This window comes from Amblyraja radiata, chromosome 12 (genome assembly GCF_010909765.2).
Source record: "Amblyraja radiata isolate CabotCenter1 chromosome 12, sAmbRad1.1.pri, whole genome shotgun sequence".
Classification (NCBI taxonomy): Eukaryota; Metazoa; Chordata; class Chondrichthyes; order Rajiformes; family Rajidae; genus Amblyraja; species Amblyraja radiata.
Genome location: NC_045967.1, coordinates 7560689 through 7704867, shown reverse-complemented (window position 1 = coordinate 7704867; position 144179 = coordinate 7560689). Strand labels below are relative to the sequence as shown.

Here is a 144179-nt window from a genome sequence, read left to right as displayed (position 1 = left end):
CGCTTCCAGATTCAATCACTGTCTCTATAACTTTTCACAGGGATGGATTCAGTGAGTGTAGACTGAATTCCTCCACCCCCCTCTCCCCTCCACCCTCCTCTCCCCTCCACCCCCCTCTCCCCTCCACCCCCCTCTCCCCTCCACCCTCCACCCCCCTCTCCCCTCCACCCCCCTCCCCCCTCCACCCCCATCCCTCCTCCACCCCCCTCTCCCCTCCACCCCCCTCTCCCCTCCACCCCCCTCTCCCCCTCCACCCCCTCTCCCCTCCACCCCCATCCCTCCTCCCCCCCCCTCTCCCCTCCACCCCCCTCTCCCCTCCACCCCCCTCTCCCCTCCACCCCCTCTCCCCTCCACCCCCATCCCTCCTTCTCCACTCCCCCTACCCTTCTCCCCTACCCCCTACCCTTCTCCCCTACCCCCTCCCCCCCCTTCTTCCCTTCCCCCCTCTCCCTTCCTTCTCCCATTTTCCAACCCCCCCCCTCCCACTTTCCCTGACGCCCCCCAGTGGAGAAGGAGGGATGGGAGCGGGGCGGGGGGGGGGAAGATGAAGGGAGAGGGGAGTTCAGTCTACACTCACTGAATCCATCCCTGTGAAAAGTTAGAGATGGTGATTGGGTCTGGAAGCGGACCAATACATCTGTAAATGAAACTGAACGACTCAGACATCAGACATTTGCCCAATTGATTTTATTGTATTAATTTTAATATATTATTGTTTAAAATCCATGCATTGAAGGAAGAATATTTTACAGCCCATCTGTCGTCCCTAACCCTAACCAGGCATCACCCGCACGGCAGCATACGTCAGCGTGTATGTCGTGCAACTTGACGGTTTTACGGGCGTCAGTCACTGACGCTCCGCAGTCACCGAAAAAATCACAAAGTGGGACAGGCCCTTAAGTCTGTCTCCTCAATGCCTGAAATCCATAAGTCTCTTCCATAATCCATGTCATCTATAAGACATACAATGCACAACTCATTGGGGTAATTACTTGCAAGGACTTATAATCCAGTGAGTTACAACATGTCTCCTTCTCTCAATGGCTGATTCTTTACTCAAAGAGGATACACTCTGGTTCTTGATTCTCTGTGTCTCAGTCCCATCGGCCGCCCATTACATGGTGATGGCTCCAGTGAGTGCTCCTTCAGAGTGTGGCTCACCCACAATATGCTATTGCCAGCGTGTGGCTCTCTCCTTTATACCAGGAATCAGCCAGAGGGAGGAGGAAACATTTTGTGACCCATTATTACCCCAATGCGCTGTAGAGGTTTAGTTATTGGGTCTATTTATGAAAGAGATTTATAGATGTTCTCACATTGTGGAAATATACTGCATACTCATCGGTGCCTTTACAATCTTGAATTACCTTACATCTTCCAATAAATATGTCAATCTTAATCGGCCTCCGAGGGCAACCCACGCATTTCTGTCCAGTGAGAGATATTGATCTATATTGTGATTAAATCAATGTTTCACTCTGAATATTTATTTCCCCCATAGTTTTCTCATCTTATGATTGAAAAGTTGATCCTCTTCACATGTGCATGCACCTTCACCCACAGACATGCCCACATACACACACGCACACGGCCACACACACATGCCCCCACACACACACACACACACATTCATACCCACACATACACATGAACACATACCCATACACACATGCACACACACACGCCCACACATGCACACACACATTCATACCCACACACACACACACACGCCCACATGCACACACAAACACATACCCACGCACGCATGCACACACACACATGCACGCCGACACACATTCATACCCACACATGCATATGCACAGCCAGTTGTAAAGGCCTTGCAAACAATTGTTTTCTGTCATTGTGATGTTGCTCTCAATACCATTCAGATCAAAAAGAAAAGCATCCTTTTCCTGCCCTCTTCTGGGCTGCACTCCTTACATGGTAAATACTTTCCCCTTAAAACTCAATACTATAAAAAGGATTGAAACAAAAAATCTGATAATATAAACAGCTCATAAAGTCATACAGCATAGAAACTGACCCTTTGGTCCACCAAATTCACACTCAAACACCTATTTACTGATTCTACACTAACAATATGAGGCCCACATGGTGGTGCAGCGGTAGAGTTGCTGCGGTACAGCGCCAGAGACCTGGGTTCCATCCCGACTAATTAGGAAAAGGGGAGATGCAACGAGACCTGGGTGTCATGGTACACCAGTCATTGAAAGTGGGCATGCAGGTGCAGCAGGCCGTGAAGAAAGTGAATGGTATGTTAGCATTCATAGCAAAAGGATTTGAGTATAGGAGCAGGGAGGTTCTACTGCAGTTGTACAGGGTCTTGGTGAGACCACACCTGGAGTATTGCGTACAGTTTTGGTCTCCTAATCTGAGGAAGGACATTCTTGCCATAGAGGGAGTACAGAGAAGGTTCACCAGACTGATTCCTGGGATATCAGGACTTTCATATGAAGAAAGACTGGATAGACTCGGTTTGTACTCGCTAGAATTTAGAAGATTGAGGGGGGATCTTATAGAAACGTACAAAATTTTTAAGGGGTTGGACAGGCTAGATGCAGGAAGATTGTTCCCGATGATGGGGAAGTCCAGAACAAGGGGTCACAGTTTAAGGATAAAGAGGAAATAATTTAGGACTGAGATGAGAAAAACATTTTTTACACAGAGAGTGGTGAATCTCTGGAATTCTCTGCCACAGAATGTAGTTGAGGCCAGTGCATTGGCTATATTTAAGAGGGGGTTAGATGTGGCCCTTGTGGCTAAAGGGATCAGGGGGTATGGAGCGAAGGCAGGTACAGGATACTGAGTTGGATGATCAGCCATGATCATATTGAATGGCGGTGCAGGCTCGAAGGGCCGAATGACCTACTCCTGCACCTATTTTCTATATTTCTAACAGTATTGGTTATGACCACGTGAGTTTTATCAGAGATGTTCGGTTTCGTCCCACACTCCAAATACGTACAGGTTTGTAGGTTAGTTAGCTTGGTATAAATGTCAATTGTCCCTGGTGTGTGTAATATAGTGTTAATGTGCAGGGATCGCTGGGCAGTGCAGAATCGGTGGGCCTGTTTCCGTGCTGTATCTCTAAACTAACACTAAAACTCAAAGTGACAAATTACAGTGACCAATCAATGTATTAATCCACACCGGAAGATAGTGCACAGCTGGTGTAGCTGGTAGAGCTGCAGCCTCACAGTGCCAGAGACCTTGTTCAATCCTGACCTTGGGTGTTGCTTGTGTGGAGTTTGCACGTTCTCCCTTTGACCACAGGCATTCCCTCTGGGTGCCCCGGTCTCCTCCCACAACCCAAAGACACATGGACTGGCGAGTTAATTGGCCACTCTAAATTGCCTCTGAGGAGTGCGTGAGTGGTAGGATATGGGAGAAGGTAAAGAGAATGAGGGAGAATGAAATACGGAATTCATGTCAAAATGGTTTAAAATGGGTGGTTGATATACAAATTGACAGGGTAGTGAAGAAGACATTTGGCATTCTTGCTTTTGATCAGTGTATCTACAGTGCAGTCAGTGGCGCCCTGTGTGATCAGGGTGGTGCCGCAGTAGAGTTGCTGCTTTACAGCGCCTGAAACCCGGGATCGATCCTGACTATGGGTGCTGTCTGTACGGAGTTTGTATGTTCTCTCCGTGACCTGCGTTCATTTTCCACGGGAGCTCCGGTTTCCTCCGACACTCCAGAGACATAGGTTAGTAGGCTTATTGGCTTCATTAAATATTGTAAATTGTCCTTAGTGTGTAGGATAGTGCTCGTCTATGGGGATTGCTAGTCAGCACAGACTCAAGGTCTGAAGGGCATGTTTCTTCACTGTATCTCTAAACTAAACTGAACTAATTTGAGTCGAGGAGTTGGAACAATATGTTACATCTGCGCAAGTGTTGGCAGAGCCACATTTAGAGATTCTGTGCAGTTCTAGTCGCCCCGCTATTGGAAGGATGTCATTAAACCGGAAAGAGTGCAAAAAGATTTACAAGGATATTTATTACCAGACCTGGAAGGTTTGAGTTATGAGGAGAAGTTGGATGGGTTAACTCTACGGGACAGGCAGCATCTCTGGAGAGAAGGAATGGGTGACATTATGGGTCGAGACCCTTCTTCAGACTCACGCAGGTATAGATAAGGTGAATAGCCACAGTCTAGAGGAGTCTTAAATTAGAGGGCATGGGTTTAAATCTCTCAAAGGGAGAGATTTAAAACAAATCTAAAGGACAACATTTTCACACAGGAAATGGTGTACATAGGACCAAGATGCCATGAGAATTGGTAGAGGTTGGTAGAATGACAACATTTAATGGTGGTCATAGTGGTGCAGCGGTAAAGTTGCTGCCTTACAGCGCTTGCAGCGCCAGAGACCCGGGTTTGATCCCGACCATGGGTGCTGTCTGTACAGAGTTTGTGACCGCTTGGGTTTTCTCCGAGATCTTCGGTTTCCTCCCACACTCCAAAGACGTACAGGTTTGTAGGTTAATTGGCTTGGTGTACGTGTGAATTGTCCCTAGTGTGTGTAGGATAGTGTTAATATGCAGGGATCGCTGGTTGTTGTGGACTCGTTTGTTTCCACGCTCTATCTCTGAACTAAACAAAACCAAAAGGCACTTAGAGAGTTCCATAGATCGGAAAGGTTTGGAAGGATATGTGCCAGGTGCCAGCAAGTGGACCTTGTGTGATTGAGCAACTTGGTCAGCATGGACGAGATGGGCTGAAAGGCCTGTTTCCATGCTCCTCTTGCTGCTTAGGGATGTGGACATAAGCCACATGATACAGGGAGAATGTGCTAACTCACCATTGTTTTGGGTGTTAATGAGCCTGCAACTGGAGCAACTCTGTGCAGGGTTGGGCTGTTCAAGAAAGGCCATAGTAGCAATAGAGGAAGCCCATAAAGAATTCACAAGACAAATTCCTGGGAAGAGAGGTGAACCTCCGGAATTCTCTGCCACTGGATCACTGGAGGCTGGATCATTGGAAGTATTTAATGTGGAGGTGGTTACATTTTTTGAAAGATCTGGGAACTGAAGGGTATGAGGAACTAACACAGAAGCAGAATTGAGGCATGGGGCAGGGCGGCCATGATCATATTGAATCGCAGGGCCTGCTGGCCTTCCCTATTCAGATTTTCTTCTGAAAAAACACTTTGAGATGAATGGCAGCTCCAAAATAAGATTTGACTGAGGTATTAGGAAATATCTATATAGCACTCTATGGAGGAATACAGTAAATTGCCCAGAGAGTGTGGATGGGAATGCTGGGATGGGGACTAAGGGGTGAATAAAATAGGCTTAGTGTAGAATTAGTATTAGGGCTTGATGGTCAGCATACATTAGATGGACCAAGGATCCTGTTTCCACATTGTATGATTCTACAACTAGGAAGTGGATTTTAAAGAGTTCTTGCAACAAGAGACAGAAAGTTTAGAGAGCAAATTTTACACATGCTTCAGGAGTTAGAGCCAATTCTGTGGGATAAGTGGAGACGGAACACATATGTGGTTGAAATAAGAACTGAAAGCTTGGATCAGGCAGAAGCTGCAGCAGAGATTGGGAGGGTGAAGCTCAACCAGAAACTTCAAAGAATGGACATTTCAACATAACATTTTGTGAGAATGGGATTCAATGTTGGTCAGCTTAGGCAAAGTCATGAGGTATTGGAAGATAGACACAAAGTGCTGGAGTAATTCAGCAGGTCAAGCAGCATCTCTGGAGACAAAGGATGGGTGACATTTTGTGTCGGAACCCTTCTTCAGACTGATAGTAAAGGGAAGGGAACTAGAGGTAGGCGAAGGCCAAAACAAACAGTGTTGGTAACAGATGACCAAGGAAGGGTGGTGCCCATAATGGTACATTGTTTGCTGGGGAAGATGTGCTAACAGGAGGGATACAAGAATGCGAACAGTGGAACTAGTAGGATGTCTAGGGTGGGGAGGGGGGGGGGGGGGGGATGTAGGAGTTACTTGAAATTAGAGAAATCAATATTCACACTGCTGCCCAGGCAAAACATGAGGTTCTATTACTCCAATATGCGTGTGTGCTCACTCTGAAAGCGGAGGAGGCCCAGGACAGAAAGGTCAGTGTGGGAATGGGAGGCGAAGTTTCATTTCTACTTATGAGGTATGAGATTGGTTATGCATTTAGATGAGCTAAAGTTTTTTCATTTTGGAGAATGGGAAGCCTATTATAGAGCACTGGAATACCAATCCGAGAGGTAGCAAGTTCAGGACACATTACATCTTCAACTGTTCCAGTTATTTTTCTCCTCCTGATTCAGCACGTTAGCATTGAGGAAAATAAATCGTAGCTTGGACCCAAAATGGCAACTTTCTTGTCCCATAATTCTGGTTTATAAGTGCATGAAACTGGGTGAAATCTTTCTCAACAGTTAAAAAAAAAACATGGCCTGAAATGTTTTCAGAATTGAAGATGTATTTTCTGCAAAACCAGTCATTTTTAGAGTCATGTTTTGGAATGTAAACCAGCAGTGGGATTCATCATCAGCTCATGACCTTGGAAAAGTTAGGCTTTAAAGTAAACATTATTCATGCACAAACCCTCCAAGGAACTTTGGTAAATGAGCAATCTGCCTGACTCATTCAAAAGATTCACACAAAATGTGACATTAATGCCAACAATCGGAAACATTCACCACCATAGCCTTGTGAGGTATTCCAGTCCAGGCTTCTTAATATCTGTTTGTGATTTAACATTTAGGCATGCCTTGGAATTGGTCCTGTTTCTTATCATCTGGCGGCAATAATGAATTTTATCCAAGTAAATAGTAGTCAGTGTGCAAGTGCAGAATTGGACGCAGGATGAATTGGCATTTTCGATGGGGATGTTCAGAAAGTTAGAAAAACAGAAGTACAAAGGTCTTCAGAAATTTTTTTGCTGAACAGACGTGGAATGTGTCCGTTTGTCTCTATCATAACGTGACTCAAAATAACAACTGCTAATCCAGCTTTTCATCCTGCAGTGTATGTAGCAGCCCTCCAGAAAGCAACTTAAAATAATTATAGCCTTGAACATTTTCAAAATGTAATTTAATCTGACCAAAATCTTTTCTCTATGTATAATTGAGTACGAGTGAGCTGAAGCATGGATCGCTGACATAGCAGGATTATTCACATGCTAGTGTATTATAAGTCTGGATATACAGTAGCAATGTGATATGGCCCAATTATTTATTTGTTAGCATTCAATATGCTTCAATTCATTGCCACATTCCAGACCATCAGTGGGACACATTCCTGGGATTCTTAAACTATCTGTAAAGAATATTTTTGAGTTTATTTCTGATAAACAGAGCTAAATTTCACTATAATTTATAAATTAGTCTCTTTTTTTAACTATTCACTGGCAGTTCGGCTAAATGAAGATTTCGAGCACCATATTGCTTGACAAATCAATCCCATAGTTTGCAAGACTGAGCTGCATTTCATTGTTCTTAATCCACCGCTATATATAGCAAATTGAATGTCAGCTAAGGGGCTGCATTTGGTGCAGGGTAAAGGGTGTGGCAGCCAGCCAGCGGAGAACATGCATAATACAGGTCGCAAAATCATGGAGAGCTAAGCAAGTGATAGGTAGCATGCAAATGTTACAGGCTTGTGCCACAGACATTTAACTCTGGGCTTCATTGCACAAAACAGACTGTGCTGTAAACCATAAACATTGTAGAGACCATTTTAAGCCCATTAAGTCCACGCCAGTTCACAAAGCAATGTTATTCCCCGCTAATTTTCTTTGTAACCTATTCCACCCATATTCCCCTCAAATCCCCCAGATTCTAACACTTTCGATAGACACAAAATGCTGGAGTAACTCAGCAGGACAGACAGTAAAGGGCCTGTCCCACTTGGGAGTCATTTGCTCGTCACACAGATGGCGCGCGAAGATTTTGTACATCCCAAAATCCTGGGGAGCCACGCGCGACCGCGCATCACTGCCTACGTCACCACGTACCATGCGCGCACCACGTGCGCGGCACGACGCGTAAAGGATGTCGCGTAAATTACGCGCAAATGAAGCCGAAGTGGTTCAGGCCCTTTACTGAGTTACTCCAGCAATTTGTGTGTATCTTCAGTGTAAACCAGCATCTGCAGTTCCTTCCGACACATTCTAACATTTGTCGACAAATTAGGGGCTAACTAGGGTTCCAAACCGAAACGTCACCTATCCATGTTCTCCAGGGATACTGCCTGACCTGCTGAGTTACTCCAGCACTTTGTGACTTTTTTTTTGTAAACCAGCATCTGCAGTTCCTTGTTTCTAGATAGGGGCTTTTCACAGTGGCCGATTAACCTACCAACCAGAATGTGGTTAATGGGGAAGAAAGTGGTGTTACTGTGGGAAGACCGCATGATAACTGGAAGAACCTGCAAACTCTAAACAGACAGCACCAGACGTCAGGACTGAACCAAAGTGGTTGTAGCTGTCGGGCAACAGCATTTCTAGTCATGGCATTGTGCTGTCATCGTGTTTAAATGTTAAATCTTATTTTGAGTTGGGATACCGCAATCAATACTACCATTTTTGCTGCAGGGTTTCTATTGCAACCTGTCAATGAGGAAGTTACAACCGTAACTAGATATTAATTATCTGCAATAAAAACATCTCAATGAAGCAGTTGCCTCTGCAACTAGATATTAAGTTTTGCTAAACCCAATAATACAATAGAGCAAAATTGGTTTTCATAGAGGCAGCTATAAAATCAGGTTGTTTCAGTAGTTAAAGGTCAATACATTCATCATCCTGGCCTGTTGAACTCAGACGCCTTCATACCAGGGCTTCCAGTTCATAAACAAAAATATAAAGAAAGGAAGAAACTTAACTTTCAAGTTAAGTGAATATCCCTTTCACAATCTCAAGATTTCCTTAAAGAACTTTACTGACAATGAAACAGTCACTGGCGTAACCGAGATTGCAGGAAGTAAAGTTTAAAAAATTCAAATATTAAATCATTTTTAAAATACTTCTAAAGCAGCTCCAAATTGAGTTATCGTGTGAGTGAAATAAATGGACTTTAATAATAATTTTATTTCAAAGTCTCGTGACGAGACTATGTGAAGAACCCGCCAGCCCGCATGCGCATCAATGCGTCGTCACATGGCGCGAGATACGGATGCATTCGGAAATGCTCCGAGCTTTAACAGTGAAGGTAAGGTTTTTATTTTTGCAGGAACGGTGCTTCTTGTTTCAACGTGGGTTTGATTTCCAAAAATGGACAAACCGATATCGGTGGACGTTGGTATTGAGCTCAGAGACGCTAACGGCGGGCTCGGAGATGCTGGGAGGCGCAGCCTGCACATCAACCACTGCTAAAGCTCCGAAAAGGAGCAGGTGACCCACCCCCGTCTCGGAGTAGCTGGCAGAGTAGCTCAACATCTAAGGGTGATGTTATCAGTCAAGTCACAAGAGTGGGGATAACTGAGTGAGAGGCTGGTGATGGGGAGGTGCACTGCGCTGATACAGGCAGTTCAATTCAAATATCTGAGGATATCTCCTGCTCAGGGGCTGGGAGTTGAGGATTCCCTCAACAAATGGATAATACCTTTCAGCTCACAACTATAAAAGAGCTGCCGGCACTCTGGAACAACATTTGCCATCCCCTCGGGGATAGGTGAACCAGTAGAGGCAGAACAGGCAAGTAGCATTATATACTTGACTTCACACCAGCTGAATGAGGAGAACATGCAGGACAATGCTGAAAAGTATGTTCATCCTGATAACTGCCAGACTCGTTATCCTGCCAGGCCTACACAACTAAGACAGAGCCACAGGCCTTTTTTAGGCACAGGTTCATAGCGCTCACCATGGAGGCAGCGCGTGCCACACACTCAGTCTCAACCCCCAGCAGACCACGATGTCAGAGTCAGAGGGAAGGGACAGAACAAAAATTGGTGTCAGCAGATGCTAATCCCGTTGAGGTAGGTGAGTATTATTCCCACAGCTGCATGAAATGTACGGAGGATATTCAAGTCGGAGGTATATTGAGGCTGTTCTAAAGTAAGTGGGGAAAGATAGCCATTGGCCCTTTGACTTTACTAGCTAAATGGCTATAAATCCGATGTTCTGTCTGACCGGTTTCCTCCAAGAAAAGCCCAAATTCCCGTGCAAAAGGTCTAAAGAGGACTATATAGCTATCCAAGTAGAGGTAGTGAAATTACACACAAGGATATGATTGAGGAGACTGTCCATGGACAAGATGAATATATTTCCAATATCTTCACAAGGTCTAAGGAAGATGGAGTAGACCGAATCATTCTTGATTTGGCTAGTCTAAACATGGGCTTGGAATATAACCATTTAAGAATGGAATTTCATTCAGCAAAACTGCCGATTATTACTTTATGGCCTCAATCGATCTCAACGATGCGTTCTTTCCAGTACCAATACGTGAGAATCACAGGAAATAGTTGACACACTCATCGTAGGAAATACGATATATGACACAGATGTAGCTGTTTTCGCAACCTAGACAAGCCTAGAAGATCTAGGATTTGTTATTCATCCAGGAAAGCCCAGGCTTGAGCCAACAAAAACTATCACATATCTAAGCTTTCTCATAAACTCTTCAGATAGGTCTGTGACCCTACCTACAGATGGATGAACAGGCTTAGTTAAGAACGAGAAGCCTACTATACGACAGCTTTGTGTCATCTGCAAATCTACATATAGATTGGGCCAAACAAATTGGTAACAGTGCTGAGGAGGTGGATTTCCTGGAATGTATACGGGATGGGTTTTTAAACCAATATGTAGAGCAACTGACTAGGGGGCAGGCCATCCTAGACTGGGTATTGTGTAATGAAGAAGGATTAGTTAGCGATCTTGTTGTGCAAGGCCCCTTGGGCAACAGTGACCATAATATGGTGGAATAATGCATTAGGATGGAGAGTGACACCGTTAATTTATAGACTAGGGTCCTGAACTAGAATAAAGTAGACTTTGATGGTATGAGACAGGAATTGGCTAGGATAGACTGGCAAATTATACTTAAAGGGTTGACAGTGGAGATGCAATAGCAAAGATTGAAAGATCGCATGGATGAACTCCAGAAATTGTTCATCCCTGTCTGGCGAAAAAATAAAACTGGGAAGGTGGCTCAACCGTGGCTGACAAGGGAAGTCAAGGACAGTGTTAAACCCAAGGAAGAGGCATATAAATTGGCCAGAAGAAGCGGAAACCAGAGGACTGGGAGAAATTTAGAACTCAACAGAGGAGGACAAAGGGGTTAATTACGAGGGGGAAAAAAGATCATGAAAGAAAGCTTGCGGGGAATATAAAAACGGACTCTAAAAGCTAGGTATGTAAAAAGGAAAAGATTAGTGAAAACGAATGTAGGTCCCTTACGGTCAGAAACAGGTGAATTTATAATAGGATACAAGGTAATGGCAGAACAGTTAAACAAGTACTTTGGTTCTGTCTTCACTAAGGAAGACACAAATAATCCCACTCTAATCAGAAAATGGTGTTGGATAAACTGTTGGGACTGAAGGCAAATAAATTCCCAGGGCCTGATGGTCTGCATCCCAGAGTACACAAGGAAGTGGCCCTAGAAATCATGGATGCATTGGTGATCATTGTCCAATGTTCTCTCGACTTTGGATCAGTTCCTGTGGAGTGCAGGGTAGCCAATGTAACCCTACTTTTTATGAAAGGAGGGAGAGAGAAAACGGGGAATTATAGACGGTTAGCCTTACATCGGTAGTGGGGAAGCTGCTGGAGTCGATTATTAAAGATGTTATAGCAGCGCATTTGAAAAGCAGTGATGGGATTGGTCAAAGTCAGCAAAGATTTATGAAAGGGAAATTATGCTTGACTAATCTTCTGGAATATTTTGAGGATGTAACAGGTAAAATGGATAAGGGAGAGACAGTGGATGTGGTGTATCTGTACTTTCAAGACTTTGACAAGGTCCCACACAAGAGATTAGTGTGCAAAATATTATTGGAGGTAGGGTATTGACATGGATAGAGAACTGGTTGACAGACAGGAAGCAAAGAGTAAGAATTAATGGGTCCTTTTCAGAATGGCAGGCAGTGACTAGTGGGGTGCTGCAAGGCTCGGTGCTGGGATCTCAGTTGTTTACAATATATATTAACGATTTAGACAACGGAATTAAATGTAACATCTCTAAGTTTGCGGAAGACACAAAGCTGGGTGGCAGAGTGAGCGGTGAGAAGGATGCTATGAGGCTGCAGGGTGACTTGGACAGGTTGGGTGAGTGGGCAGAAGTATGGCAGATGCAGTATGATGTGGATAAATGTGAGGTTATCCACTTTGTTGGCAAGAACAGGAAGGCAGATTATTATCCGAGGTGCAATGAGACCTCGGTGTGCTTGTACATCAATCACTGAAAGTAAGCATGCAGGTACAGAAAGCAGTGAAGAAAGCCTTCATTGCGAGAGGATTTGAGTTTACGAGCAAGGAGGTCCTACTGCAGTTGTACAGGACCCTGGCGAGACTGCACCTGGAGTATTGTGTGCAATTTTGATCTCCTTATTTGAAGAAGGACATTATTGCTATTGAGGTTCACCAGGTTATTTCCCGGGAAGGCGGGACTGACATATGATGAAAGAATGGGTCAACTGGTCTTGTATTCACTGAAATTTCGAAGGATGAGAGGGTATCTTGTAGAAACATATAAAATTCTTAAAGGATTGGACAGGCTAGATGCAGGAAAAATGTTCCCGATGTTGGGGGTCCAGAACCAGGGGTCACAGTTTAAGAATAAGAGGAAGGTAATTTAAGACTGAGATGAGGAAAAACTTTTTCACCCAGAGAGTTGTGAATCTGTGGAATTCTCTGCCACAGAAGGCAGTGGAGGCCAATTCACTGTATGTTTTCAAGAGAGAGTTAGATTTAGCTCTTAGGGCTAACGGAATCAAGGGATACGGGGGAAAAAGCCAAAACGACGTGCTGATTTTGGATGATCAGCCATGATCATATAGAATGGCGGAGTTGGCTCCTGCAACTATTTTCTGTTTCTATTTATTTTACATTTTCATTGAACTTTGTCCCCTTTGATCTCACATTTTCACACCTCACTCATCCAAGTCTCTATGTCTCCCTTCCCTGACGCTCAGTCAGAAGAAGGGTCTCGGCCCGAAACCTCACGCATTCCTTCTCTCCAGAGATGCTGCTTGTCCCACTGAGTTACTCCAGCATTTTGTGAGTATCGTCTGAACCACCACCTCCCAGTGACATTAGATGCTCCCTGATTCCGAGTGGGATTCCATCCATTCGGCAGTACAGTGGGTATGATCTTCACCTGGTGACAAAGCCAAGCTAAATGCAGGAGCAAAGGCCACTATACCCGTTTATTTTAGAGGTACAGCGCAGAAACAGGCCGACCAGCGATCCCCCGCACATTAACACCATCCTACACACACTAGGGACAATTTTTACATTTACCAAGCCAATTAACCCACATACCTGTACGTCTTTGGAGTGTGGGTGGAAACCGAGGATTACGGAGAAAACCCACGCAGGTCACGGGGAGAAAGTGCAAACTCCGTACAGACAGCACCCGTAGCCGGGATCGAACCCGGGTCTCCGGTGCTGCATTCGCTGTAAGGCAGCAACTCTACTGCTGCGCCACCATGACCGGTCTTGCACAAGAGAGTCAAGAGTTTATTGTCAAATGTCCCAGATAGAACAATGAAATGATTACTAGCAGCAGCACCACAGAAAATGTAAACATAGTACTCTGTAAACAATATAATAAACGAGAAACAAAAATAACAGTGTGTGTGTATACATCAAACAGGAGACATTTTGAGTTTCAAGTTCAAGTTCAGATGCCCACAAAAATGTATCTCCATCTTGCTCTGGATTCTGCCAGCAAATCAGATCACTGCAGATTAAATAATTGACCACTTGTCAATTATGGTCACATCTTTATTTGAATTGTGTTTACAATGTTACCCTTTCTTCCCCTTCATTAAAGGAAATTCAGGGATAAATAGTAAAGTTACATAAATGACAAAGTTGACCAGAGTCCAAACATATCTGCACCATGGTTTCCAGTGATTTGGCAAGTACTTCTTGGTTTTTAGTATTTTCTATTTCAGATTTCAAACTTCTGAAGGATTTATTTTGCTTTTAGATTACATTTTTGCCAAGCCCAATGCTTAGAGGTTCCCACCTCTGTACATCCTTTAGAAGTTATTGCGTTGTATTCACTGGAGTTTAGAAGGATGAGGGGGATCTTATAGAAACATATAAAATTATAAAAGGACTGGTCAAGCTAGATACAAGAAAAATGTTCCCAATGTTGGGCGAGTCCAGAACAAGGGGCCTCGGTCTTAGAATAAAGGGGAAGCCATTTAAGACTGAGGTGAGAAAAAACGTTTTCACCCAGAGAGTTGTGAATTTGTGGAATTTCCTGCCACAGAGGGCAATTGAGGCCAAGTCTCTGGATGGGTTTAAGAGAGAGTTAAGGGCCTGTCCCACTTACGTGTCCTTGGAACGCAAATGACACGACCTCATGGTCGTGTTGAGGTGTACGGGCATCATATGGCCGCGTGGGGCCGGTCCCACTGAGAATCGCGGAGGGGTATGTTCGGGGCTCCGAAGTTTTTGTAGTGAACGAAATCTTTGCGCGCCACCGGTCTGTCACGTAACTGACGGCCAAAGTGAGACAGGCCCAAGACCCTGGCGCGACGCAACGTCTCACCTCCAACAGCAGCAGAAGCAGGCAAACGATTGCCGAACTCGGCCTGGGGCTCACAGCCGTTGCGGTCCGGATCCGCCCCCACTTCTACTCCCAGAGCAGGGCCAAGAAAATTGAAGATGGACACAAAATGCAGGAGTAACTCAGCGGGACCGGCAGCATCTCTGGAGAGAAGCAATGGGTGACGTTTCGGGTCAAGACCCTTCTTTTCAGACTGAAGAAGAGTCTCGACACGAAATATCACCCATTGCTTCTCTCCAGAGATGCCGCCGGTCCCGCTGAGTTACTCCAGCTTTGTGTCCATCTTCAAATGACATCACGCGCTCCGGACGGCTGTGTGTACGCATGTAATCGCGGCCGACATTCGCAGGACCATCGCGGCTGAACACGACCACGAGCTTGCGTAATTTGCGTGCCAAGGACACGTAAGTGCGACAGGCCCTTTAGATAGAGGTCTAGGGGCTAGTGGAATCAAGGGATATGGGGAGAAGCCAGGCGCGGGTTATTTATTGAGGATGATCAGCCATGATCATAATGAATGGCGGTGCTGGCTCGAAGGGCCGAATGGCCTCCTCCTGCACCTATTTTCTATGTTTCTATGTTGCTTCTGATAATGTCAACCACTGAGGTAAGCTGTAGGCAGTTCTCACTATGATTTTCCTTTTCTGTCCTCCACACTCCTTGCTCAGCGGAGGCCCCAACACAAATTCAGCAACAGACATGTTCCCAGTGCCATGTCAGTGCGTGTTAGTGCTTCAGCCCTTGTGCCAGCCACTGTGCTTCATGAAACAAGACAAGAATGAGTGATGTAGAAAGAATGCGTTGCTAATGCTTCATTAAATGACCCACTCTGATGATCATTTCTATATTAGAGCTGGAATACTCCCTTCCATGAGATTTTCACAGCTGCATGCTTGTTGCTATTCCCAGAAGCTTAAACTGAAATTGATTAATGTTTTGAATACCAGTTCCCCAGTGCAGAGTCTACCTTCACGGCACAGATTTAGAATGGAACAGTATACACGTCACAGTGGTTAACTGAGATGCGGCTAATAATATCTGGAGGTTGCATGAGGTCAGTGCTGTCAAATGTCTTACTTTAGATCACTGCAATGTTTATGCCCTTGGTGCGGAGACCAAACACATGACCAGCAGCAATACACAGTTGCAGCAGCTACTAATAAAGATGCCAAGAATATTCAAACATGTTATGCCTATATATATATCGCAAAAACATCAATCCCTAACTTTCTATCCAAAAGGACCTGTGACTTCAGACAATTACATTTTTCAAAAAAAAAAAACCTCACATTTTGCCTAGTTTTGATCTTTTTGTCTTGGAATGGTTATGTCAAGAGTCAAGAGTGTTTCATTGTCATGTCCTAGATAGAACAACAACATTCTGTAAGCGATATAATAAATGAGAAAAAACATTCAATATATATATATATATACATACAGTGCATTCAGAAAGTATTTAGTCCCCTTCACTTTTTCCACATTTTGTTACGTTACAGCCTTATTTTTAAATTGATTAAATTTTTTTAATCATCAATCTACACACAATACCGCAAAATAAAAAAAAGTGAAAGCAGGTGTTTAGAAATGTTTGCAAAGTAATTAAAAAGAAATAACTGAAATATTACTTCACATAAGTATTCAGACCCTTTGCTCAGTACTTTGTTGAGACACCTTTGGCAGCAATTACAGTCTCAAGTCTTCCTGGGTATGACGCTATAAGCTTGGCACACCTGTATTTGGGTAATTTCTCCCATTCTTCTCTGCAGATCCTCTCAAGCTCTGTCAGGCTGGATGGGGAGCGTCGATGCACAGCTATTTTCAGGTCCCTCCTGAGATGACAATCGAGTTCAAGTCCGGGCTCTGGCTGGGCCACTCAAGGACATTCACAGACTTGTCACAAAGCCACTCCTGCGTTGTATTGGCTGTTTTCATTATGGGGTATTGTGTGTCGATTGATGATTAAAAAAATGAATTGAATCCATTTTAGAATAAGGCTGTAATGTAAGAAAATGTGGAAAACTGAAGGGGTCTGAATACTTTCTGAATGCACTGTATACACACACACAAAGATAAAACCAATGTCCCCAAGTCTATGTAATTCAGTGCTTATTTGGAGGTTGCAGTGTTTAATAACTTGATGGCTGCAGGGAAGAAGCTGTTCCTAAACCTGGACATTACAGTTTTCAGGCTCCTGTACCTTCTTCCAGATGGCGGGGGTGAAATGTATACGTGGCCAGGGTGGTGTAGGTCTCTCATGATGCTGGGTGTCTTTCTGAGGATTTAATTCTGACTGTTTCCTTCCACAGCTAGTCCTCAGCCGATAGGCAGGACTGGCCACCAACTATCCTGGAGAGCCTCAGGGATTCTTTTGGAGAATTATTCCCCAGCAAATTAGATGTAGTGCTCGTGGCACATGTTCTCGGCAGGGCAGAGCTTCATGGCCCAAATGAGCTTTGTTAGTTCCATCCTTTTTCCTCACTGTCAGTGCCAAAGCAGGATCTTCCTTGGCTTTGTGTACTTAGAATCATAGAGTCTTACAGCGTGGAACCAGGCACTTTGGCCCAACTCGTCCACACCGGCCAGCATGTCACATCTACACTAGTCCCACCTACCTGCATTGGTCCATATCCCTCCAATCCTGTCCTATCCATGTACCTGTCTAAATGTTTCTTAAATGTTGCAATAGTACATACTCAACTACCTCCTCCGGCAGCTCGTTCCAGACATCTACCACCCTTTGCGTTAAGACGTTACCCCTCAGGTTCCTATTAACTTAGTGACTAATTGAGGCACATGGCATATTAACCCATCAAAACTGGTAAAATCTAGGAGTTAATTAAAGCCACATTGGTACAGTGTATGCCCTACTACTCCAAGACGTCATTATGGCATTACAAACAAATAATTCTACTCTCTGTGGCATTGCTTCAGCTTGAGCCCCGATCCGTATGATGTTAGTCATGTTAGTCAGAGGACCTCACATGGTCCACCAACACCGCTGCGCTGGTCAAGAAGGCACAGCAACGACTGTTCTTCCTGAGGACATTAAAAAAGACTGGTCTGCCCCAACAGCTGCTGACAACGTTCTACCGCTGCACCACAGAGAGCATATTAACGTATGGCATCTCAGCTGCACGGAGGCGGAGAGGAGAGCTCTTCAGCGCGTCGTCCACAGAGCGCAGAGGATCATTGGGACACAGCTACCAGCCTTGGAGGGCATCTACCACACACGGTGCCTCAGGAAGGTCGTCAGCATCCATAAAGACTCCTCAAACCCTTGTAATGGACTGTTCGAACTACAATACAATACAATACAATACAATACAATACGGTTTATTTGTCACATTGCACATAAAGTGCAAGTGAAATGAATATGTCAGCAGCGGTACAATTATCAAGAACACACACAAAAACACAATAAAAATTTAACACAAACATCCACCACAGCATTCATCACTGTGGTGGAAGGCACACAATTTGGCCAGTCCTCCTCCATTTTCCCCCGTGGTCGGGGCCTCAACCCTCCGCAGCCGTTGCTGCGGGCGTCCAGATGGTAAAAGGACAAGGTACAAGTCCAGGTAAGTCCAGGATTGGCTCTTCCCCACCGGAGACCACGGCTTTAAGTTGGTGTAGGCCGCAGGCCGGCGGTCGAGATTAAAAGTTTAAAGGTCCCGCCGCGCCGCAGCCAGAAGCACCGCAGACCGCAGGGCTGGCGGTCGAAGCTCCCCTCCAGGGGTGATGGTAAGTCGCCACCGCGCCCGCGGTAGAAGTTGGCCGCGGGCCGGCAGTGATGGCTTCTTCTTCCCCCGGGTCCCCCATGAGGGATCCCGGGCTGTAGACGCCGCGCCAGCTGGAGCTGTGCAGACCGCGCGCGGCTTCAGGCTGCCGGCTGCCCCGGGCCAGCAAAACCGAGCGCTCCCCTCCAGCGAGCCCTAGCGAGGGCTCACCCGCTCCACGCCGAGAGTCCACGCTGCGCCCGCCGCTGAAGCCCTGGGTGCGTCTCCGGGAAAGGCCGCGCCGATCCTTGCTGTTATGCCACAGGGGAGGCGACCTGGAAAAAGTCGCCTCTCCATGGAGGAGGCGGCCGAAACGGTTTCCCCCTCACCCCCCCACACCACCCCCCACACAAAACACACAAAGAAACATGTTCGTCTGCCGGAGGGAAAACTACTTCCCTCCGGCAGACGTTACAAGGCCTTCTACGCCCGAACCTCCAGACTCAGAAACAGCTTCATTCCCAGAGCTATAGCGGCTCTGAACCGGCCCTGCTGAGTGCCCCCCATCCCCCCTGAACTGTCTCCCTCGGATGGTCACGTCACACAGCTTATTTATTTATTTTACTTTTCTTTTACATCGGTTGGAAGCTGCATACTAAATCTCGTTGCACTGATGTGCAATGACAATAAAATATATTATTATTATTATTAAACATTTTACACAATGGATCCCCTGTCAACTTCAACCCAGTGCTCTTGACAATCATAGATTAGTTCATGACACTTAGCTCCATGTCTCTGAAGCCATCGAACATCTTCCATTTGTACAGCTCCCATTCACTTATTTTTCAAAGCCATCTGTCTCAAAACCAGAACTTAAAATGCTTTCTTAAATCCTTCACCCATTATGTTGCTATTTGTACACTCTACCAAACTCCTAACGCACCACTGTATGATGTCTAATTCATCTTGCCTCTGTAAAATGCCTTAGCAAAAATAAAGGTTATTTGTCCATAAACAGGAAGTGGTGTGCACTATTATTCTTCAGCATACTGGAAGTGGCTATGAACTCTTAAATGTATACAGCTATGTCTTCAAGTGGCATTAACTGTAACTGCGCTAAATCAAACACAGGAGATTAGGCTGAACCACAGTATCAAACTAGTCCCTAGAGGGCATGATTTCAATGCATCTGCATCACAAACGAATTGGCACTTTTAAAAGCATGGGAATGATAGGAATGACAATGAAAAATGTGATATTAGTGCAAAACAGATTAAAGTGTTTGTCAATGTTACAGCAATACTGTTATTGACTGCTCCAGTCTCATAGTTTTGTAGCTAAATGCATAGTGTAGGTTTGACCTCAGCAAAACAGCCTCAGCTGTAATATTCAACCGATACTTTAAATGGGACATAGCTGCAGGGTACCGAGGAGACATATGTGACGGCCTCGTCTATGACGGAAGGGCGGAATCCCCGTTCCCTAAAGAATGAGGGCATCTCGGATGTCCTGGTATAGAACACCTCATATTGGGCGCCGATGCGGTGTAGACGGAGGAGTAGGGGATAGATGCAGGGTGGGAAGAAGTGGTTCAGTTACTGTGGGAGTCAGTGGGGTTATAATAGATGTCAGTCAATAGTCTATCTCCTGTGATGGAGACGGTGAGACGGTGTTATTGATGTTGGATTGGGCTCTGACTCCAAATTTGGGGTTCAGTTCAGGTTCATACGTATTTACATTGCAACTGTGGCACTGGTACACTATTTCACATTACCAACGACATTGTGAGTACATGCTCTCAGGGTATCATATATTAAGCCACATTGGCTAATGTGTTTTTTCTCTGGTGTCACAGGTAGATAAGGTGGTCAAGAAGGCCTTCATCAGAGTATTGAAGAGAAGTTCGGATGTTATGTTACAACTGTACAAGGCCCTGGTGAAGCCACAGTTGGAGTATTGTGTTCAGTTTTGGTCATCTTGCAAAAGGAAAGATGTTGTTAAGTTGGAAAGAGCGCAAAGAAGATTAACAAGGATGTTGCCAGGACTTGAGGGCCTGAGCTATATGGACAGGTTGGGCAGGTTAGGACTGTATTCCTTGGAGTGTAGGAGGATGAGAGGTGATCTTACTGAGGTGTATAAGATCATAATGGAAATGGATAGGGTAGATGATTAAAATATTTTACCTGGAGTTGGGGAACCAAGAGCCAGAGGACATAGGTTGAAGTTGAGAGGGGAAACGTTTAATAGGAATCTGAGGGACACTCTTTTCACACAAAGGGTGGTGGGTATATGGAATGAGGCAAAAACTATAATAACATTTAAAAAACATTTGGACAGGTGCATGGATAGGAAAGGTTTAGGGGGGTATGGGGCAAACACAGGCAGGTGGGACTAGTGTAGTTGGGGCTGTGTAAGGTGGGCTGAAGGGTCTGTTTCCGTGCCGTATGTCGTTATGTCTCCGTGTTTGTGTAAATACAGTATGACAATGCTGGACAAAGGTCACTCATGAAGAATAAATCAATTCTTCTCACAGGACTGGCAAAGCTGAAAATATCACACTTAACAGAGAGAATAGTACCATGTAAAGGCAGTTTTAACCTGGTCTGCACTTTTGTCTGCATGGACAGCATTTTGCAACAATCAACAATCTCATTATAACTGTTTTTCTCGTTTGGCTGAACTTTGTTCTTTTTCACTCCGATCGCATATTTGCTTAGTAATAGGACACTTTTTATTAAGTTTTTAAAGACACGCTGCAGTTTACCGATCGTGAAGCGTTGAAAGCAGTTTGTGACATGAACTAATCTGGTTTGACTTACTTGACTCCAGGCATCGTGCCAGCTACAATCAAATTAGTTTTGGCCGAGCTGCAACTTCCGAATCAGATTGACTCAATTTGCTAAATGGGAATAGGAAGGGAGTTCCAGCACTGAATGACTTCCCTGTGTGTACTAATCTGGAGTGGAGTGCCGAACACAGGATACAATTATTACTTTACAAGATTAGCAGAGAGAAGATTTCCTGGGCCAGATTGTTTATAACAAGTTTTTAGAAGTCACCATGGGACATTAGGATTACTGAATGGCTGTTACTGCTGCAGTTAGACAATATGAACTGCCAAAGTAAAGAATGCACTTGAACCTTCCATTGTTTAGAAGGCAGGCCATCCATATAAGTAGAAATTCATGAAGGCTTCATATGCACATTATGCCTCCAGCTTTCACAACTTATATTTAAGGTAACTTGTTTTACTTTGCAAGAAAGACCCTCTTCAAGTTAGGAGAGCCCTAGAAAGAATCAAATGCTTTCAGCATGTAAAAGTTAGATGCTTAAGTTCAAGCTAACATTCATCTTCCTTAACCTTACGTTGAAATCAAACATCAAGTACCGTAGGCTCATCAAAGAAGGGTCCCAATCTGAAAAGACACATGCCTTCAAGGTCGGCAGAGGAACGGCAGGTGAAGGAGTGAGTGCGGGGATTGGCTGAGGAATTTAATTAGCAATTCGGTAAATTAGCGAATTAGTCAATCTATCAGCTAATATATGCAAGGTTTGCTCTAAGGGAGTGGCCTTGTCGAGGGAAGTGACGTGAGAAAAGTGTGAGTCTTTGGCTTGAGGAGACTACGCCAAAGGTTGGAGAGGGTGAAAGTCAGTGAAGAAATGACAGGTAGCTGAGTCAGTGTGATGCTTGCAGCATGTGGGAGGTCAGGGACACTGATGGTGCCCCTGGCTGCTACAGCAGTGGAAAGTGTGTCCAGGTTCAGCTATTGAAGGACCGTGTTGGGGCACTGGAGAGGCAACTGGATGACCTCAGGATCACCGGGAAACTGCAGGTTTCCTGGACAGGACCTACAGTGAGATCATCACACCAAAGGTACCGGAAGATAGAAGGTGGGTGATGATGAGGAAGGGAAGGAAGCTTGGAGTACAGGAGAACCTGGGAGATGTACCTCTTGAAAACAGGTTCACCCTCTTGGAAGCTGCCGGGACAGAAGACACTGCCATTCTGGTTTAAATCTTTTTATTTGAATTTTGAATTTAACAGCAATTTGCATACATACAATGATAACAGACAGTGATAATCAGGACATAATTGTACAACAGTATGTAAACGACCCTCAAAACCCTTACCCTTACCCTTACCCACCCTCGCCACCCGGGAACAAACAACACTCACATACGTACACATCCACACAAATACGATAAAAAAATAAAAATTTAAATTAAAAAAAATTTTTTTTTTAAAGGAAAAATAAATAAATAAATAACTAAAAAAAAGAAATTAAATACAAAATAAATAAAAATAAAAAATAAATAAAAAAATTGCGGGGAGGGAGGGGGGGGGGGGGGGAGGGGTTGAGGGGATAGCAGCTGCAATAAGACAGAGCTGTGATAGAGGGCACTCAGTCCTCTTCCGAGTCCAGAAACAAGTTAAGAGAGTTAACAAGTTCCAGGAAAGGGTTCCATGTATCTAGGAATGTCTTGGTAGAGCCTTTGAGAGAGAACCTAAGTTTTTCAAGCTTTAAGTTGTAGAGCACCTCCTTGATCCAGCGGGCGTGTGTCGGGGGACAGGTAAGTCTCCAGTTAAGCAAAATCAGTCTCCGGGCTAACAGGGTTGTAAAAGCCAGGACCCGCTTCAACGCAACAGAGAGGTTGGTGTTGGGGGGAATACCAAAAATAGCTGACAGTGGGTTTGGAGGAATAGTCTGGCCATAGGCTCTGCTTAGCACGTCGAAAGCACTCCTCCAAAAGGTTGCTAGCTTAGGGCAAGACCAAAACATATGACTATGGTTCACAGGGGATTGATTGCATCTGTTGCAGGTGTCTTTAACAGCGGGGTATATTCTAGATAATCTTGCGTTTGTGTAGTGGACTTTGTGAAGGACTTTGCATTGGATTAGGCCATGACGGGCACATATGGAGGAAGAATGGATCAAATCCAAGGCAGAGTCCCATTGCTGGTCTGTTAGTTTCATATTCAGCTCGCCCTCCCACGCAGCTTTTAATGAGGTATGAGGTTTCAATATAACCGACCCTAACAAGTTGTACAAAAAAGAGATGCATTTCTTCCGGTTGGGATCTAGAGCTAGGATGGAATCGGTCAGGGTTTCAGGGGGACGATTTGGGAAATGGGGGAATATCTTCTTCACGAAATTCCTAATCTGGAAAAAACGAAAAAGGTGGGAGTTTGGGAGGCTATAGTTGTACGAAAGCTCCGCAAAAGACGAAAAAATACCATCCTTGTATAGGTTTTTGATACTACTGATGCCATTACTATGCCAGGTTTTGAATGCGGAGTCTGTACTTGAAGGTTTACATTGGATTAGGCAGATGTGATTTTTAAGCAGTGGGGTCAAGATGGAAGGGCCTTGTAAACCAAAGTTTTTCCTAAATTGACTCCATATCTTGAGCGAGAGGGACGCAATTGGGCCTGCACCCGCAGATGTTATAGAAAGGGGGAGTTGAGAGCATAGGACAGACCGCAACGGGAGATGTGAACTCGCCTTTTCCATGTGTACCCAGGTCGGTAGGTGGTCGCAATCATCATTCATCCAGTACAGGATTTTTTGCAAGTTAGCAGCCCAGTAGTATCGCCTAAAGTCAGGACACTGCCATTCTGAACGTGGGACGGGTCTGCGAGTCAAAACGTGGCACTGAGGCAAAGAGACAGAGACAGACGTCAGGCTGAGCCGTGGTAGTCGGGGACTCCATCGTGAGAGGTACAGACAGGGGTTTCTGCGGCAATAGACGGGATTCAAGGATGGTGTGTTGCCTCCCTGGTGCCAGGATCCAGGACGTCACGGACCGATTACAGGGCATCCTCAAGGGTGGAGGTGAGCAGCTGAAAGTGGAAGTGCATGTCGGCACAAATGACGTCAGGAAGAAGAGGAAAGAGATTCTGCAGCATGACTTTAGAGAGCTCGGAAGAAGGTTGAAAAGCAGGACCTCCAGGGTGTTTATCTCCGGTTTGGTTCCTGTTTCTCGTGCTGGTGAGGGTAGGAACAGGGAGATAGCGGATCTGAATGTGTGGTTGAGGAGCTGGTGCAGGGGGCAGGGATTTAGATTCTTAGAACACTGGGATCTATTTTGGGGTAAGGGTGAATTGTACAAAAGGGACGGGTTGCAGCTTAACAGGCGGGGGAACCAGCATTCTGGCTGGCAGGTTTGCCACTGCTGCACGGGTGGGTTTAAACTAAATAGTGGGGGGGAAGTGACAAATTGCAAATACAAGCATGGAGTTAAAGGGAAAGAAAATATAGGAAAAGTTAAGAAAGACACCAGAATTAATGGGGCAGAAAACTCTAAAAGGGATAGGTGAGTATGGCCAAGTGAAATAGGAATCGATGTGAAAGGTGAGGTGAGTAATGGATTAAAAATATTATATATGAATGCACAAAGTGTAATAAGTAAAGTGCATGAGCTTGAGGCTCGGTTAGAGATTGGTAGATATGACATTGTGGGGATTACAGAGACATGGCTGCAGGAGGATCGGGACTGGGAACTGAATATTCAGGGTTATACATCCCATAGAAAGGACAGGCAGGTGGGTAGAGGAGGTGGGGTAGCGCTGTTGGTGAGGGATGGAATTCAGTCCCTTGCGAGGAATTGTAAAGGTAAGAAGACACTAATGGGAGTTATCTACAGGCCCCCAAACAGTAGCCTGGATGTAGGGTGCAAGTTGCAGCAGGAGTTTAAACTGGCATGTAACAAAGGTAATGCCACTGTGGTTATGGGAGATTTCAATATGCAGGTGGACTGGGAAAATAAGGTTGGTTCTGGACCCCAAGAAAGGGAGTTTGTAGAGTGCCTCCGAGATGGATTCTTAGAGCAGCTTGTAATGGAGCCTACCAGAGAGAAGACAATTCTGGATTTAGTGTTGTGTAATGCAGTGATTCCCAACTTGGGGCCATATGGCCCCAAAGGGGGGCCATGGCAAATTTCAGGGGGGCCACAGAAACATTTTGGGAATTAGGGGGTCACAGGTTCAATGAAGGGGTTCACAGAGCTACCTCCTAAATTTCAGTTCTAATAAAATTAAATCTATGTAGTTGAAATATTTTTGATGTTTGTGGAATAGAATAAAAGAGAATATATGTGCAATTAATAGACACTGATATTTTTATGGAAGGTATTATAATATATTTTTCCGCTAATAATGTCAGGGGGGGCCACAGAAAAATTAAAAGATCCCAAGGGGGCCATGAGCTAAAAAAGGTTGGGAACCACTGGTGTAATTAACCAAATTTGATAAGGGAACTCGAGGTAAAGGAAGTGGTGACCATAATATGATGTTTTAATCTGCAATTTGAGAGGGAGAAGGTTAAATCAGGAGTGTCAGTGTTGCAGTTGAACAAAGGGGACTATGAAGGCATGAGAGAGGAGCTGACCAAGGTTGACAAGAAAAGGATCCTAGCAGGAATGACGGTGGAACTGTAATGGCAGGAATTTCTGGGCATAATCCGGAAGTTGCAGGATCATTTCATTCCAAAGAGGAAGAAAGATTCTAAGGGCAGTAAGAGGCAACGTGGCTGACAAGGGAAGTTAGGGATGGAATAAAACTAAAAGAAAAGGTGTATAACATGGCAAAGAGTAGCGGAAAGCCAGAGGATTGGGAAACTTTCAAAGGACAACAGAAGGTAACAATAAGGGCAATACGGGGGGGGGGGGGGGGGGGGGGGGGGGGGATGAAGTACAAGGGTAAGCTGGCCAAGAATGTAGGGAAGGATAGTAAAAGTTTATTTAGGTATGTTTGGAGAAAAAGATTAGTAAAGACAAATGTGGGTCCCTTGAAGGCAGAAACAGGTGAAATTATTATGGGGAACAAGGAAATGGCAACAGAGTTGAACAGGTACTTTGGTTCTGTCTTCACTAAGGAAAGCACAAACAATCTCCCAGATGTACTAGAGGACAGAGGATCTAGGGAGACAGAGGAACTGAAAGAAATTTGCATTAGGTGAGAAATAGTGTTGGGTAGACTGATGGGACTGAAGGCTGATAAATCCCCAGGGCCTGATGGTCTGCATCCCAGGGTACTCAAGGAGGTGGCTCTAGAAATCATGGATGCATTGGTGATCATTTTCCAATGTTCTATAGATTCAGGATCAGTTCCTGTGGAGTGGAGGGTAGCTAATGTCATCCCACTTTTCAAGAAAGGATCGAGAGAGAAAACGGGGAATTATGGACCAGTTAGCTTGACATCGGTGGTGGGGAAGATGCTGGAGTCAAGTAATAATGGCACATTTGGATAGCAGTAAAAGGATTGGTCCAAGTCAGCATGGATTTATGAAGGGAAAATCCTGCTTGACAAATCTTCTGGAATTTTTTGAGGATGTGACAAGTAAAATGGATGAAGGGGAGCCAGTGGATGGAGTGCATCTGGACTTTCAGAAAGCCTTTGATAAGGTCCCACACAGGTCCCAAAATTACAGCACATGGTATTGGGGGTAGGGTATTGACATGGATAGAGAATTGGTTGACAGACAGGAAACAAAGAATAGGAATAAGCGGGTCCCTGTCAGAATGGCAGGCAGTGGCTAGTGGAGTGCCGCAAGGTTTGGTGCTGGGGCCACAACTATTTAGAATATATATTAATGATTTAGATGATGAAATTAAAAGTAACACTAGCAAATTTGTAGATGACACAAAGCTGGGTGGCAGTGTGAACTGCGAAGAGGAAGCTAGTAGGTTGCAGGTTGACCTGGACAGGTTGAGTGAGTGGGCAGATGCATGGCAGATGCAGTATAATGTAGATAAATGTGAGCTTATTCACTTTGGCAGCAAGAACAAGGAGGCAGATTATTATCTCAATGGTGTCAGATCAGGAAAAAGGGAAGTGCAACGAGACCTAGGTGTCCTTGTACACCAATCACTGAAAGTAAACTTGCAGGTACAGCAGGCAGTGAAGAAAGCTAATGGCATGTTGGGCATCATAACAAGAGGATTTGAGTATAGAAGTAAAGAGATCCTTCTGCAGTTGTACAGGGCCCTAGTGAGACCCTGGTGAGGGGAAAATCCTGGGGAGGCGAGGAGGGAGAGTGGGGGGATTGAGGGAAGGGAAGGGGTAGGGATGGAGAGGGGGAAAGTGGAGGAGGTGAGGAGAGTGGGGGAGAATGGCGAATAGAGGGAGAGGAGGTGGGGAGTGGGGGAGGTAGGGAGTGGGGAATAGAGGAGGGCAGTGGGGTAGGTCAGCAGGGATAGTGGAGGGGCTAGGGGAGGTGAGGAGTGGGGGATAGAGGGATAGGAGGGGGGTATGGAGGGAACGAGTGACTGAGGGTAGAGGAAAGGAGAGGAAGGAGAGGCGCGGGAGGTGTTGGGGAGGGGGGGAGGAGAGGGGAAAGAAGAGGGAGGGTGAAGAAGAGGGGGAGGGAGTGCTGGATATGAGGGAAAATGAGCCATGCCTGCGCAGTTGGGGGCTATGGGTGAGTAGTGGAATATTGCATTGGGGGAACGGGTGAGTGGTGGAATATTACATTGGGGAACGGGTTGCTTTGGGGGACCAGGCCTCCTTTGTGATGGACCCAACGGGTCCCACTTAGTCTAGTAAAATTACAAACATGTGCCCATGTTTGTAATTTTAGCTTCTGGCCACTGAGTTTTGTTTTGTTTAGTTAGTTTAGAGATACAGCACGGAAGCAGGCCTTTCGGCCCACCAAGTCCGCATCGACCAGCGATCCCCGCACATTAACACTATCCTACACATGCTCGGGACAATTTTACATTTATACCAAGCAAATTAATCTATAAATCTTCGGAGTGTGGGAGGAAACTGAAGATCTCGGAGAAAACCCACGCAGGTCATGGGGAGAACGTACAAACTCCGTACCGACAGCACCTGTAGTCAGGATCAAACCCGGGTCTCTGGTGCTGCAAGGCAGTGGCTCTGCTGCTGTGCCAACGTGCCACCAACGGTTTAGGTTAAGAAGTCCTAAGTGGGAAACAATCTTTTGTTTCTTGGAGATGCTGACTAAAGTGTTCTGTGCTGTGTAAGTTATCACTTTTGTTTCAGAATGTTACCATTTGCATCTTAATATTAAGAAAATAAAGAGTTATTTCTATTCTTCAGCTTGCTTCTTAGAAGTGCCGGTGGGTGATAGAGGGGGGAAACTACTTGTAATAACTCTACAAATGTTGTTTTCCCTACCGTTGTCAAGCTCGAAGGGCCGAATGGCCTACTCCTGCACCTATTTTCTATGTTTTCTATTGAAGCCTCCTAGGATGCAAAATACTGGTAGCAGGTACATTGTGTTGGTCTTTATACGCTGAGATACATCCCTTTATTTGGCTGGTCAAAGATTATCAAAATTATCACGGAAATGGATTTCTATCTCTCACATTCTTCTGACAGTCACATCTTGCGAGAAATTGTTAAGGTAATTAGAAGAGATATGCTGCATTCAAATATAGGTTGTCTAATATCTTTACAGAATGAAGCATATTAAAAAATCGATAACTTTTAACATTTCTGTGCGAACAAATGCAATGTGTAATTCATCTTTCAGGGACTAAATTTTGAAGTGACATCGAGTAAAGGATGCAGGCAAAACCTTCTGTTCAATTTGCATTAGTGAACCATGAACCTTGCCTTTTGTCATGGAGGAAGGAACATTGGACAGTGTGTTTAGCTAGACAGTAGAGGGATAGGTAATGGACAGCAACATGAGCAGAACATCTTGACAAAGCAGCAGAGGAGTGAGTAAGTAGACAAAAAATGCTGGAGAAACTCAGCGGGCGAGGTAGCAGCTAAGAAGAGTAGTTGGCGACGTTTCGTTTCGGGACCCTTCTTCAAACTGATATTGGGGTGGAGGGGGGGGGGGAGAGAGGGAGAGGTGGAGCCAGTGGGCTGAGGGAGAGCTGGGAAGGGGAGGGGAAGGAGGAAGAAAGCAAGGACTACCTGAAATTAGAGAAGTCAATGTTCATACCGCTGGGGTGCAAACTACCCAAGCGAAATATGAGGCGTTGTTCCGCCAATTTGCGCTGGGCCTCACTCTGGCAATGGAGGAGGCCCAGGGCAGAAAGGGCAGATTCAGAATGGGAGGGGGAGTTGAACTGCTGGGCATCCAGGAGATCAAGTTGGTTAATACGGACTGAGCGGAGGTGTTGGGCAAAGTGGTCGCCGAGCCGGCGCTTGGTCTCGCTGATGTAGAGAAGGTGACACCTACGACAGCGGATACAGTAGATGAGGTTGGAGGAGGTGCAGGTGAACCTCTGCCTCACCTGGAAAGACTGCTTGGGTCCTTGGATGGAGTCGAGGGGGGAGGTAAAGCGACAAGTGTAGCATTTCCTGCGGTTGCAGAGGAAAGTACCAGGGGAGGGGGTGGTCTGGGTGGGAAGGGACGAATTGACCAGGGAGTTACAGAGGGAACGGTCTCTACGGGAACCAGAAAGGGGAGGAGATGGGATGATGTGGCCAGTGGTGGGAGTCTGTTGGAGGTGACGAAAGCGAGTAAGGTCTTTTCAAGTGGAGCTGTAACTCATCAATAAAGAAAAATATTGTCAGTTGACATTTAGTTAGAACAGAGCAACTCACTATGTGCCTGATATACTAATAATGAAAACATCACTTTATAATTGTCAAATTCTTATTGAATGGAAATTGGGCAATTTGCAGCTAACACCAGATAATACCAATAGATGGCGAGATTGGTAACTCATCAAAAGAGCACACAACAATTAATTATGCTAAGTTATAGCTTAACGTTAGTGATTATAGTCAGCATGCCAAGGTCCAGTTGATTGTGCGAAAGATCTTGCAACACAACATTATATGTTCTGTGAAAAAAATACATCAGGTTTTTTTTTCCTAGATTTAAAATAAGAGAACTAACTTCCTCCAAGTCTAAAAAGCTTGGCTGAAAACAGGAAATTGGCTGCAGTGTGAGTATAATTGGTCGTCTTGCTGCTTGTTTACTTGTTATCAAATATTTTTGTTGAGAAAGAGCTGTTTCAGTTCAAAGGCAAACATAGTGTGGCAGTGGGTAGAATATTAAGTGTAAAGTATTTTCTGTCCACGAGAGAATTTAAAAGCATTCCTGGGAAGCATTAAATGCCTTTCCCCCAATGTCATATGTTATTCCCACTGAAATAAGTTCCCAAACCCTTACACAGCATCATAAAGATGCCAATGACTAAGTCACCACAAACTTTAAAAAAAAAAAATCCCTGACATACAGCAATCACTTGTAAGGGCAACAGTTACTGCCTTAAGGAAGGTGGTTTAGCTTTGTCTTTATGGAGTACAGCAAACCAGATGGTGAAGGTGATCTCATGCTGATGTTAAGTACAATCAGTCATCTCTGGATCGCCCCCAGCAACCACCAAGGGATGGTACTAAATGCACAGGATGTGATGTCACACAAGCAAGTACTTTCAAGTTGAGAATCAAAGATTGTAGAACTCTATGATCTTTGTTGAGAACACAGCAGAGGAGTTAATATAGATCACTTTGAGTGGATAATATAATTTGGAAAGGCAAGGACCGATTAATAAAGTCAAGTCAAGTATCCTTTATTGTCATTCAGACCTTTAAGCCTGAATGAAATTTCGTGTCTTGCAGTCATAACAAAATAAAATAACAAACCACACAATAAACACAGATTTAACATCCACCACAGTGAGTCTACCAGGCCCTCCTCACTGATGGAAGGCAAAAGTCTTAAAGTCCTTGTCTCTTCCCTCCTTGTTCTCCCTCTGCGCTGAGGCGATCCAGGTTTCCGATGTTGGGACCCCGCCAGGTGATGGTAAGTCAGTCCCGCGGCCCAACCCGAGCTCCGCGAACGGGCTGGTTCAAACTCTGCGGCCCGGGGCGGTCGAAGCTGCCGAAGCTGCCGTCCTCCAGTCCAGCGGACGAAGCTGTCGTTGCGGGAGCTCCAGAGAACAGGTCACCAACCTGGGACCTGCGAGCTCCCGACGATGTCGTCCACTGGGCCCGCGGCCGAGCCTCCGAGGCTCCGAAGTCGGGTCGTCGCCGCCGCTGCCGCAACGCCACCACAGCCCCGAAGTCGGCCAGCCTCGCTTTGGTGAGTCCTGGCTCTGCCTCCGGAGCCTCGAGGTCGGTCCCAGTTGGAGGCCGCCAGCTCCGCCATTAGGCCTCAGCGCAGACGGAGACGGGGGATACGACAAGAAAAGGTCGCATCCCCCCGAAGGAAGAGACTGAAATCAAGTTTCTCCCAAACCCCCCCCACACATACACAACTAAAATAAACTGAAACAACAGGACAAAAGAAAAACAAAAAAAGAAAAGACAAACGGACTGCAGGCGAGCCGCAGCTGCAGGGCAGCGCCGCCACTTCGGGAAGTTGTGTGTGGGAAGGAACTGCAGATGCAGGTTTGCACCGAAAATGGACACAAAATGCTGGAGTAACTCAGCTGGACAGGCAGCATCTCTGGAGAGAAGGAATGGGTGACGTTTCGGGTCGAGACCCTTCATCAGACTGGTCTTCAGTCTGGTTAACTTTAACTTCCCCTCCCATTCCCACACTGACCTCTCTGTCCTGGGCCCCCTCCACTGTCAGAGTGAGGCCATCTGTAAATTGGAGGAGCAGCATCTCATATTTTGCTTGGGCAACTTACAACCCAGCGGTATGAATATTGATTTCTCTAACTTTAAGTAACCCTTGCTTTCCCTCGCGCTCCATCTCTTCCCCCACCCTAGTTGTTGCGCAGGTTTTACTGTCGTCCTGTTGAGTTCCTACGTCTGTATACGCATTATCACATAGCCCACAGCCAACGATGACCTATTGTGTGCCCCACAGTTCCTTGATCATCGTTGCTTTTTGTATATCTTCCATTTACTTCTCCTGGCCATATCTCCCTTTCCCCTGACTCTCAGTCTGAAGAAGGGTCTCGACCCAAAACATCACCTATTCTTTTTCTCCAGAGATGCTGCCTGATCCACTTAGTTATTCCAGCCTTTTGTGTCTATCTAAGGATGGGTAGTTTACGCAATTTTTTCGGCGACTGCCAGCACCCGTCATAGTCGCAACAGGTGGCGGGGTGGTGACGCCTGTATGGTCGTGAGTAGTTGCCCAAAGAGTTGTACCTTTTTCTGGTCACCGCTGGATTTTCAACATGTTGAACATTTTCGGGCATCTGCTGACAGGTGCCGAAAAATCGCCGAAAAAATCGTGTAAGTGGGACAGGCACTTTAGCATAGGTTTGTGCATGGGAAATCATGCCTCACAAGGTAATCCGTTGTTTTAAGAAGAGACCAAGAGGGTGGCGCAGCGGTAGAGCTCTGCCTTACAGCGCTGGTAGTGTCGGAGACCCAGGTTCGATCCCGTCTACGGGTGCTGTCTGTACGGAGTTTGTACGTTCTCCCCATGAGCGCGTGGGTTTTCTCCGAGGTCTTCGGTTTCCTCCCGCACTCCAAAGACGCACAGGTTTGTTGGTTAATCAGCTTGGTATTAGTGTAAATTGTTCCCAGTGTTTGTAGGATATTGTCAGTGTGTGGGGGTGGCTGGTCGGTACAGACTCGGTGGGCCGAAGGGCCTATTTCCGCATTGTATCTCTAAACTAAACTAAATTAAACTAAACTAAACCAAAGGGTTGTCAAGAGTAGACATCTGCACGGCCTTTAGCAAGGCTTCTAACAATATCCCACATGGCAGATTGATCCAGAGCTTTAGATCACATGGGACCCAAGTGAAATATCCAATTGCAAACACAATTAGCTTGGTGGAAGGAGTCAGACAATGGTGTTGGTGGGTTGTTTTTCAGATTGGAGGCCTTTGACCAGGGGTGTGACCAGAGGGTGGTGGGAGTATGGAACAAACTGTTGGAGGAAGTGGTTGAGGTGCGCTCATTTCAATGTTAAACAAACATTTGGACAGGTTCACTGATAGCAAAGTTTTCTAGGGCCAAGAACAGGCAAATGGGATTAGCTCAGGAAGGGATCTTGATCAGCATGGGCTTGTTTCCATGCTGTAGAACATGATTCTATGAACACAATATAGTTGTTTATAAGAATAGTAAAGAGTATCTCACCTTTGCTGGAGAAAACGTTAACAGTTTTGTTTCCTCCACTGTATTTTCCTTATACCCTGATAACAGAATGGAAAATATAACTAAATTGATCTGTTCAGACTAGGAGTCTTGGCTCATGCACCTATGGTGTTGACAGTGGCTGCCTCGCCAACAGTCTGTCTCGTCCTTTTCTTCTTTGTTTTTTTCAGTATGTGTTAAATGTATGTTGTTGTGTTCTTTAGCTTTGTTTTATGTGTGTGTGTGTGTGTGTGGGGGAAGGTGTTGGGGGAACGTTTTTATAAATCTCTTACCTCAACGGAGATGCGATTTCTGTCTGCACTGCGGCCTTACATCGAGGAGCTGGTGATCAACTTTGGTCGCTCCAACCGCGAGAACCTGCAGGACTTAACATCGTGGAGCAGGCGGTCCCTTTGCCAGGGATCGACCCCGGAGCTCCAACCACGGGAGCTTCAATCGCCGGCTGCGGTAGCTTTGATCGCCCCGACTGCGGATGGTTCGACTGCCCCGTCCATGGGGGAAATAAAGAGTGAAGAAGATGAGACTTACCATCGCAGTGAGGAATGTGGGGAATCAGCTGTGGTGGATGTTTATGTTGTCTTTTGCGTCTCTTGTTGCTTTTTTTTTTGTATGGCTGTGTGGAAAATTGAGTATCACTGTGCCTTAATTGGCACACGTGACAATAAAATAACTTTTGAACCCTTTGACTCAACATGATCCTCAAACTGGAATGCCTCGACTGAGTTCAGTGTCTTGTTAGGGAATGGAAAAAATTAGCAAGGGTTCCACGGTCAAATATTTTACAAGTTATTCACTGTTCACCTCATGCAATGGTACTGCAAGTGTCAATTACATAGATAAAGAGAGTTTCCCGCCACTGTACACTGAAACCTATAAGAGTCAGCATGTTTGACTGTTAATGGTTGAGAATGAAAGAAAATAAATGAAAATAGCAACTTTGCAGAAAGTGCTTAATATGAAAGATAATTATGTCTTCTGCTTCTCAATAATAAGGATCTTAATATCTGGAAGGGGGTCAGTAGTTAATGCTTCCGAGTCACCATTGAGTAGTGGAACTATGTGCAATATGCTAAGTGATTATATTCCTGACCCCCATCAATTGGTCCCCTTTACTAGTAATTGAAACATGGCAAAAATGGGAACTTCAGTTCAGTCAGCGGCATCACATTTCACATATTGACCCGAGCAGCTGCTGACCCAGATGGTATGTCGCTAGACGGCATACACAAAATGGACATCAATGTGTTAACATTAAATGTACTCTTCTCATGTTCAATGTGGCAAAATTCCAGCTAATATCAAACACATTTGCTTGCAAAACACAGCAGGGCAAATCCATGTCACCGGTCTCCCAAATGCTCTTTTATATGTGTGAGCTGTACTAAGATCGTGCATTCTTAAACTGTCGAGGTGGGGGGGTGGGGTGCTGTATATCGACGATTTGGCTGAGAGAACCAAATATCATAATTCAAAGTTTGCTAATAATCTTAAACTAGGTGAGAGATAGAAACAAAATGCTGGAGAAACTCAGAGGGACAGGCAGCATCTCCGGGTAGAAGAAATGGTGACGTTTAGGGCCAAGAGCCTTCTTCGGACTGAATCAGGGGAGAGGGAGATACAGAGATAAGGAAATATAATGTGTGAAGACGAGACAACGGGGATGTACAGAGGGTAGTCGAGGCCAGTTCATTGGCTATATTTAAGAGGGAGTTAGATGTGGCCCTTGTGGCTAAGGGGATCAGAGGGTATGGAGAGAAGGCAGGTACGGGATACTGAGTTGGATGATCAGCCATGATCATATTGAATGGTGGTGCAGGCTCGAAGGGCCGAATGGCCTACTCCTGCACCTAATTTCTATGTTTCTATGTTTCTACATCAAGGGAAATGTAGAATAGATCATTGATAGCTCGGAGAAGGTAACAACAAAGCAATGTTGTTTCTAGGAGAAGATAACACCATTATGTAAACGAGGACAGTCAGACTAGACGGAGAACTGGGAAGGGGGGAGGATGGAGAGAGTGGGAAAGCAAGGTTTACTTGAAGTTAGAGAAGTCAATATTCATACCTCTGGGGTGTAAGCTGCCCAAGTGAAATATGTGTTGTTGTTTCTTCAATTTATGTTGGGCCTCACTCTAACAATGGAGGAGGCCCAGGACAGAAAGGTCAGTGTGGGAATGGGAGGGGGATTTCAAGTGTTTAGCAACTGGGAGATCAGGTAGGTTTACGTGGACGGTTTAGGTGGGGTTATGAGAATGGAGTGGGATAAAAAGAGGCTTCAGGTAGACGTGGGTAGGACGAGTGAGGATTTGAGAACATGGCAGCTGGAATTTAATGATAAAAAAACGCAAGGTTATTCACTATGCTACATCTGATGGAAATGCATATGATAAATAGTTGGAGATTAAACAATGTTGATCCTCACAAGGCTAGGTGTGCTTGTTCACAATCTGTGAAGGACAAGATGCAGAGCCGGCAAGTAATTACACAGACAAATCTTATGCTAGCCTTTATAACAAAATAATTTGAAGGCAAGGATAAGAAAGTCTCATTGCAGTTGTATAGTGCCTTTATAGATTACTAGGTATTAAAGGAATCAAGGGAAATGAGGATTGAATAGTTTATAGTTTTGTTTTTGGTGTGTTAGTCTTAGAGCTAAACAGCTAATTTAGTTTAGTTTAGTTTAGAAATACAGTGCAGAAACAGGCCCTTCGGCCCACCGAGTCCGTGCCCACCATCGATTGCTGCACACATTAACATTATCCTACACATGTGGGGGAGGGGGGGGGTGCGTGGGGGAGGGTGTGGGGGAGGGGAGGTGGGACAGGGGGGTGGAGGAGGGATTGTGGGGGAGGGGGGGGGGGGGCTGTGGGGGAGGGGGAACCTTCAAAACCTTCATAACTTTTGTACTATTTCACCGATTGGAACAAAACATATTTGACTTGCAGCAGAGGAGAATGGTGAGTAAGGTGACAAAAAATTGTAGCGCTATGGGGGATCGTTTTTGCGCAAATTTAATTACAACGTAGACAGGAGGTGGTCAAGATGAGAGTTTTAGAGATAGATAGATAGATAGATAGATAGATAGATAGATAGATAGATAGATAGATAGATAGATAGATAGATAGATAGATAGATAGATAGATAGATAGACAGACAGACAGACAGACAGATGGATAAGGGGGAACTTTTTCACACAGTGGGGGTATGGAACAAGCTAGTTGAGGCAGGGACTATCGCAATGTTTAAGAAACAGACAGGTACATGGATAGGACAGGTTTGGACAGATATGGGCTAAACCCGGGCACGTGGGACTAGTGTAGCTGGGACATGTTGGCCGGTGGTCAAGTTGGACCGAAGGGCCTGTTTCCACACTGTACCATTCTATGACAAGCAGCATTGTAAATCAGTATACGTAAAATTGTCGAGAGTGGGAGCGAGATCAAGTGTGATCAAGCTACTAGCATGCTTTTGGGCAATATCCTTGAGCTACATCATGTGCATCAGATATTGAAAGAGGCCAGGGATGAATCCTTGGTGTAATGTCAAAATAGTAGGAATAGATATAAATTCAGGAGATTCTCTGGCAATGATAGAAAATGAATCATCTGAGGGGTGTGCACAGTGGATGAAAAGCTTTGGATGCTGTTGTCATCTGTATGAAGCCAGAACTGGTCAAGAATGGAGAGAGATAGTTTGCCACAGTCAAAATGAATGTCGCACAAATAATTAAATGTACAGATACAAAATTCTAAAAAAATTGAAAATTAAAAGTCAATGAAGAAAAAATAGAAGTTATTGGTACAGGAACAAAGTGCTTTTTGCAAAGGTTGCGCATGTGAAGTGCTTTGGGAAGTAAATTGTGAGTCTTTGGCTCAAGAGTCCACAGGGATGAGGCCGAGGCAAGGAGGCTACACTTGAATCGGTTCTGCGTGTGTCCGATATTTAAACTTGTGACTTATTGCAGTGCATAAGGAGGCTATCGGCAGCAGAGAAGGGAATAGGTTTCACTCAACTCTGAGTGTGTCTACTTTGTGGTTTTGTCCACTGAAGGAATGGCAGGCAAGTTGGTACAGTGCGTTTCCTGCAGGATGTGGGACACCGCTGGTGCTTCTGACATCTACACCTGCAGAAATTGTGCCCAGGTGCAGCTCCTGAATGAATGTGTTGGGGAACTGGAGGTGCAGCTCCTGAATGAATGTGTTGGGGAACTGGAGAAGCAGCTGGATGACCTCAGGGCCATCAGGGAAAACAAGAGTTTCCTGGACATGAGGTTGTCACACCAAGGATACCAGAAGAGCGAAGGTGGGTGACAACGAGGAAGAGAAGTAAACATGGAGTGCAGGAGCCCCCGGTGGCTGTACCTATTACAATACAGGTACACTCTCTTGGGAGCTGTCGGAGCGGATGACACGACAAGATTGAACGGCAGCCAAGGCTGTGACTCCAACCCTGGTGCCGAGGCTCAACGGGGAAGAGTGATGTCAGGCAGAGCCGTAGTGGTGGGAGACTCCATCGTCGGAGGTGCGGACAGGAGATTCTGCGGCAGCAGGCGAGACTCCAGGATGGTGTGTTGCCTCCCTGGTGCCAGGGTCCAGGATGTCTCCGAGCGACTGTACGGCATCCTCTAGAGTGAGGGGGAGCAGCCAGAGATTATTGTGCATGATGGCATGAATGATATAGGTCGGAAGAGGAAGGAGGTTCTGCAACACGAGTTTACGGAATGGGGCAGAAGACGGAAAAGCAGGTCCTGCAGGATAGTGATCCCAGGATTGCTTCCAGTACCTCGTGCTAGTGAAGGTAAGAACAGGAAGCAAAAGGAAATGCATGTGTGGCTGAGGAGTTGATGCAGGGGGCAGGGATTCAGATTTCTGGATCATTGGGATCTCTTCTGGGGTAGGGGTGACCTGTATAAAAGGGACGGGTTGCACCTAAACTGGAGGGAGACCAACATCCTAGCGGGAAGGTTTGCTAATGCTACATGGGAGGGTTTAAACCAGATTGGCAGGGGGTGGGATCTCATGCAGGACAGGGGCATGTGAGAGGCTAGAAGTTGGTATGGAGAGTGGTGTGGGAAAGGTTAGTGGACAGAATAGGTAAAAAGCCGGAGAGCGAGGAAGGAGGGTTGGTTTAAACTGCACGTATTCTAATGCAAGGGGCCTGACGGGTAAGGCAGATGAGCTTAGGGCATGGATAGGTACGAGCGACTGGGACCTTATAGCCATGACTGAAACCTGGTTAAGGGAGGGGCAGGACTGGCAGCTCAATGTTCCGGGGTGCAGTAGCTTCAGGAGAGACAGGGGTGAGGAAAAAAGAGGAGGGGGAGTTGCATTGTTGCTTAAGGAGGATGGTTCAGGTGACATTACGGACGGTTTGTCGAGTGAAGCTATATGGGTGGAGCTGAGGAACAAGAAAGGGATGATCACCCTGTTGGGGGTGTACTACAGACCGCCGGATAGTCAATGGGAATTAGAAGAACAAATGTGCTGGGAGATTGCAGACAGCTGCAGGTCACATAAGGTTGTTGTAGTAGAGGATTTTAACTTTCCCAATATAGACTGGGAAAATCATTGTGTAATGCGAGTAGTTTTGCAGATAGTGAAGAAGGTTGTGAACGATTGCAGCACGATCTGGATCGATTGGCCAGGTGGGCGGAGGAATGGTTGATGGAATTTAATACAGAGAAGTGTGATGTGTTGCATTTTGGGACGTCGAACAAGGGCAGGACCTACACAGTAAATGGTAGGCCTCTGGGTAGTGTTGTAGAGCAGAGGGATCTAGGAGTACAAGTGCATGGTTCCTTGAAGGTCGAGTCGCAGGTAGATAAGGTGGTCAAAAAGGCTTTTGGCACTTTGGCCTTCATCAGTCTGAGTATTGAGTATAGCAGTTGAGAGGTCATGTTGCAGTTGTATAAGACGTTGGTGAGACCGCATTTAGAATATTGTATTCAGTTCTGGGCACCATGTTATAGGAAAGATATTGTCAAGCTTGAAAGGGTTCAAAAATGATTTATGAGGATGTAGCCAGGACTAGAGGGTGTGAGATATCAGGAGAGGTTGAGTAGGCTGGGTCTGTATCCCATGGAGCGCAGGAGGATTAAGGGTGATCTCATAGAGGTGTACAAAATCATGAGAGGAATAGATCGGATAGATGCAATCTCTTGCCCAGAGTAGGGGAATCAAGGACCAGAGGACATAGGTTCAAGGTGAAGAGGAAAATATTTAATAGGATTCCAAGGGGTAACTTTTTCACACAAATGGTGGTGGGTGTATGGAACAAGCTGCCAGAGGTGTTAGTTGAGGCTGGGACTATCCCATTGTTTAAGAAACAGTTAGACAGGTACATGGATAGGTCAGGTTTGGAGGGATATGGACCAAGCGCAGGCAAGTGGGACTAGTGTAGCTGGGATATTGTTGGCCGGTGTGGGCAAGTTGGGCCAAAGGGCATGTCTCCACACTGTATCACTGATTTGCTTGTAGTTATTGTCAGCAAACTGGTGATTTAACAAGTTCTCAATCACTATCTGTTGGACACTGCAAGGAAGCAAATGCAGAAGTTCTGACAGAATTTGCAGTGAGTTTCTTATATGAAACAAAGAAAATAATTATCTCCTTAAGATATTACATCACTTCCTTGTCATCTACATTTGTAACAAAACACTGCTACTATGATTTCTCCTGTGAACCAAGGATGCTTATAATAAGCGAGTTCGGTATTCCGACTGCACATGCCCAGGTCATAGGTCACTCAAGATAAACATTCTTGGCAGCTGAACTGCTGCGTGTATACAGACCTGCGTTTCATCCGTTTCAAGCGCTGTTGAATTGCTACTGGAGGTAACGACACCATTACTCCCTTCTTGACTGGTCCATGCAGAAATCTCAGCAGTGACAATCAAATTAATCACGGTCCGGTCCCCCTCAGCCTGGGTTCCATTCTCACTCAGGCTGCCCTCCCCGGTTATACAGGGTTATTATACAGGGGCGAACCACGCACCCCTCTCCTGCATACCCCCAGGAGTCAGATTTGTGAGCGGAGTCTCACTACCATCCCCGTCCCCTCCCGAGTGTCCCATCCCTGTCCGGGGGCGGCCGGAGATGTCCGGGGTGACCGACGGGACACCGGCCCAGAGCAGTGGCAGCCCCAGGCTTACAGCCAGCGCGGAGATGAAGCGCTAACTCCAGCTCAACTCTGCTACAACTACCGAGGAACCCGTTCCCCGACGGGCAGTCGAGGGCAGCCATAGGCAATCTCCTTCACTGACCGGGCATTTTGATTGGATCATTGGAGTTTTCAGGACCAAGGAAAACCGACCGGTAGGTAAAATGCCTGCCAAACTTTATTATCTTCTATCTATCTATCTATCTATCTATCTATCTATCTATCTATCTATCTATCTATCTATCTATCTATCTATCTATCTATCTATCTATCTATCTATCTATCTATCTATCTATCTATCTATCTATCTATCTATCTATCTATCTATCTATCTATCTATCTATCTATCTATTATATAAAACTCTCGCCCCATCCGTCCGGCTGGCGTCCGGATCCCTTCCTGCCTTTCGATTCGTTCCCGCCGTGCGATGTCACAATGCCCCATGCTTGCAGACGTCCAATCGCGATGCCCGACGCTCGCGGACGTCCAATCGGAACGGATCCATTTACATGTACGGCTTCCGGCCGCAATTCTTCCTTTGATTCCCTGCAACTCCGAAACCGGACGCAGATTCGCCGACGTCTTTTCCATTTCGTTAGAGGTTTCACTTTTCTTTCTAAGTATCCGCACATCATTACATTTCGTCGTGTTTAAGTACACGTTTTTAATCAAATCCTTCCCCCCCCCCCCCCAATATTTCAAAACTAAACTGGCTTCTCACCCACAGAAGCTGCACCAGCCCCAGCCCCTGATGAACGTTCCATCGTGAGATGTCACAATGCCCAATGTTCACATATGTCCAATCGGAATGGAAACATTTACATATGCCTATGCAGGAGCCCCAGCCAATGGTGAACGTTCCATCGTGTGATGTCACAATGCCCAATGCTCAAAGGCATTGTTGCCATAGAGGGAGTACAGAGAAGGTTCACCAGACTGATTCCTGGAATGTCATGATTTTCATATGAAAAAAGACTGGATAGACTAGCCTTGTACTCGCTAGATTTTACAAGATTAAGTGGGTATTTTATAGAAACGTATAAAATTCTTAAGGGGTTGAACAGGCTAGATGCAGAAAGATTGTTCCGGATGTTGGGGAAGACCAGAACAAGGGGTCAAAGTTTAAGGATAAGGGGGAAAGCAGAATCGCTGACATCTTTTCCATTTCGGTAGAGATTTCACTTTTCTTTCAAATTATCCACTCCTCATTACATTTTGTCCAGTTTAAGTACACGTTTTTAATCAATTCCTTCTTCCCCCCCCCACCCCAGTTTTTCAAAAATAAACTGGCTTCTCACCCATACAAGCAGCCATTTCGGTAGACATTTCACTTTCCCTTCCAGCTATCCACTCCTCATTACATTTCGTTATGTTTATGTCCATTTTTTTCATTAAAACCTTCTCCCCCCCCCCCCCCACTCACTCATTTTGTCGCCTCCTGCTGGCCAGCGACCATAACGGCTGCTGGCGCCCGCAGCACAACCTCAAGCGACGCCATTTAAAAACGGCTTTTCGGGAACGGCTCTACTTCGAGGACCACGTCTCCCGTGGGGGCTACGGGTAGGCAACGGCTGCGTTGGTGCATTACACTTTTAAGGCTCTGTGTGTGGGGATGCTTCGTGTGTGTGATGCCGCCCCGCCACCCCCCCCCCGCGTTGCCGAGACGGACCCGACTTCGACGACTTCAAGATACGCTATTTTAAGACGGCCGGGACCCGACTTCGACGACCACGTCTCCGCTGGGGGCTACAGGTAGGGAACGGTCTTTATACACTTTTCCAACTCTGTGTGTGGGGGTGGTTAGTGTGTGTGATGCCGCCCCCCCCCCCAATTGGGGGCTACGGGTAGGGAACGGCTGCGTTGGCTAAAGGGATCAAGAGGTATGGAGAGAAGGCAGGTACATCACTCTCCCTACCCCTCCCTCCCTCCCCACTCCTCTCCCCCTTCCCCTCCACTCTCCCTCCCCACTCTTTCCCCTCTCTCCCCCACCCCTCTCCCTCCTCCCCATCTTCCCCATCCCCCCTCCCCGACATCTCTCTCCCCATCTCTCACCCCCTACCCCGTTCTCCTTTCCCTCCCAAATCTGTCCCGTTTCCTCCACCTCCTCTCCCATCCCTCCCCTCTTCACATCCCCCCTCTCCCACCACCTGTGTGTTTGGGGGGTGGTTAATGTGAGTTGGATGCCACAGCCCCCCCCCCCCCCCCCCCCCCCCCCGCAAAACGCCGTTGGGGAAACAGACCCAACGGGTCTGCACTTGGTCTAGTTATATATTAAAACTCTCGCCCCATCCGACCGGCTGGCGTCTCTAAAGGGGTTGGACAGGCTAGATGCAGGAAGATTGTTCCGGATGTTGGGGAAGACCAGAACAAGGGGTCACAGTTTAAGGATAAGGGGGAAATCCTTTAGAACAGAGATGAGAAAAACATTTTTCACACAGACAGTGGTGAATCTCTGGAATTCTCTGCCACAGAGGGTAGTTGAGGCCAGTTCATTGGCTATATTTAAGAGGGAGTTAGATGTGGCCCTTGTGGCTAAAGGGATCAGGGGGTATGGAGAGAAGGCAGGTACAGGATACTGAGTTGGATGATCAGCCATGATCATATTGAATGGTGGTGCAGGCTAGAAGGGCCGAATGGCCTACTCCTGCACTTAATTTCTATGTTTCCCTCTCCCTCTCTCACCCATCCCTCTCTCCCCCACCCCCCTTCCCTCTCTACCACCACCACCTTACCCCTTCCCCTCTGTCCCTCTTTCACCACTCCCCCTACCCCTCCCTCCCCACTCTTCCACTTCCATCCCCTCACCCTCCCCCACCCCTCTCTCTTCTGCTCCCTTCCCCTCTCTCCCCCACCCTTTCCCCTCTGTCCCTCTTCCACCACTCCCCCGTCCCTCTTCTACCACTCCCGCTACCCCTCTACCCCTCCCTCCCTCCCCACTCTTCCACTTCTCTCCCACTCTCTCCTCCCCCTCTCATCACCCCTCTCCCATCCCTATCTCCCCCACCCCCCTTCCCTCTCTACCCCACCCCCTTCTCTCTCCCCCCCCACCCCCTTCCCCTATCCCTCTGCCATCACTCCCGCTACCCCTCTCTTCCTCCCTCCCTACTCTGCCACTTCTCTCCCCCTTCCCCTCCACTCTCCCTCCCCACTCTTTCCCCTCTCTCCCCCCACCCCTCTCCCCATCCCTCCCTCATCCCCTCCCTCCAGATCCCCCCTCCCCCACATCTCACCCCCTACCCCGCTCTCCTTTCCCTCCCAAATCTATCCCGTTTCCTCCCCCTCCTCTCCGCTCCCTCCCCTCTTCTCAACACCCCCCCCCCCCGCAAACGCTGTTGGGGAAACAGACCCAACGGGTCTGCACTTGGTCTAGTTAATATATAAAACTCTCGCCCCATCCGCCCGGCTGGCGTCCGGATCCCTTCCTGCCTTTCGATTCGTTCCCGCCGTGCGATGTCACAATGCCCGATGCTCGCAGACGTCCAATCGCGATGCCCGACGCTCGCAGACGTCCAATCGGAACGGATCCATTTACATGTACGGCTTCCGGCCGCATTTCTTCCTTTGATTCCCTGCAACTCCGAAACCGGACGCAGATTCGCCGACGTCTTTTCCATTTCGGTAGAGATTTCACTTTTCTTTCTAAGTATCCGCTCCTCATTACATTTCGTCGTGTTTAAGTACACGTTTTTACTCAAATCCTTCCCCCCCCCCCCCCAATATTTCAAAACTAAACTGGCATCTCACCCACAGAAGCTGCACCAGCCCCAGCCCCTGCTGAACGTTCCATCGTGTGATGTCACAATGCCCAATGCTCAAAGACATCGTTGCCATAGAGAGGGAGTACAGAGAAGGTTCATCAGACTGATTCCTGGGATGTCAGAACTTTCATATGAAGAAAAACTCCCCCCCCCCCCCCCCCCCCCCCTCCCAGTTTTTCAAAAATAAACTGGCTTCTCACCCATACAAGCAGCCATTTCGGTAGACATTTCACTTTCCCTTCCAGCTATCCACTCCTCATTACATTTCGTTATGTTTATGTCCATTTTTTTCATTAAAACCTTCTCCATAACGGCTGCTGGCGCCCGCAGCACAACCTCAAGCGACGCCATTTAAAAACGGCCTTTCGGGAACGGCTCTACTTCGAGGACCACGTCTCCCGTGGGGGCTACGGGTAGGCAACGGCTGCGTTGGGGCATTACACTTTTAAGGCTCTGTGTGTGGGGATGCTTCGTGTGTGTGATGCCGCCCCGCCACCCCCCCCCCCCTCCCGCGTTGCCGAGACGAACCCGACTTCGACGACTTCAAGATACGCTATTTTAAGACGGCCGGGACCCGACTTCGACCACGTCTCCCCTGGGGGCTACAGGTAGGGAACGGTCTTTATACACTTTTCGAACTCTGTGTGTGGGGGTGGTTAGTGTGTGTGATGCCTCCCCCCCCCCAGTGGGGGCTACGGGTAGGGAACGGCTGCGTTGGCTAAAGGGATCAGGGGGTATGGAGAGAAGGCAGGTACATCACTCCCCCTACCCCTCCCTCCCTCCCCACTCTTCCACTTCTCTCCCCCTTCCCCTCCACTCTCCCTCCCCACTCTTTCCCCTCTCTCCCCCACCCCTCTCCCTCTCCCTCCCTCCTCCCCATCTTCCCCATCCCCCTCCCCCACATCTCTCTCCCCATCTCTCACCCCCTACCCCGCTCTCCTTTCCCTCCCAAATCTATCCCGTTTCCTCCTCCTCCTCTCCCCTCCCTCCCCTCTTCTCACCCCCCCCCGCAAAACGCCGTTGGGGAAACAGACCCAACGGGTCTGCACTTGGTCTAGTTAATGTATAAAACTCTCGCCCCATCCGTCCGGCTGGCGTCCGGATCCCTTCCTGCCTTTCGATTCATTCCCGCCGTGCGATGTCACAATGCCCGATTTTCGCAGACGTCCAATCGCGATGCCCGACGTTCGCAGACGTCCAATCGGAATGGATCCATTTACATGTACGGCTTCCGGCCGCATTTCTTCCTTTGATTCCCTGCAACTCCGAAACCGGACGCAGAATCGCCGACATCTTTTCCATTTCGGTAGAGATTTCACTTTTCTTTCTAAGTATCCGCTCCTCATTACATTTCGTCGTGTTTAAGTACACGTTTTTAATCAAATCCTTCCCCCCCCCACCCCCAATATTTCAAAACTAAACTGGCTTCTCACCCACAGAAGCTGCACCAGCCCCAGCCCCTGCTGAACGTTCCATCGTGTGATGTAACAATGCCCGATGTTCACATATGTCCAATTGGAATGGATTCATTTACATATGCCTATGCAGGAGCCCCTGCCAATGGTGAACGTTCCATCGTGTGATGTCACAATGCCCAATGCTCAAAGACATCGTTGCCATAGAGAGGGAGTACAGAGAAGGTTCACCAGACTGATTTCTGGGATGTCAGAACTTTCATATGAAGAAAGACTGGACAGACTCGCCTTGTACTCGCTAGATTTTAGAAGATTGAGGGGGTATCTTATAGAAACGTATAAAATTCTTAAGGGGTTGGATGGGCTAGATGCAAAAAAAATTGTTCCGGATGTTGGGGAAGACCAGAACAAGGGGTCAAAGTTTAAGGATAAGGGGGAAAGCAGAATCGCCGACATCTTTTCCATTTCGGTAGAGATTACACATTTCTTTCTAAGTATCCGCACCTCATTACCTTTCGTCGTGTTTAAGTACACGTTTTTAATCAAATCCTTCTCCCCCCCCCAGTTTTTCGAAAATAAACTGGCTTCTCACCCATACAAGCAGCCATTTCGGTAGACATTTCACTTTCCCTTCCAGCTATCCACTCCTCATTACATTTCGTTATGTTTATCTCCATTTTTTTCATTAAAACCATCACCCCCCCCCCCCCCCCCCCCACTCACTCATTTTGTCGCCTGCTGCTGGCCAGCGACCATAACGGCTGCTGGCGCCCGCAGCACAACCTCAAGCGACGCCATTTAAAAACGGCCTTTCGGGAACGGCTCTACTTCGAGGACCACGTCTCCCGTGGGGGCTACGGGTAGGCAACGGCTGCGTTGGGGCATTACACTTTTAAGGCTCTGTGTGTGGGGATGCTTCGTGTGTGTGATGCCGCCCCCCCCCCCCCCGCGTTACCGAGACGGACCCGACTTCGATGACTTCAAGATACGCTATTTTAAGACGGCCGGGACCCGACTTCGACGACCACGTCTCCGCTGGGGGCTACAGGTAGGGAACGGTGTTTATACACTTTTCCGACTCTGTGTGTGGGGGTGGTTAGTGTGTGTGATGCCACCCCCCTCCCCCCCCCCCCCAGTGGGGGCTACGGGTAGGGAACGGCTGCGTTGGCTAAAGGGATCAGGGGGTATGGAGAGAAGGCAGGTTCATCACTCCCCCTACCTCCCTCCCTCCCCACTCTTCCACTTCTCTCCCCCTTCCCCTCCACTCTCCATACCCACTCTTTCCCCTCTCCCCCACCCCTCCCTCTCCCTCCTCCCCACCCCCCCTCCCCCACATCTCTCTCCCCATCTCTCACCCCCTACCCCGCTCTCCTTTCCCTCCCAAATCTATCCCGTTTCCTCCTCCTCCTCTCCCCTCCCTCCCCTCTTCTCACACCACCCCCCCCCCCCCCCCCCGCAAACGCCGTTGCGGAAACAGACCCAACGGGTCTGCACTTGGTCTAGTACTTCTTAAAAGTGTCTCCACTCCTTCATTTCCCCGTTCTCCCCCGCCCTCTCTACAGGACTTACCGTACATTGTGTAGCCGTCTTTTACCTTCCTCTTCATCGCGGGTCTGAATTTCAGACAGCGCTCCCCCACTTTCCCTGGCCCCCGCCTTTGCGATGTGTTTGTGTGTGCGGTCGGTCGATCCAGCTCGCGGTTTCAACGCTGACGGTTGATCCAGCTCGAGGTTTTCCAGGCGAGTGCCCTTGAACTTGAAGGTTGAAGACACTCTTCTGAGCTCGCGGATTAGGTCGCCGCAGTGGGACAGGCCTTTTAGTATGTGTGAACAGCAAAACAAGGAAGCTATTGAGTTGACAGAATTGTACGTTAATTCATTAATTCGTTGGTAGTTAACAATTTATACGCAGTTTATACAGCCAAATGACCTTTGATAAATCCCATGATTCCTCGCATTTTTCGGAATACTGAACTCGCTTATTCCATGAAAACAAGTGGTACATTGTGACAAAATTATATGCAACAGAAAATGTGTTAGAATTATTTTTGAGTGTTTCAAGTGTTATTTTAATCCTTCACTGGTACGAAACATTGGTTATCTGTATTTGGTCACCTCTACAGAACTGATATTTGTATTGTTGTCATTGAGTATGACAAACTTGAATGGGCATTTTCTGCTATAACACTATTTTCTCTTGTGATCACCAAAGTTAGGAACCATCTTATTAATGCGTAGGAAGGAACTGCAGATGCTGGTTTAAACCGAAGATAAGACACATTCCATCTTATTAATGCCTGGATGTTCCATCTCAGGGACCATATGCAGAAGTAGTTTAGTGTCAATGAATAGCCAAGGCAGGTTTGTGCAGCTTGCCCACAAATTTGGCAGTTCTTGTTCTCGAAGAATATAGACTTTGAAATGACCAGGAGGAATGACTGGATAGTTTTCTGGCATTGGGAAGACCAAAGTGCAAATAAAGGGCTGCAAGAATAAAAACTGGTGCAGAAAGCATAATGGTAGAAGTACAAAGGCAAAAGAAAGAAGATAATCATGAATATTTTAAGATGTTGGTAGTTTCCAGAGCTGCAACTTCACAGCTCGTGACCCAGGTTTGATTCGTTATTCTTATTTTATCTGCATGGATTTTGCACATTCTTCCTGTAACTGTGTGGGTTTTCTCCCACATCCCAGATGCATGGTTAATAGGTTAATCAATCAGTGTAAATTGCCCTGGTGTGTATGCTTGATATAATCTGGAAGCAGTTTATGGGAATGTGAGAAAACGAGAGAATATTTGTACTGAATGGGATTGCTTTATGAGCTGGCATGGACTTGACAAGGTGAAATAGCCTCCTGTTTTGTAAAGAAATATGGTAATATGACAACACATCACATTTGTCACGTGAAGATACAGGAATGGCTCACAATTACTTGACTTGGGGCTGCTCCACATGTTGAGATGCAATCTCCAAGGTTTAAAGCAGAGTGTGTAGCTATTTTAATACCCAGGTGTAACTGCAGAGGATCGAGGAAGCTCTTCCCCTTTTCTGTAGATTTTCAGTTTCACAGAGGAGCATGGGAAATATATGCTACGTTAAAATATACAAAAATGTAAATACTTGCTTTGAAGAATCTGATCGTTATGTGATGGGTCCTAACTCCAGAACCTCCAACTCCAAACTGAGCATTTGACAAGATTTGGGTCCTGAACTTAATTTGTCTCAAGTTAATTTGTTTAAAATCCCAGTATGGTGCCTATTTGGAAGTATGGCAATAGGCAGTATGACAGTTATGTTACTGAACTAATATGTCAAAGGCCAGTTATTAATCTGGAGATAAGAGTTAGAATCCCATCATGACAAAATAAATTCATCATCTGGTACTGTGACAAGACGGTGTTGCAGCAGGTAGATTACTTCACCATTCCAGAATCCTGTTCAGAATTTGCGCATGATGTGACCATGCAATATCTCCACATGCTGGATGTCTCCTATATGCCATAGGCATGCTAGCTGATCAGTTAATGCAAGTAGCTGATGGTAAAATCTGGAGGGTGTTAAGGAGCATGTGTGAGAGAATATACTGCAAAGAAAACAAGTGCCGTAATAGCATTGTTCATAAAATAAATGGGCCAGTTGGCCCTCTTCTGTGCTATATGGAAATACAACATTTATAGTATACTCACTAAATAAACAAATGTTATCCTATTAAGCAAACAATAGGGCAAGTATCCACATAGTCTATAGGACAACTAAAATGTATTAGTATGTGGATGGGCCAAATGATATGTGTTGATATTACAATGCTCTAAAAGAATGGAGAGATGATTCCCATTAAAGGAGTTCAAAAGTATAATAATAACAGGCTAGCATAAAAAGATAATTGGCTGGGTTAACATTATGCATGTGGAAAAGGTGCACCAGCAATTAAAATATGAATTGAGAGCAGTTCACCTCTTAAACATCGAAACTAAAAAAGAAAAATTACGAGATGTAGCAATAACATGAACACAATTTTATTGCATGTAGCTCTATGGAAAGCATTTGCGATAAATATAAACACTATACAGAACTCTAAGCCAGTCTCCCATTCACAGACATGGTGGATTAACATTAAACTGCTGAACAATATTTACAGTGGAAGACACAGCAAGATAAAGTTAGATATTTTTTAACTTACTGTTGTGTGTGGTGCAGGAATAGCAATATATAGAGTATCAACCCTCTGCTTTTCTGTACAGCCAAAAAAAACTATGTCCATTTGTCAAATTAATTTACAAAAGGAATACAATTGCTCCATCTTTGTTTATTTATTATACAGCAGCATACTATTGTCTGGAAGATGCAACTTTTATTTTGCACGAACGAGATGAGGGAAGGTACCTGTGGACGCCAAAGTGAAAACCATCCAAATCGGTTCCCCTTTTCCACCCTTCCTCCCAGTAGTTCATAATTAATATTCAAATCAATGCATTTATTTTCCAAGTGACAGTAACTAGCTATAATAACGTTTGAATAATGACTTCAACTGCACGTCCCCCCCCCCCCCCCCCCACACAACTATAATACAAAACATAGCAAGGGAAATAGCCTTTTGAAGGGCAGAAATTATAGGTGCTGATAAATATACTGAGAAAAATAACTAACATACATTGATGACCCTGAATTTGTTACTTCATCATACAGCTCTTTTTCTCCAACATGGAAGCAGGTACCTTCTCTCATTTGATTTAACGTTGCTTTCTACCACTAACAATTTTTTTCCCGTACCTACCGAGTGATATGTAAATCATTTTCTGGAAATAGCTTTCCAGCACAATACTGAATAATTTATTTAACTCTAAGCTATATAGACTGAGGAAAAAACATTGCATACTGGATATGCCATACCTATTTGGCCATAAGTTTGGCTTTTGAGGTTACTGTATAAAATCAACACACAGTTGCCAGTGCTCAGTTTCTTGCACTAATAACGTTCAGGACCTAGATGTTTGATTTATTAATAAACTGCGCGATGATCCTGGTATTCCTTTCTCTGCCACATTAACTATATAACTATCCAAAAAAATCTAAAATCCCTATCAGTACCAAAATGTACCAGCCCAATTAGATCTACTACATTTTTCATTCAGTACTCATCGGTACTAGCATATCATCTCTAGCTATACTAAATTCAGGAAACTATATAGGACATTAATTCCCCTAGGAACTATAGTGGTCTTACAATGGATGTGCAGCTGTGAATCCCACGGATTCCCCCCCCCCCCCCAACCCCCACAATTTTTTGTTGGTATAGATTTCTTAACAGAAAGGTATTCCTAACTCTATTATTACATATTCATGCAGTATCCGGTGTTTATAGTTTATCATTGAACATAATTCTCCCCTTGGGATGGGTCAGTAATTAAAATTTGTACCTTACTATTACAATCCATATAGCACCATCTGTGGTTCAAAGACAGCGCCTACTATTCATACATTTACGACCAGCAGTGCAATTTGCAATCATTACAAGCTGTAGAATTGCATTATCCTACTGCAGGTCAAGTAGCAGTCATTGTACCAATAACATAAAATCTTATTTTAGCAGCAACCTGAAGCCAGAGAAAACAACCGACTCTGTTGCAAAAGGCAACATTTTTCTCACTTCTTAATTACTGGAACCACCTATATTGCCATGCAATTCATCACACAGCGACCCAAAATCACTCAATACAAACATCATAAGCAGCAAGGAGTTTAAGTAAACACATTTTAGGGTATTACTGGTACTAACTGAAATTTCTCTCTCATTTAGGAACACACCAGAACAGCTCAAGTAAATGTTGTTCATATATGTATTTATCTTTACTAATGCACATCACCTTTATTAGAACATCTTTCTGGCTGGTCGAGGTTTACAGAGAAAGGCAGGTACTAGAACATGCAAATTGTTCTTTCTAGTTGTGCTCAAGATTCAATACACCTAGGACATAAATCAGATACTGGTGGAAGCACAAAATGGGCATCAAATGAGCTTTTCATTATGCACACCACCCATTATTTCATTTCATCAGCTGCAGTTGGAAACAAAAATCATGCTTCTTCCAACAGCTGATTCAAATTTCCAATCATTTTAATTCTTCATTAGCTTGGTTTTAATCTGAGATTTTTAGCATTTTCTTTTTCCTTTCCATTCCCTCTAATGTGAATTTAAAATAACAATGTTGGATGATACAAACCCTGACGATTGCCTCAAAGTGTCTAGGTTTCTTAATGGAGAAATCATTGCAATCAATATGCTTTCAGACCACATCGCTACTGCTGCTCGTAAATGGTGGATTTGGTAATGATCAGTTGGGGAAAAGATCAATGTTAGGAAATGAATGCTCAAGAAGCAACCCACCTTGGTTTAAATCACTACTGCCTGACTTGCTGAGTATTTCCAGCATTTTGGTTCCATTCATAGTGGCTCTCATTCATAATCACTCGATCTTGCCAGCTTCAATTGGCAATGAGATGAAAGATCAGAAAAGCAAGGGGGTGGGGGAAGAGAGTTAGGTGTAAAATAATCAAATGTATATAATAAAGACCTAAATGGCACCATCCATCACACGAGCTGCTTCTCCCGAATATATAAACTTGTTTCGTTTTCATTGAAAGTTATAATAGATATTACAAAAATAAAGTGCAGATAATAATAGATGAGTATTTTTTGAGACATTCTTCCAAACAGGAGAATACTTCAGTTTAGAGATAGAGCATGGAATCAGGCTTTTTGCCCACTGAGTTCATGCCAACCATCGATCACCCATTAACATTAATTCTACGTTTTTCCACTTTCACATGCTCTCCCTACACACAAGGGACAATTTACAAAAGCCAATTAACCTACAAACTCGCATGTCTTTTGGGGCACCCAGAGGAAACCGGAGCACCCAGAGGAAACCCACAGAGAGAACATGCAAACTCCATACAGGCAGCACCCAAGGTTAGGATCAAACCCAGGTATCTGGTGCTGTGAGGCAGCGCCATTGTACAAATCAAAACTTTGGAATGGAGTGGGAGGGGGAGTAGGTAGGGTGCACTATGTATAATGCTTACATTCTCTGAACTGGCCAAATCTCAGATTTGATGACAGAAGCATCTACTTTATTTTGATGGTTCAATGGCAATTCTTACTGCAAGGTGCATCCCATTAAGAACGGTTTTGATGTGTTCTGAAACATTGTCCAATGTAGTGAATCCCAGATAATATATAGAAAATTAGATTCCTTAATTTCCAACTCAGCATGAAACTGTAATAAGGCAATAAAATTAATATGGATGATTTCCTACAGATAGGCAGAATGTAAATTAAATGTTTGCCAATCGTCCGAAGGCAAATCCCAAAGATGAAAACATATTTACTCCTCCCGTAGCCATATCTTATTCTTAGGTCAAAGGGATAAGAAAACAGATATATGCATTTACAAAAGCCAATTAACCTACAAACTCGCATGTCTTTTGGGGCACCCAGAGGAAACCTGTGCCTGTGCACCACTATATGTGAAGAGTCCGAACATTTCCAAAGATGCTATTCCCTATTTCGAAAGGCAGGCTTTCAAAACCAATGTCACAAACATTCTAGTTCAGCTAGGTGGGGATGCATAGGAGAAAAGAATAAAGATGAACAAAAGAGCAAGATTGAATCTTTCATTCTGTGCAAGAAGAAGGCCAATCATTCATTTACATGCATTCCTCTTCCAAATAACGAGCTTTCTATATAGGCGAGTAGCAAGTTAGAATGAACATGGCCTAATCAGCAAACAAGAAAATGTCATTGCAATCACCTTCAACAGGACAAGCACATTATATTATCATTTAATCTGACTAATCCTCTCAGTGAAACCATGGGTGGGAAATAGTTTTTGGTCATATGCGCTAAATAGGAACTATTGAATTATGTGGAGCTAAATATCAGAAGAGTACAGTGGGCATTCAATATTTAGTGCCTGTTTAGCACCAGCAATCAAAGACAAATTTATACTCCTTTATCTTTTGATAAAATCATTTTGTTTTTCCGAAATAACATTGGAAAGTTGGATGATTTTGACTAATAATTTATGAAAAACAGATAGGCCAAGTGAACTGAATATTAAATCCAGTAGCCTGGAGCAATTTGTGTAGTGACAGTATCACTCAGACAACTGTTTAAAAAAATCCAGCATTCATCATATCTTCCACTAGATTAATACTGTTGAAGGATAGCACTGTGATCCATGAACACACGGTACCACAAATAATAAACATCATCTCAATTGTTCGGGAAAATGTACATTGAACTGAAAACCTGCAATACATTTTAATGATCCACGCAAAAATAGACCCCACAAACCTTATAATAAATATTATAACAAGCTGGATTGCATCTCGTACCTTTTGATACCCAATTATTTTATGAAGTGGCATATCTATATTGGCCATTTCATTTTTGACTAATGTTGCAGAGTAGACGGTTGAAGTTCCTTTTCAATTAAACCCTTTATTGAAACCACAGCTTAAGTGATTTCTTAAATAGTACTTGAGATTAGCATAACATTTGAGTAGTCTTATTTTGAACCAAAATGTACCTTTCTAACTCAGAATATAATTCATCATGTACCGATAATTAAAACTACATTCTTTTACATCAAGTACAAACATTTGTTTAAATTGCTTAACTGTTGCACATTTTTCTGATCAATACAAAATGGGAAAAAATACCTGCAACTTAAGCAGATCAAAACTGCGACCACAAGAAGTGAAATGTTTCTTGTTATAGTTTGGAAAAATTAGTGATGCTGCGTGGGATGGGGATAGAGGTGTGGGGGAGGGACAGAAATCACATCCATTAGTCAAATGACCCACAAATTATACCATAAGATTAGATCAAGGGACAGAAAATTAAAAAAATCACAATTGATGACTATATTTGGCATTGTTCCCTCTGCAACTGTGTAGAAGAGGATGCAGAGATATCAGTGTTATTACAAAGGCAGTGTCACTCAAAAAAAACGAACACAGAGGACAGCAAGGGGAAAGTTTGTAAATGTCAATGACAACATTTTAAAATCATGTACCACGATAAGGAACTTCTGGAGAATGAAATCTGCACAATCTTGATGGATACTTTTGTCACGGATACCCAAAGTAGATTTTCATTTGCATATATCTAGTGCATATGCAGATCAAAAGCCATTCGCAACATACAAGAATAAAAAAAGTAAAATAAAGCAATTTTAGAAACAAAAAAAAGTGTCCTAGATGAAGTTTATCTCAGCATAACTGATATAGTGAACATATCAAATACCCAATAAAATAAACTTTTCAATGTGCTTACAAATATTTTCCTCATTCAACCTGACACAGAAGTTAGTTTGCCCACATGAACTTCATGTCAACCTAAGCTGCATTCACGAGGTTTAATAATTTGGCCTACTTGGCTTAAGGCCACAAGAGATTTCCAACATGAATGCCTTTAAACAGCACAAGTTAAAGAAGAAAGCAATGAACTATATACAGCTGGTCTGAGAAGCTGTGGGATCTGGTGAACCACACCAGCGTGATTTTCCAAAAGTGTGAAACTTCAACAAATGGTCTATAAAACTTGTTAGTCCTTTGTAAGTGTTATTTTCCCAAAATTGCTACCCTTCGAAAAAAAAATATCTGGGTGCATAGTAAAACAGAATATACTTAAATATCCCACAGAACATGCATGATGCTCCACAAACAATTGCAATGTTGCTTACAATTCACTTTTGATATATTTTTGAAACTTCACATGGCACTATTTAAAGAAAGCCCAATAGTGCCTGAATTGGGAAAACACTAACAAAAAGTTTTTTTTTTATGTATCTGTGAAATGTTTTGCAAAAATGGTGAAAATTTAACTATTTTGTTAACATTCAAATGGATTTAAAAAGTTTCAGTAGATAGATTCACATTAATTATGGCTCTTTTTTTTCTTTTTTTGCTCAGTTGAAACTTGAAGGAAGAGTGTCTTTTTTGTTGAAGGAAGTACCAAAAGGCAGCAATTTGTTGTCCTGTTGAGATTCATATGTTGACATATCCCAATTTTGTTCATGAGAAGATAGCAGGTATTCTTGCAAAATGTGACTGTTTCAGACAGTACCAGTTCCATCTAGTCGGCTGTACAATTTGCATGGTAGGTACTCTGGGAAAAGGTACATTCAACCTTTTCATCCGTTGACATGGATTTAAATCATGTTGGTGTACTTAATCTGTAGAAAACAGAAAATCAAATTGATTACATTCAGAATGCTATAAAGTAAAAAGGCAGCAAACCACTAAAGTGTTCAGTTAAAGATTTCACTCATTATAAGCATCAAGCTCATATCAAGCATAACATTTATCAAGATTACATGAAAATCTCTGCTGATTAGCACTCACCGCTGCAATTCAAACTGGCCAAGTGGCTGGTTATATAAGTGAAAGATAAATAATGCAACTTTTTCACCATTTTGTACACGTGCTTTGACTTTACGGATATCAGAAATATCCCACCAATTTAACCATAAGTGCACGTTGAAGTGATCCCATCAGAATGTACCAATTAAAGCCATTTACAATGCAACATGGAGTATAAATAGTGCACAATGTTAGAAACCAGAGCACGTACAAATCTTTTTTCTTAATCTCACATGGGACAATGACAAGTTTTCTTTGAAAAGTTGGGAGACAAGCACTCTTTAAAATTTACAAGTTGTGAAAAGCTTACTGTGAGAATTGTTCAAAGCGTTAATTTTACCAATCCAATTTTAACCAGAGCAGATATGCAACAGCCTAATTTCCTACTCCTCTAAGAGTCACTCTAATATCCCCAGTGTAACTCTTGGAAATTTGGACAAGGATTAGGTTCAACATCCACATGAATGCACAACTTCCAATGATCTTCCTTAACCCCTCCATTGTCCATCTGGCAGTCTTCAGATCCACCTGCAAACTGCCATTGTGACTGATTCCATTGCTTTCCTTAACTATCAACTTAGATTAAGCCATACTTTTCCACAGCATTGGCTCTCTGTTCAGTGCTGTGGTATGATGCCCCATTAAAGCCAATGGAGGAGGAAAATGTTAGCATAGCGAATGATAGTGAATGATGATCTCCATGTCACAGACACACGGAATGCCATTTGTATTTCCCTTAAGTGAAAGTCATTACAATGAGATTCCTCGGTCACAGGTTATTTTGACAACGCTCAACTATCATCCATTCCTGCTGCATTGATTAATTTATACTTAGTTTTATTTTGCCTAGTAATACATGTTATTCAACAAGTTTTATATGTTTTCTGATGCCTCATGATTACATTAACATCACCAACTCCACATCCGGCAAATCAGGAGGCATTTGGATTCATTTTACACGCTGTCACTTTCTCAGAAGTTGGTTAGGTTTGATCTTCCTCCTGCACAGGCATGCTCTGTTTTTGACATAATTCAGCTTTGAAGTATCTAACCAGGACTTTAACATATATTCTAAGCAGATATTCTAATACAGTACTTAAAGTGCATTGTCAGAAGTTCTGAACATGCCAGTTCATCAGCCTTTTCCTGACTGCCCTCTCTTGATGACCCCTTGTGGATTCCACCTTATACATCCCAGCCTGAGGAGTATCTCCACTCATTTGCTGTGAGAACCAAAGTCCAAATGGATTTTTGTTGGAATTTTAATTAATTTAAAATGGAGTAAGTTACTTTTACATTTTGATATTTTGTTTCAAATATATATTTTAACAATAATTAGAATAGCCTCAAAGGTCAATCTGAAACATTCACTTTTCTGGTAGCTCACACCAACAGTCAACCCATGAAGTGCATCCCGCCGACTATCAAAGTTTTATGTAACATTTTTGAGACATCTGGTCACCTCACATGATGAGATTCACACCTGACAGCCATGCTGCTACTTAGCCCTTGCTATGACAGCTGACATATACATTGTTTTTGTTTACAAGTCAGAAGGAAAAGCAGACATCCACAAAGTCTGATTTTAATGGCACAGATTTGGTACCAAATATAATGCTTTGATGCCAGAATTATGCTCATCTTTGCATTAAATATAGAATTTTGGTCTAAATTATATTAGGGAATGTCTCTTCGTACTAGATAGAAACAGAAATACATTTAATGCAAGATGTACTTTTATTGACATTTATTTTAATAGGGATTAAAACAAGTCACAATGAGAGCATCAGTAATGAGGAGTAACCAAACACCAATTTATGTACCGAAGTGCAGTGTTAAGAATTTATCTCAATCTCAAATCCCACATTCTATTGCACCAGTTGGCTTAATTTTTTGGAGTGGGTTTTATGTATCAATTTAAAAATATGCTATATAAATTCTCTCAATCCAATGTTGACACAAATGCAAATAACCGTAGCCATTCTTTAAAATAAATATAATACCAAAGGGCAATTAAATTTGTGACATCAGAGCATATTCAATTGTTTAAACATAGTTACTTCACATTCTGGAATGTTGATGCTGAATTGACTAATTTACACCTTATGCATGGTAAAACAGAGCAATTTTCGCTAGGCAGGAAAATGTTGACAAAATAATAGGACATGATACTGCAGGAATCTACTCAAAATTCAGACAATAAATGTCACTTTAAAAAATGGGCACTATGCATTTTTTTTACATTGTTCCATGCCGAGATTCTCTTTGGCTGAACATTGCAGCAATCCAAATCTGGGAAATATTTGCTGACTGACCCAAGCTTTTAATCATGTCATCAAATCAACAAATGTCATTGTAAAATAATGTTGTTTACCAACAGATACTGGTGAGCATAGGTTGAAATTATGACCAGATGGAGTGCAAGGAAGTTGCAGTCCTTACTGTACTGCAGCCATTCTTCAAAATGCCCAGCATATCTAAGCAATGCTCTTGAAGACCAGGAGATTTGAAGAAAGTGGCTATGCACCCAATTTAGAGTGTCTTGAAATGGGTCATTTAAATTCTTTGTTGTTTAAAAGAACTGGAGATTCCAAAACTCATGGAGATCCTCTCTTTGAGGATCCTCTCCTTTAAAATTCCTCAGTTCATTCTCACTGGAAACTAGTTTTTGAAATGCTGAAGCAGGGTCCATGTAACTCCGGGGAAAACAGTAATTTTAACTAAATCATGACAGGAGCATCTTTAATTCTATTTGGAGTAAGCAGCTAAGAAAACTTCATTCCAACACGGAAAGCCAGTCATGAACTTTTAATGTACTTTTGGCTTAGGATTGAAAAAGAGGAAACATTTAGCAGCAATTGAGCAGGTTGGAGCAATCTCTTATGATAGAGGGAGTATAATGACACACAACAGTGAGAACCAAACACTGGGAAAAATAAACAGCAGATCGTGGCTTTTTTAGTATAATCAGGTATGAGGTGCAGACAAAATAATATTAGCTTATAACGAACTTTACCTTCGACTACCTTCTATCACATACGATAGCATGCCGACCTACTACGACCTACCTCGACTAAACCTATGAGTAGAAAAATAGTGATTGGTTCCATGGCGACCTTTTTTTACTCGCGGGCATTTTTCAGCATGTTGAAAAAAACGCCGCGAACTAGTGGAGGTCTCGAGTACGCAGGGACTTAAGGAGAGTTACAAAGACCTCCTAGGACCTCGTGTCGACCATGCTGCGAGTACGAGTCGAGGGCAAACTTTTCTAAACTCGCCAAATAGGTCGCCGCAGTGGAACAGGCCCATTACAGAAGAAAATGCTGGTAGTTCAGGTGTTTTGAATGTTTTATTTAAAACATTTTGTATTTGCAAGTATCAAGAGAAGAAACAGAAATTAACCAGCTGACGCTCCGCAGTCACCGAAAAAAAATCGCCAAGTGGGACGGGCCCTTTAAAGGAACAACTGCAACATAACAATTTGCAGCGGTGTCGAGCGCCTGAGCCGCTTCTTCCCCATCTCCAACCCCCCCCCTCCCCCCCCCCCCCCACTTTCCCCAACACCCCCCATTTGTGGTCCCAGATAGTGTGGTCCCCCGCACACTATCCCACACATGCTAGAGACAATTTATATAAACCTTTGTAGTGCGGGAGGTAACCCTAGCCCTAACTCTAGGTTGATAGGCTTGGTACTTATAAATTGCCCCTAGCGTGTGTGGGATAGTCAGGGCTCGAAATTAGTGGCACTGACCACCCAAAGTGCAGTCGGGCAACCTAAACGCAATGTCATTTTGCCCGGCTTGGCACGCAGATACTGGTTTAGACCTTAGACACAAAAAAACTGGAGTAACTCAGCGGGTCAGGCAGCATCTGTGGAGAAAAGGAACGTGACGTTTTGTGTCGGCGACGGCTACAATGCGTGGGAAAGATGCTAAGTGTGGCGTAACGGAGGGTTGGAGCGAATGACGGGCCCCGCACAGCAGCAGCAACGGCGGCTCCATCTCCTCCTCCTCCCGCACCCCGCCCAGCCTGATAGCGGCTGCTGCCTGCCACTCTGCCAACGCCGCTTTCAAAACAAACCCTCTCGCACGCCGAGGCCGGGAGGAGGGAGGGAGGCAGGGGGAGGCCCCCTTCCGCCGTCTGAAGCATCTGCACCACTCGGCCCCACACCTTCCTGTTGGTTGGCGGAGAAGGGCAGGCGGTGGGGAGGAGGTCCCAACTGCCTCCCCAACAACCTAAAAAGCTGCCAAGGTTGCCCGGCTGGCAACAGGGAAAAAAAGTTAAGCGAGAGCGCTGATAGTGTGCAGGGGATCGCTGGTCGGTGTGGATTCGGTGGACCGAAGGGCAGTGTAACCCTCAACTAAATATGACACAGGGGCTCCAGGGGTTGGACTCGAACCCCCAATATTCTGCATGGGAACTAAACTGTTGGTCACGAGTTGTCCCAGAGGCAGATCTCTCTTCCAATGGTCTCTCCAAACCCCCAGAGGCAGCGGGCTTTTCAACTGGGTACAGGCAATGTTGTCAATGTACCAGTACCACCCACCTGCTCCGGTCACTGAGTCTAAATACCCACCACCCATTTTGAAGTATGGTGAGGGGATGGAGGGGGGGGGGGGGGGGGGGAGATAAAGTCTGCATTTATCCTACAGTCAATGTTCTGAAACAGATGATGTGGAGTAGACTTTGTGCAGTACTATTAGTGGGATCTAGCTGTCACAGGCTGGGCCCACGACTGGGGGGCGTCAGGGAAAGTGGGGAGGGGGGGGGAGGGGGGAGTTGGAGAATGGGAGAAGGGGATGAGGGGAGGGGGGGAGTGGAGAAGGGGGAAGCAGGGAGGAGGAAAAGGGGGGAAGGGAAGAAGGGGGGTAGAGGGGAAGGGGGGGGGAGAGTGTAGAAGGAGGGATGGGGCTGGAGGGGGGGGGAAGAGGGGGGAGGGGAGTTCAGTCTAGACTCACTGAATCCATCCCTGTGAAAAGTTAGAGATGATGATTTGGATCTGGAAGCGGACCAATACAAAATAAAACTGAACGATTCAGACATCTTTTCATTTGCACAATTGATTTTATTGTATTAATTTCAATATATTAATGTTTAAAATCCATGCATTGAAGGAAGAATATTTTACAGCCCATCTGTGGTCCCCAACACTAACTGGGCGTCACCCGCAGGACATCATACGTCAGCGTGTGACAGGGCGCACGACATGATGAGACACCCAAATGTCGTCCCTGGATTTTGAACCTTTCCAAATTCCTGGGGCGACAGGGAAGCACCGCCCGTCACTACATGCGCCACGACGCGACCACTATGCGACAACCTCTTTTTAGGCTGTCGCCGAAAATGTCATTCAGAAACTGCAAAGCCACCTCCCCGCATTTGGTCCATATCCCTCCAAACCTGTCCTATCCATGTACCTGTCTCTGTCCCTGTCTTTCTATCTGTCTCTGTCTCTCTCTGTTTCCATCTCTCTATCTCTGTCTCTGCTCTTTCTGTCTTTCTCTGTCTGTCTCATCAGAGACCCACCCCGAAATTTGGGCATTGAAGCTCCCCCTAATGCTCACAAAACTATTACCACGAGGACATGGTTTTCCACCGCGCTTCCCCACGCCCGCGCTCAGATAACGACCGCCGCCATGTTGTAGAACTTCAAGGAGCCCTGCGGAGTGCGCAGCACGACCTGAGCAGCAGTTTAATCCCTGCGGCCGTGCGTCGATAACGGCCGCTGCCATGTTGTAGAACTTCAAGTTGTAATTTCTACATGGTGAAACCAAAATGTATAAAAACAGCCTTTATCAAAATCTGACAATGTGCATTTTAACCACATGTGATTTTTTCTATACAAATCTCAAATTGTGGAGTACAGAGGCAAATAAATAAATGATGGGTCTCTGTCCCAAACATTATGGAGGGCACAGTATGTCTCTAGGAGTGATTGTTGTAATAAGTACACTGTAAAATGTTGCATGTCAAATTCCCGTGATGTCGCGCGGCAGAGGCCATCTTGGTACCGCGACACCAGCCCGAAGGCACGGCGGTCAGTGGGACCTTGCCCGAAGGCTCAGCAGACGACGTAACCGGGAAGGAGCTTGCCAAGTCGGATGTGAGGAGCAAGGAGGGTGAACCAGGCTAATGCCTTCAGCGCCTTCAGGTAGGTTGCAGGAGGCGCCCCTGGGACACAAATATGGTTGGGTGAGGAGAGAAGAGGGACCTCGGTTCGCAGGAACTGCTCCAGTACATTGGGTGTGTCGGCCGACCGGAGTTTGAACTTTGAATAATGGCACCAAAAATGTTATCGCCTACATGTCTAATATGTGCAAAATCAATTTCACTATGTGTTGCATATATGACAAATTGCATTAGACTATTGGGGTTACAGCATTACAAGATAGGATCTCTCTTCTGTGCTACCTATTAGCACATGGTCTGGATGCTGTTGCAGATGTTCCAATCACCTTTGAGCATTCTCCTCCTCTTTCAGACCCTTTTGCTGGAACCCCCGTGGGTCAGAACTCGACTCAAAATTGTATGTCTATTTGGATATTCCCTCTGAATTAAGAATGGCTTACCGCCAGACCAGTTTGAAGAGCTCCACATATTCTGCCAGTTGGGATAAGGCATGTGCGCAGTTGATGACTACTTTCACTCTGCTTTCAGGACAAAGACACAATGTTCTAAGTATTGTCCTAAATCATTCTCCTCCCTTTTCAGCAGTCAGTCTGGATTGCAAAAGTCAGTGGGGATTTCACATATTTCCAAGGATATCTTGTGAACATACTGTGTCCTCTTGGTAATAGTTTTGTGACATTTAGCCCAGAATGCTGGTTTTGGGAGTCTGGTGTCAGGCAAGTAAACAATTTGTCTTACTCATCCAAGCCAGACATCTATAATTATTGCCTTGATGCCAGAGGTTTGGCAGGAGGGGGGGGGGGGGGGGGGGGGGGGGGGGCTGGGGTGGAGAGTTAGCTTCAGGAGGCTGCGGATGTTGGTTTGATTATCCTGCCCGTGGATTTGGTGATTTTATTTTAGAATTGATGTTGGTTTGATTATCCTGCTCGTGGATTTGGTGATTTTATTTTAGAATTGAAACCGCCTGTGCTTTGAGGTGTCTGGTCCATAACATATAAGAATAGAAAACAATGGGAAATGTCATACAAAGGAACTGTAGATGCTGGTTTATACTAAAGATAGACAAAAATGCCTGAGTGACTCAGCAGGCCAAGCAGCATCAACAAGGACCGCACGGAAAATCCTGGAAACTACAGGCCACTGTGCTTAACATCGGTGGTCGAAACGTTACCAGAGAGTGTTCTGAAGGTTAAAATATACATGTATTTAGATGGACAAGGGCTGATTTGGGATAGTCAGCATGGTTTTGTACCCGTCTCACAAATCTGATTGAAGAAGTGACCAAAAAGGTTGATGGGGGCAGAGCTGTAGAGGTTGTATATATGGATTTCAGCAAGGCATTCAATAAGGTTCCACATGGTAGGATGCTCTAGAAGGTTAGAGCGTATGGGATCAGAGAAACATAGAAAAATGGTGCAGGAGAACGACATTCGGCCCTTCGAGCCAGCACCACAATTCAATATGATCATGGCTGATAATCTAAAATCAGTACCCCGTTTCTGCTTTTTCCCCCATATCCCTTGATTTAGGATTAGCCCTAACAGCTAAATCTAACCCTCTTGAAAACATCCAGTGAATTGGCCTCCACTGCCTTCTGTGGCAGAATTACACAGATTCACAACTCTCTGGGTGAAAAAGTTTTTCCTCATCTCAGTCCTAAATGGCCTACCCGTTATTCTTAAACTGTAATCCCTGGTTCTGGACTCCTCCAACATCAGGAACATTTTTTCCTGCATCTAGCCTGTTAATCCTTTAAGAATTTTATACGTTTCTATGAGATCTCCTCTCATCCTAAATTCCAGTGAATACAAGCCCAGTCGACCCATTCTTTCATCATATGTCAGTCCCGCCAGCCCAAGAATTAACCTGGTGAACCTACGCTGCACTCCCTCAATAGCAATAATGTCCTTCCTCAAATTAAGAGACAACATTTTAACACAATACTCCAGGTGGGGTCTCACCAAGGACCTGTACAACTGCAGTAGGACCTCCTTGCTCCTAAACTCAAATCTTCTTGCAATGAAGGCTAAATTAGCTTTCTTCATTGCCTGCTGTAGCTGCATGCTTACTTTCAGTGACTGATCCTTGAAAGTGGCGGCAAGGTGGATAGGGTGGTAAAAAATACATTTGGCACATTGGTCTTCATCAGGCAGAGTATTGAGTATAGAAGTTGGGAGGTCATGTTGCAGTTATACACAACGTTGGTGAGGCCACATTTGGAGTATTGTGCTCAATTTAAGGTGAGAAAGATTTAACAGGAATCTGAGAGATAATCTTTTTTTCTTTACACACAAAGTACGCTGGGTGTATGGAATGTGGTTGGGGGGGAAGAGAGAGAGGGGGGGAAGAGAGAGAGGGGGGGGGGAGAGAGAGAGGGGGGGAAGAGAGAGAGAGGGGGGGGAGAGAGAGAGGGGGGGAAAGAGAGAGAGGGGCGGGGGGAAGAGAGAGATGGGGGGGGGGAAGGAGAGAGAGACAGGGGGGGGAAGAGAGAGAGGGGGGGAAGAGAGAGAGGGGGGGAAAGAGAGAGAGGGGGAAGAGAGAGAGGGGGGGAAGAGAGAGAGGGGGGGGAAGAGAGAGGGGGGGGACGAGAGGGGGGGGAGAGAGAGGGGGGGAGAGAGAGGGGGGGGAGAGAGAGAGGGGGGGGAGAGAGGGGGGGGGAGAGAGAGAGGGGGGGGATGAGAGAGGGGGGGGAGAGAGAGGGGGGGGGAGAGAGAGGGGGGGGAGAGAGAGGGGGGGGAGAGAGGAGGGGGGGGACGAGAGAGGGGGGGGAGGAGAGGGGGCGGGAGAGAAGGGGGGGAGAGAGATGGGGGAGGAGAGAGGGGGGGAGAGAGAGAGGGGGGGGAGAGAGAAGAGAGAGGCGGGGGAGAGCAGAGGGGGGGAGGAGAAGAGAGGCGGGGGGAGAGAGAGAGGGGGGGTGAGAGAGAGGGGGGGGAGAGAGGAGGGGGGGGGAGGAGAGGGGGGGGAGGAGAGAGAGGGGGGAGAGAGAGAGGGGGGGGGAGAGAGGGGAGAGGGGGAGAGAGAGAGAGAGGGGGGGAGAGAGAGAAGGGGGGGGGAGAGAGAGAGGGGGAGAGAGAGGGGGGGGGGGGGGGGGGGGGGGGAGGTGGGGGGGGGGAGGGGGGGGGGGAGGGGGGGGGGGGGAGAGAGAGGGGGGGGAAGAGAGAGGAGGGGGAAAGAGAGAGAGGGGGGGAGAAAGAGAGAGGAGGGGGGAGAGAGAGAGAGGGGGGGAAAGAGACGAGAGGAGGGGGGGGAAGAGAGAGAGGGGGGGGAAGAGAGAGATGGGGGGACGAGCGAGAGGGGGGGGGGGAAGAGAGAGAGGGGGGAGGGAAGAGAGAGAGGGGGGGGAAGAGAGAGCGGGGGGAAGAGAGAGAGGGGGGGGAAGACGACGAGCGGGGGGGGCAGAGGAGAGGGGGGGGAGAGAGAGAGGGGGGGGGAGAGAGGGGGGGGAGAGGCGAGAGAGAGGGGGGGGAAGTCGAGGGGGGGGGAAGAGAGGGGGGGAAGAACAGAGAGGGGGGAGAGAGAGAGGGGGGGGAAGACGAGAGAGGGGGGGGAAGAGAGAGAGAGGGCGGGGAAGAGAGAGAGGGGGGAGGAGAGAGAGAGGGGGGGGAGAGAGAGCGGGGGGGGAAGAGAGAGAGGGGGGGGAGAGAAGAGAGGGGGGGGAAGAGAGAGAGGGGGGGGATGAGAGGGGGGGGAGAGATGAGAGCAGGGGGGGGGCGAGAGAGAGGGCGGGGGGGGAGAGAGAGCTATGAGGGGGGGGAGAGAGAGAGGGGGTGGGAGATGAGAGAGGGGGGGGAGAGAGGAGAGGGGGAGAGACGGGGGGGAAGAGAGAGCGGGGGGGGAAGAGAGAGGGGGGGGGAAGAGAGAGGGGGGGGGGGAAAGAGAGAGGGGGGGGGGGAAGAGAGAGGGGGTGGGGGAAGAGAGAGGGGGGGGAAGAGAGAGGGGGGAAGAGAGAGGGGGGAAGAGAGAGGGGGGAAGAGAGAGGGGGGAAGAGAGGGGGGGGGGGGAGGGGGGGGAAGAGGGGGGGGGGGAGAGAGGGGGGGGAAGGGTGAGGGGGGAGAGAGGGAGTGAGAGAGAGGGGGGAGAGAGAGAGGGGGGGAAGAGGGAGTAGAGAGGAGAGGGGGAGAGAGAGGGCGGAGAGAGAGGGGGGGGGAGAGAGGGGGAGTGGGGAAGAGAGAGAGAGGGAGAGGGGGGGAGGGAGAGAAAGGCGGAGAGAGAGGGGGGCGGAGAGAGGGGGGGGGAGAGAGAGGGGGGGTGAGAGAAAGGGGGGGAGAGAGAGAGGGGGGGGGAAGAGAGAGGGGGGGAAGGGGGGGGGGAGAGGAGAGGGGGGGAGAGGGGGGGGAGGGAGAGGGGGGGGGGAAGAGGGGGGGGGGAGGGGGAGAGAGGGGGGGGAGAGAGAAGGGGGGGAGAGAGAGGGGGGGGAAGAGAGAGGGGGGGAAGAGAGAGGGGGAGGGAGGGGGGGAGGGGGAGAGAGGGGGGGAGAGAGAGAGAGCGGGAAGAGAGAGAGAGAGGGGGACGAGAGAGGGGGAGAGATGGAGAGAGAGAGGGGGGAGAGAGGGAGAGGGAGGGGGGGGGTGGGTGTGTGTGTGTGTGTGTGTGTGTGTGTGTGTGTGTGAGTGTGCGTGTGCGTGTGTGTGTGTGTTAGGTCAGTAGCGAATGGGAAGGGGGATTAACGTGGGTAACAACTGGGACATCCAGTAGGCCTTGGCAGACAAAGTGCAAGTGTTCAGTCTACACTTGGTTTTGCCAATGTACCTAAGCTTGCATCAGGGACATCGGATGCATTAGGTCAGGTTAGAGGAGGTGCATGTGAACCTCTGTCACACCTCAAGGACTGCTGTGGTCCCTGGAAGGAAGGTCAAGCACAGGTGTTACATCTCCTATGGTTGCAGGGGAAAGTACCTGGGCAGGAGTTGGTTTGGGTGGGAAGGGATGAGTGAGGAGCGAGCGGTCTCTGCAGAAGGTGGAAAGAGGCAGAGATGGGAAAATGCGATTAGTGGTGGGAGGTGACGGAAATGTCGGCAGTTGCAGAGGCGGTAAAATGAAAAGCGAGTCCGAAGGAAACTCTGTCTTTGTCGCACTTGAGGGAGAGGAAGTGGAAGCAGAACTCCAGGACACAGAAGAGATGCAGGTGAGGGATCTATCTACGATCCATGTTCACTAAAGGACGAAGACATTGCAGATGTCCTTAAATGGAAAGCCTCATCTTGGGAGCAGATGGGAGGAATACAGAGGAATTGTGAGTAGGGGATAGCGCCTTTGCAAGAGGCAGGATGGGAGGAAGTGTAGTCATGATAACTGTGGGGGTCAGTATGTCTGTAGGGGTGCCATGAGAATTCACTGCTATCCAGTACTCTGTGTTGGGCTTTTGTTCTTGATCTTAAAACACTTTTTTCCTCAGATTGACTTGGAGTCAATATGTATTTCATCAAATTTGCCTTTGACTAGAGGTTATTTCCAAGACACACCAGATTAAGCACAATGATGGAAGTCTATGATGGCTAGAATCTTGGAGAAAGTTTACTCTGTCTCATCATCTTCACTAAAAGAATAATAGAGTCATTTCTCCTAATGTCCACTGATGAAATCAGTAAGAGATATGACAGTTGGGTACAAGAATGACTGGAATGATCCTTAGAAAGTTGAGTGCATCAGTAATCTTGACTAAAGTGGCTAAGCTTTCCAGGGGTAGGTGCAAGTCTGGAGGTTGGACAAATACAGCAACATTGCTTCTCAAGAGAGATCAATAGGTGTAGGTGCTGCTCCTCCCTCGGCATCCCTTACCTTTCCCTATTTATGGCTCCGACAGTTTGCTCAAATTCAATTGCAGAAGCAACTACAGATGCAACCAACTGAATTTCTGGAGCGGCAAAATATGGTCACCACTGAATTTAAAGCAAAATAAGCTGCTGGGTTGAGAAGCATCTGTGGTGGAGTGACTCCTCCGAAGTCACTGACCACTTCCAATGTTAGTGTGTCGACAACTCCGGGGGGGGGAGGAGGAGACAGAAGTGGATGGGGAAAAGAGGGCAAATGGAAACAGCGACATGAGGAGGATGAGAAATAGGCGGAGCGGACAAAGTGATGGCCAACAGGACGAAGCGGCAGCAGGTGAGAGGGGATGGAGCCTCACTGTGACCGAGCACATCCTGTCGATGGCAGCAGCATGAATAAAGAGCTGATCTCGGGCTACAACGCGAGCCGCAACAACAGCCATGTCAACCAGACCTTACGATGGGTGAAGCCGGGGCCAAGAAAGCAGTGCGAGCCAGGGGTAAGTAACGTAGGCAGGTCCGTCTGCTATAACCAAAATCCATTAGGATCTGGTAAAACGAGGGTTTGCTGTACTGTGTACCAAATGGAAAGTAGTACATGTACATCACCAATACATCTGGATTGAATGCTTGTGGCCCATAACAGGAAGAGGAAAGATAGAGTAGCCGTGTAAATCTGGTGATATAAGAGCAAGTTATAATTCCTCAAACAACGTTACTCTATATGCATGGAATGGGTGTGTTGCAATACTCTCCAATTGCCTGAATGAATGTGGCACTCACGCAACTTCAGCTCAATACTGTTCAGCAATAGCAATCTGCTAGTATTGCAACTTTTTCTCCCTCTATTTTCCATTCATCTATAATAATTTTGTTCATACTTTCTTAGGTTTGTCAATGGAACATTGGAATAAATAATAGACAGCTACAATAAGTTATAAGACCAACCACAACGACGTACATAAAAACCTTTGCCATACACTAGTAGTTCTGCTATAAAGCGTTTGCACAACACACATTGGATATAATACAATCAATGAATTAGGGAATACTATTTGTATTATGAAAACTAGTTATAATGCATTCTCAATGGATACTATAGAACCATTGATAAAATTACTAAAAATTGGACTAGCGGAGATGGGGCACCTAGGTCAGCATGGTCGAATTGGAATGAAGATCTTGTTTCCATGCCGTATTACTCTATTTAAATATCAATGCAGAATGTCAAAATATATGGTAACAATGGATAAGATGTCATCGTTGAAGAGAATGCGTCTTGGCATGAGCTGCTGACAGAGATTCAGGGAAAGTCATTGGCAATGATTATACTGAAGCACTAAGAATCCAAAATATAATACAGGTGCACAACCTTTTATCCGAAATTCCGGAAACCGAAAAGCTCTGAAAATCGGACATTTTCGGTCCTGGAAAAAAGGGAGGGTATATTGCCCGGGAGAGTAGGAATCCCTAGACCTAGTACAGTGAGCGTCCACCGAGAGTCGCCCGGAGAGGTTCCGCGGTCACCTCTCCGGGTGACCCTCGGTGGACGCTCACTGAACTAGGTCTAGGGATTCACAAAAATGCTGGAGAAACTCCGCGGGTGCAGCAGCATCTATGGAGCGAAGGAAATAGGTAACGCTTCGGGCCGAAACCCTTCCTCAGACTGCCCTATCAGTCCCCCCTATCAGTCTGAGAAAAGGTTTTGGCAAAGGGAGGGGAGAGAAGGGAAAAGAGAGAGGAAGGATCTGTCGGACATGCTGTGTGTGTTTGTTTGGCGGAGTCTGAGGGGAGAAGGAGAGAAGGGAGAGAAGAAGGGAAGAGAGGGAGAGGTCCAGCGGCGGGAACGGATGCCTGGGTCCGGACGTGAGCGGAGTCCGAGGTTTGTAAACGTTGCTGCAACCCCCGGCCCGGCCCTCCGTGTATTGTTCACCGTGTCTTCCTGGAGAGAGGGGGGAGGGCGGGAGCCGGGGCTGCGTGCGTGAAGCACGGCGACTAGAGGGACGGGAGAGCTGCCCCGGGAGCATGAGGGCATCTCCCCCTTCTCCATTCCCCCTCACACACCCCTCCCCATCTACCCCTTTCTTCCCCCTCTACCTCTCTACTCTCTCGGCCCGCAGCGATCTGCCGGACATGTTGTGTGTGTGTGTGTGTTTGTTTGGCGGAGGCTGAGGGGAGAAACGCCGGCACTAAGAGCGAGCGAACGCGCGGACAGAACGGACAAAAGCAACGATCATAGGTCGGAATAGGTGACCAAAGATCTTTGTAGGTGACATTTCGGGTCGAGACCCCTCTTCTGACTGACTCAGGGGAAAGAGGAGCAAGAGCTATGGACGGTACTAAGGACAAGTGAATGGAAGATATGCCGATATCTCCCGTTTCCCTTTCCCTTGACTATCAGTCTGAAGAAGGGTCTCGACCCGGAATGTCTACCAACGCCGCTCTATGAACGTTGCTTTCGTCCGTCTGTCCACGCTTTCGCTCGCTCTTGGTGCCGGCGCTTCTCCCCTCATGGCAGCTATTGGAAAAAGTCGACCCGAAGTATCACCTAATTCCTCCTATTATCACGTATTCCTCATCAGAGATGCAGCCTGATCCGCTGATTTACTCCAGCCTTTTGTGTTTGTCTTCGGTTTAATCAGCATCTGCAGTATGTGCCGTTTAATACAAGGCATGTGCCGTTTAAAAAGGAAGTGATAAAAAACATTAAAAACATTTAACAACACCTAAACTGTTCCCCCGCAACGCTGCGAGAGGCATAACTGAAGTCGGTTACTGAAATGACGGAGGTTACGCTCCGGTGCGGACTACGCGTCAGTTCATTGTATTTCACAGGAGTGGACCATCTTGAGATCTTTGCTCCAATTGATTTGATTACTCTAGCGCGGGGCCCAATTGGGAGAAATAGGTCCTATCGGCTAATGGCCGGCCCTGACCGGGTAACTGCCGGGATCGAGGCGCAAATTCGCGACCTTGCGGCCACGAGCCGAGCACTCTACTACTGAGCCACGTTAAAATCTACGCTAAAAACCTTCCGTTCGGAAAAACCGAAAAATCCCGAAATCCGAGAAGTGTCTGGTCCCAAGGCTTTCGGATAAAAGGTTGTGCACCTGTAGTGGGATCGGCAAAATGTTTAATCTTTGCCTCTCATTTATACGTACATAGGAATGAAAATGAAGTTTTAAGTCACGTTAAAAAAAAGTGATAACTAACACCGCATTAATTAGATAAAAATGTGTTTTGGCCAGTCTAAAGTGATGACAAAAAGAAAGCTGCCATTTAATTTTGTTGATAATAACATTTATGCAGTATGAATATTAGTTTTTGGACTGCCATGGTTTTAGACTGCTTAGTTTAGCTAACCACTCACTAGCTGCAGCAAACAACGGGATCGACAATGACCATTTCATCATTTGTCATTCATCAGCATTCGTCTTGAGTAAAGTGAAACGCATTTATAAAAACACAAGAAGTTTGCACCATAAAATAAAATTTGACATGGTAAATTATGGCAAAACCGTTGCAAAAAGGATGTTTATAGAATGTTTGCACGGGAGGAGCCAAAGGTAATAAATCTAGAAAATTAGAGAAAAAACTGCACAAAACTTATGTCTACATGATCTTACTATTTATTTGTTCCAATTACACTTGTATAACCATATGATCTGCAAAGGGAACTGCGTATGTGGAGTTGCTCTTCCAAAGGTGGATTCAGCTGTAATGAACAATTAATTATTATGCATAATTATCATGGAGAATGGGTAGGAAAGACAAAAATAACAACCCTATATTGAGCCTCCGCAAAGAAGCTTCAAAATAACTGCTCTGATCAGCTACTCAACTTCCGAATTTGCTATAGAACAATAAATAATAAGAAACCAAAACTTTATTTATTATAAAACCAATAAAATGGTGCCAATTTAACCTACCAAAGGTAACGACGATGGAAAAAGTCTGTCCCGACTACCCAATTTCACTTCGGCAAATATAAACAAGATTAATCTCACTCCCTTTGCTCTTGGGAAGTCAGTATGCATGGTTTCTACAGGTCTCAGATTTATTAAAAAACAAAGATGACCAAAATATTATATAGCACATTTTTTGATGATGGAACCTCTCCACAAGTTCCCTGTCACATAGCATATCTGGAGTAGAAAATGGTGGATAAAACCCAAAAGGGTTTTACACCAAAACGCACATTCCTTTCTGGACCTCATGTCTTCAATAATTCCTCGGTAACAATCTGGGAATATCATGGCATGGCAAGTGCTAGAAAAGCAAGGATTCAACAGGATAGTAACAGATTACTTGTGTAAAAGTATAGCCTCTGATGGGTGAAATAAAAAAATGAGGTAGCCAGGCTGGAAGTCCAAGAGTACTGATCAGAAAGCCTCCAACCTGGAGGATATTTCCCTCCCAGATAATTAACTGAAACCATTCCATTATACGTCACGTGTAGGAAGGAACTGCATATGCTGGATTAAACCGTAGGCACAAAGTGCTGGAGTAACTCAGTGGGACAGGCAGCATCTCTGGAGAGAAGGAATGGGTGACATTTCGGGTCGAGACCCAGTCTAAAGAAGGGTCTCAACCTGAAACGTCACCCATTCCATCTCTCCAGAAATGCTGCCTGTCCCGCTGAGTTACTCCAGCATTTTGTGTTTATCTTCCATTATACGTCACAGCATGCTTGGTAATGTTAATTTTTATTTAAATAATACATACTAACTACTCACTGATATGAAGACCATTTCTAAGTTTGTGGGCCACAAAAACAAATCAAAACCAGTGAGAAACCAAGTACTAAAATACAAAAAAACTTGCCCCTACAACTTAATTTTGGTGTAAGAGAATACATACAACACATGCTAACAGGCTTCTTACATTGTCACGGGTAGAAGTATTCTCATTCAAGCAACATTTTGATCTTGATTTATAGGCAAAGGTTAAGCAAAAAATATATAAAACTTTAGCTCCAATAAGTGGTGTTCCATTGGGAATGGTACTAGGGTTTCAACTTCCTCCAATTGACACAAATGGGATTGATGAAGAAACTGAAATTATGGTTGCTACATTTGATGACAATACAAAAATTAAAAGGGAAATAAGCTATATAGAGGACATGGAGAAGGCTATGAAAAAGGAACGTATGGATTAAGTGATGGGCCAAGATCTGGTTGCTCATGTAGAGAATGAAAATGGGTGACTGTCCATTTTGGCAGGGAAAATAAAAACAAATTATCTGAACAAGAGAGAAAATGTTTTGAGATCGTTAAAGATTTGGGTGTTCTAAGGGCATGATTTTCAAAAGGTTATTTTGAAAAGATTTTCAAAAAGCTATTCGCACTTAAAGTGGCACAGCAACAGAGCTGTGGCCTCACAGCACCAAAGACCATTAGATCATCGATCCTGACTATGGATGCCATCTGTGCAGTGTTCTCCCTGTGATCGTGTTGGTTTTCTCCGGGTGCTCTAGTTTCCTCCCACGTTCCAAAGACGTGCAAGTATGTAGGTCAATTGGTTCATGTAAATTGCCCCTAGTGTGTAGGAAGCTAAAGTGGGATCACATGGAACTAGTGCACGGATGATAGAAGGTCGGCGTGAACTCGGTGGGCCAAAAGGCCTGTTTCCATGCTGCATCTCTCGAAATTATTGTGCAGGATCAGCAATAAATATTGCAAAGGGCATTGAATACAAAGATAGAAGTTTATGCTTCATTTACATAGGGGATTGGTGAGAATACATCTAGACTATTGGATAAAAAAATGTTAGTGCAACTGAAGCAGTTCAAAGGTAGTTTATTAAATTAACGTAGCACAAAGAACTGCAGATGTCTGACGGAGAGCCCTGACCAGCAATGTCACCAACACATGTTCTCCAGTGATGCTGCCTGACCCATTGAGCTATGTCAGCACTGTATTTTTGTTACTAGACTAATGACTGGGATTGGGGTGGGGGGGGAGGGCAGGCAGGGGAAGGGTTGCCTTACAAGAAAAAGTTGATCAAAATGAAGTTGTATCCAGTGCAGATTAAGAGAGCGAAAGGCAACTTGATTGAAATGTGTAAGACTCTGAGGGGTGTTAACCGGATGGCTATGAAGATGATGCTTCCTTTAGTGGAGGAATTAAGAACTAGAATTTACTGTTTAAAAATAACAGTAATTACTGATTTGAGAAAAATCAATGGTGACGAGAATTATTTTTCTTTCAAAGGTTGTGAGTCTTTGGAACGTTCATCCTCAAAGGATGGTGGAGCAGATTGTGAATATTTTTAAGACAGAGGTGGATGGATTTTTGATAAACTAGGGGGGAGTAGCGAGAATACAATGGGAGTCAACAGAAATATGCACCAACCATTGAGTGGGTGCTCAAGATAGAGTGGCGTATTTCTGCTCCAAATTCATATGAAAAATCTACAGTACACTAAGTTGCAGCCAAAAACATTTTTCTCTAAGGAGATACTAGGAACTGCAGATGCTAATTTACCAAAAAAATGCAAAGAATAACTCAGCAGGTCAGGCAGCATCTCTACAGAACATGAAAAGGGGACATTTCAGGTCAGGACCCTCTTTCAGACATTTTTTTCCAGTTCTGCAATGGATAAAATGCAATCATATTTTACTTTATTAAGAAATTTTTATAAAACAGAACAATGGGGAAAAAAATTATCTTCGAGTCATACAGTGTGGAAACAGGTCCATCGGCCCAACTTGCCCACACCGGCCAACATCTCCCAGCTACACTTGTCCCACCTGCCCGTGTCCAAACTTGTCCAATCCATGTACCTGTCTAACTGTTTCTTAAAAGTTGGGATAGTCTCTGCCTCAACTACCTCTCCTGGCAGCTTGTTCCATACACCCACCACCATTTGTGTGAAAAAGTTACCCCTCAGATTCGTATGAAATATTTTCCCCTCCACCATAAACCCATGCCCCCTGGTCCTCCATTCACCTACTCTGGGCAAGAGGCTCTGTCCATCTGTGCATCTACCCGATCTATTCCCCTCATGATTTTATATACCTCAATAAGATCACCCCTCCTCCTCCTGCACTGCAAATAGAGTCCCAACCTACTCAACCTCTCCCTATAGCTCAGACCCTCTACCCCAGGCAACACCCTCATAAATCTTCTCTGTACCCTTTCCAGCTTGACAACCTCTTTCCTATAACATGGTGCCTCGAACTGAACACAATACTCTAAATGCAGCCTCACCAACAGCAACATGACCTCGCAACTTCTATACCCAATACTCTGACTGATGAAGGCCAATGTGCCAAACGCTTTTTTGACCACTCTAGGTACCTGCGATTCGATCTTCAAGGAACAATGCACCTGCATTCCTAGATCCTTCTGCTCCACAATACTCCCCAGAGCCATACCCCTATTCACCATGTAGGTCCTGCCCATGTTAGACTTCCCAAAATGCAACACCTCACATTTCTCTGTATTAAATTCCATCAACCACTCCTCAGCCCACCTGGCCAATCAATCAAGAGCCTGCTGCAATTTTTCACAATCATCTTTACTATCTTCAACCTTGCAGTGCATGTTCTCCTCCAAATCATTGATATAGATGACAAAGAGTAATTGGTCGAGCACTGAACCCTGAGGCACACCAATAGTCACAGGCCTCCAGTCCAAGAAGCAACCTTCCACAATCACTCTGCTTCCTTCCAGGAAGCCAATTTTCGATCCATTCAGCCATCTGTCCTTGGATCCCATGCGATCTAACCTTCCAGAGCAGCCAACCATGCGGAACCTTGTTGAATGCTTTGCTCAATTCCATTTATACACATCTACAGCTCTCCCCTCATCGACCTTTTTGGTCACGCATTAAAAAAAACTCAGATTTGTGAGACATGACCTCTCACGTACAATCCCATGTTGGCTATCCCATATCAGCCATTGTCCGTTTAAATGCCTGTATATCCTATCCCTCAGAATACTCTCTTGTAAAGTTGACCACTTGACTACTGAGGTGTCCCACTTTCTCTCTAGTTACCCATTTCCCCCTTATGTAATTATAAAATTTATTGACATTGTCCTTAATACTATCTGCCAGAGCTATCTCCTGGCGCCTATTTGCCCATCTGATTTCTTTTTTACTTTGCTCCTTTGTTCCCAAAACTCCTCAAGGGATACACTTGATCCCAGCTGCCTATACCCAATCCATGCATTCTTATTCTTGACCAATGTCTCGATTTCTCTCATCTGCCAAGCTTCTTTACATTTGCTTGCGTTGTCTTCACCAGGGACATGCATATCCCGAGCTCTTGTCAGCACACTTTTAAAAACATCCCACTTGGCTGATGTTCCTGAAACAACCTGCCCCTATCAACTTGAGCAAGACTTTCTCTCAAAGTCAGCCTTACTCCAATTTAGCATTTTAAAACGTGAGCACTCTTTGTCCCTTCCATAACTATCTTAAACCTAATCGCACACTGGTCACTGGTCCCAAAAGGCCTCATTCACTTGCCCTTCCAAATTTCCCAAGACTAGATCAAATGTTCTTATCTGAAACAAGGTTCCATTACTTTAAATGTAGATTTTTTTTCATGATTGTAATATTCATTTACTATCACTTAACCCCACCAGTCTGCACTTAATATTTATTAAGTAACTTTAGAAATGTAACTACTACCTATTGCAGATCATTCCTGATATGTTACTCAGAATGGTGGTCAGTGGGAAATAAAGATGTCATGTATGTGGAGTTTCAGAAAACATTTGGAAAGGTACATCTTGGCATGTTGACAAATAATTTTGAAACTCTGGTCAAGATAGCTAAAAGACGAAAAAAGGTTCTGAAGGAAGGAAGCAAAAAAAGTCAAGGCTGGTTTCCCAAGAATTTTAAGCACTGTCCTGTTCCCAATTGAGAACGTGAACAGATTGATGGAGGAGACAAATACTCACAGCTCTTACTTTTGAAATCTCCTTTGCAATTCAAGATGTGTAGAAAAGAACTGCAGATGCTGGTTTAAATCTAAGGTAGACACAAAATGCTGGAATAACTCAGAGGGTCTCAGGCAGCATCTCTGGAGAGAAGTAATGGGTGACGTTTCGGGTCGAGACCCTTCTTCAGACTTATGTCAGGGGAGTGGGCAGTACAGAGATAAAATGTAGTTGGAGACAGGAAGACTGGTAGGAGAACTGGGATGGGGGAGAGGATGGAGAGAGAGAGGGAAAGCAAAGGCTTTCTTGAAGTCAATGTTCATACCGCTGGGGTGCAAGCAAGGTTCAATTGCACCTCCTCCAACCTCATCTACTGTATCCGATGTTCCAGATGTGGACTCCTGTATATCGGCGAGATCAAGCGCAAGCTCGGCGATCATTTCGCTGAACACCTTCGCTCGGTCCGCCTAAACCTACCTGATCTCCCGGTTGCTCAGCACTTTAACACCCCCTCCCATTCCCACACTGACCTTTCTGTCCTGGGCCTCCTCTATTGTCAGTGAGGCCCAGCGCAAATTGGAGGAACAGCACCTCATATTTTACTTGGGTAGCTTATACCCCAGCAGTATGAACATTAACTTCTCTAAGTTCAAGTAGCCCTTGCTTTCCCTCTCTCTCCATCCCCTCCCCCTTTCCAGTTCTCCTACCAGTTTTACTGTCTCCGAGAGGGGAGGGGAGGAGAGGAGACAACTTTTAAGAAGCCAGAGATACACGGCTGTGAAGCTCGGCGGACATTTAACGTTACTGGTCGGTTATCCTTGGTTCTGAAAACTACTGCTTATGGTTGGGTTTTTTTCCCCCAAAGAAATTCACCGGTCAGCACCGGCTACAACCTACGAGAACCTTCGACCTCCTGGCAACCCACTAGGACCTCCTGGCGACCCACTAGGACCTCCTGGCGACCCACCTACAGCATGAGAAATCTCGCTACTCTTCATGGCGACTTCATTCTGGTCGCCGCAAATTTTTCAACATGTTGAAAAATTAGCGGCGACCATAATGAGGCCGCAACTAGTTCCCAGTCTGAAGAAGGGTCTCGACCCGAAACGTTGCCTATTTCCTTCGCTACATAGATGCTGCCTCACCCGCTGAGTTTCTCCAGCATTTTTGTCTACCTTCCAGCATCTGCAGTTCCTTCTTAAACAGTTCCCAGAATGTGGGAACTCCTCACGACCATGAAGGCGACTCCCCGGCAACAACCCGCGAACATGTGGCGACCATGTGGCGACTGCATAGTCTCCTGCAGTCACCTAAAAAGTCACCTAAGTGGGACAGGCCCATAAATCCTGTGTTATTGGTTCCAACATGGGCAACAAATGGATACTTCCTCATCTCTCTCCGTTTCCTTCCAGCCACAACCAATATAGCCTTTGGGGCATAAGCTTGTAGCATAAGAACATAGCATCTCTCCCCCTAGCTATACTGTACCCATCACAACTATACTACTTTTCCCAACATGAATGGCCTCTGTATCAGTGCTGTGGTTAGTTGTTCACCCTGTAAACAATCTCTGCTCTTATACACACAGAATAAAAGAATTCCATAGATTTCAGAAGAGCAAGTGTTACCTTCAGCGACTTTAACCTGCCCTACTTTCACACCTTCCTGCCTCCCTGAACTGGCATCCATGTCATCAACTACGAGCCAATATTTGTCAAGCTGTGACGGGTGGCATGGCAGCGCAGCGGTAGAGTTGCTACCTTACAGGGTCCGAAACCCGGGTTCGATCCTGACAACAGGTGCTTGACTGTACGGAGTTTGCACGTTTTACTGTGACCTCCGTGGGTTTTCTCCTGGTGCTCTGGTCTCGTCCCACATTGTAAATTGTCCCCAATGTGCTAAGACACACTTTAGCAAAGCACACTGATTGATATTCCTAGATGCCATGTTCAAAGGCTTCTAGTAGTTACTTTAGTTAACCAGTATAGCTGACTAGCTAATTTTACTTCGGAGTCACGTGAGTGACTACGTGAAGAACCCGCTCAGCGCGCATGCGCGGCATTAACGCCAGCAGTGCAATAGCGGCTGCAGCGGGAGTTAGGCGCTCCCGCTACAGAATGAAACGGACCATCAGGTGAGTACCCTGAGGTCGGGTTTCTATTACAGGGGAGCCTTTTTCTGCTTGTGTTTTACAGGCAGAGAAAAAGGCTCTGGAACAAAACTGTTCCCCGTTCGAGGAGGAACGTTTTCCGTCGGGGAGGGGGGCAGCAACAGGCGGTAGGAGCGTTTACCCGGTGTTCCGCAATTCCCCGACACCGTGCCGAGCCCAGCCCGCTAGTACCTGAGCAGCGGGCTGGATGCATAGCCACCCGAAGAGGCATCCGGCAGGTGTTTTTCCCGATTTCGGACGGGACGTCTCTTCACCCGCACGGGGGGAGAGAGAGCCGCCTGAGCCGCTGGAGCGGCTCTCGGAGCAGGTGCCTGCGAGACGCGCTGCTTGAGGGGCGCTCTCGCTTCTACAAGGCACAAAAGCTCTAGAAGAACCTGTCCCCCGCTCGACTCCAGCGGAGGAGCGTTCCATTGCAGGGGGGGCAGCAACAGGCGGTAGGAACAATTACCGGGCGCTCCGCTATCCCCATCACCGCGCCGAGCCCAGTCCCGCTAGTGCCTGAGCTGCGGGCTGCATGTTTAGCCATCCGAAGAGGCATCCGGCCGGTGGCTTCCGACTTGTCGGAGGGGACGTCTCTCCACCCGCATGGGAGAGAGACAGCCGCCTGAGCCGCTGGAGCGGCTCCTGGAGCAGGAGCTCCTGCGAGACACGCTACGTGAGGAGCAGTCTCGCTGGAGGGTTCAGGCATACCCTCCACAGTGCCTAGGCACTGCCCATCGCTTCCTCCTTAGTGTGGTTAGATTTGGGGTGACCAGGGCTGGGCTGGTCATGAAGAGGGGGTCGCTGGCTGAAGAATTTGGGAGTATGCCAGGGGTGCAGGAACAGGAGGAGCTGCTGGGTGTGTGTGGACCACTACGTGGCTATCCCACGTGCAGGAAGGCCATTAGAGCCTAAAAACTAACGACCAGCATTGACCACCTCTCCGACAGGCACCTACAGGAGCAGGTGGTTAATAAGGCTTAAAATGTACAGGCCCAATGAATTATAGTCCTTCAAAGTGCCGGCACTCAACAGCCAAATCTGGGGGCACGTCGGGACAAATACTCGGACCAGGAGCTGATACTGCAGCGGATCCTCAGGCTCCTGACGTCAGCCATCACACCATTTGCTCGTTTTCTGTGGACAATACGGAGATGACCACTAACTAACAAATCACTCTCGCACTGTTGTGCAACACGCAGAGCGAGATAAATTACCTCCGTATATAAATCATAAGACCTGCCCTAAATCCCGAATTTGGGTTGTGCTAAACCCCAGCCACTGAGTCAGCCTCACGGCTCTTTGGCAAAAAACCTCATGGGAATAAAAACTTTCGGCCTCATGAGGGCAGGCCCCAGGATGAGCAAACCCCAAAAATACAATACCCGAGCGGCAGCACCCCATCGCGTCCACCAGTCGACGTCTACCATATGGGACTGGTGAAAGCTCGGGGACCGCATTTTTTTATGCCCGGTAGTCTTTTAGACCACGGCCCAGAGCAGGACCCCATGGAAAATGCGCCACCCCCCAACATCACCGCCACGTCAGACAACGCGCCAGACTCGCTGGTTTGGGAAGAGACAGCAGAAATTGAGGTAGGTGGGTCTGGTGCCTACAAGAATATGTAAAATAAGGAATCTAATTTCAAAGGATACTTTATGGCAAGCATTGGCCTCAAATATGCTTACTATTCAGTACCCATTCAAAAGGATCTACGCAGATACCTAAAATTTACCTGGATGGGGCAACTATGACAGTTAAAGCATTACCCCATGGGGTAACGTCAGCTCAAGGTTATTCATCAAGATACTAAAACCAGCCCTGGCAAAACTAATAAGAAGACCATGGAATTGGCTATGTCAGCTGTTTTTCAGCTACAAAACAGTTTTCGAAACTTTGGGGTTTGTTTTACATCCAGATAAATCAAAGTTGAAGCCATCCACTATCATGGACTACTTGCTCGTTGACCATTAAATTGTGGCATAATTGTGCCAATTCAACCGTTTTGTCTTTTGGCAAAGTTACAGTCATATGGACTGAATTAATTGTGAAGTCCAAGTAGTCCATGATAGTGGATGGCTTCAACTTTGATTTATTCAACTTTGCCAATTCAACCGTTTTGTCTTTTGGCAAAGTTACAGTCATATGGACTGAATTAATTGTGAAGTCCAAGTAGTCCATGATAGTGGATGGCTTCAACTTTGATTTATCTGGATGTAAAACAAACTCTGTTTTACATCCAGATAAATCAAAGTTGAAGCCATCCACTATCATGGACTACTTGGACTTCACAATTAATTCAGTCCATATGACTGTAACTTTGCCAAAAGACAAAACGGTTGAATTGGCACAATTATGCCACAATTTAATGGTCAACGAGCAACCAACTATTCGACAAGTGGCAAGAGTAATTGGGAAAATGGTAGCAGCATTCCTGGCTACACAATTCGGACCATTGCATTATAAAATCTACAAAGAGCAAAGGTACAGGCATTAAAATATCATGCAGGTCATTATGATCGGGTCATGAAATTACCCACTGAAACTATATCAAAACAGTTGGCATAGTTTCAGCCCTATCATTATCTAACAGGTGGTAGATGGACTAACCTAAAGTCATCATTACTACTTACACGGGGCATTAATTATTTAGCGATGTTGGGTGCCTTTTATGGATTAAAAGCATATACATCAAATATGCATCACTGCATGTACGGTTACAAATGGATAATACTACGGTGGTGGCCTACATTAACCATATGGGAGGCATAAAATCGTTATCATGCGACAAATTGGTCAACACAATTTGGCAATGGTGTGTCAAAAAGACATATTTGGCTGTCAGCAACTTACCTATCAGGTAAGCTAAATACAGTGGCAGACACCAGGTCACGCAAATTCAATGACAACATCGAATGGATGTAAAACCCAAAGTATTTGCAAAAATTATCAAGCTATATGGCACGCCAGATATCGATTTATTTGCATCAAGGCTAAATCACCAGATACCTATGCATGTCGCTTGGGAACCAGACCCAGAGGCAGCAGTGGTAGTAGATGCCTTCACGCTGGATTGGGGAAATTCCTTCTTCTGTTTTCCCTCCCTTCTGCCTCATCAGTCAGGTACTACGAAAAATACAGATGGACTCTGCATCAGGGTGTGATAGTACCCGACTGGCCTACACAGCCATGGTTCCCAGTACTGCATGACATGTTTGTTGAAACACCGATAGTATTCCCCAGTGACCCAGAGTGACCCAGGTATCAGGCATAAGCCACCCATGCCATGAGAAAATCAAACTCATGGGTTGCAGGGTTTTAAACAGACCTTATCTGGAACTGGGATTGTCAGAACAAACCATCAACACCATGTCAGCATCCCTTTCGAACATCCACTAAGAAGCAGTACTGAACCAGCATCAAGAAATGCGAGAAGTACTGCCAGGAAACAGGGACCACGTACACAACAGCAACAGTCACCAACGCACTGGAGTTCCTGGCCTACCCACACTTGTATCCACTCAGAGGGTCCAGTCGCTACATCGATTGCGACTGGACAACATGGTGACCACCCCAGACCAGATCTCGTTCATCATCCAGGGTCTGGTAGAACAGAGCAGGCCAGGTATAGCCAATCCAGTTGTGGTGTTCCGGGCTTACCCGCCAGAGCCGCGGTTGTGTGTCATCAGGGCCGGCCTTAAGCCGATTTGACCGATTGCCCCCAATTGGGCCCCGTGCCTAATGGGGGCCCCGCACTAATGTTCCGTATTTCGTACGGAAATACGAATTCTCTTTGTTAAATAAAGATTTTTTTTTAATTCGCCATCCGGATTTTTTTTTTTAAACGAACATGTATGACAACCGCTGCACGGCCATCAGACACAAACGATTTGTTAACTAGTACAGGTGCACAACCTTTTATCCGAAGATCCAAATAACGAAAACCTCCAAATAGCGGACATTTTTCCGGTCCTTGAAGAAAGGTCCTTGAAAACGTTCACCGAGGGCGGCCCGCAGAGGTGACAGCGGAACCTCCGGTCAGTCCTCGAAGAAAGGGGAACTAAATCCCCATTCATAAAAGAGAAGGTGAGGGTATATTGCGCGGGAGGGTTAATAATTGACAATATGCTGCTGCCTGCCCGCTGAGTTAAAAAGTTCCCACGGTAGACTCACGATACACAGTGTATCGTGAGTCTTGCGTGGGAACTTTTTAACTCAGCGGGCAGGCAGCAGCAGATTGTCGCTCCCTTCAGTTTCACCCCACCTACACCCCTCTGCTTCCCGGCCATGTGTGTGACCCCTTCCCTCCCCTCTCCAGCTCCCCGCCCATTGCACCGGCGCGGGGGCTTTGCACTGTCTTCACGTCGGCAATGCCAGCAGGTCAGTGCCAGTCACCGGAGACATCAGGACCAACGGGACACCGACCCCCAGGCCCACTGCAAGCACGGAGATCCCAGAGACCCACAGCCAGCAGCAGCCCAGCCCCGTTCCAACTCCAGAGGAAAACTGCAAACTGGCCGGAGACGTCAGGACCACCAGAAGCCGTTCCCCGATGGGCCGCTACGGCGACAAGTGGCAGTTCGCCCACAGCCCGAGCTGTGCCCCCTCATCGGGACACCGACCCCCAGGCCCACTGCAAGCACGGAGATCCCAGATCAGCAACTCCAGCCCAGCCCCACTCCAACTCCAGAGGAACACGCTCCCCGTATGGGCAGAAGCTGATGGTGTGCAAGGTACGTCTTGTTCTTGGGGTCGCGCAGCTCGGGCTGTGGGCGAACTGCCACTTGTCGCCGTAGCGGCCCATCGGGGAGCGGATTCCTCTGGAGTTGGAGGGGGAGGGGGGTATTGTGCTGTTTGATCGCCCCCTACTATCCCAGGGACAGGGAGACAGGACATTCACCGAGGGCGGCCCGCAGAGGTGACAGCGGAACCTCCGGTCGGTCCTCGAAGAAAGGGGAACTAAATCCCCTTCATAAAAGAGAAGTGGAGGGTATATTGCCCGGGAGGGTATATCGCCTACCTGGAAGAAACCGGACATTTTTTCCAGGATGTCATCTGTGCACCAAAGCTCACGTTTGGCGCTAAACATGGCACAACAAAGCTCACGTTTGGCGCCAAACGCACGTCGCCTCTGCTGCACACGGATATAAAAGTGTGAAAATGTCGCCTTAGGCCGCCTAAGGGCATGTAGCCCCGCTAGGGTGACATGAGTGCGAGAGGTGATTCAATGCTGCGGTCACATTTACAAATTCAGGAATTCATTCAACACACTGCATTTCATACAGACATTTATTCTGCAAGAAAAAACTACATTGAAGACTCAAACTCGCGACTGAGGAACTGCCGGGATCAAGGCGCAAACTCGCGACGTTGCGGATATGAGCCGAGCACTCTACCACTGAGCCAGCCATTAAAATCTACGCTAAAAATTTTCCATTCCGAAGGCCGACAAATTCCGAATTACGAAAAGTGTCTGGTCCCAAGGCTTTCGGATAAAAGGTTGTGCACCTGTACTGTTAGCACTTCTTAACATGAAGTAGTTAACAAGTTGTTATATCAATCTGCATCCATCCACATCCCTCAGTAAATGTTATTGTGTTTTGAATGAGTATTAATGACGCCATGTTCCTTTGAATAAAATTCACGCGGCGTCAATAATACTTGTTTAAAACACAATTACATTTACTGAGGAATGTAGATCGATGACACATTGAGAATTTCTTTAAACTCACCATCATGAGTGAGGGCCCCGGACCGCAAGAAGGGGCTTCTTCCTGGTGTGCAGGTTAGTCATTCACCTACCGACCCACGTTATGTCTCTCTGTGTTTTGCTCTCTCCCTCCCTCCCTCTCTCTCTCTCTCGCTCTCTCTCCCGCTCCCCATCTCGTCTCTCTCTAGCTCTCTCACCCTGTTGCCTCAGCATTCCCGGAATCATTGACGTTTACCGGTAGACAAAAATGCTGGAGAAACCCAGCGGGTGAGGCAGCCGCTTTGACCGCTGAGTTCCTCCAGCACTCTGTGTTTTTTGTTTGGCTCTGAAGTTGAAGGTGGCTCAGCGGGACGGGCAGCGGCTCTGGGGAGAGGGTTGCGTTTCTGGTCGAGACCCTTCTTCAGACAATTACAAGTACTCCCACCGACGAGAGTTCAATTCAGTCTGAAGAAGGGTCTTCTCTCCAGAGTCGCTGCGCTGCCTGGCCTGCTGAGTTACTCCAGCTTTATGTCTATCTTCAATTTCAGAGAAATACAATTTCTCACGGGGGGCTTATAACGTCTCTAAACCCCTCTGAACACCTCTAAACCCCCTCTATTTCCCTCTACAACACTTCTAAACACTTCTAAACCCATCTGAAGCCCTCTAAACATCACTAAACCGTTTAAACCCCTCTAAACTAGGAGGCTACAAGGTGACTTGTATAGGCTGGGTGAGTGGGCAAATGCATGTCAGATCCAGTATAATGTGGATAAATGTGAGGTTACCCACTTTGGTGGCAAAAACAGGAAAGTAGACTATTATCTGAATGGTGGCCGATTAGGACAAGGGGAGATGCAACGAGACCTGGGTGTCATGGTACATCAGTCATTGAAAGTAGGCACGCAGATGCAGCAGGCCGTGAAGAAAGCGAATGGTATGTTAGCATAGCAAAAGGATTTCAGTATAGGAGCAGGGAGGTTCTACTGCAGTTGTACAGGGTCTTGGTGAGACCACAACTGAAGTATTGCGTACATTTTTGGGTTCCTAATCTGAGGAAGGACATTCTTGCCATAGAGGGAGTACAGAGAAGGTTCACCAGACTGATTCCTGGGATGTCAGGACTTTCATATGAAGAAAGACTGGATAGACTCGGCTTGACTCGCTAAAATTTAGAAGATTGAGGGGGGCTCTTATAGAAACGCACAAAATTCTTAAGGAGTTGGACAGGCTAGATGCAGGAAGATTGTTCCCGATGTTGGGGAAGTCCAGAACAAGGGGTCACAGTTTAAGGATAAAGGGGAAATCTTTTAGGACTGAGATGAGAAAAACATTTTTTACACAGAGAGTGGTGAATCTCTGGAATTCTCTGCCACAGAATGTAGTTGAGGTCAGTTCGTTGGCTATATTTAAGAGGGAGTTAGATGTGGCCCTTGTGGCTAAAGGAATCAGGGGGTATGGAGAGAAAGCAGGTACAGGATACTGAGTTGGATGATCAGCCATGATCATATTGAATGGCTGTGCAAGCTCAAAGGGCCGAATGGCCTACTCCTGCACCTTGTTCCTATGTTTCTATGACTGCGTTCAACTGCTGTCTGGTTCGTTGATCGGTTTGCTAGATATGAACTGTTTTGGGAGAGAAAAATGCTCACGGCAGACCAAACGTGTTAAACAGAAATTGGTCAGATATTGAGCTTTACACAGTAAGAAATCATGTGAAATAATCACTGAATTTAATTTTAAATGAATGTACCTGAATGTTATACTGTTTAGTTTGGAGATACAACCAGATAGTCCACTGAGTTTGCACCGACCTGCGATTTTTGTTACAGATTTGACAATTTTATTTGGCGGCCAATCAATCGCTGTTTCTAAGGGGGTTGCATCCAATCATCAACCAGCTTGCTTTAAAATACCCGTCCAATCAACAAATAGGTCTCCTCCCGTCCAATCAGCCGCTGTCTCCAAGGGCATTGTGTCCAATAACATAATGCAGTTTAATGGTAATTAGCAGCTACGGTAAAGGTTGGAAGCCAGCGGGGCTACTGACAGTCAAACGGGAGGGAGCAGGAGAGATTCACACAGTGTATAATCCATAACACCTAGTGTACAATTTCATAATATACTAAATAACAGGGCTGACACACCTTGGCTGGGAACCTGGGGCCCACCAAAATTGTTCCCAATTGGGCCCCGCACATCCTAAGGCAGGCCCTGTGTGTCATGACCTATCTACTATATTATATGGACACAACCTATAACATCAGAGGGAGTGAAAAAGCCTTATGGGTCAGCCACAAAAAACCTCATAGAAACATAGAAAATAGGTGCAGGAGTAGGCCATTCGGCCCTTCGAGCCTGCACTGCCATTCAATATGATCATGGCTGATCATCCCAACTCAGTATCCTGTACCTGCCTTCTCTCCATACCCCCTGATCCCTTTAGCCACAAGGGCCACATCTAACTCCCTCTTAAATATAGCCAATGAACTGGCCTCAACTACCTTTTGCGGGAGAGAATTCCACAGATTCACCACTCTCTGTGTGAAAAAAAATGTCCTCATCTCGGTCCTAAAATATTTCCCCTTTATCCTTAAACTGTGACCCCTTGTTCTGAACTTCCCCAACATCGGGAACAATCTTCCTGCATCTAGCCTGTCCAACCCCTTAAGAATTTTGTACGTTTCTATAAGATCCCCCCTCAATCTTCTAAATTCTAGCGAGTACAAACCGAGTCTATCCAGTCTTTCGGGTAACGAGCCAAACCATTGCAACATGGCTCAAGCAGGTACTAAAGGCTGCCGGAATAGACTAACTTTTTTCAAATCTCATTCCACCAGGGCAGCGTCTACATCAACGGCCGAAAGAATGGACGTACCGGTTGACCATATTCTGACGACAGCAGAATGGTCGAGGGAAACGACATTCAAATTTTTTTACAATAAGCCGCTGACGAAACCTGACTTGTTTGCAGAAATTTTTTACAAACTGCAAATATTTAATTTAAGCCCGGGGCAGCAATTTAATTTGTTATTGTTACTAAATACCATGTTTGTTTCTCGAAAAACAGATTCATTGGTTGGTTACGATAACACACTTCCTCCCTCAAGAACTTCAGCAGTGAGTGAAATAAAACTGTTACACGGTTTGAAATCACAGAGCTTTGAAGTCTTCACGTAGTCACTCACGTGACTCCGAAGTAAAATAGTAAGATTAAACGAGAACTTACCAGTTTGAAGTTTGATCTGTATTTTATGAGGAGTTACGATGAGGGATTACGTGCCCTCCGCTCCCACCCTCATAATATAGGTCAAACTGATAACTGATGTCTCCTTTTCTTTACTATGTTTACTTCAATAACTGTGTCTATCTGTGATTCCACACCGCTGCTTGGAAGTATGCCGCGCATGCGCGCTGAGCGGGTTCTTCACGTAATCCCTCATCGTAACTCCTCATAAAATACAGATCAAACTTCAAACTGGTAAGTTCTCGTTTAATCTTACTATTAACTTACATTGGAGAAGACAGGCTACTTGCTTATCATTGTGAATAGAAACTGCAAAATTAACATACAAAATTAAAAATAAAATATTTAAAAGCACAGGTCCTTTGGTTACCCCACCAGACACAAACATAATTTCCAGGCATAAAAAATAACCCATTTATTATTGTTCTTTTCTGTTTAAGAGTCTTCACTCAACCCACACTAGCATGTTACCCCCAATCCTACAAGCTCCAATCTTAATAATCATGTAAAGCACTTTAATCAAATCAGAGGCACTTGGCATTTCGGTTTCAAAAATCAAAATGGAGAAGATACAGCTGAAATTCACCAAGATATTATGTTAAAAGAACACAATGCCAAAAAATTTATGTGGAAATGACTTGACATTTAAAATTATGAATTTAATGAGGTTTTAAAAATGCAGACCCGTTTCCGGTGACTTTAAAAAGGTCCAAATGAAGGATTAAACATTAAATGTTAAGAATTTTCTTTCTCCACATGTGCTAACAGACATCCTGACTATTTATTTTAATGTATTTTGTTTGTTATTTCATATTTTCACCAACTGCAATATTTTTTTTTTAAATTGAAAAGTGTGAATTGTACATACAAGCCAAATTTTATTTTCAAGTATATGATTCAAGGAAATGGGAAAAGTACAGCCAAATTTGATTAGGACCACTGTTCATGTGCAGAATAAGCTGTTCATGTTGAAGATAAATATCATTTGAAGTGGCTGTTCTACATGACACACTTTCATGTTGCAGTTTCTGTGCAAATAGGTAAATATGCCACATTTGTTTGATTCAGCAGATGGTTGCCCAATAACAAGAAGTGCTAAGCTCAGGACTACAATTCCTTTCTCAATACATCCGGCCCAGGCAATGTACTTGGCAGAGTGCTAAAGATCTGTGAAGCCCAACTGGGTAGAGTATTGAAGGATTTCTTCAACCCATCTCTACAGGGTTCGAAATTAGCGGTTGCCCGGGTGCCAATGGCCACCTAAAATGCTGCCGGGCAACCGAAATGCAGTCATTTTGCCCGGCTTGGCACTGCAGATTCTGGTTTATACCAAAGATATATCCAAAAAACTGGAGTAACTCAGCGGGTCAGGCAACATCTCTGGAGAAAAGGAACTTGATGTTTCGTGTCGGCGGCGACTCTAGTGCGGGGCAAAGATACTAGGTGCGGGGTGATGGAGGGTCGGAGCGAATGACGGGTCCTGCACAGCGGCAGCGACAGTGGTTCCACCTCCTTTTCCTCCCGCACCCTGCCCACCCTGACAGCGGCCGCAGCGTGCCACTCCGCCAACAGCTATAAACGCTTTCAAAACAAACCCTCCCGCACTCCGAGGCCGGGAGGGTGGATGGAGGGAGGGAGGGAGGGAGGGAGGAAGAGGCCCCCTTCTGTCGTCTGAAGCAAAGATCTTATATCACCTGCACCGCTCGGCCCCGCACCTTCCTGTTGGCTGGCGGAGGAGTGGAGGCGGTGGCGAGGAGTTCCCAACTGCCTCCTCCTTTGGCTGAGGTACATGGCGGTGGACAGGGACGGCTAAGGCAGCGGGGCGATGTTGCCCGAGGAGCGCTGACCTTCCTTTCTCCTCTCTCCCCCCCATCTCTCACCCCCCTCTCTCTTGTAAGCCCCCTAACACCCCCGTTATCCTGGGACCCCTCCTCTCCATCCCGCACTGATCACCATTCCCACCTCTATTCAGTCCTCACTGACATCCCCTGTGCTCCCCCCCCCCCCCCCCATATCTATTCATCCTGCAATGATCACCCTATCCACCTCGCATTGATTCTCCCGCCACCACCCATTCATCCTACACTGGTCCCCCAATTCATCCTGTACTGAAGAAGGGTTTCGACCTGAAACGTTGCCTATTTCCTTCGCTCCATGCACCCGCTGAGTTTCTCCAGCACTTTTGTCTACCTTCATCCTGTACTGACCCCCCCTTCCCATCCATCCTGCTCCCTCCATTTATCCTGCACTGCTCCCCATCCATCCTGTACTAAACCCCCCATTCATCCTGCGCTGCTTCCCCCATCCATCCTGTACTGAACCACCCATTCATCCTGTACTGATCCACCCATTCATCCTGTACTGATCCACCCATTCATCCTGTAGTGATCTCCCCATCCATCCTGTAGTGATCTCACCATTCATCTTTTACTGATCCTCCCCATTCATTCTGTACTGATCCCCTCATTCATCCTGTAGTGAAGCCTCCATTCATCCTGCAGACCCTCCGATCCACACTGTACAAATCCACCCATCCATCCTGTACAGATTCCCCCCATTCATCCTGCACTGACCCCCCCCCCCCCATCCATCCTGTACTGATCCCCCCCATTCAAGAAGAATGGGGGAAATCAGTCTGAAGGAGGGTCTCGACCCGAAACAATGCCTATTTCCTTCGCTCAATAGATGCTGCCTCACCCGCTGAGTTTCTCCAGCATTTTTGTCTACTCCCATTCATCCTGTACTAATCCCTCCCATCCATCCTGTACTGATCCCCCCCCCCGTTCATCCCGCACTAATCCCCCCATTCAATCCCACTGACATCCCCCGCGCACTCCCCTCACAATTTTACCTACTCCAACCAACACGCGCTAATTCCCCAGCCTCAATCCATCTATTCGGCACCGATTGTCTTCACAAACCCCCCCCCCCCCCCCCCCCCCCCCGCCCCGCTATCTATCCATCCCGCACTGATTCCACCTCCCCCCCCTGCTATCTATCCATCCCGCACTGATTCCACCTCCCCCCCCCCCCCCCCAACCCTATTGTGCTGGAAATGTCTTCAGAGCGAACATTAACTATGTTTGATAACGGAATGCAATTAAATGTGTTTTAATTCCCAATGTTATTATTTATTTTAATCCATAGAGATGGATTAATTAAATTGTGAACACGTGAAATATTAAAACCGCAGTGTTCAGTTGTCACTGCTACCGTTGACACGTTATTACAGAATTCATTTTAACGGCAAATCAATGCTCTTAATATGGAGTATCAGTACTGTAGTTATTTAATGAGCAACATTCACAGCTATACGTTAGATTTATCCAGGTTTTACTTCTACTGTCAATCATATACATCATAAATTTGGTCAGGAGACATTTCAGTTGAAATTTTAACATTAATTCTGGTGAGAATGCTGGAAACAGCATTTATCAGTAATTCTTTTTAAATCTGGTGCGTACAAACTGGGTATCTTCATTGCTGTTCACAACATATACATCTAATCTGAATGTCCGGTAATGTGGCGTTTTGACACCTTTAAACATATTACCAAAAGAACATTTGCTGCAGTTATGTCCTTTGGCCATCTCTTGTCAGTTAGTGTAATGTTCAACCTGTCAGATGGGTATAGTCGGTTTTAACAATTATTATCATAAAATGCCTTTAGAAATTTCCTTGCAACCTGTATATTTTGTTGTGGATAAATTATGTGGGAAGCGAGAGTGTTTCTGTGCCAATAGCAATAACGACCCATGCTGCGGCCATGTCATGATAATTTTTGGTCCTTCACAGAAAACATGCTTGCATCAATCCGTAGTGTGCATGGTTAAGCATATATGTTACCATGGTCCAAGATTTATTGACACAGGTTGATCATACGCTGAATAATCCAACCATATTTTTGTTTGGAAATGGAAAGAAATAATAGAAATTGCATTAATTTCAATGTATAAAAAGAGTTGAGATACTGCATTATAATTTTGTTGCATGTCATTGTGGTATATATCATATCTTGATTTAGTTTGTGACTTTATTTGAAGCAGAAATAATATGTGAATGCTTCATTGAGCATAATTCCGACTGGTAACTACGTACTTCGTCCGAGCACATTATTGCACACGTCATGCAAGCCGTCTTAACTGACCACCTAAACTGTCACTTGGCAACCTAAAAAGCTGCCTACGTTGCCCGGCTGGCAACAGGGGAAAAAAAGTTAAGTGAGAGCCCGGCTAGAGTCTACTGCAGTTTGATGTTTACACCTGTTTCTAAAGGACATAAATAATACTGGTGACCAAGAGCATCGTGATCTGCCACATTGATTACTGTTCGGTAGCATATTCAGCATAATGAAGTGCTTTCAGCAATTGGTTATGGCACCAACTCTTGCCTCAAAAATGACCTGTAGGAGCTACAATTTGAACATAGCCAGGTCAACAGCAGATGCTCTCTCAATGGTTTTCCATTCTATGGACTATCTGGGTAATAGGAGCACATACTGCTGGTACAGACTACTGGTCATCAACTAAAGTTAGGTGTTCCAATTCATCATTAAGCTCCAAGATAGACACAAAATGCTGGAGTACCTCAGCGGGACAGGCAGCATCTCTGGAGAGAAGGAATGGGTGACATTTTGGGTCGAAACCCTTCTTCAGACTAGTTAGGGGAAAAGGAAATGAGATATATAGATGTACACATCAAGCTCCAAGATCTGGGCTTCTTTAGGGCTGTGAGGTTATCACCACTCCACTCTTACACCAAGGGATGCATGGCTAAGCATAGTTCTAACATCATCTATCTATTTGCCAATGGAAAATGACTGGTTGAGTAGTGTTGCAACAACAACCTCTCGCTCAATGTCAACAAGACCAATTGATTGTTGATTTCAGAAAGGGAAAGTCAGGAGACCGCACACCGGTTTTTATTGGTGGGTCAGTGGTTGCTGAGAGTTAAAGTTAGCTGCTTCAAATTCCAGGGCATTAATATCTTGGATGACCTGTCCTGGGTCCAGCACGTAGATGTAATCACAAAGACCATTTGTGACTTTTTGTGTCTGAAGGGTCTCAACCCGAAACGTCGCCTATTCCTTCTCTCCATAGATGCTGCCTCACCCGCTGAGTTTCTCCAGCATTTTTGTCTACCTTCGACTTTTTGTGAAGTTTAAAGAGACTCGGGCATTTCTTCGAATATTCTAACGAGCTTTTATAAATACACGCAAGAAAGTATCCGAACTGGTTGCATCATAGTCTGGTATAGCAATTCCAACGCCCAGGAACGTAATGGGCTGCAGCGAATGGTAGACTCAGCCCAGTCTATCAAAACTATCTGCATGAGGCGCTATCTCAAGGTGGTGGCATCCATCAATGGTGGCCAAGACATCTTCTCACTGCTACTGTTGGGCAGGAGGTACGGAAGCCTGAAGTCTCACACTGTCATGTTCAGAAACAGTGGCTTTTCTACAGGCAACAGTTCTTGCACTGACTTACAGAACTCTAATCCTACCTCAGCAACTGAACACTACGGACTCTCTCTTGCACTAGTATGACATTTTAAATTATGTATTTTTGCACTGATGTCTTGCTTGTTTGCATACTTTTTCTTTTTGTTGCCTCATAGAATGGATGTATACTTTTTGTATAATGTATGTTTGTGTGTTGCCTATGTACCTGTGATGCCGCTTTAAATATTTTATTGTGCATGTGCCTCACCATACTTATGCATATGACAATAAAGTTGACTTGATTCTTCGTGTGGGAGGGTGGTGCGTGTGGGAGGGTGGTGCGTGTGGGAGGGTGGTGCGTGTGGGAAGGGAGTGGAGCGGGACCCGGGACAAGGATTAGGTCGCAGCCTCGGCCTCTCCCTCCCGCGGCTCCAGACCGCTGACAGCCCCGCCTCAACTACAACCATTGCAGACATGGTGGAGCAAACGGGCCCGGCGGTGGTTTACATCGAGATCCTAGGGAGGTGAGGAGAGAGACTGGGAGGATTGAGGGAGAGGTAGGTAGGGGAGAGGGGTAATGGAGGGAGGGAGTGACTGACTGAGGGTAGGGAAAAGGAGAGGGGAAAGAGGGAGAATGAAGAGGAGGGACAGGGACTGCTGGGGATGAGGGGGAATGAAGGACAGGGGTAGGAAGAGGGATGACGAGTTAATGGAGGAGGGGAGGGGGAAGACAGGAGGCGAGGGAGGGGGGGAGGGAGGGGGGTGGGGGAGGGGGTGGGGTGAGGGAGAGCAGAGGAGGGTTGGTGGAGAGTGGGGAGAGGAAGGAAAATGGAGGGGGGGGGGGTTGGGGGAATAGGGGCCTGAAGAGGGAGAGTGAGATACATTCACATTGATCTTATATTTTACAAGTTATTGCCATTTTAAACTGCAAAAACATCAGCCGCGCCTGCGCAGTTGGGGGCTTGGGTGAATGGTGGAATATTGCATTGGGGGAATGGGACCAACGGTTCCGCACTTGGTCTAGTATTCTAATAAATAAAGGAAAAAGGTTTTGTAAAATCACGAACAAAGGTATGCAATCAATAAAAAATGTTTTCAGCAACATCAGAACCCGCTGATGTTCAAAAGGCAATTAGTAAGACTGTGTTTGTCATTTCACAAAGTGCAGGTAATAATTTTGAGAAATATATAATAATAACTGCCTTGAGAATTAAGAAATGCCAGTTGTTAATGATTGCAATGGTGAGAATAGGAATAGAGTTGCATTTAGAAAGTAAAACCCAAAGATTATATTGATATGGGTTTATTCTTTTGGATTTAACTTGCTGAATCTAATTCGATTTCTCATGCTGAATCTAATAATTGAAGATATTGCAGCTTTCTCCCAAAACTGTTCTCTCAGCTGCACCAAAGTACATTTAAAAAGTCTTGTATTTGTCACATACTTTCTGCTAATGGACTGCTTTCTAGAGGTCTGGACTATTGATCAGGGAGATACACACTAATAACTGGGGACTAAGTCCATCTAGAGTAGAGTTGAGTAAATACATCTAGAGTAGAAAGTATTGATTTTCATGAAACTACCATATTGGTACAAATCTTTTATTTTTAAGGGAAAAGAAAATCGTAATTACATGTCCACCATCATCCCTTTCCCCCCGAATCTCAGTCTGAAAAAGGGTCTCGACCCAAAATGTCACCTATTCCTTTTCTCCAGCTTTTTCTGCCTATCATCACCTTTTAATGTCCCTTTGGTTCAGGTCAATTTAGAATCAGCAATGGCCTTCTCAATCAAGTTACCTTTAAGTGATGTAAAAGCTGTTCCAATTTTAACATTGCTGTTCGTAATTTACGAGGTGTCCTGTCCATAGCATCCAGCCCTACCTATCCTGCCAAAGTTGCCACCTAAAAACAACACAGAATCTATATTTAGAGGCAACAAACACTTCCCTAACTTCACCATTTCGGCATAAATCAAGAGTATGATGGAATATTCTACACTGCTCTTAATGTGTGCAGCTCACAACTTTCAAGCAGTTTGGCATCATGCATGACAAAGCACCACATCTACTACCTCAATAATTTATTGTCCCTATTACCAGCACGGTTTGTACCATCTGCAAAATACTCTGTAGTCACAGAGCCTTAACAATATGGAATCAAGCCGTTTGGCCCAACTTGCTCACACCAGCCAACATATCCAATCTACACTAGTCTCACCTGCCTGCGTTTGGCCACATCCCTCTAAACCAGTCTTATCCATGTACCATAAGGTTTCTTAAACGTTGCAGTAGTACCTGCCTCAACTACCTCCTCCGGCAGCTTGTTCCAAACACCCACCACTCTTTCTGTGAAAAAGTTACCCATAGGTTTTTATTAAATCTTTCCCCCACACCTTAAACCCATGTCCTCTGGTTTGCGATTCCCCTACTCTGTGCAAGAGTCTCTGCGCCTACCCAATCTAGTTCTCTCATGATTTTGTACACCTCTAAGATCACCTCTTATCCAAGGGATAGACTCCCAGCCTGCTCAAACTCTGCCTATAGCTAAGGCCCGCGAGTCCAGGCAACATTCCCGTAAATCTTCTCTGCACCCTTTGCAGTCGGACATCTTTCCTACAACATGGTGCCCAAAATTAAACACGATACGCTAAATGCAGCCTCACCAATGCCTTATACAACTGCAAGATAACCTTCCAACTTTTACATTCTTTACTCTGACTGATGAAGACCAATGTGCTAAAAAGCCTTTTTGACCACCTTATCTCCTGTGATGCCACTTTCAAAAAACACCTTAGATCCCACTGCTCTATAACACTCCCTGGATCTCTACTGTTCACTGTGTAGGCCCTGCCCATCTTAGTGCTTCCACAATGCAACACCTCACACGTCACTGTATTCCATCAACCATTCCGCAGCCCACCTGACCAGCCGTTCAAGATCCTGCTGCAATTTTGATAACCATCTTCACTATCTACAATACCACCCACCTTTGTGCAATCTGCAAACTTGCTAATCATGCCATGTACATTTTCATTATTGCTATAGATGACAAACAGCAATGGGCCCAGTATCGAACCCAGAGTCATACCACTAATCACAGGCCTCCAGTCCAAAAACATACCTTCCACCATCCATGAAGCCAATTTTCTATCCATTCAGCTATCTCCCCTTCAATCCCATGGAATCTCATCTTCAAGAGCAGCCTACCATGCGGAACCTTGTCGAATGCCTTACGGGAATCCATGTATAAAATGTCTACAGCTCTGCCTTCATCGACCTTTATGGTCACTTCCTGAAAAATCTCAAACAGATTCATGAGACATGACCTCCCATGTACAAAACCTTGTTCACAAACCCCAATCAGCCCTTGCCCATCTAAATGCCTGTATATCCTATCCCTTAGAATATTCCGTAGAAACCTTCCGACCACAGATGTTAAGCTCACTGGCCTGTAGTTTCCAGCCGTTTCCCTGCAGAAATATATGCACAACATAGATTCTTGAATAGATGCACAACATTTGCCTCCCTCCAGTCCTGCGGCACCTCACCAGTATTTAATGACCACTCGTAAATCTCAGCCAGGGCTCTCCCAATTTCCTCTGTAACTTCCAGTGTACTCGGATATATCTGATCAGGCCCGGGAGATTTGTCTATCATCATACGTGTCAGGAGATTCAGCACCTCTGCAAACATAATACAGACTGCTCGCAATACACTTCCAGTGACTATTCCAAGTTCCACTGTCCTCCTGTTTTTCTCCACAATAAAAAACGGGGGAGAAATACTCATTGAGGACCTTGCCTATCTCCTGTAGCTCCACACAGAGTTGACCGCTTTCATTCCTGAGACGTCCCACTCCCTCTCAGGTTACGCTTTTTCCCTTTATATATTTATAAAATCTCTGGGGATTATGCTTAATGCTATCTGCCAGGGTTATCTCCTGATCCCTATTTGCCCTTCTGATTTCCTTTTTAAGCTTACTTAATTCCTGAAACTCCGCCAGGGATACACTTGATTCCAGCTACCTATATCCATCCCATGCTTCCTTTTTACTCTAGACCAAAGCCTCAATTTCCCTCAACACCCAGGCTTCTTTACATTTGCCTGCCTGGTCCTTCAGTCTAAAAGGGACGTGCAGGCCCTGAAATTTTAAAAACATCCCACTTTCCTGACATTCCTTTTCCTTCAAACAACCTACTCCAATCAATTTGAGCGAGTTCTTGTCTCATACTCTCAAACCGTCGATTATATACTCATACCCACATTCCCAGATTATACTGACTGCACCTTCCAAATCTACAGCCTCTACAATCAAGTAAAATCTACAGCCTCTACAATCAAGACACATGGGAATGTTATCATCTGCAGGCTACCTCCAAGCAATTCTCTTCCTCAAATTTGGAAATAGGAAAACTTCCAAAAAACAGGTAAATATGAAAATACACATTCGTGCAAAGGCATTGATTATCCACAAAAACACAAGATGAGCACGAAGCATGAAAAAGTCAAGCTAAAGTTTGTAACTTCTTTTGCATAAGTTACTGCTTAAGTAAGTAAAATTGAAATGTTCATAGCAATTATCCATGTAAATCATGAAGATATATATAAAAATGTAAAGTAACATTTGTAAATCTGCTTTCACTAATAATGAGTGACCAATGATGTAGAGTTAAGAGTAATGTCCCTGTCCCACTTAGGAAACCTGAACGGAAACCTCTGGAGACTTTGTGCGCCCCACCCAAGGTTTCCGTGCGGTTCCTGGAGGTTTTTGTCAGTCTCCCTAATGGTCGAAAGTGGTTTCCGCTTCTTCTATGTTCCGGCGATTATTTCAAAAAATTCATAACCGGCCACGACTAAAAATAGGTTGGCGTTTTAAAAATCGGTAATTTTTTTAGTCGAAGCCGGTTGCGATGCTAGTTGAAGGTGGTTGCCGGGGATTGCAGGTAGTGGAAGGTAAGGCCTCCCTGGTGGAATAAACTGGGTGAAAAAAAGTTCTTACCTTCCACTACCTGCAACCTCCGGCAACCACCTGCAACCACCTGCAACCTCCGGCAACCACCTTCAACTAGCATCGAAACCGGCTTCAACTAAAAAATTACCGATTTATAAAACGCCAACCTATTTTCAGTCGCGGCCAGTTTTGAATTTTTTGAAATATCGCCGGAACATAGAAGAAGCAGAAACCACTTTCGACCATTAGGGAGACTGACAAAAACCTCCGGGAACCGCACAGAAACCTTGGGTGGGGCGCAAAGTCTCCAGAGGTTTCCGTTCTGATTTCCTAAGTGGGACAGGGGCATAAAAGGGCCTGTCCCACTTGGGCGACCTAAGCTGCGAGTTTAGAGGCGTTTGCCCTGGACTCAAACTCGCAGCACGGTCGACAACGAGGTGGTTGGAACTCTCCTTCATGCTCGAGGAAGATTCCCGCCTACTCGCGGCCTCAGCTAAGTCGCGGAAACATTTTCAGCATATTGAAGATTTTTCCGCAAATAAAATTTCAGAATCCGAATCACACTTTATTCACCAAGTATGTTTTGCAACATACGAGGAATTTCATTGGCCAGGTTAGTCATACAATTTGGTCGGCATGGGTCTTTTTCACTCATAGTGCAGTGAAGTGGGGTCGCTATTTACTTGCAGGCACACGAGGTCAGCCGTGGGCCATCTCTTTTGCTGACCGGCCATTTTGATTGGCTCGTTGGAGTTTCACGACCTAGGAAGACCCGTAAAATGCCTGCTAAACTTTATTAAACTTCTTAAAAGTGTCTCCACTCCTTCTCCCCCTCTTCTCCCTCTCACCCTTCCCCCCTCCCCCCCCCCCCCACTCTCTAAAGGACCTACGGTACTCTGTGGCAGCCGTTTACCTCTCTCTTCATCGCGCAGACAGCGCTCCTCTGCTGTCCCTGGTCCCCACCGTGCGCGCGGTCAGTAGATGCAGCTCGCGGTTCGATCGATCCAGCTCGCGGTTTCAACGCGGGCAGTCGATCCAGCTCGAGGCTTTCCAGACGAGTGCCCTCGAGCTCGAAGGTCGAAGGCATTCTTCTGGACTCGCGGATTAGGTCGCCCAAGTGGGACAGGCCCTTAAGGGCTACATTATTGTCCTGACACCACAACGTTCTCGATTCCTGTCTGGTATATCTTCTTATCATAGTTCCATTTTATATGCTTAAAAATGAATCTATCAGCCACCGACTAAAATGAATGCAACAAACTTCAAGGCTGTACATATACATAATTCCGCAGTGACACATATAATTTCAAAATGTCAGTCATAAGATACTTTGTCCTAGTGACTCCAACAATGTACATTGTTTTGTTTCAATATGAAATAGTGGTGCAACATTTACTCTTTATTTGTAGAAAAGAACTGCAGATGCTGGTTTAAATCAAAGGTAAACACAAAATGCTGGAGTAACTCAGCGGGTCAGGCAGCATCTCTGGAGAGAAGGAATGAGTGACGTTTCAGGTCGAGACCTTCTTCAGACTGATGTCAGGAGAGGGTGCGGGACAAAGATAGAACGTCCCTGACATCAGTCTGAAGGGTCTCGACCCAAAACGTCATCTATTCCATCTCTCCAGAGATGCTGCCTGACCCTCTGAGTTACTCCAGCATTTTGTATTTACTCTTTATTCATCACTGAATCCACAGATTATGCACTCATTGTGCTTTTCTCAACTAACAAATCAATAAGCAAACAGATTACCAACTCAGCTTTTCCAGCATGATCGAGACAACAATTAATTCAACAATCACTGGTGGTACAAGCAATACTATTGTAAACAGTACCCTGGTTAGCCAAAAATCCCATGCTTTATTAGTAAAACTTGACATGTTCCCATGGTTTTGTTAATTACAACTTCCTTATTAAACCAGAATTAGGATATATGAACTTGGCAAAAATTCGATGACATTAGTTCAGTTAATTTTCACAAAAAATGAATGCAGCAATATCACAGCAGTAACAATGAAATGCAATGCTTCTCCATCTACATTATCAACAAAATCCCCTTTTCAGTTTCTGTGTAATATACTCTTTCGGTACTTCCTCAGTTCTTGATTTAGATTTGTTTTCATCCTATGAGAAGTTTAACTGCACCAATTACATGCTAATTTCTCCTCACTTACTATGATAACCAGACTAGATCACCAAAAGCTACATTTACTTGCTACCTTAGTTTCACAAACAGAAAACTAAAGTTCTACACTGTATAATTTAGACCTTAAACCATTACCAGGCTTTAAACATTTTGCTTTAAAATAAATCTTCTTTCCCACTGTTACATATAGAGGTGCTAATGATTGAAAAAAAGTGAAACAGATCCACCACGTAAAATTAAACAAAGAACTATAACTGAAAAATTCTACAAACCAAACAATCGATAATAGCTATACAATCTACCGGCCTCTTAGCTCCCAAATAATTCTCTGCATCATTTTATCACTAAAGCTTACTGCTGTGACTTCCAAACTATCGTTCAAGAGGATGACAAAAATGTGGTGGTATAAACCAACATTATAAAAAACTAATACCTGAAACTAATGAAATTCATTGGCAAATAAGTGTGGAGTAAACACACACACAGAAAAAAGGACAGTATCAAGTTCTGCTCAGTTCCTCCTGATATTTTATATATAAATCAGATTCAAATTGCATATTTACTGTGTAATACACAAATCCAAAAATATAAATCTTCCATTTCTCTGCATACAACTTGTCAAGTCACTGCACAAACTCCTATCCTCCATTTTGACATCCAGTTAATATTTCATTGCTTCATACAACCTTGTACTTTGATCGCTTGAAATATGGAAAACAAAAGCAAAACAAACCTTCAGATGTGGAGGTATATTTCATCCCGTCAGGTTTGGTGAAATCTATGCTGGCATAACCTTGAGACTCTATTCTGTTGGTGACGTGGGGTCGATCTGGAGTCTGCCCACCTCTATTTGATTCAGAACATCCATGATCCTCCCTCAAATCCAAAGCAATATAGTTCAATCCATTCTGAAATCCTGCAGATGTATTTCTGCACATGGTACTTCTGTGCTCATCACTGACGCAGTCATTTTGTTTAAGACAAACATTATCAAATGAAGCAGAGCTATGCCTTTTACTCCCATCAGCAAAAAACGTAGATGAGGATGCCACTGTGGGAGTAGAGGAGAATGTCTCTGAACTGTGGCGCCTTCTTCCCTGTGGGTCTGCACGGATCACCTTTGGGCCATGATTGGCATCAGGGAGAGGATTAAGGACAGGGAAGGTATTCATACCAGTATACTGCTCAATAATACACAGTCTCTTTACAATGGCAGTAGGACTAGTCACCTCAGCAGTGTCAGGCTTTGGCGTAGCAGGATGAGTGGCTGTAACTGCCAAATTAAAAGTCATTTCTGTGTAATCATCTACTTCCGCAGGTGTGTTGACACAAGCAGCACTGAGAGGAACACTGATGTAGGCATCATTTGGCTGGCTTCTAGTTACACTTAGACCTGAACCAATGGGCATACCAGTCAAAGGAATTGAGGAAAGAATAACTGGTTTTGGTGACTGCACATCTAAATCTACACTCATGTAGTCTGACATTGGAGAACGTCTGTGTTCACTGCTGGAGCCAAGAGAAGAAGGGGATCCTTCTGCTGAAAGTGAGTATGGTGTATTACTAGTCTTCTCACTGAAAGCAATGTTAATGTATTCTCCTGGACTTTTTGGCTCAGGCGGCAAACTCTGCTCAAACAGTCTTGGTAAACTGCTTACTTCTGACGTGCCCAGTGATAATCTTGTCGGTCTTTCAACCCGGCTTTTCTGTAGGACACGGTCATCTTTGTTAAGTGTCCTTGGAGAATGAGATGTTTCATGAACTAAACCGCTATTGGTAATACTGCCAGTAAATAATGAAGTCTCCTCATACATTAACCTTCCTGGTGAACACATAGGAACGTAATCATCATCCTCACCATTTTCTTGTGCAGGAGTTTTGAATGATCGAGGCAGTGAATAATACGAGCTGTAAGACTTTTGAGATTCAGGGCTATTCTGATTATAGAAAGCATCACTAGATAATTTCTGTGTATTTAGATTTCTTTGTGACATGTCCATATATTCATTATTTGATATTTTTTCATTGTTGCTGCTTAATAGTTTAGAATTATATTCTGTAAACACGCTTTGCACCGTTGAGCTGATATCATTTGGAGACATCACCATGTATCCCCTCGAGTCTGTTTGACTTGCCGGCAAAGAACTAATTTGTTTTGGAGCAGAAATGCTTCTAAGATTCATTGGCATATAATCATGATTTCTATTATGGTTGGTAGATGCAGCGCCAGGCATCATTGGCATATAACCATCATCTTTTGGTCTACTTTGGCTTTGAGTAACTGATGACCCAATCTCAAGATCGCTGTAATCTTCATGGCAAGGATGACAGGTCAGCTTTGGTGATGCAGAACTTGGCAGCTGGCTACCAATACCCCCACAGTTTGAATCAACATTAGATTCTTCCAAAGATGAAGTTGTCTGTGTAGTCTTTTGATGCATTATCACGGCACCAGGGGTGGTTAGAGAGTGGGTCCTCTTCCTGTATCCTTTCTCAGCAACCATGTAGTCATCTCTTGTTCGGCTTTCAGGATTGACAGCATTAATATGTCTGTCCATTGAGATATAATCACACAAACAATTTTCTTCTTGAATCGGTGGTGTATTACCAAGTGAATCTGGTGTATTGCTCCGAACACGGAAGTACCTGAAGTCCCCAGGACTAGATCCATATTCGTCAGAGGAAATAAATCCACCATCACTTGGGGAACCACAAATGGATGAACTCGATGGACGTGTAAGGGGGTCAGATACCGAACCATGCCCACTGCTGGAAGATACACTTACGGGGCTTGTGGTAGATGGTAGATATGTCACGGGCAGAGATACTGACCTACTATGGTTTGAGGGGCCAAATGGCGGCTTTACATACCGACCACCGCCATCACCTCTACTTAAACCCATTCTTGCTGAATTCAAGTGGATTAAACTTCCAGTAACAGACCCAAAGGGCCTTGTCATCGTACCTTCACCTTCGCTAGATGTTCGAAAACGATATGCTTCATTCTTGGATACAGATACTCCAGTCACACTCTCTGTCCTCGAACGCCTTTGCAATCCAGTCTGACTCGGCGGTAAATTACCAAGATGTCGTCGAGTCAGAAACGATATGGGATTAGTCCCAGATGATTGGCTTTTACTTCTGGGACGAAACTCAGTGAAAGCTTTCAAAGCTCTCATTGTCTCCAAAATGGTTTCGTGCATGTTTTGAGCTACCACTGAGTCATCTACCTGCATCCACAACTCACCAGGGCCAATAGATGCAGAACGCCCAACCTCAATAAAGAAAAAGTTCTCAGAGTGGCCACACCTCCTGATATTCATCAATTGCAAATGCACAGAAGGCACGTCAGAATTGATTTTAACAAAGTGGATCATCTTGCTGGAAAGACACAATCTGTACACCCCCGTCAGGTTCTTGGTTTGCCCTAACCCTTTTGGCTTCACGTTAATCTGCCACACTTCTCTGAAGGCAGTGCCAGGGGTAAAATTACCATAGTTTTCCTCCACTTCATCAGGCTCCAAAACTATCTTCTTCCCCTCATTCATTAGTTCACTTATGGCCAAGTACCAGCTCTCTTGCTCTTGGTCGTTATCTGCCACCATGGCAAAGTATTCATCCTTCGTGTACAGGGCCACCAGGTACTTGTTTTTGGCGTCTGCTCTCCGACTGACCGTGAAGCACTGATAGAGGGGGATGACCCTCTTCGGTGCGGTCGACCGGTTTCTCCATTTCTTTTCGCTGTCGTAGTACTCCAGCCTGGCCGGACCCAGGTGGCTCTGGCCCTTGAGCACGAAGAAGCGCTTGTGGCCGTGCTTCTGCTTCCTCATGTAGCCGTATTTCCTCACGTCCTCGTAGACGTCCATGGTGGTCGAAGTGGAGGCGGTGGCGGTGGCCGAGGCTCGCGCCGCCGAGGGGGTGACCGGCTCCCACGCGCTGCGGCTGCCGTTGGCCGCCAGCGCCTCGCGCGCATTGCAAGAAGCCGCTGCCGTGTCGCGCGGCGTTGGCGCTTGTGTGGCGGGCTCGAGCCGAACCGTTGGCGAGCCGCCGCCGCCGCCGCCGCTGTTGTTGCTGCTGCTGCTGCTGTTGTTGCTGCCGCTGCTGCCGCCGGCCCCGCCGTCGCGCTTCTCCTTCTCGCCGTGTGCCCACTCCGCCGCTTGTCCACCCCTTACCGTTGACGCCGGCTGCTGCGACGACGGTGGCGGTAACGGTAACGAAGGCGAGTTTGTTGTTGTTGCTGTCGCCGTCGTCGTTGTGGCCGTCGTCGTCGTTGTTGATGTTGTTGTTGTCACCGTCCTTCTCCTGGCAGCCGCGTCTCCGGCGGCGCGTCTGTTGTTTTCATTGTCCCCTCTGTTGTTGTGGTGTCGGCGTAGTAGTAAATGCTCCTGGTGGTAATAATTGGGCGAGCTCGCCATTGTACCGGCTGCCCCCTGATGGAAGGAAACCCTGCCGCCTCACAATTACTCCGGCTATCGCTTTACCTCAAAGGTTTCGGCTGCGTAAACATCTTCCCTGGCTGCCCCGTTTAAAAACAAAAAAACACACACACGCACACATCGGAACGGGCTGATTTTTACCCTCCTTCTCTCCCTCCCTCGCCGCTCCACTTTTCTCAGTCACGGCAAAAAAACAACCTGTGACGTCCCGTTGATGGAGTGAGTGAGGCGGACTTGCTTGCCCCAACGTGGGAGGGAGGGAGGGCGGGCGGGCTATGTGTGTGTATGTGTGTGAGCGGCACCGGGCACGGCCATTAACAAGCGCACACACGCCCAGGTGCGCTGTCACTTACCCGCCGCCAGCTAATAGACGCTGCCACATTTCGCCCATCTCCCATCTGTGCCAATTGCCTCGCAGAAGGGCGGGATCTGAATGTGTGTGTGTTTTTCCCCCCTCCCCGTGCCAAGTTTGTTGGACCCGCAAAGCCTAGCCGAGGCGAGGTATTGTGTAAATCAGTTTGTGTGATTGTGCAATTTCACTTCTTATTGGCTCACAGGCAAGTGGTGGTGCTTAAGCTGCAATACGCTAATTTTTTTTTTGAAAATCCTTCGTTAATTTATATTCATCCAGCGGTTCCTCGCTATCACCAGAAAGACTAATGGAGGGGAAGGGAGATGAATAATATAGTTAATGCTGCAGAACTGGCAGTTAATTGAGATATGGCAAACGCTTGAAAGAGAAACAAATTAGCACAATTTGTTTTGTTTTAGGATATAACTTCATTTGAGTCATTTATATTTATGACTTTTATATTTACATTGCAGTGATCCTTCCTCCCCCAAAAAGCTTTGAAGAAATGCAATGGTACACCATGTTCAGTCCTCATGAGAGTAGTAGTTGATAAACACTTTTTTTTCCGCGAAAGGGAATCCTTTGAGAAAACTGCATTTGCCAGAAAGCCGTGCAAGCGCAGGCGTGCTTTTTAACCCCCACCCCCCTGCGCATTCTTGTGTTGTTTACACCAAAATCTGTGATGAATAAGCGTTTGGTATCCGCAGTGAAAAGAGATGTTGTTACCTTCATACGCACTCCGGCATGTCGGAGATTGGACGGATCCAATCTGCTTATTTTATATATTCCTGTTCCGACACTTTTAACGGTTAGTCTTTAAACTGATAATGAGAAATAAAGGCGGATGGAATGACTGTCTTTACAGGGGCGGTTCTGCATTATTGATTCATTGATATTTCAAATACGTCTTATCCCGCACGTTTTAGAACTGTTATTCCCAAGTTCAGCTGCTAAAAAAACACTTGATAAAATGCTGCAAATTTACTGTGATCTTTCTCAGATCTGTGACGTAAAAACAGTTCGTTTTTTTTACTGAACATAAGACCTCTATTTGTAATTCTAAAAAAATGCACGCGCGTACATTACAATCTGGAACAGACTGCTCTTATTTGGCTCAAGGGCACCTGCCTGCTGCAATAACCATAGTCAAGATTATGAAGTTAAATTATAAATGGGTAAAAATCATCAGTTATTCATTGCACAAAATGGGAATGTAAGGATGTTTATTTTACATTTTGTTTCAGTATAAATTAATATTATTATTAGTAAAATATCGATTTTTTTTTAAATCCCCACACAATTGACTGTTACAATATAGATAGCACAGTAGAAAAAAAAACAATTTGTTTGTCACCATCACAACCAAGAGCAATGGAATGGAATGTGATGGTTGGTCAATTAAAGGTAGTTCCTCTGATTCCACAAATGTGACAATGGACTGCATGAAATTTCATTGTTTCAGTTGAACCAAAATAAAACCTTATGGATTTCATATCACCAACCATGCTGCACTCTGTCCACATAATGAAGTAATACTCATATACATTGAATATTGTTAGGAGAAAGCAAAACAAAACTGCTGGAGGAACTCAACGAGTGGGGTAGCTTCTGTGGGAAGAAAGAAATTGAAGACGTCTACAAGGGGGTAGCTTCTGTGGGAAGAAAGAAATTGAAGACGTCTACAATTCCCTCCTGCTCCCACTGATTTCCTCCAGCTGTTTGTTTTTGCTCCAGATTCTAGCATCTGCAGTCTCTTGTGTCATCATTAGGAGGAAGTTGTTTTTATATAAACAGTGGTACAATGTTTTCTGAGTAGACTTTAATATCTATCACAGAGTGGCTCAGTGTTATAACTGATGACCTCCCACATCCTAAAAGATGATTGTAAAACTGGCGTGTGACAGATTTAAAAATAACAAATTGCTTGCCTTCATCTCACCAGCCTACCTATTCCAGGCTCGACTGTCGTCCACAGTATTAATGGGAGTGCCCATCTCGTCATTGTAAAAATAAAAAATAAATGTCATCGCCTTGAGAACCAACTTCAGCTTGCAGAGTAGCACTAAATGTGACTGGACAAATGTGATCTGGTCTGAGCATTTCCAAATTTTTAATAATGCACCCACAACAATCAGCAAAAGTGGAACTAAATATGACCACAATTTATAATGTATTTCCTTGATATATATTTGGGAATCTTCTTCAAGGAAATCCGCTCCGGATTGTTTACTAGAAACTAGATAATGGAGTGTCAAAATGTAGTACACCTTTCAATTAAATACCACGTTTAAGGAAGTATTAGGCAAATGCTATCATAACAAAGACTAGATATTAAATGACATCCTACTTGCATTTCAATATAATGACAGTGGTGCATTTGTTAAATTTCTCTGGACGAGTAAACCAGATTCAAGATGAAATTCCACCATAGCAACAATGGAATTTAAATTCTGTTTAATAATTTGGAACTATTAGTCAGAATGACCATAAAAGTTATTTGTAAAACCCATCTGGTTACCGAATGTACAGAGGAGTACATCTGCTATCATTACCTAGACCAGTAGGGTCAATATGTGTCTCCAGATCCACCTCAAGTGTTTCATTCTAAAATGCCCTCTTACAATGTCTACTAATCAACTCAATTATCGACAGCTCACTACCACCGCATTCTCAAGAGCAATTAGGAATGGGTAAAAATGAATTCCAAAACATGGTTCAATCAGGAAAAATCTGTGGGAAAGGTTCCATGAGCACATCAGCTGACAACTAAGAATAACTACAGCAGACATAATGGCAAAGAATTTGCACTTGTCAGAGTGGCTACTTTTCTAAGATCCCCAGCATCATACATACCAGTGCCCAGTCATCTTAAAATATGCCTGCTGATATTTACATGAAGGCGGCATGGCAGAGGCTATGGTCCCCAACAGTAGCCTGCCTTTGGTGTACAGAAGCTACAACTCCTCTAGCAAAGTTGCAAAATATAATGTGGCATCTGTATCTTCAGTAAAATAATATAATTACATAAAACTTTTACGCTGACAAACTACACTATTTGTTAGAGCTTGCTTCCAAACCATTTATATTTGGTCCTCTCTATAACCTCAATGCATACATGGACTAAATACCAGACAATATGTGTGGATGTGCAGTTTACCAAGGAGTACAAACACCTTGGAGTTTACCTGGACAGAAAACTGGACTGGTCCAGGAAAGCTGAGGCCCTGTACAAGAAGAAGCAGAGCCGGATGTACTTTTTGAGAAGGCTCTGCTCCTTCACCATCTGCAGTAAGATGCTGCAGATGTTCTACCAATCAGTGGTGGCTGGGACGCGGGAGCCATCTTCTTCGCTGTCGTGTGCTGGGGCAGCACGGCGAAGGCCGCGAATGCCAACAAGATTAACAAGCTCATCAGGAAGGCTGGCTTTGTTCTGGGGGTGCAGTTGGCTTCATGGGAGGTGGTCTTGGAGGGGAGGATGCTCCTCAATGCAGAGCATCTTGGGCAATACAGATCACCCCCTCCATGACACACTCGTCAACCTGAGGAGTACCTTCAGCAACAGACTGGTTCCACCAGGATACAGTACATAATGCCACAGGCGATCCTTTTTATCTGTGGCTATCAATCTGTACAACTACTCCCCCTTCTGTCGTGGGGTAGACTGACTCTACTCCCCCCCCCCCCCCCCCCCCATCCTCCCCAATCTTTGTACATTCCAATCCTTTCCACTCCTCACTTTAATTGCATATATCTTGTGTTTTATGACTGTTGACAGACCAATATCTTTCCTGTGATTTTGGTTTTGTATTGTATTGTATTGAATATAAGATTTGGAAACAAATGCAAGAAGCATTTGGTCCCTCAAGCCTTCTCCGCCATTTAATAGGATTACAGATGATCTGACTGCAAATTAACTTTATATTCCCATCTACTCACATTAACGTCTCATCCCCTTTATCATAAAGATTCTATCTACCTCTGCCTTTGCCTTAAAATGTTCAAAATGTGGTACATCTACTAGAAGTGCTGTCTCACAACTCTAGTGATCTGGGTTCAATTCTGGCCTTCAGTGTTGTCTATGTGGGATTCAGGTATTCTTCCTAAGACCACTTGGGTTTCTTCTGAGTGCTTGAGTTTCCCTCCACATCCAAAAGAAGTGTGGGTTGGGAGGCTAATTGTCCAGTGTAAATCGCCCACTATGACCTATCTGTGACCTCCTGCACTGTTACAACAAAGCATCATGTGGGCCTGAATAACAAGACTTTAACTTCTATCTGTGTATGTTGCAGGATTCCAGACTAAATAGTAAATTCTATAACTTTGTTCTTTCTGTATATAGTAGAACTAGCCATTTCTGCCAGTTATACATCTGTGATTTTGGGTCAGTTTTACTCTCTTTTTTAATACAGTCTAATCTTCTGAGCACATCCCACAATCCTGCTACTAGTAACATAATACAGAAAGAGACATAATCTTATTCCAACTAAAACATTAACTTATTTGGACTGCTGCATCTGCTGAACATTTTCAAATTGAATAACACACTATGAACCCATTTGTGAACATCCCCCATTTTTACCTTATTATGGAAGGCAGGTCGTTGATGAGTCAGCTGATGTTGGTTGGACCTAGGGCACTGCCTTGATAAATTTCTGCAATGATGTCCTGGGGCTGAGATGATTAATCTACAATCACAGCCAATTTCCTTTGTGTAAGGAATAATTATAATAATTGAAGCAGTTTACCCTTGATGCCCATTGACTTTACTAGGGCTCCTTGGTGCCACACTCAGTCAAATACTGCATTATTGCCAAGGCCAGGTTCTCTCACATCACCTGCTATTTATCCTTTTGGTCCATGTTTGGATCAGACTGTAATGTGTTTTGGAGCCATGTGATCCTGGAGAAAACCAGGCAGGTAATTGGTAAGTGCTACATGATAGAAATGTTAATAATACCTTTCATCATTTTACATATGGTTGGTGGTAAATTAATTGAGCATTTGTTAGCCACATTGGACTTTCTGTTTTTTGTGAAGACGACATATCTTGGCATTTCCCCCACATTATTGTGCAGCTCCCAGTGTTATAATTATATTGGAACAGCTTGACTAGTGGTACAGCTAGTTCTAAAATACTGCAGCTAGGATGTCAACTGGTCCCATAGGCTTTGATTTATCTAATAGTCCTAGCCAATTTTTGATGTGGAGTGAATTAACTGGCTGAAGATGATTGTGGGATATCAAGAAGAATCTAAGATGGATCTTCCAATTAACATTTCTGGCTGAACATTACTGAGAATTCATCAGCCTTGACTTTTACACTTATTGGCAAGGCCTTGCTATCATTAAGGATGAGTATATTCTTGGCATTTCCTCTTCCTATTAGCTGTTGACCACCATTCAAAAGAGAACAGAACTTTGACCTGATTGACTGATTTTGAGAAAGTTTAGCTCTATCTATTGGATGCAGGTTTGCTTACAAGTAGACCTATAATGCAACTTGTCCAAAATGGTTGTGGCATCTGACATGCCACTCGTTCTTCCTTTTGAAACAGAGGTAACCTGCCGCCAAGATAGTAATATAATAGCAAGGGAAATACTGAGCCATGAGGTTACAGATGTGGCAGTGTACATTGTTCCTGTTACCGATTGTTCACAATGCTATGTATATACCATTTTGTAGCTGCTAGACCCTTTCTGAGCATATACTATGTAGCATGATTATAATGACACAACAAAATGAATGATGTTTTCAGTGTGTAGATTAGCTTTATCTTTAGAAAGACAGTGATAATCACTTCTACTAATGATATTGTGATGGATGCACTTACAATAAGTAAACATGCAGACAAGGTCTTTGTCTATTCCTTGTGTAGGTTCAACTGCTGCAGACCCAATCTGATAACTATATCCTTCAGGACTTAGACATTTTGAAAAGCCATTCATGGCGAAGACATTGCTGTCTCACCCAGATTACGGTCAGTGCTTCTTCCAAGTGTTGACCAAAATGAAGAGCAGTGAGAGAAGATATACACTTAAAATCAATAGGAAGTTTCCTTGACTAATTTTGACCTGGTAACATGAGCTTCATAGAATCTGGCATCAATATTAATAACTTCCAGGTCTATTCCCTTCTGCCTTACTGTCACTATGTTGCTCCCCCTGCTGGGCCTGTCCTGCCAGTGTGACAGGATATCATAGATTGTGTTAAGAGTTTGACATGTTTGAAAGTCATGAATCTATGAGTATACAGGGCTGCCAACTCTCACGCTTTGAGTGTGAGAATCACGCATTTGAACAAACTCGCATGCCCTCATGCTGATCAGAAGTTTCTCACGCTCTGGTGAGAAATTCTGTGATCAACGAACATTTCAAAACTCGGATAAACTGCATGGTCCACGGGTGTTGGAGAGCCGGGGCTGAGGGAGGGATGGGAGCAGAACCAGTGGTGGGAACAGATGCGGGGAACCGGGGCTGGCGAGTGTTTGCCGGGCTGGCGAGTCGCCTGCTGCAGCTCTGGCCATGGAGCAGTGCAAGAGTCCCGGGCCGTCGGAGGCGTCGGAAGCGTTGCGCTGTTGCCGCAAGAGTCTCTGTGCCGAAGGGACAGACTCTCAAAGGGAGGTGGAGAGAGAGAGGGGAAGGAGACAGGGAGACGGGGGAGAGAGAGAGGGGGTGTGAGGTGAGGGAGGGGTGAGACAGAGGGGGCGTGAATGGAGAGAGAGAAGAGGGAGGGGGGAGAGGGGGAGAGTGAGGTGGGAAGGGGGGAAGAGAGAGAGGGATGAGAGGGAAGAAAGAGGGAAGAGAGAGAGGGGGTGGAGAGGGAGGAGAGGGTAGGAGAGAGAGGGGTGGTAAAAAAGAGAGGGGGAAGAGGGAGAGGGGGGAAGAGAGAAACGGGGGAAAGAGAGAGAGAGAGAGATGGGGGGCAAAGAGAAAGAGGGGATAGAGTCAGAGGAGAAAGAGAGGGGAAAGAGAGCAAGGGGGAGAGAGAGAGGGGTGAGAGAGAGGGGAGATAGAGAGGGGAGAGAGTGAGAGGGAAGAGAGTGTGTGGAGAGGGAGCGAGAGGCAGAGGGAGAGAGAGGGGGATATAGGGAGGGATGGAGAAAGAGAGGGGGAGAGAGACGGGGAAGCGAGGGGGAGGGAGAGAGAGGGGGAGAGAGAGAGAGAAGGGGAGAGAGAAGAAAGAGAGAGAGAGGGGAGAGAGAGTTAGGAGAAAGAGGGGAGAGAGAGTTATGGGAAAGAGAGGAGAGAGGGGATGAAAGAGAGGGGGAAGAGTGAGGTGGGAGGGAGAGGGGGAAGAGAGAGATAGGGGGAGAGAGAGGGGAGGGAGAGGGGAAAGAGCGAGGGGAGAGAGGGGAAGAGAGGAGGGAGAGGGAAGGGGCGAGAGTGAGAGGGGGAGACAGGGGAGGGAGAGGGGGTTAGAGGAGAGACAGAAGGAGAGAGAGGGGGAGGGGAGATATAGAGGGGAGAGGGGGGGGTTGAGAGGGACGAGAGCGGAAGAGGGGGGAGAGAGAGAGGGATGATAGTGAGGTGGGAGGGAGAGGGAGAGAAAGAGAGGTGGAGAGAGGGAGGAAAGAGAGAGGGGGACAGAGAGAGAAGAGAGAGGGGGAGAGAGGGGGGGGAGAGGGGGATAGAGAGGCAGGGCTGGCAACTCCCATTCATTGAGCATGAGAATCACGCATTTCGCCAAATTCACACGGTGATCACAAATTTCTCTCGCTCTGTTTTCTCTTTCTCTGGGTTTGTGGAGTGGGAGATGTTGTCAACTTCTTGGAGACAAGAACTTTTCAAAGATTAGTAGCTAACATGGTCAATGACATGGGCATGATATTTAGTACCAAAGTCTTAATTTCAAAGCTTTCTGCTACTTTGGCTATTATCCTCCAGATCCAATTTTTTGTGAAAGATAGTTTTCTATAATCATTTTTTCTCCTGTCTACAAAGATATCCCTACACCTGGCTACCTATTCACACTATTCTTTGATAACAGGTTTCATGAACAGTTTTTAATACTTTTCAGCACTTCACCTGTATATTTCTATTCGTTTATTTTGGGAACTTCTATAGTACTACAATAGAGTCCTCAATACAACCTTTTTTTTAACCAAAGTTTCTGTGACAGATCACTCTCTTTCACAACATCATGGAATGTAATAGCCATGGAACATTTTTATTATTATTCTTCCATCAAAGTCCTGATCCCACCAGTGGTTGGCACCATGATACTGATTACCCTGTGTTTTTTTTTATAGCAGATTTGTCAGTCAGTAAGATTTCCACAGCTGTGGTTCGTTTATTTTGTTAGATAAAATACAAAAAAAAAGTTCTCAATTTTCAGCAGTTGCAAAGCATAAATAAAGACCATTTAACCCAACAGGTGTTTATTCTGCCTTCTGCCAAGCATCCAAAAGATAGACATGAAGCAATATTGTTTTTTCTCTCTTTGGATCATCCTTACTCAAAAAATGAAGTGGAAGCAGAATCTTTGAATATTTTAAAGGTGGATCCCTGATAAATAAGGACACAAAAAGTTATTTGAGGTTGGCAAGAATGTGGAATTAAGGTTATAATTGTGCTAGAAAGACCTAGTTGCCTACAACATGCTAATTTGATTGTGCATACAGAATCATGTCCTGGCCTCATCTAACCCCATCAAATTCCTTTCTCTTTGAATGCATCTCTCCTTTTTTATTCAGTCACGCCCTGTGGAAATTAAATTTAACTTCAGTAGTTCTGAAATTTCCTTTTGATTTATAAGTCACTACAGTATTTATATTTTTCACTCCTAGTTGTGGCTCACTTGTTAAGTAAAGATTTCTTTTTTTTATCTTTGCCTCAGGCCCACCCAATCAAACCAAATCTCTACTAGTCTTTCCTAAAGAAAGAATCCAAGTTTATTCAATCTTTCCTGATATAATAGTTCTAGAACTGACAGGTTATACTAACTTTTTTTTGCATACTAATCCGTGCCTCCACATCCTTTCTCAGGAAGTGTCACTCATTGTGAATCAAAGGGCTTCCTCCTAAGAGAGCGACAAGTTGGACATCATCATTGAAAGGATTTGAAAATAAGTCTATAACCAATACCAGATACACTGAAGTAAATGTTTTTCGATTGTTTCCTGGAAAATAAATGTATATGCCTCGGAACTCCTGAACCCCGTTGAAGTGACATTAATAGTATTTCTGTTCACTGAAATCAGAGGAAGGTGACCCTGTCAGGCGTTAATTTATATAACACTGGTAAGAATATTATATGACTTCCTGCTGGTAGGAATCTAATAAGTAAAAAAAAAAGAAAATTTGGTACACCATCTGGTATCAGTTCTAAATCCTTTCAATGATGATGTGCAACTTGCCCTCTCTTATGAGGAAGCCCTCAGCATAACCTCTGATTCACAATAAGCAACATGACTTCCTGTGAAAGGTCTTCGCTGACTGAGCTAAATAAGGAAGACAGCATGTTTTAAAATTTTCAGATGTGTAAGTATAACTGTCACAAATTTGGAAAAGAGGAAAGATTTTCTTGCATGCAACAGCGCAGTCAATGTGGCAATATTTGGTTGTGTGATCTCTAACTGCAGTGACCCTTTGTGTGCCAACAAAAATAATGACTTTATTATTGCATATTGCATATGTCTTCTGAGTTTTTTTGGTGAGTATCAGCCAGTTAATTGCATCACAAATGCATATTATTATTTTCTGGATAAATAGTTTGTCATTGTTCTTTAGAACACGTAACAGCAGACTACATTTCTAAGAAGGAACTGGACTAAGTGGGACTCATTGGGTCCCAGCTTCACACGGTCCTCCAAAGCAATATTCCACCTCTCCACCAATTCCAATATACACACACACACTCACTCACACACACACAGACTCACACACACATACACACACTCTCTCACACACACACACACACACACACACACACACACACACACACACACCCTCCACCTCACACACATACGCACACACTCACTCACTCACAAACACATACACTCACATTCACTCACACACTCACACATACACTCACACACACTCGCACATACTCACACACACGCACACAGACCCACACACACACACACATACACTCACACACACACACACAGACTCACACATACACACACTCACATACACTCACACACACGCAGACTCACACACACATACACTCACACACACGCAGACTTACACACTCACACACACACTCACACTAACACACACTGATTCACACACTATATATATGACAGTAAACTTTCTTCAATCTACTCACACGGCTGAACGCGGCCTCTCCCCTGTGGGGCTTCCGCAGTCAGCAGCACTTCCGCAATCAGCGTGACCTCTGCACTCACCGGAAATTACGCAATCAGCGCGACCTCTGCACTCACCGGAAATTACGCAATCAGCGCGACCTGTCCACTAAGCGGAAGTCACAAAATGAGCAGGACTTTTGGACTAAGCACAGTCGGACCTAATAAAGCATTTATTCCTTCCAAACACAGTCGGACCTAATAAAGCATTTATTCCTTCCAAACACAGTCGGACCTAATAAAGCATTTATTCCTTCCAAACACAGTCGGACCTATTAAAGCATATATTCCTTCCAAACACAGTCGGACCTAGTAAAGCACTTATTCCTTCCAAACACAGTCGGACCTAATAAAGCATTGCAGTTTCAAGCACTGGCAGGGCAGCAGGCCAAACAACTCATGGCATTGTCATTAAGGGCTAACAAATCATTTATTGCAAGTACATTGCAGACTCACAGTTCAGTTGATTCACAGCTTAGAATGACAGTCGTGACCTCTTCCTCGCGATCTTGCAGAGTGACTGACAGAGTGACATCCAGGATTTTATAGCCCTGCCCCCCCTCTCCCCCCCCCCACACCCACACCCACCCCGGAAGGGGCATTACCTTCATCGCGGTGATTGACAGGCGAGTGGACCAATCAGCTGATCTCAAGGTTTTTTAAACACTCATAACTTTTTTATTTTTCATCAATAGGAAAAATCCTCAGAACTGGCTCAGCGGAGGAGGACTGTGAGTAAGATGGCCAAAAATTACAGTGATACAGGGTAGCGTTTTTTCTAAAATCAATATACAGCGCAGACAGGAAGTGGTCAAGATGAGACTTGTAATTATATAGATGTCTCTTGACTACACTAGCATCTAATTTCTCACTTTCTGTCATGTTTACTGTCACACAACCTAGGTCTTTGTTCAATAATATCCATCCTCAATAGCATCCACTCCATGAATTCTGTTTATATGATTTAAAGATTGGAGCAACTATTACTACTACATTTCTCTCATAGCAGAAGTTAACAATCATTGCTGGGGACATCAAATGACTTGGGAATGTGCCAACCTTCAGCATCCAAGTCCACTTGGAAGCCAGAGTTGTAATTGTGAACCATTGATATGTGATTTTCTTTCCTAATAAATGTTTGTATAAAAAAATCATTCAGTGCTGTTACCAAGTACTTTACTTATGATCATACATGTTTTTGTATCCTAACTGTTCTTCTGCATTACCATCAAAAGACTTGTTTTTAAACAGGAAAAGGGTTGCCCTTTACTATGCACTCCTAAAACCCAGTAGACATGAAACAGGTTGATTCTTTTGACAATCAAAAGATTGCCAATTACATATATACAAACTAAAAACATAACATTCTGGAAACATTTGCCAGGTCTGTGGAAAGAAACAGAATTAGCATTTCAAGTAGAAGACATCAGAACTCAGATTACGCGAAAACAAGTTTGTTTTAAATTGCAGCTAGAGTGGGTGTCAGAAGGAGAGGACAATAGATAATATATTTCGTAATCAAGGCCAGGTAATGCCAATGTTTGTGGACATTGGCATTTCTGATCGATGTATTAAAGAGAGAAGTTAGAGAAAGAACAAATAAACAGGCATGTAGAACTGTGAAATATAGGTCAGAAATATAAAACAGATGTACATCAGAAAGTAAAAGTTCTTCCAATTTTTTGTACAGCATTCAATGTTCACAATGTGGCTCCTTTACAATGGGGAATTAATGTTCACAATGTGGCTCCTTTACAATGGGGAATTTAAACAAAGATTGAACACTTGTCTTCAGTTTTTAAGCATGACCACAAGCTTTATTTGCCTGTCACTTTAATTCTTCAATTCAATTTATTTCTCTATGGCCTCCTGTACTGTTATAATGAGACCTAATGTAAGGTGAGCAACAGTACTTCATCTTCCATTTGGGCCCATTGTAGCCTTATGCACTTCAGGGTGAGGCCAGGGTTGGTAATGTGGTTCCAATATTTATGGCACATTGTTTCCTTACATTCTCAATATCAAATAGTATAACTTCAGATATCATATTTTCTATTAGATTAGATTAGATTAGATTATTTAATGACCACACAGTCAAGCTGGTGGAATTCAGGTTCAGTACAGGATGTTACAAGGTAGGCTGATTCCCGTCAAACATAACATAAAACACAACATCATACAATATACAGTACATGCATGGGGAGGATATGTGCTGTTATCATAGTGTGTTCAGAATTCGGATTGCGTGTGGGTAAAAACTGTTTTTAAATCGAGATGTCTTGGCGGGCAGTGAGCTGTAGCGCCTTCCTGATGGCAGCAGGTGGAAGATGTGGTGAGCTGGGTGGGAGGGATCAGAGATGATTTTCTTCACCCTTGACACAGACCGTTTGTGATGGAGTGATTCTATTGATGGAAGGGGAGTGCTGATGATTTTGGATGCTTTGTTAACTATGCGTTGTAATTTATTACGGGAGTGAGTGTCTAAACTGCTGAACCAGACTGTAATTGATGAAGTGAGCATGCTTTGGATGATGGCTGTGTAGAATTTGATTAGGAGGTGTTTCCTTACTCTAAACTTCTTGAGCTGGCGGAGGAAGGAGAGTCTTTGGTTGGCTTTTTTGTAGATGTGATTTGAATTGATTTTCCATTTGAGGTTATTGCTTATGTGAGTGCCAAGAAATTTGAATGAGTCAGTGGTGGATATGGGTTCGCCTGAGATGAGTAGGGGGGTCTTGGGTTGTGCCTTACGTCTGAGATCAATGATGAGTTTGTGTGTTTTTGATGTGTTGAGTAAGAGGTTATTATCTGTGCACCAAGTGACTGCTTTGTGTGTTTGAGTGCGGTATTCTGTTTCATTATTGTTCGAGATGAGACCTATGATGGTTGTGTCATCTGCGTATTTATAAATTTTAACTGAACTATGCTGGGATGTGAATTGGTTTGTGTAGAGTGAGAATAACCAGGGTGACAAGACGCAGCCCTGAGGGGCTCCTGTGCTGAGGTGCAGGGGGTGAGATATTGTGTTATGTATCTTCACCCTCTGTTGTCTGTTCCAAAGGAAGCTGTAGATCCAGTGACAGATGCAGGGGTCGATGTTCATGTCCGTTAATTTATGGAAGAGTTTAACCGGGTTGATGGAGTTAAATGCCGAACTGAAGTCCATGAACAGGATGCGGGCGTACGTGTTGGCGGTTTCCAGGTGTTGCAGAGTGTGATGAATGGCCAGATTGACTGTGTCTTCCACTGACCTATTGGCTCTGTATGCGAATTGGTGTGGGTCCAAATTGGAGGAAGTGCTGGTTTTGAGGTGAGCAAGAATAATGCGCTCGAATGACTTCATGGCCACAGATGTAAGGGCAATCGGTCTATAGTCATTGAGGCAGGATGATGTGTTGGACTTGGGCACAGGGATGATGGTAGATTGTTTGAAGCACTGGGGCACTTTACATTGGCAGAGGGATGAGTTGAAGATGCCGGTGAATACAGGGGCCAGTTCTGCTGCACAGTGATGAAGCACTGCTGGGCTGATGTTGTCTGGGCCTGCAGATTTATTTTTCTTCTGTCTCCTGAAGGTAGTCCTCACCTCGGCCTCCTGGATGTGGAATGGAGGTGGAGGAAGAGGAGAGGGGGACAATGGTGGAGGGACTGGAGACTGTTCAAACCTGCCATAGAAAGTGTTCAATCTATCTGGGAGTTGATGATCATTATCTGGGATGGGGGTGGATTTCTTTTTGTAGTTGGTCATTTCCTGGAGTTTTTTCCAGACAGTTCTAGTGTTGTTTGTTGATATTTCTTGTTCTAATTTGGTGGCATAATTGTGTTTGGCTTTCCTTATTGTGGACCTTAATTTATATTTTGCAGCCATGTAGTCCTGCTTGTTTCCAGATTTATATGCAGCATTTTTATCAGTTCTTAATTGTTGAATTTCTTTTGTGAACCAGGGCTTATTGTTATATTGTTTAACAGTTCTTGAAGGGATACAGAGTTGCTCGCAGAATTGGACATATGATGTTACTGTGTCCGTGTAGTCGTGGAGGTCTCCAGCTGCGCGGAAAACTTCCCAATCAGTGCATGCGAAGCAGCCTTGCAGCTTTTCGATGGCGTCTGTAGACCACGACCTAACAGATTTGGGCGAAGTTTTTGAGGATTTTATTTTTTGCCTATACTTTGGGATAAGCAGCAGCATCGCGTGGTCTGACTTGCCCAACGGAGCTCCTACAAAGGCACGGTAAGCCTCCTTAAACGGAGTATAGCAGTGGTCGAGCGTGTTGCTCCCTCTGCTGGGGCAGGTCACGTGCTGGTGGTAGTTTGGAAGCTCAGTGGACAGGTTGGTATGGTTGAAGTCGCCTAACACAATTATTGCTGCATCTGGGTATGAATTTTCTGTGTTGGATATATGACAGGCTAGTTCGCTCATGGCAGCGTTAGCATTAGCCTCAGGTGGAATATAAACACCGATTACAATGACAGATGCAAATTCTCTGGGGAGGTAGGTGGGTCTGCATGTGATAGTAAGGTGCTCCAAGAGTGGGGAACATACATGGCTGAGTGAGGTGGAGTTTGTGCACCAGCGTTGGTTTATCATAATGCATATTCCACCACCTTTTGACTTGAAAGATAGTTCAGCTGACCTGTCGGCTCGGTGAAGTGTATATCCTGGCAGCGTTACTGCTTGGTCGGGCACTGACTGATCCAACCAGGATTCAGTCAGGCAGATGGCAGAGCAGTTGCTGTAGTTCCTGTTGGTCTGAATCAGAAGCTGGAGTTCGTCCATCTTGTACCGGAGAGATCTAACATTTGCCAGCAGGAGGGCTGGGAGAGGAGGTCGGAATGGGCGCCTCTTGAACCTCGAGAGGATACCGGAGCGTCTGCTTCGTTTGGCGGTCTGCGGTCCGCGGTCTGCGGTCGACTTCGTTTGCCGGTCTGCGGCCAGAATGTAGAGAGACCCGGGGAGAGACCCGGGGAAACAAGCGTTATTTCCTTCGGTAGAGATGGCCTCAGGACTCCGTGGATGTTAAGTTTGAAATTTAGAAGTTCCCATCGGGTGTATTGGATTAAACATGACACATTGCGAACGTATAACACAGACACGAGTACAATAGACAGGAGCACAACTTGTACTGGGGCGCGCCTCGCGGCCGCCATACCAGAACTAGCAAAATGAGCTAATGTTTTCTCTCCATTAAAGCTGTCTGACCTGCTGTGTATTGGCTGCAGCTCTAAATTTCACAGCCTTTACAATTCTTCGTGGTGTCTTCTCTAAATGTCATCACTAATCTCCCAAATGGATGACGAACTACAACCTGATCCTGTACCGATAACCATCCTTCCTCCCTCTATCAGAGATAATGCCCTTTGCCTATTTCACCCCTCTTCTATCTTCTTTGCAACTTAAAATTAACTTAGTTTCTCATATTCCCAGTTTAGTTCAGTTTAGTTTAGATTAGAGATACAGCACGGAAACAAGCCCTTCATCCCACTGAGTCCGTGCCGAACAGCAATCCCCGCATACTAACACTATCCCACACACAAGGGACAATTTACAATTATACCAGGCTAATTTGCCTACATACCTGTAAGTCTTTGGAGTGTGGGAGGAAACCCATGCAAGTCATTGGGAGAACATCCAAACTCAGTAGAGATAGCACCCGCAGTCAGAATTGAACCCGGGTAAGGTAGCAACTCTACCACCGCACCACTGTGCCGCCTGTTCTGTTGAAGAACATTTACTGATTTTATTTCAAATTTCCAACATTTCAGTAGTATTTTGATTTTCATATTCAGGTCAGAGCTATGAAACCAAAAGGAGATTGCTCGAAATACCCAGCACATCAGGCAGTGTATATCAAGAGAAGAAATAGTAAATTAACATTACAGATGGATAAGCTTGTAACAAAACAAACTGAAAAAATGAGTTATCAGAAATTGTTATATTCAGTAATGAGACCAAAAGGCTGCAATATACCAGAAATATTGGAATCACTTTGTCAACCTTGACCACACCTATCAGCATATTCTCTTTTCCACTCCATTCCTCTCGAACCCTCTGCAACTTAAAACAAACCTGTTTCCTAACATTCCCAGTTGTGATGAAGGGTTTGCATTCTAAAACATTTACGCTGTTTCTCTTTCCATCGATTCTGCTAGACATTTCCTTCATTTTCTGTTTTTATTTCCAGTTAATTTGTTGTTGTTGCCAGGGGCTCATTAAGATGACAGCTTCATCTTGTAAAAGTGACAAATTTAACAGATGGAGTACTGTTCTTTGTTGCAATCATGAACGATTGCAAACTTTGAGGTGTGTACACAAGTTTCTCTGTAAGTACTAGAAATAGAATTACTGTGCTAGGACCTCGGCTTCCCAAATGAGTAGCAAGACATTTATCGAATGAAAGCAATTCCAAATTGTAGAAATAAAGGGTAATAAAAACGGTAATAATTAGAAATACATTGCAGGTTAGGCAGCGTTTGTGAATAGAGAAATAACGTTGTTTATATTACAGGTTGGTGATCTTACATCAGAGCTAATTCTGCCTGGTGGGAAGATCAGTTACTGCTCTCAAGGATATGTTGGGCTTTGTTATAAGAAGCCGAGGGCAGGAAGGTCAGTTTTGTAGTGTGAGTGGGATGGAAAATTGAAGGGACATGCACCTAGCAGCTCTGGTTGCCCTTGTCCAGAATCTCCAGCATCTCTATTGACCCCATATTTCCACTGAATTAACAGTTTTTACATTTGTTTGCTTGTTTGGGTCTTCTTTACTCATCAGCATTAACGTAAGAAACATATCTGCAACAATCCACCGAGTCCAAGCTATGCTATCCTTTTTGCGCTTTGTTTCAATTGCACTCATGCCCCCTCCCTCACTGCTTTTTCCAGTACACTGATGATTGCAGTGGTTCTGCTTCCAACTCTCAAATTAAAGGTTTCATCACCTTTGCTACTAATTTCCACTCTATTCTCATATTCAGATGATCCATCTGACCCTTTCCATTTCTCAACTTTTCTATCCCTAAATCTGGGGATAGATTAGTGACTGGGGATAGATTGAGGCATGCTATGCAGAATGCCTCCATTCAGTTCACAAAGTTGACCTGAGCCACCAAGTGCCTGCTACATTAATTCCCCATCCCAACAGTAAAATTATTAAGGGAACAAAAAACTTGCATTTATATTGCATTTTATGCAACTGCAGGATATCCAAAGGAGAATAGTAAGATTAAACGAGAACTTACCAGTTTGAAGTTTGATCTTGATTTTATGAGGAGTTACGATGAGCGATTACGTGAAGAAGGGCCGTCCATCTACGCGCGCGTCAATCTTCAAAGCAGCGGTGTTAAATCACAGATAAAAAGAAGACCTGAGAATAGTAGGACTTTCTACAGGGGTACGGTGGAGTCTGTACTCACGTACTGCATAAATACGTGGTACTCCACCTGCAACTGCTCGGACAGGAAGGCTCTGCAGAGGGTAGTGAGGGGAGCAGAGAGGATCATTGGCGTCTCCCTACCCTCGGTACAAGAACTGTTCCAGAGCCGCTGTCTGAAAAAAGCTCAGAGAATTGCTAAGGACAAACTGCACCCCCTCCACATACACCTGGATCTCCTGCCATCAGGCAAGAGATATCGAAGCATACAAGACTGCTAAACAGCTTCCTACCACAGGCTGTGAGGCTGCTAAACAGTCACTCTGTACTCACAGCCACTTGATTCTGCGGCTGGCACGGACACTTTAATAACTGGCACTGGCCACTTTAATAACTGGCACTGGCCACTCAAATCAGCTGCCCCGGACATTTTTATGAATAGTTTATTGTATTTTAATGTTGTGTTTTGCCTGCTTTTAACTATTTATACTGTTCCATCAGGGACTGGATTGTTTTTAGTGTTATTATGTGTGAAATGTTTTAAATTTCATGTGCGATGCTCCGCTATTCCCTGGGAAACGTCTTTTCATTTTGCACTGTACAACTGTTGCTTGCAAGATGACAATAAAGATTGATTGATTGATTGATTGATTGATTGATAGTAAGATTGTGAAGAAACTAGAACTTCCATATGACCTTGATAGTATGAGGGTGGGAGCGGGTGGGCACGTAATCGCTCATCGTAACTCCTCATAAAATCAAGATCAAACTTCAAACTGGTAAGTTCTCGTTTAATCTTACTATTTTACTTCGGAGTCACGTGAGTGACTACGTGAAGCTTTCAAAGCTCTGTGATTTTACGCCGGTTACGAATCCAGGCGCCACACACTGAATGGATTGACCATGGATGCGTGTAATCATTAAAGCATTCAGACATTACGTAGTTAGTAAAGACACTGATGCTTTAAATGAAAGAAAAGATTTAAAAAATATAGTTACCCCTCCCAACCTTGGGGGGAAACTAAGGGACAGAACTTAAAATGGTACATGCAAGCACCCCCAGTCCGGTTATGGGTTTGTTATAAAACCGGTGGACCGTTATTTCATTTGTCCATCCTGCAGCCACTAGGATGTCGTCAAGGGGCACGTCCATAGCTCTTGCTGCCGACGCAGATGCAGCCCTGGTGGAGTGAGATTTAACCATATAAATGTTTACTCCTGCTACCGCCATTACCTCTTTTGACCATCTGGAGATGGTTTGAGTTGACACCTTCTGGTGTGGTTTTTTATGGCTGATGAGGACCGATTGTTCTGAGCCTCTGAGGTTCTCCGTAACTCTCAGATAGTGGTGTTAGTATGTTACCACACACACAACCATTGGTCCTCTGGATATGCCAAGAACTGGATCTCCATCCCTGGCAGTCCTGGCCTGCTCTGTTTTATCAGGTTCCTGATTAGGAATGTTATGTTGTTCATATTGGTGGTCATGTAGTCCAACCGTAGCTTTTGCAGTGTCTGGACTCTTTGTCAGCATACCATCTTCAGGGTTAGTTATAGGCGGTCCCACTGTCAAAGTAGGGTTAGTACCACGCTCACATCCCATGTGTCCGTGTACCTTGGCCTTGGAGGTCTTAAATTGTAAATTCCCTTCATGAATTCTGTTGTAAAGGGATGCGTTCCTATCGAACCGTGCCCTGCTTCCGGCATCAGATAGGAGGAGAGTGCGCCTCTGGCACTATAGATTGCACTATAACTTTGTTTATAGTTATAGTACAGAGTTGATAGGACCTCCAAGACATCCGTTATCCGAACTGTGTTGTATTTGTTCGGACAGTCCTATGCCTTGAAATGGCCTCCTCAGAATCTGCAGACCAACAAGTTAATACGTTCATGTAGTGGATGATTACTCCCTGTAACTGGGTTCACTAGGAGGTCCCTGCTCTTGGGTACAGCCATAACTGGCTGGACTATAATTCCCAAAATGTTTGGGGACCAGGCTTCAGTAGGCCAATCTGGCACTACCAATATGCCTGTGGCTTAGTCTTGCTTGATTTTTGTCAAGCATCGGTTTGTGAGACAAATTGGCGGAAAGCATACATAAACATTCCTCCCCAATTGAGGGAGAAAGCATCCACTGCCTTTGCTCCTGGATCCAGCTCGCAGGACACATATCTGGGTAACTGATGATTTAGTCTAGATGCAAACGGATCAACATCTGGTATGCCAAATCGTGTAGTTATTTAGTTAAATACCGTCTGATTCAACATCCATTCTGTGTTTTTATTAAACATTCGTGATCCAGCATCTGTCACCGTGTTATATCTACCTCGTAGATTACCCAAATATCCCTCTCGATACACCAGTGCCAAATGAGGTTCGACAATCTGTCGTAAGATACAGATTTTACACCACCCTTGTTAATGGATATATGCCACCTCAGTGGTGTTATCAATCTGAATTTGAACAAGCACCGGTTGCATATCGCTACAGAGAACCTTGAGTCCATATTGTGCCCCCAACAATTCTGGGTAATTGATTCCATGTGTTGGGGAATTACAGACTCCTGCTCATTCCATCTGCCCCCACAGCTCTAGACTGTGTTGGTGGCTCCCCATCCTTAGCCGCTTGCATAGGTCTGAAGAACCCCCGATGGCTTTCGAGCAAAATTTCCCTTGAGCTGTCTCCCATTCGTTATCCACCATAGTTATTCAATAATGGCCTCTGCTGGCAATCCATAGTTTGCCAATTCGGCCTGCATGTAATCTGAGTGTTCGTTCCTTTGCTCGCTGTAAATTCTGGTAATGCAAAGGCCCGTGACGTACTGCTGGGAATGCAGCTACTATTTGCCAATTACACTCGCTGTTTGCCTGATAGATGGCTAGTATTTGACTATCAGGTCATAGCAGGCTTAATTAATATTGTTGTTTGCCCCTAGGCAAAGTCACGAACATATTTACTGTTTTTGATAGTAAATTCTAGGTAATCAATTACCCTTGTAGGTGTCAATTTTGATTTAACTGGATGGATGAGGTAACCAATTCTTTCAAACAAGGTTTTGGTTTGCTTTGACTGATGCTTCTGCCAATTCTTGGTGACTCCAAAAATGAAAATGTCCTCCAAATATGCCATTACTATGTGGTTTTGAGACCTTTGTAGTCCCAGAATTGGTTTCCATAGTTTAGTCAATAATCTAGGAGCTGATGTCAACCCATTTGGCAGAGCCATGCCATCCAGTTAAACTTCAAATATCTCCTGTTCTTAGTGAATAGACACCAAATAGTATGCATCTTTGAGGTCGATGCATGCCATGTGACCATTTTATAGGAAGCTCCTATAAAACAGTAGTTAGACCGTAACAAAAAATTGCTGTTTCTGAAAGTCTGTACTGCACAAATGAGTTAAATCTGGATGAAGTGACATCCTCCATCTGTCACCTGTCCTGGAAGGCAATCCTGCCCAAAATACTGGGCCTGCCTTGAAGACAACTCCGGTCCGAGTTCCAAGTCTGCTTGGAACCTATGTATGTTGTGCAGTAAAAAATAATCACAAGTTGTTATCTGTTTTTTAAAACCAGATCTGAAATTCATGTTATTGTCATTTTGAACAAAAACACAAGAGTAAAATTACCAACATGTAACTGGTCCACAATCCCTTGTTTCAGTAAACCCAGACCCACCTACCTCCATGGCTACCGGTGGTCTTGCGGTAAGCCCAAAGGCCCCTGATGCAGGTTCCTTTTCTCTCCTTGATTGGGAGTAGGACTGGTAGGGAGTGTGGATTCCATGTTTCTCCTGACCTCTGCTTGGGTCTTGGTCTGAAAACCTCATCATACTGAGCCTGCCTTGTAGGACAATTCTGGCCATAATTCTGAGTCTGCCTTGAAAGACGACTCTGATCATATTTCCGTGCCCAGCTTTCAAGCTACCACCAGCTTCAGTGAACTGCTTACCCCCTATGGAGGTGTGGGGTGTGTTGTCGCATACTGATGAAGTTTTGCTTGTCGTTGGTACCTTGATTGGTCCGACAGCTTTTGCTTCCTTCTTCTGGTCTTACCTGAAGAGAGGATTCGGCGGCTGGTTTCTCTAAAGTCACCCTGATAGCGCTGTTCCCTTGCCGGCATTTGTGCGGATATTCTGCCAACTGCTGTCTCTTGAGGCCATATGCATGTGCTTCAGTATGTTCATACTTTAATTCGAGATCAGTTACCTACTGATCACTCACACTCCCCTCCACTGAGAGTAAGATTTGTAGGCAGCCCTGAGGATACCTGCGCTGACATGGCCCCTCCAGCGGGCCTAAATGAGATTCTTGCTTTGGATCAGACTGAAACTGACCGTGAATGCTCCTCTCCTCAGAGCAGGAGACATTTGCTAGATCTCTATCCAGGGAAGCACCCAGTGGAACCTGGATGATTGCAGAAGTATTTCTTTTCTTTTGTGCTTATTATTTATTTTATGTAAAGCACTTTGGTGTCAATGCAAGTTAACTTAAACAGTGCTATATAAGTAAAAGTTACTTACTTACTTCCTTTCTTCTGCTTGTCCCTGGGAAGGTTTCCCCCCTCCCCCTGCTTTTGTACTCTGATTCAGAGTGGTTTCTTCCATATGTACTTCCCCCTCCAATGGGGAAGACATTGGGCTGCCCCATGTGCGAGGCTCCCGGTACTGCCTGCTGTAGGCCCCGGGCTGACACCGCTCCCTCCTTTAGAGCAGGTCATTGTTGGAGGAACTTCTCCAAAAAGTTGCTCCATGTGGGAGAGTCGTCCTCAGACGCTCTCCGTTGAGGGAGGGTATCCCTTTTCCCCCCGGACTCATCTGAGTCAACGGGTTTGTTTGACTTGCCGGCGGTTTTACGTACTGCAGGACCACCAACGGAGCTCCTCCTCCTGCAACAAGACTCCTGCCGGTTCTGCTGCCGGCGCTATGCCGGGAAACAAGACCGTCGACCGCTACTGGGAATGCTGGGTGTTCGGCAGCCAACTTCCCCGCGGACCGTCTCCTCGACATCTGGGCCCTGAAACTACAAAAAGCTTCAAGCCCGAAAGAATGCATGAAGTAATTCAACTTTCCTTACCTGCCCGTCCCGACGGACTGGGAGGACACAGTGCCTCTGCCAGTCCGTCGCGCGCGTTGCGTTCAGACGTAATGACGCGCACGCAGACAGACGGCCCTTCTTCACGTAGTCACTCATGTGACTCCGAAGTAAAATTATTACTTCTCAAGTATAATTGCGTTACGATTTTTCGCCATCTTACTCTGCTGCAAGTCAAATAAGTTTTGTTCCGATCGGTGAAATAGTACAAAAGTTATGAAGGTTTTGAAGGTTCCCCCCCCACACCACCCCTCCCCCACAGTCCCCCCCTCCCCACAACCCCCTCCCTCCCCTTCCCCACACCCCTCTTCCCCACATTACCCCTCCCTCATATCCCCCCTCCCCTACACCCCTCTCCCCTACACCCCCGCTCCCCCCTCTCCCCAAACACCCCACCTTCCCCTCTACACACACCCCTTCCCCCCCTCTCCCCTCTCCCCCCCATTTACCCCTCCCCCGATCCTCCCCCTTCTCCCCACACCACCCTACCCCACCCCCCACAACACCCCACCACCCCACCCCCCACACCAACCCACCCCCACACCACTTCTTAAATAACGTTTCATCTTTGTGTGCTGGTTCATGTGATAGCAAAAGGAAACAAAAAGAAGCAAGTTATCGAGAAGGCAAATTGATACATAGAGGAGGATTGGGAAACAAAAGTAAGGAACATTTGCTGATTCAGTAAATGAATATGCTGAAACCATATTTAAACTGCTATGTTTAGTTTTCCGCTCCATAATTGCATTAGAGGCAGCGTAGTGAAGACACACTGGATTAATTCTCAGGGAATCCCATGAAGAGTGATTGATAAACATTAGAGTTGAGAGGTGATCTCACAGAAAGACACAAATTCTGAGGGGGATTGCCAGGATAAATGCAGAGAGATTGTTTCTTTTCGCTGGAATTACCAAAATGGGAGCATATTTGTAGGAAAAGGTTGGTGTTAGTTAATTATGCCTGAGATGTGGAGAAATTTCATTATCTGGGGATTGTAACTCTTGTCTCCACGTAAGAGAAATGCGTTTTTTCAGTTCTTGAGCACATTCATGGTTAATTATGATAGATCTTTACACACTTATGGATCGGGTGAAAATGTGGGCATGGCACAAGCTCATCCACAAAGTTGACTGTGAGTGTAGACTTCAGTGCCCATACAACTTACTCCTAATTTTACTGTTATTTTTTGAAGGGTTTCAGAAGGATTCAGAGGAGGATATGGAGGATTCAGAAATATGATTTGTATATTTTTCAATAAATGGAAATATTATCTTGATCTGCTGGGAGATGCTGCATGCAGTCACTGTGAATGATATACTCATTTTAAATACTTCCTCTTGATAAACAACATCCTTTCAACAGTGGTACAAATGCCAAACAACAGTCCTAGAATTCAGTACCTTTGGTGTTCCTATTTCTGCCATTAGGGTGAATACTTCTCCCTTGATCAATAGATTTCTGAAATTAAATGATATAAGTAGCAATGTTACAAAATGTTGAGATTTTAAAAATCAAGTCTGTAATTTATCCCATCAGATAAAGCATAAAAATAAGTTTCATTTGACACCTAATTCACTTTCATATCTCAAGTATTTAAAAAGTTATGGCCATTTTCATACTGGGAAATGAGCATCTTGTTCCCTATTGATTTTCTATGGACATAACAAAAAAGCTGTGATCGTGGACAGTCAAAAGCCCATAACTTTCTTAAAAATTAAGAGAACTGAATGAAATTTTCAGTCATCATAGATTGAAGCATTCTGAAACAAATATAAAATAATCTTACTTGGATGACCTGAAATTAAAGCATATAATTAGTTAGTTACCTAATTGTAGCTAATTTCAGACTTCAATTACTAGATCTAAACATCTATCCATTTCTTAATAAATGATTAACATTTTTAAATAGCCTAAATGTCCAAATAATATTCACAAATAATTCACAATAAAACATGATTTTTAAATCTCATTTACATTAATTTATAGGCCAAATGGAAGGAATTTAGTGTTTAATTGCTGTAAATAAATGCCCATTTAAATCAGCTTTCCAGTGTGTCCCTGTGGAACGCGCTGGTTTAGAACGTTCACATTGCGGTAGATTTGTGCCCCCAAATGCCGAGAAAAATACTGCGGGATATAATGGGCCCAAAATGAGCTACTCGCAATATTAAACTTTGTATAAAGGGATCTTTAGAAGCCCTTTTTAATGTAAAAATATACAACCTAACTTCAGTTGTTTGCTTTATGAGAACCCTGCGGTTACTGGTGGTCGCGGGTTTAGAGATTGATTTTTAAACTACTATAACTATTATTCAAGGCCTTTAAAACTAATAATAGCTTTTGCGACGGGGTCTTCCAGCGATTTTTCGTTAATAATTAACTAGGCTGAACATTTTCGATTGGAACAGCTTAGAGAAAATCGCGTTTTAAACCCGCCCCCTCTAAACGGCGCCAAAATCGCGCACACCCTCAGCGACAGATTTTCAACGACGCTTCAGGTAGGCTTTGCAACATACCTAATATAAGTTAATGCAAGGAAGTCACACATCTTGGATCGGCCATGGTCCAATGAAATGTAAGAGCAGATGTAAGGGGCTGAATGACCTCCTTCTGCTACCAGTTATGGTCTTCAGCCAAGGAACTAAGTAACATTTTTGAAAATGGAAGCCCAGACTAAATAGGTCACTTACAGCCTGCAAATTTGTCAATCTTGAATAATGTTCCTCCCAAACCTGGAATTCTGTCACTTGAGCATTTTGCTTACCCACTGCAGATAATACAGATCCTTGAATATACAGTAAGCCATATAAAAGTTGATCTGTAGCTATCACTGGATAAGCCACTCCTTATTTGAGTCATCAGTTAAAATGTTTAACTACTTTAAAGAAGGATATAACTAAAGAGCAATATTAAGTAATCTGTAGTCCCCTTTAATTATCCATGTATTGTTCAAAGTTCCAGAAAAGGTTCTGTCAAAATAAATATTAAATTTCATAATTTTGTAGCGGACGCGGAGTTGTCCGTTAAAGAACGAGGCAGACATGAAGTTTCGTCTGAAAATACTGTCCTTTATTACTACACCAATTCTCCTCACTCACCAACCCCGTGCACGCGCGATTAACCCTTTAAATACTCCCCAGGGGCACCCCAGGTGCCTCTCGTCACCGGGACACGTGACCCCCCCCCCCAAGAGCAGAAGGTAAGTGTATATTATGTATAGTGTGTGGCCCACCATCCAGTGCCGCCACAATTTATTTTTTCCTCTCCATAAACTTCAACAAATGTACAAAATTAGCCTGTTATAACTCAATATTTCAAAACACAAATGTGACATTCTCCATTTGCTACATAAGTAGTTCATGAACATTAGAAAGGGTTCATAATAAGGCACTAGTTTATATAAACATCTTGTTATTTTCGCTGATCCTAAAAATATTTCCTTCATCTGTTCGCACTCTCAGGATTTTTGATGGTTGAGTGGAGAGATAGAAATGAAACACCATGCTGCCACGTTTTCTATTTGAGAGAATCTCCCACCAATTATAGACTATGAAGTGATCCTGTCTGTTATGTTGTGGAGTTTCATCACAAAGCTGAAAGTGATAGTGTTGAGATATCACCTTGACAATATCTGCTGGAGTCAATCACAAGGAGAGCAGCATTTATCTCTTAACGAACATCATTATAAAAGATCATATAGTCATGTAACCTGTTGCTGTTTGTGAGACTTTGCTAAGGGATGCTTGCAGTGCCAAGTACACTCCAGAGGTAATAATTTTCCATCAGACATTTTGAAGTTGCAAAGAATCAAATATATATGCAAGGTTTTATTTCCTTAACAATATCATGTACCAGGGAAAATCATATTAAATAAAATGGACCCAGATTATCCAGAGTTGGAATTGTTCTTATTTCCATGCTCTTCAAACATATATACTACCATGTGCATGTTGTACTCAACTTTTGAAATTTGATTCCATTGACGTCAGTGCAACTAAATTTCAGAAGTGCAATGAGCTTCAATGGAATCGTATTTCAGAGGGAACGCATAACACAAGTATGTCACCATGCAAGCATGTTTAGTCAAAGGAAACTTGGAAGAATTCTTTCCCACTATATTTGAGATTAAAATAGTTTGCTTCAAGATGATTTGTTGATGGACCCACTGGGAATAAACTCCTTCATAAATTATGCCCTGGGTCCAAATTTTAAAAAACAATTTCAAGAGATTGATTAGAAATAAATTAAATTCAGAAATTTGCATCTATTATTATTATTATTTGAAAAGTAAACTTTTTCTATAAGATAGTTAACTTGGCAAATTCTTGAGTTTTGCACTGCATTAAAATTCTGCTGACCCACAGAAAAAAACATATTAATCTGGTGGATCGAAATGGAAGTTGCATCATGTTATAATCTAGTCATTCAGAGTTCATGATGTACTTTGGAGCTCAAACAGTGATGTTCTTCAATGGCTTGAAATGTTTTTTTGGAAGAAAGTTGGATCTATTCAAGTGTTTTAATATATTGTTGATCGATTGTAAGGGTGAAGATGGGGAACTGGCACAGAAAGGAGTGGAGGCCAGCATAGATCAGCCATGATCTATTTTTAGCTGCTTTCTATTATTCCTTCTCTTTCGTGTTTTAATGGGCTATATGGAGCAGGTAACCGGGCTCTAAAGCAAGGTTATGGATGGTAAGCTGGGAAGCAATTTGAAAGGACATGGCAGATCAGCATATAGGCTGGAAAACATGCTGGAACAGTTGGGAAACAGTTAAACTGGAAGCAAAGTAATGGGCTTCAGGTTACTTCCAATCACCCTAACAACCACACTCTTGAAAGCTGAGGAGCATGAATTTCATTTCTTAAAATCGGTTACAGGACATTGGCATGATAAATTCATTCCTAATCATCTACTTTACCTACTTTAACTTAAAACCTATTTTTGAGATGATTTGAACATGCTGGAAATTCAATGCAGGTCCATTGGGATCTAAAAGAGAAATCTGTTCCACCGTTCAAAATGATTATGGCTGTTTACCTAAATCCCCTTATCCCATGATCCCTTTGGAAAAATATTTTTACCATCTTCCTGAATATATTTAATGATTTGATCTCCACTATCTTTGTGATGGAAAATTCCACAAGATCACCATGCAGATATTTCAGTATTTTGGGTGCGACCCTACTTCAATCTTGTGACCGAAACTTTCATTATAAATGTCAGCTTCCTTCTAAACCAGATTGATTGGTTTATTTTCTAGTATTTTGTTTCTTTTCACGTTTGTTAGTTTGTTTCTGTTTACTTTTTGTCACTTTACTAATGTTTAAAATTATACCTTTTGATGTTAGAAGTGATATAAATAAATGCAGTATAGTGTCAGTTTAATTCATGAGAAAATTTGTACTTATTTGCAAAATTTAAATTGATCAATAGCGATGCACCTTGTACAGACCAAAGTTGTTCTTCAGGTAAAGCAGGGTCAGTTGGGCAGGGGATAATTGGTCCAGAGAAAACATACAATTTGGTCTCCAATTTAAAGTTTGCATTCCTCATACCTTTGCCCTTGTTTCTCGTGGAAATGCTGTGTGCAAGCTTTGTAATTACACCCATAATTCTGTTGTGGTATTGCAATGCCTCCACAGGGAGAAGGGAGGAAGCTGCAATTATAATCTGAAAAGTTTGTGTGGGCAATTCCATTATAATATCCTTGTGGTCATTGGAATTTAAGCATCAGATTTTGTAGTGAGCATTCCGGTTGCATTTTTCATTATCTTTGTTCTGGGGGTGGAGGTTGGAGAGCGGGGGGGGGGGTGCAGCAAACTGCTATCTTCAATACAGCCAAACAGCTTGACGTTCCTCACTGAACATCCAGAATCTAGGTGAACCAGAAAAGTTACTATGTACTGTATTTCCTTAGCTAAAGTCAGAACCAAAAAGAGAGATTAGAATAGGAAATTCAATGTCAAATCAAATACAAACGTCAAAGTGAAGGGATTGAAGACTTGGATGAAAGAGACAAAAAATAAAAATAATTGTTCGGTACGGTAGTGCAGCAATAGAGTTGCTGTCTTACAGCGCCAGAGACCTGGGTTCAATCCTGGCTATGCATGCTTGTCTGTACGGAATTTGTATGTTCTCCCCATGGCCTGCATGGGTTTTCTCCGAGAACTTTGGTTTCCTTCCGCACTCCAAAGACGTACAGGTTTGTAGGTTAATTGGCTTGGTATAAATGTAAAAATTGTCCCTAGTGTAGGATGGTGGCAATGTGTGGGTATTGCTGGTTAGTGGAAACTCAGTTGGCCGAAGGCCCTGTTTCCATGCTGTATCTCCAAACTAAATTAACTCTCGAATGATAATTTAAAAAATCTGTTAGAATAAGACACCATGCATGTAAAAGTTAATTTTAGAAAGATTTCTTGGTCAAAGGTCAGATGTTTAGTGACTTGCAGCGTATCTTTCAACAGTTGCATCAGTTTACCTTAAGGTCTTTCTGCTATATTGGAAAACTGCACATGTCTGGAAGAGTGCAGCTCCAACAATACCCAAGTGATCCTGCAGCAGTTCAAGAAGATGGCTCACCACCACCAGGGCAATAAGGGACAGACAAATGCAGATATATCAATGACTAGACTAATTGGGACCTGTTGGGTCCCATTGTCACATGGGAGACCTGGTCGCTAAATGCAACATTCCACCACTCACACATAGCCCCCAGCTGCGCAAGCGCGGCTGAAGGGTTCCCATTGTGACGCCCCTGATCCCCCCTCATCCCCGCACCCCCCCCCCCCCCACCCAGCCCTTGTCCACCCCACCCCCACGCACTCACTCCATCCCCCCTCAACTCCCCCAACCACTCTTCGTGGCTCTCCGGCGGTGCAGCCATTCCTGCCCATTGGGTTCCCATTGTGATGTAGAACACGCAGGTATTATTGTGCAGGCAAGTAGAAAAGAGATTTAATAAAACTTAAAATAACTTAAAATATAACAACAATTTAAATGTTAAAGATGAGATTTATTCAGTCCATTCTTTCTTGTTGCGACTCTTGTTGCGTCTGCAGCCAGGGAGGGGGATGGCTTCAGGCGGGGGCTGGTGGGGAGAGCGTCCTGCAGCCGGGGGAGGGGCACGGCTTCAGGCGGGGGCTGTCGGGGCCTGGTGGGGAGGGGGAGCACCCTGCAGCCAGGGGAGGGGGAAAGCTTCAGGTGGGGGGTGTTTGGGGCCAGTGGGGGTGGGGAGAGCGTCCTGCAGCCGGGGAGGGGGTCGGCTTCAGACAGGGGATGTAGGGGGCCGGTGGGGGAGGGGGGAGTGTCCTGCAGCCGGTGCAGGGGGATGGCTTCAGGCGGGGGCTGTTGGGTGCCGGTGGGGTATGCTGCAGCTGGGGACAGGGACGGCTTCAGGCGGAGGCCGGAGGGAGCGTTCTGTGTCTGGGGAATGGGGAGGGCTTCAGACGGGGTCTGTCGGGGGTTGGTGGGGAGGAGCGCTGCCGTGGCCTACCGCTGCCATGGCCTGCCACTGTCGTGGCCTACCGCTGCCTACCTCTGCTGTTGCCGCTGCCTAACGTTGCCATGGCCTATGGCTGTCGTGGCCTGGTGTTGCCATGGCCTGCCGCTTCCATGGTCTACTTCTGCCGCTCCCCACCAGCCTGAGGTGACTTGACAAGGTAGATTATACACTATCCAAGCGGAATATGGAAAGTTGTTTCTCCAGTTTGATGTGGTGTCATTTTAGCAAGGAGGAGGCCAAGTACAGAGAGTTCATTATGGGCATGGAGTAAGGACCTGTTCTTGCGTTTCTGCGTCCTAACCATAAACTGCCCACTTCCAGAGTCCATTTAATAAGACTTGAATCTGAAGATGATTTGGATCTTTCTTTCTATCAAGGTTTTATTGCATTGGTGTTCAATCTATCTCTGTAAATAATAGCTGTAAACATAATAAATGCCTTTTAATGGGACATATTTGAATACTGACATTTTCTTAACCTTCATGTTGGATCTAAATGTAGGTTATTTGTACGTCCATCCTTGTAATCTTGACTAAGCACAAACTTATGAAGCATCTGGATATTTCTTGTCCCTTGGTTGAACATCAGATGATAAGTATGAGGTTAACCATTGTTCACTGCAAATTCCTATTTAGAGCTACTTTCATATGTAAACTATTCATTTTCAATTTTTATTTTCCCCTCTTTTTTTCTTGAAAACTTTCAACTCCATGCTAGGGCATCTCCTTTCTTTCTCCTCCTCAGAAATGAAGACAACTTGCTTTTGACCAGTCTTGTGGATTCTAAGGTGACTAGGCAGGCACATGGCTGATGGGGAAGCGGATGGCTAGATTGTGAGATGGTTTGTATCTTCTGTCTTTTGCAGAAGGCTTATGAATGCTACTAATGTATGGATTTAAAGTTCTTAATACAATTCCAAAGTCTTCTTTCCATCTTTGAAAGCTCTAGGTCTAGGTAGGGGGCGCCGTCCTGTGCGGTATGGCTGCCTAGCCTGCAGCTGTTAGTTTTTCACTCTTTTTTATTTTTAGTGAGTTTTAGTGTTTTGTTTTTGGAGCTATAGTCTTTTTTATGTGGGGGTGGGGGGGGGGAGGAAGGGGGAAACTACTTTTCAGGGTCCCTACCTGGTCGGAGAGGCAGCTTTTCTCCAGGCTGCAATTTCGACCCGTCCTCGCGGCCTACCAGCGGGCCTGGAGCGGCGTTTCCTGAGGGGACCGCCCAGTACCTCGGCTTTGGCGGCGGCACAGCGCTGGAACTCTGCTATTGGGGAGTGGGCGATGCCTTGCCCGTGTCGCCGCGCTGGAACTCTGGTATGCTGAGACCGCCGAGATAAACATCGCGGAGCTGCGGGTCTGTCTTTAACAACGGGAGCCTGGGATCTCTCGATGAGATCGCCAGTGGCAAAGCTCCATCCGGCGCGGCCTTGTTGGCTTCGGAAGCCGCGGCCTCCAGTACGGAAGCGGCCGTTCCAGGGTTCCCATGCCGCTGAGAGGACTCTCCCGACGCCGGAGCACCATCATCCGGCGAGAACGGCCTGGAACATCGGGCCTCTGTGGAGGCCTCAATTGGCTCGACTATGGGTGGACATGGGATGGGGACTGGACACTGTGCCTTCCCTCATAATGGGAACCATTGTGGGGGGATGTTTTTATGTTTAAATTTCTTTATTACTGTTATGTCTGTATTCTTTCTTTATGTGCTGCATGGCAAGAAGCATTTCACTACACCTAGGTGTATGTGACCAATAAAATAACCTTTGAACCTTTGATGTGCCAGGGATACCATAGAGAGAGTGGGATGTTGCATTTTATTTCAAAGAAGTTATCAGCACATGTCTCTTCCTTCGGGGGAATGCGACTCTTTTTGTCGTATCCCCCTTCTCTGCCTCCGTCTGCGCTGAGGCCTAATGGCCGAGCTGGCGGCTTCCAACTGCGACCGACCTCGAGGCTCCAGAAGCAGAGCCAACCAGGACTTACCAACGCGAGGCTGGCTCAATTCGGAGCTGTGGCGTCGTGGCGGTGGCCCGGCTTCGGGGCTTTGGAGCTGAGATGGCGTTCCGGCGTTCCGGTGGCGGTGGCCCGGCTTTGGAGCTTTGGAGCTGTGGTGGCGTTCCGGCATTCCGGCGGCGGCGACCTGAATTCGGGGCACTGCCACGGGCCCAATGGACGACATCGTTGGGAGCTCGCAGGTCACAGATTGGTGACCTGTTTTTCCGGAATTCCCGCAACTACAGCTGCGTCCGCTGGACTGGAGGGCGGCATCTTCGGCAGCTTCGACCACCCCAGGCCACGGAGTTTGAACCGGCCTGTTCGCGGAGCTCGGTTGAGCCGCGGGACTTACCATCATCCGGCAGGGTCACAACAACGGAGGCCTGGATCGCCTCAGCGCAGAGGGAGAACAAGGAGGGAAGAGTCAGACTTTAAGACTTTTGCCTCCATCACAGTGAGGAGGTGCCTGGTGAACTCACTGTGGTGGATGTTAATTTGTGTTTATTGTATGTTTCGTTATTTATTATTATATGTATGACTGCAGGCAACGAAATTTCGTTCAGACCGAAAGGTCTGAATGACAATAAAGGAATCCAATCCAATCCAATCCAATCCAATCCAATCCAATCCACATCCTTGAATATTTTCTGCTGTTAACTTGACAATTATTTCCCATGACAGAGCCTGTAATAGAATATCTGTTACAATGATCACGTATTGAGCTTGTGAAGATTTAAATGACTATTCATCTTGTACAGTCTTTGAATGTGACTGTTAAATGGATTTTAAAGTATATGTTTGTAGAAAAATAAATGGCAGTGGGTAACTGCTTCTGCAGTTAAGATCTGCCAATTCAGAATGGCTTGAGGATTAAATCTCAGAGCTTGCAGTTCCAGTTGGCTCAGGATCAGCTACACACTGGACATGCATGCTGAATCACTGAAAGTTATTAATGTAGGGTTAAACCATTTTTTGATGTGGGAGTAAATTTTATTACATTTAGTATGTATAAATTATATAAGTAACTAGACCAAGTGCAGACCCGTTGGGTCTGTTTCCCCAACGGCGTTTTGCAGGGGGGGGGGGGGGGGGGAGGGGGGGCTGCGGCATCAAACTCATATTAACCAACCCCCAAACACACAGGTGGGGGGAGGGAGGGGGGATGTGAAGAGGGGAGGGAGGGGAGAGGAGGTGGAGGAAATGGGACAGATTTGGGAGGGAAAGGAGAGGGGGGTAGGGGGTGAGAGAGGGGGATGGGGAGATAGATGTGGTGGAGGGGGAGGATGGGGAGGTAGGGAAGGAGGGAGGGAGGGGGAGAGGGGTGGGGGAGAGAGGGGAAAGAGTGGAGAGGGAGGTGGAGAGGGGTAGGGGGAGTGATGGAAGAGGGACAGAGGGGTAGGAGGAAGGGGGTGGCGTAGAGAGGGAAGGGGGGGGGGGGAGAGAGGGAGGGGTGGGAGAGGGGTTTCGGAGAGGGAAACATAGAACCATTGAAATTAAGTGCAGGAGTAGGCCATTCGGCCCTTCGAGCCTGCACCACCATTCAATATGATCGTGGCTGATCATCCAACTCAGTATCCTGTACCTGCCTTCTCTCCATACCCCCTGATCCCTTTAGCCACAAGGACCACATCTAACTCCCTCTTAAATACAGCCAATGAACAGGCCTCAACTACCTTCTGTGCCAGTGAATTCCAGAGATTCACCACTCTCTGTGTTAAAAATGTTTTTCTCATCTCGGTCCTAAAAGATTTACCCCTTATCCTTAAACTGTGACCCCTTGTTCTGGACTTCCCCAACATCTGGAACAATCTTCCTGCATCTAGCCTGTCCAACCCCTTAAGAATTTTGTAAGTTTCTATAAGATACCCCCTCAATCTTTTAAATTCTAGCATGTACAAGCCGAGTCTATCCAGTCTTTCGTCATATGAAAGTCCTGACATCCCAGGAATCAGTCTGGTGAACCTTCTCTGTACTCCCTCTATGGCAACGATGTATTTGAACATTGGGCATTGTGACATCACACGATGGAACGTTCACCAGGGGCTGGGGCTGGTGCTGCTTCTATGGGTGAGAAGCCAGTTTAGTTGTGAAATATTGGGGGGGGGGGGGGTGGGTTAGGATTTGATTAAAAACGTGCACTTAAACACGACGACCAATGGCAAACCCGTTGGGTCTGATCCCCCAACGCAGCCGTTCCCTACCCGTAGCCCCCACTGGGGGGGGGGGGTGGGGGGCGGGCGCCTCACACACACTAACCACCCCCACACACAGAGTTGGAAAAGTGCATAAAGACCGTTCCCTACCTGTAGCCCCCAGGGGAGATTTGGTCGTCGAAGTCGGGTCCCTGCCGTCTTAAAATATCGTATCTTGAAGTCGTCGAAGTCGGGTCCGTCTCGGCAACGCGTGGGGGGGGTGGTGGGGGGGTTAGCGGTGCGGCATCACACACACGAAGCTTCGACACACACAGAGCCTTAAAAGTGTAAATGCCCGACCTCTTTTCCGTTTTTCTCTAATTTAATTAAGATGTGCAGGTGGTGTTCTTATCGAGGTTCAGGGGTGAATGACGTAAATATTTTCACACAATATGGGAACATCTCATGTTGTCTTGAAGGCTCCTCGGCCCACATCTGACTCTCTGTACTGTCACTATGGCAACGATGTCTATGAGCACTGGGCATTGTGACATCACACGATGGAACGTTCACCATTGGCTGGGGCTCCTGCATAGGCATATGTAAATGGAATCCATTCCGATTGGACATATGTGAAGATTGGGCATTGTGACATCACACGATGGAACGCTCAGCAGGGGCTGGTGCTGGTGAAGGTTCTGTGGGTGTGAAGCCAGTTTAGTTTTGAAATATTGGGGGGGGGGGGGGGGGTTAGGATTTGATTAAAAACGTACACTTAAACACGTCGAAATGTAATGAGGAACGGATACTTAGAAAGAAAAGAGAAATCTCTACCAAAATGGAAAAGATGTCGGCGATTCAGCGTTCCCCCTTATCCTTAAACTTTGACCCCTTGTTCTGGTCTTCCCCAACATCCGGAACAATCTTCCTGCATCTAGCCTGTCCAACCCCTTAAGAATTTTAAACGTATCTATAAGATACCCCCTCAATCTTCTAAAATCTAGCGATTACAAGGCGAGTCTATCCAGTCTTTCTTCATATGAAAGTTCTGACATAACAGGAATCAGCCTGGTGAACCTTCTCTGTACTCCCTCTCTATGGCAACGATGTCTTTGAGCATTGGGCATTGTGACATCACACGATGGAACGTTCACCATTGGCTTGGGCTCCTGCATAGGCATATGTAAATGATCCATTCCGATTGGACATATGTGAAGATTGGGCATTGTGACATCACACGATGGAACGTTCAGCAGGGGCTGGGGCTGGTGAAGGTTCTGTGGGTGTGAAGCCAGTTTAGTTTTGAAATATTGGGGGGGGGGGGGGAAGGATTTGATTAAAAACGTGTACTTAAACACGACGGAATGTAATGAGGAGCGGATACTTAGAAAGAAAAGTGAAATCTCTACCGAAATGGAAAAGATGTCGGCGATTCTGCGTCCAGTTTCGGAGTTGCAGGGAATCAATGGAAGAAATGTGACAGCCGGACGGAGTTCCGTTTCGGAATTTTGGGCGAGAGTTTTATATATTAACTAGACCAAGTGCAGACCCGTTGGGTCTGTTTCCCCAACAGCGTTTTGCAGGGGGGGGGGGAGGGGGGGCTGCGGCATCAAACTCATATTAACCAACCCCCAAACACACAGGTGGGGGGAGGGGGGGGGATGTGAAGAGGTGGAGGAAATGGGACAGATTTGGGAGGGAAAGGAGAGCAGGGTAGGGGGTGAGAGAGGGGGATGGGAAGAGAGATGTGGGGGAGGGGGAGGATGGGGAGGTAGGGGAGGAGGGAGGGAGGGGGAGAGGGGTGGTGAGAGAGGGGAAAGAGTGGGGAGGGAGAGTGGAGGGGGAAGGGGGAGAGGTGGAAGAGTGGGGAGGGAGGTGGAGAGGGGTAGGGGGAGTGATGGAAGAGGGACAGAGGGGTAGGAGGAAGGGGGTGGCGTAGAGAGGGAAGGGGGGTGGGGGAGAGAGGGATGGGTGGGAGAGGGGTGCGTAGAGGGAAACATAGAACCATTGAAATTAAGTGCAGGAGTAGGCCATTCGGCCCTTCGAGCCTGCACCACCATTCAATATGATCGTGGCTGATCATCCAACTCAGTATCCTGTACCTGCCTTCTCTCCATACCCCCTGATCCCTTTAGCCACAAGGACCACATCTAACTCCCTCTTAAATACAGCCAATGAACAGGCCTCAACTACCTTCTGTGCCAGTGAATTCCAGAGATTCGCCACTCTCTGTGTGAAAAATGTTTTTCTCATCTCGGACCTAAAAGATTTACCTCTTATCCTTAAACTGTGACCCCTTGTTGTGGACTTCCCCAACATCTGGAACAATCTTCCTGCATCTAGCCTGTCCAACCCCTTAAGAATTTTGTAAGTTTCTATAAGCTACCCCCTCAATCTTCTAAATTCTAGCATGTACAAGCCGAGTCTATCCAGTCTTTCGTCATATGAAAGTCCTGACATCCCTGGAATCAGTCTGGTGAACCTTCTCTGTACTCCCTCTATGGCAACAATGTATTTGAACATTGGGCATTGTGACATCACACAATGGAACGTTCACCAAGTGCTTGTGCTCCTGCAAAGGCATATGTAAATGGATCCATTCCGATTGGACATCTGTGAGCATCGGGCATTGTGACATCACACGATGGAACGTTCACCAGGGGCTGGGGCTGGTGATGCTTCTATGGGTGAGAAGTCAGTTTATTTTTGAAATATTGGGGGGGGGGGGGTTGAAGGATTTGATTAAAAACGTGCACTTAAACACGACGACCAATGGCAAACCCGTTGGGTCTGATCCCCCAACGCAGCCGTACCCTACCCGTAGCCCCCACTGGGGGGGGGGGGGCGGCATCACACACACTAACCACCCCCACACACAGAGTTGGAAAAGTGTATAAAGACCGTTCCCTACCTGTAGCCCCCAGGGGAGACGTGGTCGTCGAAGTCGGGTTCCGGCCGTCTTAAAATAGCGTATCTTGAAGTCGTCGAAGTCGGGTCCGTCTCGGCAACGCGGGGGGGGGGGGGGGGTGGCGGGGCGGCATCACACACACGAAGCATCCCCACACACAGAGCCTTAAAAGTGTAATGCCCCAACGCAGCCGTTGCCTACCCGCAGCCCTCACGGGAGACGTGGTCCTCGAAGTAGAGCCGTTCCCGAAAGGCCGTTTTTAAATGGCGTCGCGTGAGGTTGTGCTGCGGGCGCCAGCAGCTGTTATGGTCGCTGGCCAGCAGGAGGCGACAAAATGAGTTTAAGGGGGGGGGGGGGAGGAGAAGGTTTTAATGGAAAAAATGGACATAAACATAACGAAATGTAATGAGGAGTGGATAGCTGGAAGGGAAAGTGAAATGTCTACCGAAGTGGCTGCTTGTATGGTTGTGAAGCCAGTTTATTTTTGAAAAACTGGGGGGGGGGAGGAGGCATTACACTTTTGCGTTGGGGCATTACACTTTTAAGTGGTGAAAGTTCTGACATAACAGGAATCAGTCTGGTGAACCTTCTCTGTAATCCCTCTCTATGGCAACGATGTCTTTGAGCATTGGGCATTGTGACATCACACAATGGAACGTTCACCATTGGCTGGGGCTCCTGCATAGGCATATGTAAATGGCTCCATTCCGATTGGACATATGTGAAGATTGGGCATTGTGACATCACACGATGGAACGTTCAGCAGGGGCTGGGGCTGGTGAAGGTTCTGTGGGTGTGAAGCCAGTTTAGTTTTGAAATATTGGGGGGGGGGGGGGGGGGGGTTAGGATTTGATTAAAAAAGTACACTTAAAAACGTCGAAATGTAGTGAGGAACGGATACTTAGAAAGAAAAGTGAAATCTCTACCAAAATGGAAAAGATGTCGGCGATTCAGCGTTCCCCCTTATCCTTAAACTTTGACCCCTTGTTCTGGTCTTCCCCAACATCCGGAACAATCTTCCTGCATCTAGCCTGTCCAACCCCTTAAGAATTTTAAACGTTTCTATAAGATACACCCTCAATCTTCTAAAATCTAGTGAGTACAAGGCGAGTCTATCCAGTCTTTCTTCATATGAAAGTTCTGACATTCCAGGAATCAGTCTGGTGAACCTTCTCTGTAATCCCTCTCTATGGCAACGATGTATTTGAGCATTGGGCATTGTGACATCACACGATGGAACGTTCACCATGGGCTTGGGCTCCTGCATAGGCATATGTAAATGGATCCATTCCGATTGGACATATGTGAAGATTGGGCATTGTGACATCACACGATGGAACGTTCAGCAGGGGCTGGGGCTGGTGAAGGTTCTGTGGGTGTGAAGCCAGTTTAGTTTTGAAATATTGGGGGGGGGGGGGAAGGATTTGATTAAAAACGTGTACTTAAACACGACGGAATGTAATGAGGAGCGGATACTT

The 144179-nt window shown here is 45.3% G+C and overlaps 1 protein-coding gene across 1 annotated transcript; it reads right to left on the bottom strand.

The window, feature by feature from the left end:
- Positions 1-53852: 53852 nt before the first annotated feature.
- Positions 53853-105359, bottom strand: LOC116978897 (insulin receptor substrate 2-A-like). The gene is made up of 2 exons (XM_033030162.1): positions 101354-105359; positions 53853-56020 (listed from the first exon to the last, which is right to left on the bottom strand). The coding sequence occupies exons 1-2, from the start codon at positions 105033-105035 to the stop codon at positions 56016-56018; spliced, it is 3687 nt and encodes a 1228-aa protein (XP_032886053.1). The 5' UTR covers positions 105036-105359; the 3' UTR covers positions 53853-56015.
- Between the last annotated feature and the right edge of the window lie 38820 nt (positions 105360-144179).

Excerpts from the sequence above, each read along its gene's own strand:
- LOC116978897 (XM_033030162.1), bottom strand. The coding sequence starts at position 105,035 with ATGGCGAGCTCGCCCAATTATTACCACCAGGAGCATTTACTACTACGC.